This window comes from Vulpes lagopus, chromosome 11 (assembly GCF_018345385.1).
Source record: "Vulpes lagopus strain Blue_001 chromosome 11, ASM1834538v1, whole genome shotgun sequence".
NCBI classification, from domain to species: Eukaryota; Metazoa; Chordata; class Mammalia; order Carnivora; family Canidae; genus Vulpes; species Vulpes lagopus.
This window is the reverse complement of record NC_054834.1, coordinates 48,883,080-48,988,247: the sequence shown is the minus strand read 5'-3', so window position 1 is coordinate 48,988,247 and position 105,168 is coordinate 48,883,080. Positions and strand designations below refer to the sequence as shown.

General features: G+C 39.8%; 3 protein-coding genes and 3 pseudogenes across 38 annotated transcripts in view; 5 read left to right on the top strand and 1 right to left on the bottom strand.

The window, feature by feature from the left end:
• LAX1 (lymphocyte transmembrane adaptor 1) overlaps window positions 1-3,241 on the top strand; it is a 9,199-nt gene extending 5,958 nt beyond the window's left edge. For both annotated transcript variants that reach the window (XM_041773513.1, XM_041773512.1), the window contains one exon: window positions 866-3,241. In XM_041773513.1, coding sequence (XP_041629447.1) covers window positions 866-1,651 — 786 coding nt within the window. In that variant the 3' untranslated portion in view covers window positions 1,652-3,241. The remainder of the gene's footprint in view (window positions 1-865) is intronic.
• Window positions 3,242-11,728: 8,487 nt separating this feature from the next.
• On the top strand, window positions 11,729-13,102 carry LOC121471770 (annotated as a pseudogene).
• Window positions 13,103-14,188: 1,086 nt separating this feature from the next.
• LOC121471885 lies at window positions 14,189-20,006 on the top strand (annotated as a pseudogene).
• Window positions 20,007-26,037: 6,031 nt separating this feature from the next.
• ZC3H11A (zinc finger CCCH-type containing 11A) lies at window positions 26,038-72,407 on the top strand. 35 transcript variants are annotated; one of them, XM_041773688.1, is made up of 20 exons: window positions 26,058-26,191; window positions 26,699-26,887; window positions 32,004-32,057; window positions 33,429-33,488; window positions 43,989-44,187; window positions 45,304-45,423; window positions 53,129-53,252; window positions 54,317-54,520; window positions 54,638-54,754; window positions 55,013-55,093; window positions 56,251-56,361; window positions 57,188-57,247; window positions 58,318-58,416; window positions 61,195-61,263; window positions 64,836-65,339; window positions 66,108-66,187; window positions 67,497-67,827; window positions 69,375-69,541; window positions 69,913-69,980; window positions 70,422-72,407. In XM_041773688.1, exons 5-20 carry the CDS (start codon window positions 44,134-44,136, stop codon window positions 70,678-70,680), a joined length of 2,448 nt encoding a protein of 815 aa, XP_041629622.1. In that variant the 5' UTR covers window positions 26,058-26,191; window positions 26,699-26,887; window positions 32,004-32,057; window positions 33,429-33,488; window positions 43,989-44,133; the 3' UTR covers window positions 70,681-72,407. The 35 variants fall into 35 exon arrangements, 27 of the variants coding, with proteins under 27 accessions (XP_041629617.1, XP_041629616.1, XP_041629624.1 ...); XM_041773680.1 differs by having other exon boundaries at window positions 33,031-33,488; XM_041773692.1 differs by having other exon boundaries at window positions 32,004-32,068.
• A 5,065-nt stretch (window positions 72,408-77,472) lies between these two features.
• Window positions 77,473-77,953, bottom strand: LOC121501278 (annotated as a pseudogene).
• Window positions 77,954-81,369: 3,416 nt separating this feature from the next.
• SNRPE (small nuclear ribonucleoprotein polypeptide E) lies at window positions 81,370-86,716 on the top strand. Its single transcript, XM_041723634.1, has 5 exons — window positions 81,370-81,502; window positions 82,001-82,027; window positions 83,360-83,422; window positions 84,620-84,698; window positions 86,493-86,716. Exons 1-5 carry the CDS (start codon window positions 81,449-81,451, stop codon window positions 86,546-86,548), a joined length of 279 nt encoding a protein of 92 aa, XP_041579568.1. The 5' UTR covers window positions 81,370-81,448; the 3' UTR covers window positions 86,549-86,716.
• Window positions 86,717-105,168: the final 18,452 nt, after the last annotated feature.

The window sequence follows — 105,168 nt, the reverse complement described above, 5'->3', positions numbered from 1 at the left end:
GCTTGCATGGCTGATAATGTGCAGGGAGGAGGAAACGTCACTGCCAAAGCGAGTTCTGGCACTCCATCCCAAACTGATATGAGGCCACAACACATGTTTGGCTACGGACTGTGTAGTAGATGAAGAACATTTGGAACCAGTTGCCAACATTTAAAAATCTAAAAGATTTCACATTAAAATCTGGATGTCCAGCTTTTCTTGAAAAGTCAGAAACTCTGGAAACATCAGACCGGCATCCCTAAATGGCCACAATGGGCTGGGTCCGTATGCCAGCTGCCCCTTTAATAATAACAACCATTTGTTAGTGTCTTCCATGTGCCAGAAATTATTCCCAACAACTTATGCATAGTCACACACTTACTTTTCACAAAACCCATATTATGTGGATATTATGGCTATCCCCATTTTATTTGCGAGGGAGGTAAGGCACAAAGAGATTAGGTAACTTTGCCCAAACTCGGCACAGAGTAGCGCGAGGCTGGGATTTCCACCCTGAGTCTAAGGCTGAGTCACTACTTTTAGCCACTGTACTCTATTGCCTCTCAAGGCTCAGAGGTAGCAGGCTCTCTCCAGTTCATACTATTCCCCTCTACACACTCCCCATTGAACACCCACACTGTGACCAAAAACCAGCAGCAATTTATCATCACATTTACACTGTTGTGTTCCCTAAACTTAGCCCACACTACTCATACCTGCCCATGATCTAAAGCTTTGCAACTGGAGACCTCCAACTTAGAGATGTTCTACAAGGTAAAGAACAAAGTGAAGGAATTTTAGATAGTGGTCCTGGGTGGGGAAGTAGAAAGGTTTCACCTGTATTTCTCCTTCAGTCCTGTCACTGGCTTTCTCTTCTTGCTTATAGCCCTCCCAAGCAGGCAATACCCTCTGGCTGTACAGAGACCATACTCATGCCAGCAGCTATGCAGTGGGCATCTATGACAATGCCACAGGGCTCCAGATGTGTGGGGACCTCACTCCCTCAGCACACTATGTCAATGTCAGAGCAGCCAGAGACTGCCTGAGCATTTCTTCAGAGGATTCAAGAGATTACATCAATGTGCCCACAGCAGAAGAGATTGCTAAGGCTCTAGCTTCTACTGACAGCACCCCCACGAGCCTCTTTGCCCTCCCAAGTGCCCAGGAGCTGGAGTCTACTGAGGAAAGAGACAAGGACGGTGGGAATGCCAGTGACCACATCAGTTTTGGGTCTCTAAGGTCTGAAAGCAATGATCCACTCAGCGATGGGGAAGATTCTTCGGAGACCTCGAATGACTATGTCAATATGGCAGGGCTGAATCTTGAGACCATCCAGGGGAAGCAGTCCTGTCTGGTTTTCCAGTGCTATAGAGATTATGAAAATGTTCCACCAGCACACACCAATGGAAACCAGCAGCAGGGGGAGGAAGAAGTGACATCCTCAAACACAGAAGGCAGGGTGGATGGTCCAGGTACCCACATCCAATTTGTTGTGAAATCAGGGAGTTTCCTGGCTCTAGGGGAACATGTGACCTGTCAGCCATCTGCACAGAGTGAGCGTAGTCAGATGAAACACGAAGAAGAAATGTCAAATGACACTTCTAGTGACTATGAGAATGTGCTAGCTGTCAAGTCAGAAGACAGGGACTCCAAGCAGGGACCAGACACATAACTCCTTCCTGATGAATTAGAACCCAGAAACCCAGCTGAAGAGCTCTGTGGAGTAGGCTATGCTTGCCAGACCCATGGCCAGTACAAGGTCTGGTAAAGATCGCTGGCCATCCTTATATATCTCAGTGGTTCATTCAGGTAGACTACAAAAATGCTGAGATGCACAGAAGTTAGGAAACTCACAAAAGCCAATGTCTGAGAAAGCCAGAAGGGAATTCTTCTCAAGCAGGGTGCTATTATCTCTCATACCAACCTAAGAATGTTTGCTGAAACTCCCTTATAGGACAATTAGTAGATTAAAAATGTAATAGTACTTTAGTGTACGGTGGAAACATGAAGTGGTCTAAAATCATTACCTTCGTGAATACCAGCAGGATGCAAAGTGAGAATATGGATCAGTTTGTAATCCAGGCAGAGGCCAAAAAGAATGGAGAAGTCTGAGTTGGAGTGGGACAGCAGTTTCCAGTTGAAAAAAGGTGTGGACAATCAAACGCTAGAGAATATGTGGGACATTAGAACTGTCTTTCATTGTACTATCCACTTTAGAAAGGTGACAGTTTCTCAGAAGCATACACTTATACAACCCAGCCATTCCACTACTAGATGTTTATCCAAGAGAATTGAATATTTGTGTTCATACAAAAACCCATACATGCCTATTTATAGTAGCTTTTTTCATAACTGCCGGAACTAGAAATAACCCAGAAGTCCTCTAACACGTAAATGGAAAAATGAACTGTGGTATATCCATGTAATAAGGTTATCTATATTGAACATAAAAAAAGAATGAACTATTGGTTTGAGCAACAACACGGGCAAATCTTAAATGCATTTTGGTAAGTAAAAGAAGCTAGACCTAAAAAAATCTACAAATTGTGTGATACCAATTATATGACATGGAAAAGGCAAAACTTTAAGGATGGAAAACAGATTAGCGTTTGCCAGGTTTAGGCAAAGGGAAGTTTACTACAAAGGAATTTCTAGGTTAATGGGACTCTTCTGTACTGGTACTGTGCTGGCAAATACATGACTGTGAATTTGTCAAAACACAAAAAACTATATAGCACAACAAGTGACTTTTATTATATGTAAAAATTTTTAATTAAACACTCTATCAGGGGAAGCCATAATGGAATGAAGATTAAGACAATAAACCTAACTATATTACAGATGGATGATATAGCCTCACTGAAGGCGGGGGAGGAGCTGGCCTAATTAACTTTGGAAAACTATGCTTTCACTTGAAACTGTAAGATAAAGGCATACAAACTGTATATAAACACTGCACTCTAGTTGGTAAATTCGTATCTCAGAGGAATATAGTCTAGCAATTCTGAAACTACGTTAAATGTATGCTAAGATTGAACAAATAAATAAATGTAGATAAGGAAAGACGAGTTTCTCACTATCAGAAAAAGAGGTGACAAATAAGCGAGTAGAAAAGGCTACAATGAACTCTGTGGTGCCAAACTAGATTTGGAGGTATAGTTTGAACTCTTGTTTATTTTAATATATATATATGAATAGGGGCACCTGGGTGGCTCAGTCGGTTAAGCATCTCCCTTCGGCTCAGGTCATGATCTCAGGATCCTGGGATCAAGCCCTGCATCCAGCTCCCTGCTCAGCTGGGAATCTGCTTCTCCCTCTCCCTCTGCCGCTCCTCCTGCTTGTACTCTCTCCATGTCAAATAAATAAAATCTTATATATATATATATATATATATGGATACAGAAATAAATATAGAGATGTGTATACATGGGCTAGCATATGTATACTTCTTAGTTCTATCCCACCAGAGGGTCTAGAAGAATTGATACCCAAGAAGCAATGAACACACTTAGCAGCCAGCTCTTGGTTTCTAAATATCATTCTCAATAAAAGGAACCAGAGCTCCTTGGAAAAATGGCCACTTATAGACCTGGGGGAACTTGACAGTCTTGTAGATAAAAGAAAGAAAGAAAAAGAGAAGAGGGTGGCAGGGGAAGAAAACACAAGAAAATATGAAGGTATGTTGGAAGGAGCCATCTAAAAGAGCTCCCAAAGGCAAAGGTAGAACAATCTCAGCAATAAAAATAAATTATGATATAAATGTATAACTTAGAACAAAATAAATATTCTTGAGTCCATATCAATAAGTGAATAAAATGGAAGAAAGGGAGAAATCTTCTTTCCAGATGAATTCTGAATAATAAATATAGAAGAAATGAGGAAAAAACAAAATCACTACTAAGACACCACAGAACTGTATGTTAATTAAACTGGAATTAAAAACTTAAGGGTGCCTGAGTGGCTCAGTTGGTTGTCTGCCTTTGTCTCGAGTCACAATCCCAGAGTTCTGGGATGGAGCCCAGCGTTGGGTTCCCTGCTCAGAGGGGAGTCTATTTCTCCTTCTTCCTCTATCCCACCCACCTGCTCATATGCTCTTTCCTCTCACGCTCTCTCTCCCAAATAAATAAATATTTTTTAAAAAATAACAAAATAAAAATAATTTTTAAAAAAAGACACCACAGAATAATTGCTGTGGGCAAGTCTTAATGAATGCTAAAATTAGTGGATGACACATTAGAGAGAAGTAAGATAGTTGCTTAGCCTCAAAGATCTCCCTTCAAATATTTGTACTTTACTGTGATGACTTTAACACACATCCACAAATGAATCAATACTTCCCCGGGAACTTAATTCCCCTCCCCTTCAGTGTGGAGTGTGAGCTGGATTTGGTGACTCTTTTCTAACAAATAGAACATGGAAGGGGGGAGTGTAGGAGAGGGAAGCAAATTTAGAGTGGAGAAACTTGGCAGACACCACTTTAACCAAGGATGGTTAAAGGGTGGTCAAGGGTAACTCACCACTTACAAATCACATTGTTATATGATCAAGGAAAAGGGTATTTCACCTCTATAGTATCCTTCCCCAAAGTCCACAAAACCCTATTCTTATCATGAGGAAAAAATCCAGATTGCTTAACATTCTACAAATACCTGACCTGAACTCTTAAAAGTGTTAAAAGTCATGAAAGACAAGGAAACACTGAGAAATGGTCACAGACTGGAGGACGCCCAGGAGGCATGATGACTAGGTATATAGAGTAATGATAAGTTGGATTGGATCCTGGTACAGAAAAAGGACATTAGTGGGATAAAAAAAAATGGTAACATTCAAAAAGTCCATATTTTAGTCAATACTATTACATCGATGTTAATTTCTTAGTTTTGATAATTGTATCATGGTTATGTAAGATGTTAACATTAGGGAAAGCTGGGTGAAGGATATATGAAAATTCTATCCTATTTTTTCAACTCTTCTGTAAATTTTTTCCAGATAAAAAGTAATTGTAAAGCATGGATAAAGTGAAGACATCTAGTTTCATCCCATTTAAATAAATATGCCTTGTTCCTTCCTCTGCAAAATGGGTATAATATTAAAGCATATGCTACTGTAATTGTTCTGGGTATTTGTTTTTCTTCATTGTTCTGTTAACATATTTGATCAGTCTCCCTGTTAATCTGTACCATTTTGCCTGCAAAAAAATATATTTAAAGCCTTTGTATTCACTGTGGATCTTAGCACAAGGCTCAAGATGAAGGCAGGTTACTGATAATTGATGGTCGATAATATGGTTTCAGTGCAGGTACTTATACCTTATAAAATGTTGAGGAAGGTTTTTTCATGTCATTCAGGAATCCAAATGAATGCCCAAACCTGGGTATAAAACATACCACATTCTGAATTTAGCATGCCATGAGCTGTTATGGATCAGCCTAGGGCTTACTGAGAACAGGAAAATTAATCCTACCAAGCACTGCTTTCCACCACCCCATGTGCCTGCTCCATGGGTGAGGCCTAGAAGGTGTTGGAGGCTGGCCTTTGAAGAGTTTCCTGATCAGGAAGAGATGTTCTTCCCTCCTTCACTGTCCCCACTCCTGGGCAGGTGGTAACCATCTCTTTCTGCAGGAGTGCCTCATACCCTTGGAAAAGGAGGAAGAAGACAGTATTGTCAGAACTGAGAGGGGGTGCTGTGAAGCAGCTAGCCACCTACTGTGCCCAATAAAAATATCAGCAGGGGAAGGTGACTGGGTTTGGGCCACCTAACAGGGTGCCAGGTAAGAGGCCTCAGGGAGCATCTGTTGGCTGTAGACCATCTGAGGATGGCCTCACAAACACTTGGGTGGGTCCTGTAGACTGAATTTTTGTGTGCCCCCAAAATTTGTATGTTGAAACCTCAATATGATGATATTAGAAGCTGAGGGCCTTTGGGAGATGATTAGGTCATGAGGGTGAAACTCTCATGAATGGCACTATTGCTCTTATAAAAGAGACCCCAGATAGATCCCCTGTCCCTTCTGCCATATGAGGACACATGGAGAAGACAGCCATCTGTGAGCCAGGAAGCAGGCCTCACCAGATGCCAAATCTGCTGGCACGTTGATCTTGGACTTCCCAGCCTCCAGAACTGTGAGAAATAAATGTTTGCTGTTTATGCTACCCAGTCCATGGTATTTTTTGTTATAGCAGCCTGAGCAGACTCAGACAGTGAGATAAAGGCAGATTGTTCCAGGGTCTAATATTCCCACACATAGTGATCATATTGTGGGCAGTTTCCTTCAGGGCTCTCAGAATCACCCCAAAAGTAACCAGCAATCAAATTTCTGCCATATCTGGTGCTGATGGCCAGTCAGGGAAGCAAGGACAGGCACAAGGAGTCTGACAACCGCACTGGGTCAAGTAAGGAGACACAAGCATCAGATGCGAGAATGAAAATTTGAGCAGAATTGAATCTTAAATACTGAGAGAACTCTCACAACCTGGAGGAGAATAAAAAATTAGAGATCAAAATGAGAATTTCGGGCAGCCCAGGTGGCTCCGCGGTTTAGCACCACCTTCAGCCCAGGGTGTGATCCTGGAGACCCAGGATCGAGTCCCACGTCGGGCTCCCTGCATGGAGCCTGCTTCTTCCTCTGCCTGTGTCTCTGCCTCTCTCTCTCTGTGAATCTCATGAATAACTAAACAAAATCTTTAAAAAAAAAGAGAGAGAGAGAGAGAATTTGTTAAGAGAGCTACCAGTAAGAAAGAAAGAAAAGTTCAACCAACCACCATCAGGGAGCAGGCCCTGGAAAAAATAAAGCCAGCTCATGTTTATATTCCAATAAACCTGTTATACTTACATACATTCTCCCAAATCGAGGACAAGTAATAATTTGGAGATGATATGAAACTAGACAGTAACCTTTCTGTTTATTTCTTATTCTGAGCTTTTTTTACAAATGAGTGAATGAAAGACTGTTTACAACATTATCATTCTTTCTTTTCCTTTATAGTTTTATTTTCTCACATTAGTTGCCAGGAAATTTTGAGTTAAATTGAATGCCCTATTGCCATAACTGTTTAAGCCTGACGTGTGAAATAGGAGGTAATTTTTTTCAAGATAAGGATGAGGAGGTAGATATAAAGATAACTAACCTGTTATGATTCCGTAATTAGTTAAAATAGTAAATTATTCAAATTTGTATTGTATTGATTGGACCTCATTCAGAACACTGTTTAGTATGAAATAATAAAGTTTGTAAGTCTCCTTCCCTCTTTATAATTCACCTTTTAATGGTGAGGAGAAGACAAGATTTTGCTGTCCCTCTGCCATGTCTCCTTCCTGAGCCCTCCATCGAGTCATGGTGCTTAATTATCACTTCTGGTTTCCCTATGGGCTGAGGGCCTGTACTGACTTGCAAATACTTCCAGGAACTCTGACTCTTAAACCAGTTGATAAGCAGGTATTAAGAAAGAAGACAATAGTGTTCTAACACAAATGACCTACCATATCCTTTCTTACTTCCATTACTTCTTTATATTAGTTTTAACCACTTATGCTGAAAATGGCATAGCAAGAAAGGGAAAAATAAGGTAACCCATAGTTTTGGGTTTTTTTCCTTTCAGTCTTCTCTTCCTCATCCATAAGTTAAAGGTAGTGAGTGTTGGTAGAATGTGGACATAAGAAGTGGAGTTAGGGGAGCCTGGATTGCTAAGTCAGGTAAGTGTCCACCTTGGGCGCAGGTAATGATCCCAGGGTCCTGGGATCAAGTCCTGCATTGGCATTCTTGCTTAGCAGGGAACCTGCTTCTCCTTCTCCCTCTGCCATTCCCACACCTTGTGCTCTCTCTCTCTCTCAAATAAATAATTTTTTTAAGGTGGAGTTAATGATTCTGACTATTCATCTCCTGTTTCCTTCTTACATGGATCCTTGTGATTACACTGGCTCCATCCAAATAATCCAAGATAATCTCATCTCAAAATCCTTAACTTAATCACATTGTAAAAAAAAAAAAAATCACATTGTAAACTCCTTTTCACTATGAAACGTCACATGTTCACAGGTTCCAGGGATTAAGACATGAATACATTTTGTCCTCCATAACTACATAGCAGATCAGTATCTCTGATGGTACACGAACCTGAAAATATCCGAAATGTGTCATAAGACTCAAAGATATGTGCACACACAGGTGCATGGACTTGTGTATGTACACATACACACACACACACACACACACACACACCACCTCATTTTCAAAGGATGAGAGAAAAAAAAAGATGAGAGAGTAAGAAGAAATGGCGTTAGGCCTGATACATTTGCTGATTTCCTGATAAACTGATTTAGATTATGTACCAAATATAGCATTAGTTTAGGGGAGGTGCTTCCTTTCCTGGAAGTCACAGCAAACATCAAAGCAGATAGCAGCCATATAGAGTCACCAATGCCTGGGGAGATACCAGGCAGACACATCAGAGGAGGTCTCCAGTTGGCTAAAGTTATACAAGATTTCTAAGTAACGTGCACTCATATGCTGAAAATCTCTGACAGAAGCTCAAGTTTGTCTCAGGTGTCCTGGAGAATTCTGACTTTCTAAGAGGGGAAATCTATTCTTGATGATCCCAGATCAATACGTAATTCTTCAAGGGTATTCTAATTTTGCAAACCTCAAATGAAAAGAATATGTGTTCAATGGCTGTTGAGTGGAACGCTCTGAAAGTGCCAGTTAGGTCAAGCTGGTTGATAGTGCTGCTCAGGCCATCTACATCCTTACTGATTTCCCTTCCACTGGTTCTAGCAATTACTCAGAGAGAAGTGTTGAAGTCTTCAAATATAATTGTTGATTTGTCTATGTATCCTTTCAGTTCTCCTCATTTTGTCTCCATGTATTTTGAAGTTCTGTTGTTAGTTGCGTGCACATGTAGGATTGTTAGGTCTCCTTGGTGACTTAACTTCCGTCATTAGATAATGTCCCTCTTTATCACTGGTAATATTCTTTGTTCTGAAGTGTACTTTATCTGATATTAATGTAGCCACTACCCCTTCCTTCCGTCTTTCCTTTTACTTAAAAATGTTAAAACCTTTTTATTTTGAGATAATTTTAGACTTGCAAAAAAGTTCTAAAAATAATGCAGATATCCCAAATAGACTTCACCAAACATTCCCTAATAATAACACTTTGCATAACTTTGATATGATGATAAAACTGAAGCAACTAACATTGGTACAGTATTATTAATCAACTTACACACTTCACTGGGATTTTATTAGCTTTTCACCAATGTCTTTTCTCTATTCCAGGATCCCACAGAACGTGTAGTTATACAACTTATTGGTCTCCTCCAATCCATGGCATTTCCTCCCTCCTTCCTTATCTTTTAAGACCTATTATTTCTTCTAACATTTTACCACATCAATCTGTCTCTTCTCTTCTTTGGAACTCCAATGGCATAAATATTAGAACTTTGGGTTTTTTTTTAAGATTTCATTTTTTAAGTAATCTCTACACCCAACGTGGGGCTTGAACTTACAACCCCAAGATCAAGAGTTGCATGCTCTCCTGACTAGCCAGCCAGGTACCCCAATATTTAGAACTTCTGTTTTGTTTTTTTTTTAAGATTTTATTTATTTATTCATGAGAGCCACACAGAGATAAGCAGAAACATAGGCAAATGGAGAAGCAGGCTCCCTGCAGAGAGCCCAATGTGAGACTCGATCCCAGGACTCCAGGATCACAACCTGAGCCAAAGGCAAATGCTCAACCGCTGAGCCACCCAGGTGCCCCTATTTAGAATTTTTGATATTCCCCAGATTCCTGAGATTCTGTTCTTTTTTTTCCTCAGTTGTTTTTCCCTTTGTTGGATAGATTGAATACATTCTATTGGTCTATTTTCAGGTTCATTGACTCTCCCTTTTGTCATCTCCATTCTGCTGTTAGCTTTTCTTCAGTTCTAAAAAATTTCTATTTGGTTCTTTATGTATAGTTTCTATGTCTCTGCCAAGAATGTCTATTTTTCCATTATTCGCTTCATGCATGTTTACCTTAGTTCATGAGATACAGTTGCCACCCCTGCTTTAAAGTCTGTATGATAATTCTAAGTTCAGGGTTATCTTGGATTGGCATTTCTTAATTGTTTCTTGAGAACTGGTCACACTTTCTTATTCTTTTTACGTTAAGTAACTTTCATTGTATCCTGATACTTATTTGATAAATTAATTATTTTTATCAGAGTTCAATTTGCCAACATATAGCATATCACCCATCCCATCAAGCACCCCCCTCAGCGCCCATCACCCAGTCACCCCAAACCCCTGCCCACCTCCCTTTCCACTACCCCTTGTTCATTTCCCAGAGTTAGGTGTCTCTCATGTTCTGTTGCCCTCACTGATATTTCCCACTCATTTTCTCTCCTTTCCCCTTTATTCCCTTTTGCTATTTTTTTATATTCCCCAAATGAATGAGGCCATAGAATGTTTTTCCTTCTCTGATTGACTTATTTCACTCAGCATAATACCCTCCAGTTCCATCCATGTCGAAGCAAGTGGTGGGTATTTGTAGTTTCTAATGGCTAAGTAATATTCCATTGTGTATATATATATATATATATATATATATATATATATATGTATATATATACCACAGCTTCTTTATTCATTCATCTTTCGATGGGCACTGAGGCTCCTTCCACAGTTTGGCTATTGTGGACATTGCTGCTATAAACATTGGGGTGCAGGTGTCCCAGCATTTCACTGCATCTGTATCTTTGGGGTAAATCCCGAGCAGTGCAATTGCTGGGTCGTAGGGCAGGTCTATTTTTAACTCTTTGAGGAACCTCCACACAGTTTTCAAGAGTGGCCATAACAGTTCATATTCCCACCAACAGTGCAAGAGGGTTCCCCTTTCTTCACATCTTCTCCAACATTTGTTGTTTCCTGTCTTCTTAATTTTCATCATTCTCACTGGTGTGAGGTGGTATCTCATTGTGGTTTTGATTTTTATTTCCTTGATGGCAAGTGATGCAGAGCATTTTCCCATGTGTGTGTTGGCCATGTCTATGTCTTCCTCTGTGAGATTTCTGTTCATGTCTTTTGCCCATTTCATGATTGGATTGTTTGTTTCTTTGCTGTTGAGTTTAATAAGTACTTTATAGATCTTGGATACTAGCTGTGCTTTTACTATGCAGAAGCTCTTTATCTTGATTAAGTCCCAATAATTCATTTTTGCTTTTGTTTCCCTTGCCTTCATAGATGTATCTTGCAAGAAGTTGCTGTGGCCAAGTTCAAAAAGGCTGTTGCCTGTGTTCTCCTCTAGGATTTTGATGGATTCTTGTCTCACATTTAGATCTTTCACTAGATTTTTTTTTAAGTTTTTTTTTTTTTTTTTTAAGTAAACTCTACACCCAATGTGGGACTCAAACTCACCACCCGGAAATCAAGAGTTCCATGCTCCACCAACTCAGCCAGCCAGGAACCCCAATCCTACATATTTTTAATATTATGTTTTATAAACTCTGGGTACAATTAAAGTCCTCTAAAGAATTTTTTCTTTTATTAAGGATTTAATTTTTTTATTAATATATCCAAAGAAGCAGTATGTGGTCCTCTGTAAAAATTGAGTCATTGAATCAGCATGCAATTGGAAGTCAATCGATTCCAGAAGAGCTGATGATATTTAACATATTTTATACCTTTATTAAATATTACTAGGTATTTTTCACGACGGGTTTGCTGCCAGAACACAGGTGTCCTGAAAATCACTGCTAAACCTAAACCAAAATGGGAAAGGAAAAGACTCACATCAACATCATCGTTATTGGACACATAGATTCTGGCAAGTCTACCACTACTGGCCATCTGATCTACAAATGTGGTGGGGTCGACAAAAGAATTATCGAAAAATTTGAGAAGGAGGCTGCTGAGATGGGAAAAGGCTCCTTCAAGTATGCCTGGGTCTTGGATAAACTGAAAGCTGAATGTGAACATGGTATCACCATTGATATCTCCCTGTGGAAATTCGAGACCAGCAAGTATTATGTGACCATCATTGATGCCCCAGGACACAGAGACTTTATCAAAAACATGATTATAGGCACATCTCAGGCTGACTGTGCTGTCCTGATTGCTGCTGCTGGTGTTGGTGAATTTGAAGCAGGTATCTCCAAGAATGGGCAGACCCATGAGCATGCCCTTCTGGCTTACACACTGGGTGTAAAACAACTAATTGTTGGTGTTGACAAAATGGATTCCACTGAACCACCCTACAGCCAGAAGAGATACAAGGAAATCGTTAAGGAAGTCAGCACCTACATTAAGAAAATTGGCTACCACCCCGACACATAGCATTTGTGCCAATTTCTGGTTGGCATGGAGCCAAGTGCTACCATGCCTTAGTTCAAGGAATGGAAAGTCACCCATAAAGATGGGAATGCCAGTGGAACCACACTGCTTGAAGCTCTGGATTGCAGTCTGCCACCAACGCGTCCAACTGATAAGCCCTTGCGTCTGCCTCTCCAGGACGTCTACAAAACTGGTGGTATTGGTACTGTCCCAGTGGGCCAAGTGGAGACTGGTGTTCTTCAGCCTGGCATGGTAGTCACCTTTGCTCCGGTCAATGTTACAACTGAAGTCAAGTCTGTTGAAATGCACCGTGAAGCTTTGAGTGAGGCTCTTCCTGGGGACAATGTGGGCTTCAATGTCAAGAATGTATCTGTCAAAGATGTTCGTTGTGGCAATGTGGCTGGTGACAGCAAAAATGGCCCGCCAATGGAAGCAGCTGGTTTCATGGCCCAGGTGATTATCCTGAACCATCCAGGCCAAATCAGTGCTGTATATGCACCTGTGCTGGATTGTCACACAGGTCACATTGCTTGCAAGTTTGCTGAGCTAAAGGAGAAGATAGATCGTCATTCTGGAAAAAAGCTGGAAGATGCTCCCAAGTTCTTGAAATCTGGGGATGCTGCCATTGTTGATATGGTTCCTGGAAAACCTATGTGTGTTGAGAGCTTCTCTGACTATCCTCCTCTGGGCCGTTGTGCGGTTCGTGACATGAGACAGATGGTTGCTGTGGGTGTCATCAAAGCAGTGGAGAAGAAGGCAGCTGGAGCTGGCAAAGTCACCAAGTCTGCCCAGAAAGCTCAGAAGGCTAAATGAATATTATCCCCAATACCTGCCACCCCAGTCTTAATCAGTGGTGGAAGAACGGTCTCAGAACTGTTTGTGTCAATTAGCCATTTAAGTTTAATAGTAAAAGACTGGTTAATGGTAACAATGCATCGTAAAACCTTCAGAAGGAAAGGAGAATGTTTTGTGGACCATTGTGTGTGTGTGTGTGTGTGTGTGTGTGTGTGTGTGTGTGTGCATGTGTGGCAGTTTTAAGTTATTAGTTTTTTAAATCAGTACGTTTTAATGGATACAACTTGACCAAAAATCTGTCGCAGAATTTTGAGACCCATTAAAACAAAAGTTTAATGAGAAAAAAAAATTACTAGATAAAACATAAATTGACATTTTTTTAATTCAAGGAATTTTTTTTCTCATTACAGCAGACAGTCGATCAACCCAGTTAGGTTCGGACTGCTGGTTCTGCTTCATATCCTGTGGGCAGTGGTTTCACTGTTGGTTCAGTTCTCAAAGCCTTTGCTGTGCTGATTTGGGTCTGATCCATTCAAGTACAGGTCGAGTGTAAGCCCATGGTGTGGACAGGTTCCTACACAAAATTAGGTGTCCCCTGCTCATTCTCTCTGTCTCATGAGTTCTCCCAGCACCCGGGTCCCCATGGCCACTTTTCTGGTGCCTCTGGTCAGAGGGGATAGCAACTGGAATTTTAATTGCCTGAACTGCCACCAAAGCACAGCTCCTCAGGGAGGGTCCACCTTCAGGGAAAAGCTGAGAGAGGGGGAAAAAATGAGGATTATATACATATATTCTCTTCAATCCTCTCTTCCTGGTTGTTCTTTCCAGAAAGATGGGGTTTTCACTATAGGTGTAGCCTCTTCTCTCCCCTCTCCCCCTCCATGCACTCATTTTTGCAACTGGTAGCTTGCCCTCAGGTGAAAGCTATGAGAGAAAAGGAAAAATTTGAAAACACAAGAAACTTGCTTCTATGTAGCTTACTTCTCTCCGCAATTCATCTTCTTTTGTTGACTTTCAAGATCCTCATATATTTCCTTTTTTTTTTTTTTAAGATTTACTTATTTATTTGAGAGCAGGGGGAGTCACAGAGGGAGAGGGAGAGGGAAAGAATCTCAAGCAAGTGAGGAGCCCAACACAGGATCCCACAACCCAGAGATCATGACTTGAGCCAAAATCAAGAGTCAGGTGCTTAACCGACTGAGCCACCCAGGTGCCCCTTTGTATGCTTGCTTTCCATGTTGTGTCCAGTTTTTAAGTTGTAGTCCATACAATTCAGAGGCTGTAGTGGCCTTATTTCATCTCGGTCAGAATCAGAAGTCCCACTTCTATTATTTTTATGTGGATTTATTTGATTAAAAAGAAAATGTTCTGGCTCATTCAGCCTGACCCAGAGCCCATTTTGGAAACTCTTGTATCTTCCATCAGATACCATTTCTCTGGGGATGAAAGCAGTTTGGATACTATTCTCTGAAATGTGGTGGTTGCAGGACTCCTGGATTGCTCAGTGGTTGAACCTCTGCCTTAGGCTCAGGGTGTAATCTCGGAGTTCCAGGATTGAGTCCTACATCAGGCTCCCTGCAGAGAGCTTGCTTCTCCCTCTGTCTATGTCTCTGCCTCTCACTCTGTGTGTCTCTCATGAATAAATAAATAAAATCTTTTAAAAAAAAGAAAAGATAAGAAATGTGATGGTTTGGGATGTTATATAGAAAGGTTGAGAACCTCCAATCAGACAAACTATTGTTTATTTTAATCATGGACGTCTGTAACCAGGGATCAGCAGAAACACATTCAGTTGGCCACCTTATTGGGCCAAGGTTGGTTTTTCTTTAGAGCTATTCTCAACAGGCTTGGCCTCTTAATTAATTAGAAAATTATAAAATTCTGCTATCCCCTGTTTCCTATGTCTTAAGACCTATTAGGTTTTATTGTTTGTGTGCCTGGGGCCACCAAGCAATTCATTAAGCACTTGGTTTTCTTTTCCTGGCTCTTCTTCTCTCCAACTTTCACATGTTGGTACCCCAGGGCTGGGACCTGCATCTCTTTCCTCTGGCCTGACTCTCTCCCTATGTGACCACTGCTCCTTCCATGGAAGGAATGGTCTGTCTATGGGTTCATGACTCCCTTAAATTCCACACTTCCTATCTAATTTCCTACTTGACATCTCTACTGGGCTCTCTAATAGTATCTCATGACCTGTATTATCTAAGGAAGAGTTCTTAATTCCCCAGTTCCAGATCTGTTTCTCCTCAGTCTTCCCCATTCCAACAAATGGTGCATCATCTCTTCAGCATCTACTGGCTTAGGCCCCACACTCAGGAGTCAACCCTAACATCCTCTTAAGTCTTGTCAGTTCTGCCTCTGAGCTGCCCATTCTCCACTTCCGCCCACATCCATTGCCTCCACCTCAGTCAAAGCCACCATCATGTCTCTCCCAGATGGCAGAGAGAGCCTTTCTGACTGCTTTCCCTGCTTCCTCCTGTATTTGCCTGTTCTTGGTACCTTCCCTGTACAGCAGCTTCTACAGCAGAAATCACCTCACTCTCTTGCTTAAAACCCTTACGTGGCTTCCTTTGGCAACTAGATGTCTTTTTGTAGTCTAAGAGGTGCTGCAGGACCTGTCCCTGTTTCCATCCTCCTTTCTCACTGTTCTCCTATATAAGCCTATATAAGCCCTGTGTGGCTTTCAAAAGCCAATATCTACTCTTGACAACCGAACCATCGTCATCACCTCTCATCCAGGTCAGATTGTCAAGCATGGGGATATCAAGTGTGTGTTAAATGAAGGCATGCCGGGATCCCTGGGTGGCGCAGCGGTTTGGCGCCTGCCTTTGGCCCAGGGCGCGATCCTGGACACTCGGGATCGAATCCCACGTCAGGCTCCCGGTGCATGGAGCCTGCTTCTCCCTCTGCCTGTGTCTCTGCCTCTCTCTCTCTCTCTCTCTGACTATCATGAATAAATAAATAAAATCTTTAAATAAATAAATAAATAAATAAATAAATAAATAAATGAAGGCATGCCAATTTATCGTAGACCATATGAGAAGGGTCGCCTAATCATCGAATTTAAGGTAAACTTCCCCGAGAACGGCTTTCTCTCTCCTGATAAACTTTCTTTGCTGGAAAAACTCCTACCTGAGAGGAAGGAAGTAGAAGAGACTGATGAAATGGACCAGGTAGAACTTGTGGACTTTGATCCCAATCAGGAAAGATGGCGCCATTACAATGGGGAAGCATATGAGGATGATGAACATCATCCTAGGGGTGGTGTTCAGTGTCAGACTTCTTAATGGGGCTGGTGAATAGCACTGCTGCTGGCATTTTATATGCAGTAGTGGATGAGTGAAGGACTATAATCATAGCTCACTACTTGCTATTGTTTTTGTTTTAATATTCAACTATAGTAGTGTTTTAAAAGTTAAATGAAGAATAAACTCAAATAAAAAAAAAAAAAAAAAAAGTTCCTAGGAGGAAGACCAGGAGAGTCTGTCACAGAAGCCCTGATGAGAGAATGCTTCCAAGAAGAATTGGTTCCTGTGGTCCATGCAGCTGAGAGGCTGAGTGAGTAGAGGCATAGACTGGATTTGCCCACAGGGAGGAGTGAGTGACTTCATGTCCTCCATTAGAAAAGTGGGTTGTTCTGAGGAGTATAGATTATGTAGAGTCTATATAGATTATGAATGTGTATAACTAAGACATCATTAGTCTGAGTTCAAATGATTTTAGTTCTGCAGCTCATAGTCAATCATTCTTAGACCTTAAAGTTTATCAGAATCACTTGGAGGGGGCAGCCCAGGTGGCTCAGTGGTTTAGGGCTGCCTTCAGCCCAGGGCGTGATCCTGGAGACCCGACATCAAGTTCCACATGGGGATCCCTGCATGGAGCCTGCTTCTCCCTCTGCCTGTGTCTCTGCCTCTCTCCCTCTCTCTCTCTCTCTCTCATGAATAAATAAATAAAATCTTTTTAAAAAATCACTTGGAGGGCTTGTTAAACTATAGCTTTTATGATTCAATTAGGATTGACACTTTGCAGTCCTAACAACATTCCAGGTGTTGCTAAACCTCATCCTGTTCTACAAATAGGAAGTTACAGTCTTTTTCAGGGGTTATCTTTTGCTCTTTTTTTGAGTATTTCCCATAGTGCCTGGGTGTCCATAAATGGCACTGCTTACTGCTTACTACTTCTGCAGCCTGGTGGAAAGGAGACGAGGATACCCCTTGAACTAAGTTCTGCCATCCATGGTCCCTAACAGCCCCGTGGAGATGCCATTCTGACCAAGTCATCCACGCCAGCTGGCCTCTGCCCAGCTCGGGACAGCCAAGCACCTGCTGCCACTGCTAATAATGGAACCACAGATCCACCACTTGATAGAACCAGTAACCTGTTAATGTCACTGGTGTCAGTTTCTTGGCTTAAATCCTAGAAGTCCTGAAGGAATAAAACTCTAGCTTACTGACTTCTATAGGCCTTAATGTAGGCATCCATAGGTTTCCCTAGACATTAGTGCAATAGGAAGGAACATGCTCCAACTCTACTAAACCCAGTCAGAACTATCCCACTGCAAAGCTGCCCCACTTTCTGAGTGGTGAGCTCACTCAATTCACACACACACACTACTCTAGAGTCACCTCTATCCACCTACACCTGAACTCACCCTCACTGCACACAATATACACCATTTAAGGAGCGGCCCTGTAGGGCACTGAGTCTGAGTCACTGGCTCCAAATCCATGTTCCCTCATAGAGATTTTCCTCTTGAGAAACTGACCATCCTTTCCTGAAGTCCAACTTCACCTGGGCCTTCCCCACCCATCAGTCATGTCTTTGTAGACTTAAATCTCAGGGGTGTCAGAGTTCCTGGTCCCTCTGTTTTGGGAGATGGGGGTTCATTTCCAAATAATTTGGGGTTGCAGAAAGATACAAGAGATTCCACCGCAATTCACTAATGACAGCAAACAAGTTCCCAAAGCAAATAGGTGCACTGGAGGAAAGGCATTGTCAAACTCCTTTCTGCAAGAACATGAAGTTCACCCAGGCCAGTAAAGCATCAGCATTTACATGGTACAGATGTTAAAGAAATGATAGCTATTACTATTATTGCCTGTTTCTGCCCTAGAAACTCATCTTTTTCCCCAACTCAGTTTCCCCTCCAGCTTTTCCTGCCCAACCCTAATCTCTAGTCTCCTTTATTCACACCCAGATGGTGCCCCTCCAGCATCTCTCTCCCGAAATTCACTTTGTCCTGCCCTTCCCTTAAACAAGAAACAACCAGTCCCTATTTGTAACCATCCAAACTCCTCTTCCTAGCCTTCAAATCCTGCTCCCTTATCTCTCCAACCTTAGCATGTATTCCCCCAAATCCATCCAAACACATATCAAATGCCTTCAGGCACTTAGAACTATAAAGATGGGGGATCCCTGGGTGGCGCAGCGGTTTGGCGCCTGCCTTTGGCCCAGGGCGCGATCCTGGAGACCCGGGATCGAATCCCACATCGGGCTCCCGGTGCATGGAGCCTGCTTCTCCCTCTGCCTGTGTCTCTGCCTCTCTCTCTCTCTGTGACTATCATAAATAAATAAAAATTTAAAAAAAAACTATAAAGATGAACTAGATGTTGCTGTTCTCAATGAGCTCACAGTATATAGAAAGAAGCAAATGAGCATAAGCTGATTCCTAAACCACGTGAGAAGGTCTAGGCTGCTGAAACCCAGTCAGTAGGTTGATCGAGGGTGGAGAAAGGGCATTTGAAGCAGAAGAAAGTAGATGTGCAAAAGCATGCAGGCTTGAGTAGAGCACATTCACGTCACTCCAGGTCATTCCACATGATGGAGCAAAGAAGTGGAGAAAAATGGACTGGTAATTTGGGGGGATAAAGAAGTGGGCAGGAGTAAGATTTTGCATATTAAGAGATATCCACAAAAGCTTAGAATTGATCCTAAGGTTAATGGGCAATAGTTGAAAGATTTTCAGTAGAGAAGTAAATTTTAATCTTAATATAGAGGTTTGAAATTGTTCTGATTCATAGATAAGTCCAAATTCAGGGACTTGTTTAAAATGTATTTTAAAGATCTTACATTACAGAGAGATTGGTATTTGTGAACATAGAAAGCATATATCAGGGTCTGTCCTATATTAAACAATAATTAGGCAGTTCATCAGGGAATGCAAAACTAAAGCTGCCATCTTTTGTCCCCACGTGTGTGCATCTAATCTCAGATGGTCTGCCGGAGACCCCCTGAGCGCCAACTCTATTCCCCCCACATGGTCCCATTCCCACTCCAAGATGAAAGAAATTATCATGAACCAGGAGAAATTTGCCAAACTGCAAGTGCGCATTGGTGGAAAAGGACCTGCCTGCTGAAAGAAGAAAGTGTTTCATGGAACAGCTACGGCAGATGATAAAAAACTTCAGTTCTCCTTAAAGAAGTTAGGGGTAAGCAATATCTCTGGTATTGAAGAAGTGAATATGTTCACAAACCAAGGAACAACAATCCACTTTAACAACCCTAAAGATCAGGCATCGCTGGCAGTGAACATTTTCACCATTACAGGCCATGCTGAGACAAAGAAGCTGACAGAAATGCTACCCAGTATCTTAAACCAGCTTGGTGCAGACAATCTAACTAGTTTAAGAAGACTGGCTGAAGCTCCGCCCAAACAATCTGTGGATGGAAAAACACCACTTGCTACTAGAGAGGATGATGATGATGAAGTTCCAGATCTTGTGGAGAATTTTGATGAAGCTTCCAAGAATGAAGCAAACTGAATTGAGTCAACTTCTGAAGAAGATAAAACTTGAAGAAGTTACTGGGAGCTGCTATTTTATAGTCTGACTGCTTTTTAAAATTTTGTTCATGGATCTGATAAAATCTAGATCTCTAATATTTTTAAGCCCAAGCCCCTTGGACACTGCAGCTCTTTTCAGTTTTTGCTAATACACAATTCATTATTTGTAGCTAATTAAGCTGAAGAAGTCTGGGAATAAACTTTGAAACAAGGTTAAAAAAGTTCTTTGCCTAGGAAAAATAAAATAAAATAATTACTGATATAATCTCTCCTCATTTTGCATAATACTGTGTATCTGTAAAGAATCAGTACTCATTCATTCATTCATCACAGTGACAGGCAAGCTTGAAGAAGCAAGACAGCTTCTAGTTATTGTAGGACAATACAAGTGACCTCTGCCTCCTCTCATGAGATGGATTATATTACCTATTTGAATTATATGCATTGAAAAAAATTGAGTAGATTAATAAATAAACACAGTATAAAATTCAACCACCAAAATCAGTGAAAAGTATGCTTCTTCCCATGTCCTCCAGCACGTTCCCTGCCCCTTTGACCTTCCCCAGAGGCAACTACTCTTATAAACCTTTCCAAACACCATTCTATACAAATGGTAACATTTTATAATGCTCTTTTACATGTTTATATACATTAATACAAAGCACATTGTTGTTCTATGAGAAGCATAGAAGCATGAGAGCATAGAACTTCATTGTATGGCTGTAATACTTTAAATTTAACCATTATCATATTTATAGGTAGGTTAAATCCTAGCCATGTACATACATCAATTTTTCTCATGTATGAGTAGAAGTACAGGATAAACTTCTAGATGTAGATTTGCTGGATCATAGTATAGAGAACATCTTTTTTTTTTATATATACTAGTTTGTATAACAAAAGTAACATAGATATAATAAAACAAAATTTGAAACAGTACCAAAAAGTACAGTGAGAAGTCTCCTTTTGAGTTCAGACATACAGCTCTACTTTCCTCAGTTAATCACTTTTATTTTATTTTTTAAGATTTTATTTACTGGTTCATGAGAGACACACAGAGAGAGGCAGAGACACAGGCAGAGGGAGAAGCAGGCTCTATGCAGGGAGCCTGATGTGGGACTCAATTCCAATACTCCAGGATCATGCCCTGGGCCAAAGGCAGGTGTTCAACCACTGAGCCACCCAGGCATCCCAGTTAATCACTTTTAATAGATTCTCCAGAAGTTATTCCATGTATAGGCGTGTGTATGCTGTTTAGATTATACTTGGATTTTATTTTTTGTTTTTTAAATTTTATTTATTTGAAGTAATCTCTACACCCAGTGTGGGGCTTGAACTCACAACCCCAAGATCAAAAGTCACATGCTTTTCTGACTGAGTCAGTCTGGTGCTCCTCTACTTGCATTTTTTTTTCTACTTGCATTTTAAAAGAGAAATTCTGTGGTTGTTTGAAAGGAAGATAAGAGAGGGCAAAGTGGAGAGGCAGCAAAACCAATGAAGAAGCATTGCAGCAATCCAGGAAATGTGCAACAAGTGATAAAGGCCTAAACTAAGCAGAAGCAATGGGAATGGAAAGGAAAAATGTAGGTTCAAGAAATATTTAGGTGGTAAAGTCAATTAGGTTCCTAAGTATCTGGATGTGGGAGGTGAGTAAAAGACAGGAGTCCTCCTTCACTCCCAGATTTCTGACCTTGGTGACTGGGTGGATAGTGGGTGGTACCATCCACTAAGACAAAGATGTCGGGAAGAGGAGATGTGGGAGATGAGGTGATTATTTCATTTTGGTATGTTGAATTTAAAGTGACTCTGAAACATCCAACTGAAAATTACTGTAGGCAGCTGGACAGAGATCTGGGTCAGAGATACAGATCTGAGTCACCGCATAAAATTAATTCAGAGTTGAAACCAAGGAAACAGATGGATAATCGAGAGAGAGAATGCAGAGCAAGAAAAGATGAGAGCTGAGGACTGAATCTTGGAGAACATCAATGATTAAGTGAGGAGTAGAGAGGGAGACTAGAGAAAAGGTAGCCAGAGAATTTGGAATGAAACTAAGATAGAATTTTGTCCATGGGAGGGAGAGTTTAAAGAAAGAAAAAATAGGGGCACCTGGGTGGCTCAGTCCATTAAGTATCCAACTCTTGGTTTCAGCTCAGGTCATTGTCTCGGGGTTGTGAGATTCAGCTCCACACTGAGTGTGGCACCTACTTGGGATTCTCTCTCCCTCTTCCTCTTCCCCTCCCCTGCTTGCATGTGTGCATGCTTTCTCTCTCTCTCTCTCTCTCTCTCTCTGTCTGTCTGAAAGAAAGGAAGAATGAAAGAAAGAAAGAAAGAAAGAAAGAAAAAAAGAAAGAAAAGAAAGAAAGAAGAAAGAAGAAAGAAAGAAAGAAAAAGAAAGAAAGAAAGAAAGAAAGAAAGAAAGAAAGAAAGAAAGAAAGAAAGAAATGGTGAATGAGTGTCAAATGATTAGCATAATGATTTGGAGTTGGACAGATGTAGGTGTGAAGCCTTTCTTTGCCACTCACTAGCAATGACCCCTTGCACTCACCACTAGAACTTTATAAGTGTTTGTTAAAAAAAAAAGTTAATAATATTACTTATCTAACAGTAATGGATAATAATAGTAATCTAACAGTTATTTTGAGGATCCAATTGGATAATGTATATAAAAAATGGTTAGCATAGTGCCTGGCATATAATAAACTATCAATATAAGCTTCTTACAATAAAGAAGAAAAATAAGCACTGAAAAGGAGCCATTTAATTTAAAACCTGACCCAACTGCAGTAATTTCAGAGAATTATATGAGGATATAAATCTAAATAAAATACATCGAAGAGTGTATGTGAGGTGAGGAGAAAGTAGCTTCAGAACTTGGCAGTAAAGATAAGATGAGAAATCAGGTGTGCCAGAAAACAGAAGGAACTGTACATGAGACTTTCTCACCATCCAATTATTTATTTATTTATTTTTAGATAGAAGGAGGAATCTTGTATGTTGCTAAGCTTTGGGGAACTATAGAGAGACACGTTTAAAAAACGAGACACTGAACATCATCACTATTTCAGCCTTTCTGAGACACAACTTTGCACATTTTTTTTTAAAGATTTTATTTACTTATTCATGAGAGACACACAGAGAGAGCACGAGAGAGGCAGAGACACAGGCAGAGGGAGAAGCAGGCTCCATGCAGGGAGCCCGATGTGGGACTCCATCCTGGGCCTCCAGGATCAGGCCCCGGGCAGCGGAAGGCAGGAACTAAACCGCTGAGCCACCCAGGGTTCCCATCTTTGCATATTTTCTATCTTTCTACAAACTCTCTACCTTTTTGTTCTTGTTCCAAAGACTTCAAGAAACCCTTTCATGTCTAAACAATATTACTCAAATGCCTTCCCAACATGCGAGGTCTTCCAGATTCTTGCTCTAATCTAGTATTAACAACATTCTCTCTCTAACCTGGGGACTCGTCCAGATGAATTTCTCTCCTCACCTGTTCAGAGGGGTTCTTTATATAGCTTCTTTCCTTGTCTTCACTTACCTCTCACTTCTGGCCTACTTTCAGGCCACTCAAGTCTCACTCTCTCCAGAAAGCATTACCTGAAACATTGCACTTTTCAGTGGCCACCTCCTCCTTTCTAACCCTTTTAGAACTAATGTAGAGGTTGTAGACCAGCCCACAAAGTGATTTTTGTTGTTATTGTTTTATTTGAATTAGCTTCCAAATGTATGAATCAGAAATTTTCACATAAAACTCTGAATTTCCAGTTTCTCTTTAAAAATCAGAAGATGTAATGACAGTAAGTCTGCATCCTCTCCTGGCAAAAATGGGCTGGAGTTTAGTGGTAACAGCTGGCCCTTTTGCTAGGGCACACATTCTAAGTTTTATCCTTGCAGCTACTCACTGTATCCATATATATATGTGCCTGGCTCATGTAAGTATTTGAACTTGTAACCCCAAGTCTAAGCCATTGGCTGGACACTTGGTGGGCACTACCTGGCAGTTATTTATCTTTGCATTTCTCATGTCTTCCAGTAAACTTCCACATGGGAAGTTTCACACCTTTAGGCCCATTTGGGATCCCCCCAAAGCCTGGCACAGCCTAAACATAGGAGTATAGTCAGTGTAAGGTAAATGAGGATGATGATGAAAACTAGTCAGTCGTAAGTAACCATCTCCCAATAAAACCAATTACCTCATACCAAAATTAAGTATCCAGAAAAAAAACTCTATATGAAAAAATAAAACCACCTAAGAAAGCATTGGGAGTCAAGAGGTGAAGGTGGTCCTAGAAAGATTGACTTCAGTGATACCACTTCTGCTCTTGCAGCTACAGCAAGATATTGAACTGTCGCCATTGTAGTTAGCAGGTGTTTGTGATTTCTGCTTAAGGCTTCTTGCTAGAAGCCTCTGTTGGTCCCTCTTATCTCACTCATGTCAGACAGCTGAGACCCAAAGGTGGGAAGAAAAAGAGGAGGGATAATGGATATTGATGATGGACACTGGGTTGAAAACATGTAGGTATAGAAATGGCTTTCAAGAATACCCCTATTACCCACTGTGTGGACTCTTCTGGCATTATGACTCAAAGTCGTAGTGCCAGAGGTCATATCTTGATGTAAGTGGCATGTAGATTATGGAGGAGAGGCAAGGTTTAAAATGTATGGAGCCAGAAGCTAGTCTGTGGAAAATTCTTTCAGTCATCACACATATAAAATTGTAAGTGGAAGATTCAGTTATCACTAATCCTTGGTTTAGTAGCAAGCATTCAAGATAGGCTTCAGCGACCTCTGCCTCACATTATTCATACCCTGCTGAAACTTACTGCAAAACAGCCTTACAGTGGAATGGGAACTGTTAAAAAGAATAAAGTAGGCCTCTAAGCACTGATGACCATTGGAAGATATTCAGGATATATTGTACAGTGGGGGGCGGGGGGTGGGGGGAAGCAAACCGCAAAGCAATATGAGTGGTATGAATAATTTGAGCTTGTTCCTATCTTTAAAATACTGTATTTCATCCATTCTAAAACATATATTCTTTCAACTTTTAACATCTCCGATCAATGGTGTGTCAGAGTTTAATTGGTAGAGGGTTTTTGTTTCAGTTCTAATAAGATGCTTATTACCTTCGATTTGATGAAATAGGATATAACTACATGCAGTATACCAATCAGAATAGAACTGCAGCTTGTAAAGCCCTGGGCTGAAAAACCCTTCAACTGTTTGGCTGGCTTTCTGCTAAACTGAAAAGCCCTAGGCATTGTGGCGCAGACGGAAACAGGTTACCAGGAACCTGCCTGATAGGCCTGGTTGACGTGGCAATCACGGAGCATTGTCTTGTAAGACAGGGATTGTGGCTAGGATTCTAATGTTGTGCCTTCTCACTTTTCCAAAGTGAGACAGAAAAGCCCAAGTCTCAGGAACTGCTCTGACCGGTACTGGCTTAGGCCCCCACACCAAGCTGGTAGTTGGCAGAACAAGCCTGGGAGGAAATAAAAGGTGCCTGGAGGCCCATCCGCTTTACTATCAATTTAAAAAATTTAAACCACTCATACGTATTACTTCTATAACCAGAGAAAAAAGTGAATACATTCAAATTGTAAAGTACAGGATAACGTCAATTAGGAAGTGGCCGGGCGACCCCTGGTTTTCCCTTTTTCTGCTCCAACCCTCATGAGCATTGTAAGGAGCATGAATTATTTTTTCCAAGACAAAAATTTGTCTTAAGAAATCCAGGAGATGCCCCAAGCCCGATCTCACCTCCTCGAATCAAAAGAGGGGCAAGTAGTTCATTTCTAAATGGAAACTATGCACGGTTCAGGCAATTCATTCACGGACCAAATTCTTTGGTAAGAAACACACGAGGGCCTACTGTCCGGTAGACAGCCGTCCCCGGGGCTCTATCGCTTATTACTTCATTTGACTGAAAAACTTTATTTTTTTTTTTTGACTGAAAAAGTTTAAAAACAATTTGAAACCCAGGTTTCTAAAAGCGCGTTCCTCGCAAATGAAGATACCCCCCACCGTCCTAGTGCCTCCCCTCACACGTGACCCTGTGACCCCGGGAAGCCATCTTAAGCCTCGTCTCATAGGGAAAACTACAACTCCCAGAATCCTCTCGCTTTGCGTCGTGCTGGCACTTGTACTGGCCGGGTCTTAGAGCTGAGCCTGTAGCCAGGCGCCATCTTTGACGCTGGCAGTTTTGGATTTCTGCTGGTGTTGCTGCTGTGAGGACGGCGGACGGTAGCGGCTAAGAGAGAAGAAAGACGTGGCAGCAAGCGGGAGTCGGGGCAGTGTCGGCGGTTCGGTAAAGTTTCTGTTCTCTGGTAACTAGACCCGTTTTTTGATTCCCGGTGGCTCGGGGCAGGGGAGGTGGGGGAGAGGGCGAGGGGAGTGGCCGCGGCCTCCCCTCGCCCCTGGGTTGCGGCCTAGTCCGGGAAGTCAGAGCGGGTCCTTCGGCCCCGCCGCAACGGTCCCCTCCCCCACCTCCGGCCGCCGCCGCCGCCCTCGCCTGGGCGAGCTGGGAGCCCCGGGCTCCCGCTCCCAGCTCCATCCACCCCACCCCCACCCTCCCCCACCCACCCCCGCACCCCACCCCCACGGCGCCTGCTCCTTTCCCGACAACCTCCCTCCCCTCCCCCACATCCGGTGTTCGCCAAACCGCCGGAGCCGGAGCAGCCCCGGCAAGCCGGCTTGCTCCCCGCTCCCGGAGGGAGAAGTGACCCCAGGTCGCTTTCTTCGCGACCACAGTTTCCCTAGTTGAGCAGGACTCCCACTGCCTAAATCAAACTGAGTGCCAGGAGCTGAATTTACCTACTCTCATTCCTCTCCAGGGCCCCACTACTTGGGAGATATTCTCAAACTCCACCGACCTTAATCCGGTATCCTCCACCCCCTCCCGACCTTAATTAACTCCCACCCCAGCCCTCCGCAGCGGAGTCAAGAACAACAGGGACACTTCCGTTCTCCTTGTAGGATTGATGAAACCGTATTGAAGAACACCCCCTAAACTCCCATAATCGGTGCGGATTCCTATGGGGAAGGCCCATGTTGTTGACATCTTGCAGGCCTTGGTTCTGGACCTTGAGAAGGAGGCTGTGGAACTAGTGATAGCGATGCTTTTTAGGGTAAATGTATGTAGGTATTGGGAGAAGGGGAGGGATCAACCGGAAAGGAATGAAAGTGATTTAAAGCTCAAGTTTCAGTTTTTGCTGTTCATATAAGAATTCAACTTATGAGTTACTCGTTTATAGGCAGTAAAGCTTTTCCAGTCTAAAAATATATGAAAGCTAAATTTGGATTAACTCTTGATACAAACAGTAAATTGAAAATGCAGCTTGTGACCTTTTAAATTTTTATTCTTAAAACACCTTTTTTTTTTTTTTAAGCCATCCACATTTTTTTAAATTGTGTTATTTTTATTTAGAGCTGAAAGGGCTCAACTCGCATTTGCTGTTAATGACCAGTATGTGGAGTCTGCTTTATATTCCCAGAATTGACTTTTTGGCGTGTATTGTCAAATCACAGTCCTAAATAACGAATGTTGAATGATGCACTATGTTTTTGTTTAAGTGAAATTTCCTGAAAATGATTTCAGAATTAAGGGAAATTGATGTTGCTACCATGACGCATCATAAAAATACATATTATAAAAGATGAAGGCATTTCAAGGAGATGCAGTTCTTGATGAAGCGGAAAGAACATGGGCCTGGGATTTGGAAGACCTGGCTTCTAGCTGCTTCTAACTCTGTGACTTTGGGAAGGTGGGCCTCAAGTTCTTTTATTCTATTAACATGAAGAGATTGGACTATTTGAAATCTGATTCGGAACTCAGACATTGGAAGGGATCATAAAGCCCTCTAAGAAAAGAGTTTGGGAATGTTCTCCATTGCTGTCACTTTTCCTCCAAAAATAACCTGGCTTGGAAGTCATTGTTCCAAAGGGAATTTGATTCCCCACAGAAATTGGAGACAAGGTAATGTAATTAGAGAGGAACAGCTATATTTCTGCTTGAGTAATAAACCCACTAACAGATTCTGGTACGGATTTTGGAGACAAAGAGAATGAGTGTATGTACCTTAAGTGTACCAGTTTCCTCACTCTCTCCTGGTAGACGCTGCAATACTTTTAGTGATGCTGGTATTCTGGGATGTGTTCCTATTGATGCTAATACAGATGAAGAAGATGTGGTAGAGGGAAAGATGGTGGCAGAAGGAATGGATAAAGAGGCAAAGTTGCCTGCTAAAAAGAAAAGAAAGAAGGGTTTACGGATTAAAGGGAAAAGGCGAAGAAAAAAACTGATACTTGCAAAGAAGTTTAGTAAGGATTTGGGATCTGGGAGGCCTGTTGCAGATGCCCCTGCTTTATTAGCTTCCAGTGCCCATGAGCAGGATGAAGAAGGTCTCTTTGAAAGCAATATAGAAAAACAGATCTATCTCCCTAGTACCAGAGCCAAGACCTCCATTGTATGGCACTTCTTTCATGTTGACCCCCAGTATACCTGGCGGGCTATTTGTAACCTCTGTGAAAAAAGCGTTAGCAGGGGTAAACCAGGCAGCCATCTGGGAACATCTACTCTACAACGACATTTGCAGGCGAGGCATTCACCTCACTGGACCAGGGCCAACAAATTTGGAGTCACTAGTGGGGAGGAAGATTTTACTTTGGATGTGCCTTTATCTCCCTCTTCTGCTGGAAGCAATGGAAGCTTTGAATATATGTCTACTGATCCATTAGATGAAAACAAAATGGGTAAGAAGCGCGATAAATCGGTATCTGATGCCCTGAGGGCAGAAAGAGGGAGATTTCTCATCAAAAGTAACATTGTCAAGCATGCCTTAATCCCTGGAACAAGAGCCAAGACATCTGCAGTTTGGAATTTTTTTTACACTGATCCTCAGCACATCTCAAGAGCTGTGTGTAACATATGTAAAAGAAGTGTGAGCCGGGGTAGGCCAGGTTCTCACTTAGGAACTTCAACACTTCAACGACACCTGCAGGCCACACATCCCATCCATTGGGCTGTTGCCAACAAAGACAGTGGTGCAGTTGGAAATGGATTAGATGAGGCTGAGACTGAGAGAAATGATCTCTTAAGTGATCCTCTGCATGGAGAGAAGTCTACAGGCAGCCATGATTTAACAGCTGAGGACCTTAGTGACTCTGATTCAGATGAGCCTCCTGTGTTAGAGGTCGAAAATAGTAGAAGATCTGAGAGTCCTATTCCTGTTGCAGAACAAGACACTCTGACACATGCACAGGAGGGAGAAACAACATACTCTGAAAATTCAGTCTCAAGTCAAATAAGTCAGGCAATTATTCAAATGATTGTGGAGGATATGCATCCTTACAACTACTTCTCAACTCCAGCCTTTCAGAGGTTCATGCAGATTGTGGCCCCTGACTATAGATTACCATCTGAGACTTACTTTTTCACAAAGGCTGTTCCTCAATTATACGATTGGGTCAGAGAAAAAATTTTCTTAACTTTGGAGAATGTTCAAAGCCAAAAGATCCACCTGACTGTGGACATTTGGACCCATGACCCATCCACTGACTATTTCATTGTGACTGTGCACTGGGTTTCTTTGGAAACTGCACCTTCTTCCAGTAATGGCAGGATCCCCAATTTTAGAAAGTGGGCAGTACTGTGTGTAACAGGGTTGGCCAAAGACTGTTTGATAACCAACATTTTACAAGAATTAAATGACCAGATTGGTCTGTGGCTTTCTCCTAATTTCCTCATTCCTAGCTTCATTGTTTCCGATAATTCCTCTAACGTGGTACATGCAATCAAAGATGGAGGTTTTACCCATGTGCCATGCTTCCTGCATTGTTTAAATATAGTCATTCAGGACTTTTTTTGTGAGCACAAAAGCATTGAGAATATGTTAGTAGCTGCTAGGAAAACCTGTCATCATTTCAGTCATTCGGTTAAGGCCCGTCAGATTCTGCAAGAGTTCCAAAATGATCATCAACTTCCATGGAAGAATTTGAAGCAGGATGAAACTGGCCATTGGATTTCTACCTTTTATATGTTAAAATGGCTCTTAGAGCATTGCTACTCAGTTCACCATAGTCTTGGTAGAGCGAGTGGAGTTGTGCTCACCTCCCTTCAGTGGACTCTTATGACTTACGTTTGTGATATTCTTAAACCATTCGAGGAGGCCACCCAGAAAGTGAGTGTCAAGACCACAGGATTGAATCAGGTGCTACCCCTAATCCATCATCTGCTCCTTTCTCTGCAGAAACTCAGAGAAGATTTTCAAATAAGAGGTATTACTCAAGCACTCAATCTGGTGGACAGTTTATCTCTGAAACTTGAAACTGATACCCTATTGAGTGCCATGCTCAAATCCAAGCCCTGTGTCTTAGCTGCTTTGTTAGATCCTTGTTTTAAAAACAGTTTGGAAGACTTTTTCCCTCAAGGTGCCGATTTAGAAACTTATAAGCAGATCCTTGCAGAAGAAGTTTGCAATTATATGGAATCTTCAGAGGTCTGCCATATTGCAACCTCAGATGCTGCTGGTCCCTCAGCCATTGTAGGAGCTGATTCATTTACCTCATCTATAAGAGAAGGCGCCTCCAGTTCAGGGTCTTTTGATAGTTCAGCTGCAGATAATGTTGCCGTTGGAAGCAAAAGCTTCATGTTTCCTTCTGCCATAGCAGTAGTGGATGAATACTTCAAAGAGAAGTATTCAGAGATCTCAGGAGGTGGTGACCCTTTGATTTACTGGCAAAGGAAGGTGAGCATATGGCCAGCTTTGACCCAAGTTGCCATTCAATATCTAAGCTGCCCCATGTGTAGTTGGCAGTCTGAATGTATCTTTACTGCAAATAGCCAGTTTCATCCAAAACAGATTATGAGCCTGGACTTTGACAATATAGAACAGCTGATGTTTTTGAAAATGAACTTGAAAAATGTTAACTATGATTATTCTACGTTGGTTCTGAGCTGGGATCCTGGGAATGAAGTTATTCAAAGAAACGAAAAAGAAATATTACAGTAATTTCTTTTTCATTTGAAATGGGCAACTTGTTGCTGTTACTGTATTCTAATTGCTATAGTTATATATGGTTATACTAATTATTCATACACAAATCTGGGGAAACCTGAAAACACAAAACGTGAAAACGTGCTGAAAATTCCTCGGAGGTAATAATGCTGACAAAGTGAAGATTAAAAATTTTATAGTAACTCAGTGTAGCTGTCTCTTGAAATTTTGTTTATATCAATTAAGAGAAAAAATTTTTTAACTTAAAAAATATAGTGCAGCATTGAAAGGCTTTAGGCTATTTCTGGCTGGTAGATTGAACATATAATTGGTTTTAAGTAAAAATTTCTCCCATCGTGGGAGGTTTGATTGCTCTGAAACCAATGAAATTGAGGTAAAAAAGCGGTATTTTTTCCCCTCTCTCCCATTTTTCTATTTCTTTAAAAACCCTGATCCATACTTAAAGCTTGGCAAAAACAAAACTCAAAAAATTTGGTAATTTCTGATTGCCTCCTCATACTGGTCAGCTTTATCATTTCAACTTACTGAGTGTGATAGAGTTACCCTTTATATTTAGGGATTGGATCGATGTAAAAAAAAAATCAGGAAAAAATTACTTTTAGTGTTTGGATTGCCTTTTTTAACCTTCAGAAAATAGTGTAAAACCAAAATAAAGATTGTATGGGTACTTTTTACAAATTCATGAACAAATGATATAATAAAAAGTTTACAAGAATTGAAAAAGCTTGACTAGGAAGTGGAATAAAAGCCCCAGGAGCATACTTTTGACACAGTGTCTATTTCCCAAAGAATGTTTCTCTAATTCTCTAATCTTAATTAAATGCCTTTACAAATACATGTTGAATGATCCATAATACTGTATTTTTAACTATGAGTTGGTTTTTTGGCTTCTAATCTTAGCTAAACATAAGCAGTCAATATTTTCAGGTCTTAGGAATCATTGCCTCGCTGGTAAAATTAGAGAATTGATCTCAGTGATCTTTAAAGTCCCTTTCCACTCCTAAAGTATGTCTCTGTGGTTGAGTGGGAGGCCAGGAAATGATGACTTTTAGTAAAAGTCTATTACAGGTTTCAGACTGAATAACTAATGTAAGATCCCAATTTTTCCTTTTTTTCATTTTAGATTTGGGGATATTCCCTGCCCAAAAATTTCCTGGAAAATTGACTAGTATTAAGTGTGAGTAAAAGGTGTCCACTTTTTTTTAAGTTTTGATTTTAGTTTTGTCTTGGATAGTATTTGGCAAGATTTAGCCTAGAGATTATGTAGTATTTATTACATGAGAATCAAAATTGCTTTGTTACGGGGCTGGTTTCAAAATTTAGAACTCATTTCTATGTATCAAAATCGTTTTTTTTGTTTTTTGGGTTTTTTGTTTTTTGGGTTTTTTGTTTTTAATTCTTAAATGGTAAATGTACCATTGTGAAATGAAATTTCAACTCCAAAAGTTTACCCTTTTACTAACTGGAGTAAGTGAATAGTTATAAAGTCTTTAGTTGTAGCCATCACTTGTTAAAAAAAAAAAAAAATGAAACCAGGCTGCATAAGCAAGCCTTTGCAAGGCCAATATTGAATGTCACACCAGTGACACTGGTGTTGCTATAAAAGAAGAAAAAGTCTTCCCTTAGATAGAAGCTTTCTGTATTTTGACAGTGCCAGTTCAGGATGGCTATAATGCTGCTCTGCCTTCTACAGCTTGCTGCACCACTCTGTAGTTACTCAATAACTATACGTTTCTATCTTTTTTGGTTAAACACTCCCTGAAGATGATAAAGATGATAATGATGTACATACATCCGTATTATACACATTGATTCATGTGTAAGGATTTCTCTTCATGTTTATTCTGTGGGCTGGGCAGAATTTAGTGTAACGTTGATACACATCATGATACTTTGATATAAGAGTAAGTTCACTATTTTCATAATGAGCCCAAATCTGAAGGCTTTTGTAGTATATTTTAAAAGGGAAAACTTAACCAAATGTTTTATTTCTACACGTTTGTGTATATGTGTGTGTGTGTGTATAAGCCAGTTAGTATATATGTATATGTATATTATATACATAAAACACTTTATATTTTTTCATACAAGTATGCTTTTATTATACAGATAATAAAGATGGGGGAAGGTTTCTGTTTTTTTCTTAATAGGTGAAGAAATCTTGAAGACCAGAAATTGGATCTTATTGAATTTTGGTGTTCTTTTTCTTTTTTCTTTTTCTTCTTTCTTTTTAAATTATATTGTTCGGCTATGGAAGATGGATTTTTTTTTCAATATCCTTTGACTCTGAAGTTCATCTTTAAATGAACTCTCTTTTTGTTGGTTTTTATTTTTGTTTTTGTTTTTGAGGAGATAACTAAGCCTAGCTTGTCTCCAGTCTGACAAAGGTTATTCGAACGGACTTAATCTCCCAGTAGTTGGGAGATGTTTTAAAAACACGTCCTGTGTTTGAATTGTGGCTGAGAGGTTTCCTTGGCAATGTGAGGAGGAAAATTCTTTCTGCCCCATTATTATTAATTCATGGATTGAGTGTTGATTCGACCTACAGGCGTAATAGATTGGAACTCAGTGAAGACACAGAGGTTCCTGTTGAGAGCAACCAGCTAATGTAAGTGTGGAAATGGTTTTTTTCTCATATAAAGAGTGAATATTTTTATAATTTAACGTATAATTTTCCTGGATCAGTAAGAAATTAAAAAACCATTGTCAAGATATTTTTTTCTTGTAATCACTTACAAGCTTTTGGTTTGGCGATGGAAACATTTCTTTCCCTTCCCCTTTTTTTTTGATAGTACATGCACTTTATAAAAAAGTATGCCAAGGTAGAATCTCCCTGTAATGATTCCATTTCCTCTTAAAGAAGTGTTATCCATAGTTTATCATGACATAGTTCCACATCCATGCACATAGCTGTGCCTTATCTGTTTTTTTTAATGACAAGGCAATATTACTTTATATGGAAGTACTATAGTTTAATATCTCTCTCATTAATAGACATTTGAGTTTTTGCCCTTAAAAATAAAAATAGCCCACATCCAATAACAGCCCTTTGTGAGCAATTTCCCTAGAACCAATTCTCAGATGTAAACTTGTAGGATTATTACAGTTCTCTAAAGAAGTTGTATTAGTTTATTGAGTAATTAATGATGTTTTTTGATTTGTAAAAGTTCTTAACATTTTTAGTAAAAATACTAATCTTTGGTCATGTTGCTGATTGATCTTCTGCTGTGTTTCTCATTTTATGTAGTCAGATCTATCAATTTTATCATGATTTTCAACATAGTATCGTGCTAGGAAATTTTTTTTTCCAACCAGAGCTGATTTAAAAAAAAAAAAAGAAAAACACTTTTTTTCCAGTACTTGGATGGTTATGTATTTTATATCAAAAATGTGATCTAGAACTACCCTCTGATCCAGGAGTCAACTACTGGTATTTACCCAAAGAACACAAAAATACTAATTGAAACAGATACATGTACCTTGATGTTCATTGCAGCATTATCTACAATAGCCAAATTACGGAATCAGCTCAGGTGTCCATCAATTGATGAATAGATAAAGAAGACGTGGTATATATGCAATTAGCTATAAGAAAGAATGAAATCTTGCCATTACAATGACATGGGTGGAGCTAGAGAATAAAATGCTAAGTGAAATGAGTCAGAGAAAGATACATGATTTCATTCATGTGGAATTTAAGGAACAAAGGAACAAAGGGGAAAAATGAGAGAGAGAAGCAAACCAAGAAACAGGCTCTTAACCATAGAGAAGCTTATGGTTACAAGAGGGGAGGCGAGTGGAGTGATGGGGATTAAGAGTGCGCTTGTGATGAGCACCGGGTGTTGTATGAAAGTGTTGAATCACTACCGTATATACCTGAAACTTAATATTACACTGTTAGTTAACTAACTGGAATTTAAATTAAAAATTAAAAAGCAAACGTAATCTAGGGATTGAAGTTATATGACATTGCCTTTCCTTCCCATAAGCATGGTCAATAAAGTTGTCAAACACTGCTTTTTGCTGAGCTCAGTTATGAATTCAGAATCTTCGTAGTATAGTACTTTAGTTAGTGAGCTGAAGCTTCTTTGCCATCTTTGCTTTTATTCTCCTAGAACCGTTTTGTTTGAGGTACAGGTTGTTGTTTTTTTTTTTTTTTCCAAATGGGAGGCCAGTTTTTTTGTTGTTAATTTCAAATGCTTTTTTCACAAATTGCATTTATTCATGGACTTGCTTAAATTCTGTTATCTTACACTCATTTGTTTGAGAATATTATACTTAAATGGTATATTTCACAGATCCTGTCTATTAGAATTTTTCTTTCTTAGCTATTCTTTTTAAGATTTATTTATTTGTTCATGAGAGAAAGAGACCAAGAGAGAGTGAGAGAGAGGCAGAGGGAGAAGCAGGCTCCTTGCAGGGAGCCCGATGTGGGACTCGATCCTGGCTCCCGGGATCACACCCTGAGCGGAAGGCAGGCACCCAACCGCTGAGCCACCTAGGCATCCCTTTCTTAGCTGGATGATTTTACAGTCCATCAGGTTCCAATAATAAACTGTTTTCATTTGATGTATATATTATTTGGAGAAATAAGCTGCTTTAAGTCTGTACTCCATTCTGTCTCCATTATCCAGGTCTTTTGTACCTTAGTAGCTTCAGAGTTTTTCAGTTTTTAACTTAATGTAGGTTTTGTATACTTCTTCATTCTCTTCCTATATATTTTATGCCTTTATTATGAATGAGACTTTGTTACCAAGCTAGCACATAGGAAATTTACCAATTTTTTAAAATCCCTTATTAAATATTTTTTAGTTCATTTCTAGATTTACAAGCATATAATCTCTGCAGGTATTAAATTTTTTGCCTCTTTTCTCATCTTAATACCTTTCCTAATAGCATGTGCTAAACTCTGCAACAGTGTTCACAGATGGTGGAGACAATAAGTGCTCCGTTTTTGTTTGCCTGGAATGAGGTCACCTCCAGTGTTTTACTATATTGCTTGTGCTGATAGTTTCTGATAATTGAGGGCATGTATGCTAAAGAGGTTCCTTATAATTTACTAAGTTTTTGTCAGGAGTAGATGTTGCCTTTTACCTATTTTAAAGCCATTTTAACTTCAAAAATACCATTTTAAATCCTTTTTTTTTTAAAAAAAACATGTTTTCTCTTTTGAAATTTTAAGATAGCAGAGTTTTTGTTTTTTGCACCTCTTTACTCATTATGTTTATTAATGTAATGAGTTTTTCTTTTTTTTTAATGTTAAACCACTTGGTCCTGGAATAAATGTTTTTTGATCGTGTGATCTTGTTTTTTTTAGTATACTCTGGTTCAATTAACTTTATTTTGGATTTATTAGCTGTATCATAAATAAGATCTCCAAAGCAGTTGTTTTAAAACTTTTTCAAAAAGCAGTGAAATAGTGAAAGTGAATTTCTTTTTCTCAACTTAGAATACTTCAATGTATTTCAAGAATACATGGAGTACATAGATAGTATACTTGTTGAGACTTTATGTCTAAAACTTCTTCCAAGTCCTGAAATCTTGAAATGTAGTTTGATTTTTTTTTTTTTTTTTTTTTAAGATTTATTCATGAGAGACACAGATAGGTAGAGGGACATAGGCAGAGGGAGAAACAGGCTCCAATGCTGGACTCGATCCCAGACCACGCCCTGAGCTGGAGGCTGACACTCAACCACTGAGCTACCCAGGCATCCCTGAAATGTAGTTTGAAAGGCAAAATCTAAGGTCATAATCTTCCCTTTAAATTCTGGTGCATAGCATTTTGTCTTTTGGCATTTAGAGATTCAAATGATAAGTCCGATATCAAGTCCGATTTTCTTTCCTTTGTTATCAGTCTACTTTTTCCTAGAAATCTCTGTGATTCTGTCTTTACCCATTGGAATTTGAAATTTTCAGCATATCTCTGATATAGTAGAGACGTCCACGTTTTGTTTTGTTTTGTTTTAAGCAATCTGTACACCCAACATGGGACTTGAACTCACATCTCAAGAGTTGCAACTGAGTCCACCAAAGGAGCTAGCCAGTGCCCCAGTAAAGGGGCAATATCTTTAAAGAAATTTTTTGCCTGGCATTTGATGAACCTCCTTTATTTTTTTTTTTAATTTTTAATTTTTTTTTATTTTTTATTTATTTATGATAGTCACACATACACAGAGAGAGAGAGAGAGGCAGAGACATAGGCAGAGGGAGAAGCAGGCTCCATGCACTGGGAGCCCGACGTGGGATTCGATCCCAGGTCTCCAGGATCACGCCCTGGGCCAAAGGCACGCGCCAAACCACTGTGCTACCCAGGGATCCCTGATGAACCTCCTTTAATTTAAAGACTCAAGTTTAGTCGGTTTAGGTAAAATTTGTTGTATTTTATTATCTCTACCAGTTTCATTCCTTCCTTTTAGATTTTCCATTGTATAGAAATTGAGTTTCCTGGAATTATTTTCATGTTCTATACCTTTTCTCTTATATTGACATCTTTCTGCATTCTGGGAAATATCCTGACAGTATCTTACAAGTCAGTTTTTGTGTTTTTCATCAATTTATTCTGGTATCTATAAGTTGTATTGAAATCTCTTTTGGGTGGCTCAGTTAAGCAACTGACTTTTGTTTTTTTTAATTGGAGTTCGATTTGCCAACACATAGTATAACACCCAGTGCTCATCCCATCAAGTGCCCCCCTCGGTGCCCATCACCCAGTCACCCCATCCCCCTGCCCACCTCCCCTTCCACTATCCCTTGTTCATTTCCCAGAGTTAGGAATCTCATGTTCTGTCACCCTCTCTGATATTTCTCACTCGTTTTCTCTCCTTTTCCCTTTAATAAATCCCTTTCACTATTTTTTATATTCCCTAAATGAATGAAATACAATGTTTGTCCTTCTCCGATTGACTTACTTTACTCAGCATAATACCCTCCAGTTCTGTCCACGTCAAAGCAAATAGTGGGTATTCGTCATTTTTAATGGCTGAGTAATATTCCATTGTATATATAGACCACTTCTTTATCCATTCGTCTTTTGATGGACACTGAGGTTCCTTCCACAGTTTGGCTATTGTGGACATTGCTACTATAAACATTGGGGGTGCAGGTGTCTCGGCTTTTCACTACATCTGTATCTTAGGGGTAAAAATCCCCAGTAGTCCCCTGGGTGGCGCAGCGGTTTGGCGCCTGCCTTTGGCCCAGGGCGCGATCCTGGAGACCCGGGATCGAATCCCACGTCAGGCTCCCGGTGCATGGAGCCTGCTTCTCCCTCTGCCTGTGTCTCTGCCTCTCTCTCTCTCTCTCTCTCTGTATGACTATCATAAATAAATTAAAAAAAAAAAAAATTTTAAAAATCCCCAGTAGTAAGCAACTGACTCATGATTTCAGCTCAGGTCATGATCTCCAGGTCCTAGGATCCAGCCCCACATTGGACTCTCTGCTCAGCAGGACATCTGCTTCTCTCCCTCTTCTCCCCCTGCCCCTCCTGTGCACACATGTGGGTGAGGGTGTTCTTTCCCTTTCTCTCTCTCAAATAAATCTTAAAATCTTAAAAAAAAGTTTGGGAGAAGAGGTGAGAAATTCAAGTTTTCCTATTTTTTGAACTTTGTTTTGTTTCCGCTCTTTTTCATAGCAGTATATTCACTTATATCAAGCTAGGTCCTTTTGATGTGGAAAGGGACAGAGGAAAAGGAAGAGAGAGGATCTTTAAGCAGGCTTACACCCAACCTGGTAACCAACACCAGGCTTGATCTCACATCCTGAGATCCTGACCTCAGCTGAAATCAAGAGTATAGACATTTAGGGCAGCCTGGGTGGCTCAGCGGTTTAGCGCCACCTTTGGCCCAGGGCCTGATCCTAGAGACCCGGGATCGAGTCTCACGTCGGGCTCCCTGCATGGAGCCTGTTTATCCCTCTGCCTGTGTCTCTGCCTCTCTCCTCTCTCTGTTTCTCATGCATAAATAAATAAATCTTAAAAAAAAAAAAAAAACTATAGACATTTAACCGGTTGAGCCACCCAGATGCCTCTTCATACCTCTCATCTTGTATCCTTTAAAGCCCAACTGAGGGATCCCTGGGTGGCGCAGCGGTTTGGCGCCTGCCTTTGGCCCAGGGCGCGATCCTGGAGACCCGAGATCGAATCCCACATCAGGCTCCCGGTGCATGGAGCCTGCTTCTCCCTCTGCCTATGTCTCTGCCTCTCTCTCTCTCTGTGACTATCATAAATAAAAATTAAAAAAAAATAAAAATAAAAATAAAGCCCAACTGAGAGGGACGCCTGGGTGGCTCAGCAGTTAATGCCTGCCTTCGAACCCAGGGCATGATCCTGGGGTCCTGAGATTGAGTCCCACGTTGGGCTCCCTGCATGGAACCTGTCCTCCCTCTGTCTCTGCTTCTCTCTCTGTGTGTGTCTCATAAATAAATAAATCAATAAATCAATAAATAAATCCTTAAAAAAAATGAAGCTCAACTGAGAACATGACCATTTTATTTATTTATTTTTAAAGATTTTATTTATTTATTCATGAGAGAGACAGAGGCAGAGACATAGGCAGAGAGAGAAGCAGGCTCCATGAAGGGAGCCTGATGTGGGACCCAATCCCGGGACCCCAGGACTGCGCCCTGGGCCAAAGGCAGATGCTTAACGCTAAGCCGTCCAGGGATCCCAGAACATGACAATATTAAAAGAATTTCTCCCTTTTTGTATGTTAATTCAAGGATGGGATGGGAGAGAGGTCAGTCACTCATCTTGGTTTCCTGCTTTCACTGTTGAAAAGTATTCAGGTTTCCTCAGCATCATTGACTACTTTTGTTTCCCCTTTTAAAATTTAAGAAATAATGGAGGCACCTGGGTGACTCAGTTAAGCGGCTGCCTTTGGCTCAGGTCTTGGGGCCCTGGGATTGAGCCCGTGTTGGGCTCCCTGCTCGTGTTGGGCTCCCTGCTCGGCTGCCAGAATGTTTCTCCCTCTGCCCCTTCCCTGCCACTTGTGGACTGGTGCGAGCATGCTCTCTCAAATAAAATCTTTTTTTAAAAAAAATTTAGGGGGGCACCTGCTTGGCTTAGTGGTTGAGTGTCTACTTTTGGCTCAGGTCATGATTCTGGGGTCTGGGATCAAGTCCCGTATCGGGCTCCCTGCAAGGAGTCTGCTTCTCCCTCTGCCAGTGTCTGTCTCTTTGTGTGTGTCTCATGAATAAATAAAATCTTTTAAAAATTAAAATGAAAAAAAATTAGGGACGCCTAGCTGGCTCAGCGGTTGAGGGTCTGCATTCGGCTCAGGGTGTGATCCTGGGGTCCGGGAACAAGTCCCACATCGGGTTCCCTGCTAGGAGTCTGCTTCTCCCGCTGCCTATGCCTCTGCCTCTTTGTGTCTCTCATGAATAAATCTTTTTTTTTTAAGATTTTTTTTATTCATGAGAGAGACAGAGAGAGAGAGGCAGAGACACAGGCAGAGGGAGAAGCAGGCTCCATGCAGGGAGTCTGACATGGGACTCCATCCCGGGTCTCCAGGATCACGCCCTGGGCTGAAGGCGGTGCTAAACCGCTGAGCCACCCGGGCTGCCCTCATGAATGAATGAATGAATGAATGAATAAATAAATAAATAAAAAGAAAGAAAGAAGAAAAGAAAAAAGGAAAAGAAAGAAACTAGTATTCATCTTGGTTTTGAGTCTTTGCAAACTTGTAGTAGTAGTGATTACTGCCTTTTTTTTTTTTTTTTTTTTTTTTTTTAATGTCTAGGAAGAAGTATTTTTGGCCATTTTCTTGAACGGCAGTTACATTCTTTTTTCCCCCCTAGATAAAGATAAAAAAGTTCAGTGTGGGGACGCCTGGGTGGCTCAGCAGTTGAATGTCTACCTTCAGCTCAAGGCGTGATCCCAGAGGTCCAGGATTGAGTCTCACATCGGGCTTCCTGCATGGAGCCTGCTTCTCCCTCTGCCTGTGTCTCTTCCCCCCGCCCCTCTCATGAATAAATAAATAAAATCTTTATAAAAAAAAAAAGTTCAGTGTGTAAAACAGATCCATGAAGTAACTGTTCTGTTGAGATGTAAGCAAAACTGTGTCCCCCTGCACAGCCATGTGTCTTTGGGAATTTTCTTACCTCCCAGGGAATTTTGCAAAGCCTACTTTTTTTAATGCAAAACAACAATAAAGAAAACCCTAACATATAACTCATCTGTTTTTTACTATTTCATAGGGTAGTACCATTGTTGAATTAGTAGGTTGGGAGTTCCTGAAACCAGCAACAGTTTCATATTAGCTCTTTGGGAGGTTGTTTTCGGGAATGAAATAGACCCCTAACCTCCCCCCCCCCCATTTTTTTTTTAAAGATTTTATTTATTCATGAGAGACAGAGGAGAGGCAGAGACACAGGCAGGGGAAGAAGCAGGCTCCATGCAGGGAGCCCGATGTGGGACTCGATCCCAGTCTCCAGGATCACATCCTGGGCCTAAGGTGACGCTAAACCACTGAGCCACCAGGCTGCCCTTTTTTTCCATTTCTAAAAGATTTTTCTGTGTGAAACTTTTTCATTCTCCTCTTTTTTTTTTAAGTATGTATGTATGTATGTATGTATTCATTCATTCATTCATTCATTCATTCATGAGATAGAGAAGCAGAGACATAGGTAGAGGGAGAAGCAGGCTCCTCACAGGGAGCCTGATGTGGGACTCTATCCCCAGACCTGGGATCATGCCCTGAACCGAAGGCAGATGCTCAACCACTGAGCCACCCAGGTGTCCCTTTCATTCTCTTCTGATTAATACTTTTCCTTTTTGCATGTGTCATTATTTGAGTATCCCTTAGAGACTTGATCGTGTTTGAGGCAGTTTCTTAACTGAGTTTTGATGTATCCTCCATTACAGAATGCATTCCTTGTGTTTAGAGTCAGGGAAATCCTACTAGTGGACCAGTGAGGTGCTATTAAAGGTCCAACCCTTATCCTATTCTGTAGTGTATCAGTGATGGGGCAAGCCAGTAAAGGCAAACTTGAATTATTTATTTATTACTGTTTTTTAAGATTTTGAGAGCATGAGCAAGGAAGATGGGCAGAGGGAGAAGCAGACTCCTCCCTGAGCAGGGAGCCTGACATGGGACTTGATTCCAGGACCCTGGGATCATGACCACAGCTTAACCCACTGAGCCACCCAGGTGCCCCAGGCAGACAAATTTTTTATTATGTCTGTGTTGCATTATATTAGAAAATTTAATGTTTTCAGCATAAAACAAAATAATAGCCGCCTATAATCCTACCATCCACTCTGGTAGTAACTACTACTAACATTTTGGTCTTGTTCTTCCAAACTTCCTGTTGCTTCATCTTCACTAGCATTTAGTGGTGTCAGTGTTCTGGATTTTAGCCATTCTAAAAGGAATTTGCAATTCCTTAATGACACAATGTTGAGTATCTTATATGTTTATTTGCCATCTGTGTGTCATCTTTGATAAGGTGTCTATTTAGATTTTTTTGCCCATTTCTTAATTGGTTTATTTTCTTATTGTTGAGTTTTAAGTGTTCTTTGTATATTTTGGATACCAGTCCTTTATGAGTTCTGTGTTTTGCAAAGATTTCCTCCCAGTCTTGTCTTTCTCTTAATAATGCCTCACCAGAAGACCTTTAACATTCATATTTTCTAATAGTAGTTTCTTCTAGGCTTTCTCTGCCAAGCGCTTCAAAACTCTTCTAACCATGACCCGATTTCGAAGCTTTTCTATTTTTATATATTTTTTCAGCTGCACCCCATTTCCCAGTACTAAAATCTGTAATATATTGCATATTATCTCATTAAATGGATGTACCATAATTTTTTAAAACCCCAGTTTTTGAACATTTAGGTGTCTGGATGTATTTTCATTTAGAAGCAAAGCAATAGTGAACTTTCTTACGTATTATTACCGCGTATATTGGTTGAATGTTTCCTTCAAGATAAATTCTAGAAATGAATTGCGAGTCAAAGTGTATTGCAAATTTTAAAGGTTTTAGTATGTGTTTAGTGGCAGACTCCTAATTCTTAACCCAGGGTGCTGACTTCAAGGCTGGTTTTTATTTTGGCCTGCTTTTCTTAGATTAGGATTATTAATTAGTGGGAGATATTCAGTTTTATTTCATTGATTTCAAGTTGTAGATCAGTGTTTCTGAAACTTGGTCTTTTGATGTTTGAGTTTGCAGAAACTCTTTCCAAATTCTGGCATGTGCTTGTCATGTGTTTTTACTTTTGTAGAAGCTTTCTTGAACACTTCAGTGTGGGGGGCCAGGGTGTGGCAAGGCTTGGGGGTGGGGGGTATTGGTAGTTTTGTGTAAGCACTGTTTTATGGGAAGAATCTCAAGGGCGACTTCTGTTCCTTGTTATAGATTGGTGTGCAATCTGTTAGCCGTCTTCATTACATAAGCTAGATCTATAGATGTATTCAGGGATGATTGTTTCAGTTATCCTAGTGAGACCATTTCCCCCATCCATTTATAATGAAATATAAATATTTTGAAATAAAAATGCTTGTAAAAATACTGGAACTTTTATTAGATGAAAAAATTAGTTGTCAGCAATGTAGATTCAGCAAATACCTTGTGTAAAATGACATAGTCCCATTCATGATCTAAGATGGAGATCATTTATGGAGTTAGTGGTTATTTCATCTTATGCTGAAGCCATTAACCAGCACCATGGAGAATACAAAAGAAGGGCATGGCTGTCCTTTTTTTTTTTTTTTAATTTTTTTTTTAATTTTTTATTTTATTATTTATTTATGATAGGCACACAGTGAGAGAGAGAGAGAGGCAGAGACACAGGCAGAGGGAGAAGCAGGCTCCATGCACCGGGAGCCCGACGTGGGATTCGATCCCGGGTCTCCAGGATCGCGCCCTGGGCCAAAGGCAGGCGCCAAACCGCTGCACCACCCAGGGATCCCATGGCTGTCCTTAATAAAAGTTTTACATTATAAATGAGAATGTATAATGTGCACTTAAGAATAAAATATTAATCAGGGTTCACAAAGCTTTGTATAGGCAAGTACATAATACAATTAAAATTTGGTTTTAACAGTGTGATCTTAGTTGAGATGCTTTGGAGGAGGAAGTTAGAATAATTAATCTGAAGTACTTTAATGTCTTCTCATTTTAGGATTGCATTTTAAAGACGATTTCTGTGATTGAGTTGTCTTTTGGAAGATTAAACCCATTTCAAGAGGACTTGGAGCTGGTCCTCGCCTTGAGGAAGCAGTGGCTTGTTTTCAGGAAGCCACTTTTGATCTAAGGATCTACCCAGCATGCCTAATCAAGGAGAAGACTGCTATTTTTTTTTCTATTCTACATGTACCAAAGTAAGAATTGGCATTTTTAAAATCAGCTATTTCTGCAGTTTCTCTAATAAGATTTGATAAGATTTTCCCACTATACTAAGTTTTTATGTTTTGTTATGCTCAACCATTTATTATCTGTTACTATTTGCTTAGTACTCTAGGAGAATTCATCATTTATCCTTTTTTTCCTCTTCATTTATGTTCTTCATATCCTACAAATTTCACAAAAATGAAAAGGTTCACAGCATGTAGTCATCATTCACTGTTCTCTTATTGGTAATTAATAATCTGTTAATAATTAATAAGTATCTATTATTAATTATCCCTGTTCAAGGTGCCTATGAAGCACTTTGGCCTCACTTGTAAACTTTAGTTTTATTTACTTTGTATTAAATGAATGGGTGGATTGTATTGTACTTCTAGGAACTGTCATGGGTTGAATTTGATTTTTTTCTTCACATTTCTGCTGAGTAATAAAACCATTCTTCTAAATATGCTTTTTCAACATTTTTCCTTTTTCTCTATCAAAACTTCCTGTTTTTCTGCTTGATTCATTTGCAGCTCCATTCGGATTTATCCACTTTTCTGTTATTTTGTGACTAATTCTGTAAGTGTATATATTAGAAAACCTTCTGAAATCATCTCAGTGCTATGTTTAAAATGATCAGTGTTGAGCAAAGCTCTGAGCATATATAGCATTTTGTTTCAGATATTATCATTGTAGAAGTATATAGTGAAGCATAGAATTGTACTAAAATCCTAATATATTAACTTTGTGATTTTCCATCAAAAGCTAGTTACACAATTCCAGATGTATGAATTGGTTTTGAAGAACTGTAAAATATATTTGTAAAGAGTACCTCTTTAAATACTCCTACTTACCTTTTCAGCCCATCTCTTGGCTTATGTCACTTACGTTGTGAAATCAAATGAAGGATACTGTCAAGAAATAGGCCATAGGAAAGGATAAATTTGTTGACCTCAGATTGTTATTGTCTTCCACCTCAGTTTTCTACCTTGTCTGTCTCTCCTTACTCCTTCATGTTTGTCTGGATGCCAGGAAAGTGTTACAGTGCACACTTTACTTAGGATCTATTTTGGTAGTACAGTTCTTTTCTGTATTCTCTTTGTTTACAGGGTGACAGCTGTCCCTTCCGTCACTGTGAAGCTGCACTAGGAAATGAAACTGTTTGCACATTATGGCAAGAGGGGCGCTGTTTTCGACAGGTGTGCAGGTTTCGGCACATGGAGATTGATGTAAGTTTTCGGTTTCTGTTATCATAAGCAGCCTGGCGTGATGGGCCAATAAAAAACATAGGGAGAAAGGAGTGCCTAGGTGGCACAGTTAAGTGTCTGATTTTTTATTTTGGCTCAGGTCACGATCCTCAGGGTTGTGAGATCAAGCCCCGAGTTGGGCTCTGCATGTTGAACTCTGCGCTGGGCATGGAGCCTACTTAAGAATCTCTCTATCCCTTTGCCCCTCCCCTTCCCACCACTCCCACATGTGCTTGCGCTCTGTCTCTCAAAAAATACATATATGGGATCCCTGGGTGGCTGAGCGGTTTAGCGCCTGCCTTTGGCTCAGGGCATGATCCTGGAGACCTGGGATTGAGTCCTGCATCAGGCTCCCTGCATGGAGCCTGCTTCTTCCTCTGCCTGTGTCTCTGCCTCTCTCTCTTGTGTCTATGAATAAATAAATAAAATATTTAAAAAATAATAATAGATAATGCTTAATATCTTGGTATCTTGGAGTATGAGTGGTATTTTCTGGGAGCTAGTTTGGTAAAGTGTAAAAATCATATGTGTATCTTTGGGGAGCATCTCTATTTCTATGTGGTTTTAAACAGTCTCAAACTTAAAGAAACGCTGCAAGTACATTATAAAACATTTTCGAAGCGATTTGGGAGTGAACTACTGACATTTCCTGTCACCCCTAAATACATTTATGAGTTCCTACAAACAAGAAGAACATTCTCCTAGATAACCATAGTACAACCATCAAGAGTAGGAAACTTAACACTAATCTATTACTTTCATGTAATCCTCAAATCCCATTCAAGTTTTGCTGCTGTACCACTTATGTCCTTTATTATAGAAGGAGCAAGATCAGAATGGAGGGTCACATATGGTTTTCATTGCTTTCTCATTCTCCTTCAGTCTAAAACAGTTGCTCAGCTTTTTTTTTTTACTTTTCATTTGCCTTGACACTTTTAGTAGTTACAGGCCAGTTACTTTGTAGAACGTCCTTCAGTGTGTGTTTGTCTTTTGTTTCCTCTTTACCAAGTTCAAGTCTGTACCTCTGGCAGGAATATCACAGTTCTTCTCAGTGCATACTATTAGGTGGCACAGTCAGACAATTTTAATTATCCCATCACTGGTGAGGTTAACTTTGATCGCTTCATTAAGGTGGTTTGTACCAAATTGCTTCACTATAAAGGTTTTCTCTTTATAACTAATACTCATTTTGTGGAGAGGTACTTTGAGACCCTGTCATCCCATTTTTCACCAAATTTTCCGTTTTTTCCACTTATTTATGTTTGTGTGAATTCAGTGTCCTCTTTTATTCAGTGTCTTGTACTCCATTACTATCATTTTTAATCCTCAGGTTGACCCAGATTTGCCCAGTAAGAGTTGTTCAAGTTGATTTTTGGGTCTTTTTAATGTTTTCATCTTTTGAATACCTTTTTGCGTTGTTGCCTGACAAGACTTTTCAGGCTCATCCTGTATTTTTCTTCCTCAAGTGCTGGAATCAGTCATTTCTCTAAGGAGCCCTGGATCCCTTTAGTGAAGAATGATATATGTAGAAATAAGATTGGGCAGCTCCTGGAGTCTCACTACTTTTTTATGTCTGTGCATTGAAAATCATAAGTTCACATAGATACCTTCAGTTCACCAGCACTACAGGGTCTAGTCTAGGCTGCTCCTTTTCTATACTTGTAACTCTCTTCTCCAAAGTGAGAAACTTGACTTTAATATGACTGGTCTTATCAGTCTTCTTAAGCCAATATAGTATTCACAGCCTCTTCCTTCCCCTCAGGCTCTGACATTGCACAGGAGGCTGCTCTTCCACAGGGACCTCTCTCTCATCTTGTTTTAGTTCCAACAGCCCTGTACCAGGCCTTCTCTCCTTGCTCCACCACCATGAGGACCTTGTCCTCATCATGCTTGGGCCCCACCATCCTACTCTGGATACCCCTCTCTCCCCATGAACACCCCTTTTTACACCTTTGGACTCTGCTGCTCTGTGGGGACAGCCCTCCCATGTGAGATATTTACTTTTCTCATCCTGCTTATATTCTAGCTCTGTACCAGGTCCCTACTTGGGAAGACTCTGCCTTCCTTACCCCACTTAGTCATTGTTGCCTATTCTAGGCTGACCTTCCATAAATATACTATTCCTCATCCTACATTGGGAACTCTTCTGCCACAGAAGCCTTGCTGACCCTGCTCAGGCTTCAACACTGTGCCAGGCCACCTTCCTACACAGATGTCCTCTTAACCCTTCATGGATTCTGATACCGTAGGCCAGTTCTACCTTGTCACCTGGTACCTTCCTCATTCCATCAGGCTCTAATGCCCTTATCTGGACCACATGTCCTTCCCTCTCCCAGCATGAATGCCTGCTCTCATTTCTCAGCCTCGCCTAATGCCCTTGGACAAATTGAAGAACATGGGGAAGGAAGGAAGGGGGACTGACTGCAGTTTGTATGCCTGGGCTCATAGAGCTACTTCAGGTGGGCTCCAGATTTATGGCCTCTTAACTGCATTATGTGCTGCCTATCTTCCAGGGAATTCACTCAACAAATTCAGAAAAATACTTTGCAGCCTTTGAAAATTGATGTTGTTATATTGTTAGCAGAGCATAAATTGTCACAACTCCCTAGAAGGTGTGTCTGGGTCTCTAAGAACATCTACATTTAGAGATTCTCTAGAACTCGTGGGACTCAGCACATAGTTATATATCATGTCTAAGATATATTACAGGGAGGGGCACCTGGGTGGCATAGTTTTGAGCGTCTGACTGGGTTTCGGCTCTGGTGGTTGTCTCAGGGTTATGGATCAAGCCCTACATCTGGCTTGAGATTCTCTCTCTCCTCCCTCCTGCTTTTGCTCACTCGTTCTCCCTCTCTCTAAAATAAATAAATGTAAAAAAATATGATGGGGAAATAACACTGATCATAAAAGAAAAAAAAAAAAAACATAGGCAAAGTCTACAGGAATCCATGGGTGGTTTCTTTTATGATATCCTTCCCACAGTGATTGACCCAGAGTGCACACTGCCCCCAGCAATGAAAATGCAGCACTACGTGTGGGATGTTTGTGCCTAGGGAAGCCAATTAGAGACTTAGCATCCAAGGTTTTTAATGGAGCTGATCAAGCAAGCACTCTCTACCTAACACATACCAAAACTCTACATTCTCAGAAGGATGGCAGGTGTTAGCATAAGATGGATTATTTGCACAGTCTAGGCCCCGTAATTAGCTAACTGACTAGGAACACCAAGGGCCAACTTTGCAAGTGGTGTACCTAAGGTAAGAGTCTTCAGGCCGCTTAGTTAATAAATAACTCTTTCTTCACAGTCTTATTTGGCTGCATTTTTCAAAAATATCGTATGCTTTTTTTTTTTTTAAAGATTTTATTTATTCATGAGAGACTCAGAGAGGCAGAGAGAGAAACAGGCTCCACACAGGGAGCCCAATGAGAGACTCATTCCCTGGACCCAGGATCACGCCCTGATCCAAAAATAGATGCTCAGCCGCTGAGCCACCCAGGCATCCCTCATCTGTGTTCTTATGTGCAAAAGTAGATACATACAGAATTACTCAGGGTAGCATAATTTGTAATAAAATATCTATAATCTTCATTTAAAGTAAGTTTGTTATATTCATACAGTGAAGTGCTGGGCAGCTGTTAACAATTTTTTAAAGGGGTAGGGATGCCTGGGTCAGTGGTTGAATGTCTGCCTTCGGGTCAGGGCGTGGTCCTAGAGTCCCAGGATCGAGTCCCACACCAGGCTCCCCACAAGGAGCCTGTTTCTTCCTCTGCCTGTATTTCTGCCTCTCTCTCTGTCTCATAAATAAATAAAATCTTGTTAAAAATAAATTTTCTTATTTTTTTATTTTTATTTTTAAAGATTTTATTTATTTATTCATAAGACACACACACACACACACACACACACAGAGGCACAGACACAGGCAGAAGCAGGCTCCATGCAGGGAGCCCGATGTGGGACTTGGTCCCTGGTCTCCAGAATCACACCCTGGGCTGAAGGCAGCGCTAAACCGCTGAGCCACCTGGGCTGCCCAAAAATAAATTTTTTTTAAAGGGAAACTTTACTGGATGGAAAGATCAGGATATATTGTCAGTGAAAAAGCAAGGGACAGAGTTAGGTGCATAATATGCAACCATTTGTGTAAAAGAAAGGGGGAGAAGAATTTGTTTTTCATCTACATGTGTATTTTTAAAATCTCTGGTAGCATAAAGGAGAAACTTGACAACAGTGGCTGTCAGGGAGCAGTACAGGAAAGGAAAGGAGCTTTTTTACTATAACCCCTTCTATATGCAGTTGATTTTCATTATTCTGTGGGTTCCGTGTTTGCAAATTTTCCAACTCACTAAAATTTATTTGTAACCCCCCAAATCAGTACTTGCAGTGCTTTCATGGGCCATCTGCAGACATGCAGAGCACTGAAAAGTTTGAGTCACCTGACTTAGACACTCTTGGCTGAGGTGGGACAAGGTGATGCTCTGCCGCCTGGTTTCAGTAGTCATCCTGTAAGCAAGTGTCCTTTTTGTAGTCTCTTTAAGGCCATCTTTTTTGCATTTTTGTCTTTTTTTGTTGGTGATTTTATCCTTTTTGTGGCTGATTAAAATGGCTCCCAGATGTGGCGCTGAAATGCTGTGTGATGTTCGTAAGTGCAAGAAAGCTCTTACGTGCCTTATGTAGAAAATACTCATATTAGATGAGCTTCATTCAGTGAGTTTATAATGCCCTTGGCCTTGAGTTCAGTGTTAATAAATATATTAAATGAAGTGTCATTTTTTTTTTAAGATTTTATTTATTTATTCAAGAGAGACAGAGAGAGAAAGAGAGAGAGGCAGGCTCCATGCAGGGAACCCAATGTGGGACTTGATCCCAGGACTCCAGGTGTGATACACTTGGCTGAAAGCTTATGCTTAACCGCTGAGCCACCCAGGCCTCCCTAAATGAAGTGTCTTTAAACACAAACACAAATATAACCAGTTTACTTATTGATCGTTGCATGAAAATGTTGTGACAGAAACTTGCAGGAACCTGACTCTAATTTTGTATTTCCCTGAGGAGCAGAGGGATTCAGTATTGGCTAATTCAGTATTCATGGTGACTTCATAAACATAACTACTTCAGATAATGAGAATCAGCTATGTATCTTTGAACCATGTGCTATATTACTTTTTAAACACTTAAAGAAATAATTCTATAGGAGAATGTTACTGTGGAAGGAGGTGTTGCCAAATGAAAATGTACACTTTTTTTAATTTGGGGGGAGGGGGAGACACAGGCAGAGGGAAAGCAGGCTCCATGCAGGGAGCCCGATGCAGGACTCTATCCTGGGTCTCCAGGATCAGGTCCTGGGCTGAAGGCAGCACTAAACTGCTGAGCCACCCAGGCTCCCTGAAAATGTACACAATTATATGGAATACCTTTCAAGTCTATATACAGACACCTAATAATCTTTTTCTTTCTTTTCTCCTTCCTTCCTTCCTTCCTTCCTTCCTTCTTTCCTCTCCTTTTCCTCTTTTCTTTTCTCTTTTCTTTTTTTTCCTTTCCATTCCTTTCTTTTCTTTTTTCTTCTTTTCTTTCCTCCACGCCCAACATGGGGCTTGAATTCCTGACCCCAACCGAGATCAAGAGTCGCATGCTCTGCCAACCAAGCCAGCCAGGCACACCTATAATTCTAGTTTTAAGTCTGAGGATGGCATGGCAGACATTTATTACCATTTTCCAAATGGTTTTCATTGTGTATTACTTTTTATTTAGAAACAATCTAGTTAAGTGGATTTTTTTTTAAAGGGGAAACTTCTACTGATAAGGAGAGATCAGGATATTTTGTCAGTAAAATATGACACTGACAATAAATGTCATGTGACTCCCACATATAGAGGATACAATTAAGTCATTCAGTAATTTGAAAACTGCTTCCAGGAAAGAAGTAAAAACTTAAGCAAAGACAGACCCAGGAACAAGAAAGATTGATATTAGATTCTGCCTTGAGGAAGGAGTAATTAAATAATTGTTGTTAATTTCTATCTAAAAAACAATGGTAACTAGTAGTATACTTACCTTTTGGGTGTGCCAGGAAACTGATAAATTCTATCCAGTTTTTTGGAAGGTAAAGGAATTTGGTGTAGTTTTTAAAAATAGGTAGTGATATATGTGGTAATAAATTCAGGACATAAATTTTGTGAATACCTTTGTACCAAACTGCCTTTCAGAGATGTTGAGCTAATTTACATTTCCATTATCAGTACATGGGACTGTATGGGTTCTTCCATGTCCCTACCAACCCAGCGTGCTATCAAATTTTTGATTTCTTAATATATAGTAGATTTTCATCTTTGCCATTTTGGATACATTGAGGATCTTTTTGTAATAGTCATTGTTTTTGTTTCATATTTTCAGCTTCCTGAAGTAATGCTACTATTCTTTCCTAGAATTTTAAACCTAAATTTGCTTATGATGAGAGATCTAGCATAATCCAGCAGATCCAAATCTGTCTTGACCCTTTGTCCCTTGATTGTCACTGAGCACTCCCTCCAAGCTAATCACTGTCCTGACTAGTCTACTGTAGAGAAGTTTTGCCTGCTTTTATTTCCCCATCACACAGTGATGTACTCACACAGTGTGTACTCTCTCGTGTCTGGCTTCTTTCTGTACTGTCCTGTTAAGTGTAAGGATGGTTTTAATCCTTCTCAGTAGTAAGTAGCATGCTCTTGTACGAATAAACTACAGTGTATTTATCCATTCTGGTGTTGATGTACAGTTGGGTTTCCATTTTGGAGCTGTTATACATAGTATTGTTTTAAACCGTTCTTTATACACATCTAATGTATATATTAGAACTAATGTATATATTTCTAGTGTACCTACGTCCTGTGATCCAGCAGTTTGTTCTAGATGTGAGGATTTTTTTTTTCTTATTCCCCTTCTTAAGAGTGAGGTAGCTTGGGAAGGAAAAAATACCTTAGTGTGTTATTTGTGCCTGCCTTGAGAAGTCACGAAAGGGAAAATTTTCCTCAAAGCTGTGAGCTCTTAGTTTAAAATAATAACTGCAGTTTATTGAGTTCTTTCTATGTGTTAAGTGTTTCATATACATTATTTCATTTAATCCTCCTAAGAAACCAAGTAGATAGCTCCTGTTATTGCTGTTTTACAGCTGAGGAAAGTAAGGCTTAGAGGCATTAAATTGTCCAACATCACATAGCCAGTGAGTAGCATAATGTTATCTTGGGTTCCATAATCTTAACTAATGTAGTGTCCTGCTTCTCTAAATTAAATATAGGCATTTAGGGGTTCTAAGATGAGGGCAGGGAGGAGGGAACAGCAGATGATCTACTTCCCTGCTCCCTTCTCCTTCAAGCGTGGAGTGGCACTTTGAGCAACCCATCTTCCTCCTCACAGTCAGCTCATGTACCTCAGACTCCTGAAGCCTGAAAGAACTTTTTTTTAAGATTTTTAAAATTTATTCATGAGAGAGACAGACAGGCAGAGGGAGAAGCAGGCTCACCGTGGGGGAACCCAATGCAGGACTCCATCCCAGGACCCCCGGGATCATGAGCTGAGCTAAAGGCAGATGCTCAACTACTGAGCCACCCAGGTGCTCCCTGACTGACCTTTATTCAGAAAACAAGTGACCAAATTAATATAGGTCACACCTAATTTTTTATTTGAAAATAATGGTTTTTTTTTTTCTTACAGAAAAAACGTAGTGAAATTCCTTGTTACTGGGAAAATCAGCCAATGGGATGTCAGAAACTAAACTGCGCTTTCCATCACAACAGAGGACGTTACGTTGATGGCCTTTTCCTACCTCCAAGCAAAAGTGAGATGTGTTTTTGGTTTTAAAAGGATAGTTACTATTTACTGATACCTATTACGTACACTGTATAGAGTATATTACATATATTGCCTTTAGTCTTGCAAAAGAGCAGTTTTATTTCTACTTTATAGGTGAGGGAACTGAACTTTTCATTAAGGTTAAGTGACTTATACATAGTCATGGTCATAAACCAGTAATCTCACAATCAGGATTAAAACTTTGTTACCGAAAGCCATACTGCCTCCCAAATGTTTCTTGGTGTGACACTTTAGATTACTATAGCTTCATTTCCTATTTTCTTACCAGACCCAGTGAGTTTTCCAGAAGAAACTGGATTCTCCAGATCGGGGTTTGGCAAATGTGGTCCTCCACCTGTTTCATAAAATAAAGTTTTATTGGAAGGAAGCCATATCCATTCATTCACATATTTTCTATGGCCAAATTTTGTGCTTCTGGTGTAGAGTTGAGACACAGAGGTCTACAAACCCTAAAGTACTTACTGTTCCCTTTACAGAAAGTTTGCTAACCCTGCTCTAGGCTATATCTAAAATAAAATTTATACTCTCCCCAAAACTAGTTTTTATTTCCAAATATCCTTTCACTTTTCCGACCGGAATGATTAGCCACTTAAAAGCCACATCTTCTGTGATTAAAATGTGATGGCTACACATTCTTTCTATTTAAGAGAAAATAGTGGGCTTGCTCCTCTATTTAGTTCAGAAATGTTATCTGCCCTTTTAACAACTACTTTTTTGCTGAAGGAAAAGCCTCTGAATTTCAATATTAAAATTAAATGTCTAGAACTTGCAAATAATTTTATGCATCTAGCCTCCAGACTATTCTGTGTTTTGAACACCTGTTTTGAGTGTGTTTATGTACAGTGAAGAGTTATTAGCCAAAAGCCATTTTTTTTCCCTCCCTGGGAGTTTAGAACCTAATTGTGAAAATGGGGAAATCAGGTAAAAAGGCATAAGTGGTCATAAGGAAAATGCACCAAACTTAGAGATTTTTGATGAATTGGGACTTTATCTTCTCTTTTTAATTTATGACTGATGTTGTATGTCTAGCTGTGTTGCCCACTGTGCCTGAGTCACCAGAAGAGGAAGTGAAGGCTAACCAGCTCACGGTTCAACAGAACAAATTGTCTGTCCAGTCCAATCCCTCCCCTCAGTTGCGAAGTGTTATGAAAGTAGAAAGTTCAGAAAATGTTCCTAGCCCAACCCATCCACCAGTTGTAATCAATGCTGCAGATGATGATGAAGATGATGATGGTAAGTTTTAGCTCTTTAAGGCAAATAAGTGATCAGGGTCACTCAGTGAATTGGAATAAGGATTAAAGCTCTAAGCCTGCTGTCAATTGTAAATTTGCCTCTCGTGTCGATACATAGATCAGTTTTCTGAGGAAGGTGATGAAACCAAGACACCCATCCTGCAACCACCTCCCGAAGTTCATAATGGATTACGGACAGCCTCTGCCCGGAAACCTGGGGTAAATTTGAAGCAAGGTAAGAAGAGGCTATATTGATGCTGTTTTCCTGCTCATAAGTCTGAAAGTATTGTTGAGTGTGCCCAAACTATTTTAAATCCATTTGAAATTTAGATCACGATCACCACCACCTCTGTCCTCTGACCCCACTGTACACACACCCATACCGACACTGCTTTCTCTTATTCAGAAAACATTTGAGTGCTTGCTGTGTACAATAAAATGCAAAAGGAGTGAAGTGTTAGTTCCTCATGTGATTTCTATTTGGGTTTCTCAGGTGAATGTTTGAATTTTGGAATAAAAACTCTTGAGGAAATTAAGTCAAAAAAAATGAAGGAAAAATCCAAGAAGCAAGGCGGTAAGTTACTAGTTTTGACATGGCTGGTTGAATTTTTCTGGAGGAGAGTAACAGGGACATTGCTGATAATGAAACTTAGCAGCCAAAATGGGCACGTAGATTTTGACTTCTTTGGCTTGTTTGAAGTAAAACACGGACTTATTTATGCTAGCACTGCTTTTTTAGTACTTGAAAGAACTGCTTTATCTTCAGAAATACAACTCCAAAGAATGACATCTAGAAATCATATCGAGGGGCACCTGGGTGGCTCAGTGGTTGAACATCTATCTGCCTTTGGCTCAGATGCTCTTGGATCTTGGGATCCCTTTAGGGAGCCTGCTTCTCCCTCCTGCCTATGTTTCTGCCTCTCTCTGTGTGCCTTATGAATAAATAGTCTTAAAAAAATCATATTAAGAGAGGAAAAACTTTATAGTAGATGAATTCTTCTTAGGAGCTGCCACAATTTTCTTCTAGAGCTTGCCTCAGCCTGGTCAGTTTGTATTTCCAATCCTAAAAATTACAGATAACCGTGTGAAATAAAATATTTAGAAAGCATCACATGGTTGGTTTTAGAGTACTCTTGCTAATACTTGTTCTGTAGGGACTTGGAGTTGTGTTTCACAGGTGATTGAATATAGATTTTTTTTTTTAAACATTTTATTTGTTTACTTGACAGAGGGAGTACAAGCAGGGGTAGTCGCAGGCAGAGGGAGAGGGAGAAGCAGACTCCCTGCTGAGCAGAGAGCCCGCTGTGGGGCTCAATCCCAGGACCCTGGGATCATGTCTCAAGCGAAAGGTAGACACTCAACTGACTAAGCTACCTAGGCTCCCCTGAATATAGATTTTTAAAAGGTTGAATTGACACACTTGGTGGCTGGTGTGCTTCTGAGGTTAATTTTAGAATGTTAGTCTTCTTGGTAAATGAAAAATAGATTGAGTGCCCAGGTTACTGAAAACAATTTATATTTTACCTTGTATACGAAGCAGTTAAGAAATAGGGATTATCTCCTCTCTCCCACCTCACCCCAATTCACTATGGGCAAGTAGGAACAGAAAGATTGGCTTGTAGTTATCTAGTGGTCTGTATTGAACTTGTCACAAAAACAAAATTTCTTGATTTATTATAATAGCTTTATTTTCCATAAATTATTTGCTGTTCTTTGACTTGCTTTATTCAGAAGGTTCTTCTGGAGTTTCCAGTCTTTTACTCCAACCTCAGCCCATTCCAGGTCCTGAAAAAGAGAATGTCCGGACTGTAGTGAGAACAGTAACTCTTTCCAGCAAACAAGGTGAGGTATGGATAGGGCTAGGTTGAGAGTTGTCAGGCTACAACTTCTAAATAACTGGGAGAGCAAAGTTCTTGGGTATAGTTTACCTTTGATGGATTTGCAGGAAGACTAGTATATTTGGTCAGATACAAGGATGAAAAGGAAAACTTAAAAAAGAAAAATAGTGCATTTGACTCTTAAAAGGTTGAAATTCTTGCTAAAGCAGCTCTCACATTTATGTGTGTTTAATTTTTACATTTATTCTTTATCTGTATCCGTTTAACAAATTTATTGACTGCCCATTGTGGATAAAGAACTCTAATCCACTCTTTAAGTTACAGGAAAATGTAAGCCTTTTCCCTTAGTAGTTTTAAACCGGGTAAAAGAAATATGACACTAGTAACTGTATACATATACATTTAAATGTGCTGTTCAAACAGCAAAGAATTAGAGGAAAGAGAGCTCAGCTTTTGCTGGTTATCAGAGTTCTACATGAGAGTTGGCAGTGGAGTAGAGTGTGACTTCATTTAGCATATCGAAGTACACAAGCAAAAGTATGGCTTGGGTTTCAAGATCAGTTGATTAGAACACACCTGTCTTCATACACTTGGCTACTGTCAATAATTAGGACTGTGTCATTGATTCCTTTTGGGCTGTGCATTTGGCTATTTAAATTATTACTTCATAGGTTAAATCCCCCCCCCCCCCCATGTGACTACTGAGATCGGATTTTCAAGAGACTTTCTGGGTGGGCTCATGATGTCAGAGCATACTTTATACTCATTATTAGTTAGCAAATACAGAAAAATTGACTAATAGAAGAGAAATTCTTTTTTTGCCATTTCAGGAGAAGAACCCTTGGTAAGATTGAGTCTCACCGAGAGACTGGGAAAACGAAAATTTTCAGGTGAGATGAATTTTGTGCAGATCTTTTGTTTTCTGTTTGTGTATTAATATGATATGTTCTCCAAAACTGCCTTTATACAAATGTCATGTTGATACCAATTTACTTGCTGGTCCCCCTTGAATTCTTGGCTAGAAGAACTTACACAATTTGTTTTTCACATGTGTATTATACCTTTTATTGATTTACGTAAATTTATAGTGTTAGAATTTAAGTAGATTATAATAATCCACTCTTTAGAAGGTACTACGTTGAAAAAACAGTAAAGAAAATATCTTTGTCTCTTTGAAATTTGAAGTTTTAGAGGGAAAAAAGTTTCCAGTTAATATAAATTTGGTCCCTGAGTTTATTAATTCTATTTTGTGTTTAGGGAAGTGTTTCATCATATTATTGAGTTGCCATGTACATACTCTAATTGTGTCTGTCTCAAAAGGATTTTGAAAATCTTCTCTGATTCCAGCTATTCCTCTATGCTCTTTTTAAAATGTGTTTGCAAATATGAAATCTTTTGTGTTTTCTTTGATACCATTTTCACTGCCTGAGAAATTTTAGGCAAAACATCCATCTTTTTAATGTCAGCATACATGTAAACTTTGTAATTTTTGGCCTCACATTTAAATTATGAATAATAGTAGAGAGAAAATCATTACCCTGTGTAGGGTCTTTCATGTTTTTAATGGGACCTTGCAAAGTTATTGTATGTTCAGTCAAGCAGTCTGAAAAACCATTTTTAACTTGTGACATTTACTATTCAATTCATATATAGTGGTTATAAGTCAGTAAACTTGATAAGGTCTTGGCTCTATCACTAATTGGTAACTTGAGTAAGAATTTTCATAACCTTAGATTCCTACTTTGATAAATGTTGATTCTACATTCTACTTTTTGTCCCTTACTTCTTTTTTCTGGGACATTTTTATTTTCTAGCATTGAATTCTAAGGATGCTAGTGAATGAACACACCATATAAATGCAGAAAACTGACAGTTATTCTGTGTTACCGGTTTTGCTCATATTTCTTGACCTTGCTAAAGTTTGATTTGAACTCTTAAGCTAAGTTCTCTCTGTTTGTAGGTGGCGACAGCGATCCTCCATTAAAGCGTAGCCTTGCACAGAGATTAGGGAAGAAAGTAGAAGCTACAGAAACTAATACTGACAAAGCACCAAAGAAAGGTAATTTTTTTCTAATATGTTGTGTGTGTGTAATCATGACACTTGTCTCTTGTCATACTAACAGGTAACGATTTGTCATTCCTTTTTGTTCAGGTAAATTAGATTGTCTCATGTCTGTATTATTCAACAAACATTTGAATATTTACTCTGCTAGATTCTAGGTAGACACGGCTGCATAAAATAAATACATCACAGTCCTCAGGAGCTTTTATAGTATAATGGCAGATAGGAATACTTATATATTTGTGGTAAAATCTGTGACAGTGTGCTCACTTCGGCAGCACATATACTAAAAGCTGTGACAGGAAAAGTACACGGTGATATGGGAGCACACAAGAAGGGCACCTCTTTTACCATCTGTCAGGGAAAGGTTCCCCGGGGGAAATTATGTTGAAGCCTAGACCTAAAACATGAGTTAGGAATTAGGCAGGTGAAGTTGAAGGACCAGAGGCTATGCCGAGGCAGAGAGAATAATCTTTGCAAGGGCACAGAGCTAAGAAAACAGGATATATTCAAGGGATTGATTATGGTTGAAACAAACAGAATTGGGGGTAAAGAGCATGTTGACTGGAGAGGAGGAAGGAAATAGATCATGCAGAGCCTTTTAAGCCATGGAAGAGAGTTTGGGTTTAGTAGCAAACCATGGGATGGTTATTAACAAGGATCAAAAGCTCAGATTTGCATCTTAGAACCATCATCCTCTTGGTTTCAGCTCAGGCATGATCTCATGGTTGTGGGATTGAGCCCTGTGTCACACTCTGTGCTCAGTGCAGAGTCTGCTTCAAGTTCTCACTCTCTTTCTATCACTCATTCTTTCATGTAAATAAATAAAAGCTTTAAAAAATTTTTTTCTAAATAGAGCCATCTCCCTGCCTAAAATATGGAGATGGATTAGAAGGGGACAAGGGTGCTGTCCAGGATATGAGTTACCAGCCTTTTGAAGTAATGTAGATGAGAGAAGTTAGTGGCCTAGTTAGTGTTCTAAAAATTGGTATGAGAGATGTGGAATAAATTGAGAGATATTGGGAGTTAGAATGATTATGTAGCTGAAGCTCTATTTATAGAAAGAAGTCAAGGTTGAATTTTTTTCCTTTTATGACTTGGCAGTGAAAACACAGGTGTTAATTACTAAATGAATGGGTGGGACTTTTTTCTTTTTATTGTGTGTAATTTTAACTCTTCTTGAAGATGAAAAACTAACTTCCACTTTTCCTCTAGCCCACAAGGCTGTGATGAGTAGATGTTTTTGTTTAGGATCTTTCTTGCATTCTCAGAGCACACAAGTTAATCTTTCTTTGCAGTCATAACCTTTTTTTCTTTGCCTGTTGATCATATTTAAAAATTTCAGAAAAATTTATATTAAAATTTTTTGCCAAAAAAAGATTTTTGCCTTGCCTATTGATATTAAATTTTTCATTAAAATTGTAAGAATTTTACATTAAAATTTTTCATAAAACACATTTTATTTTTAACATTAAAACATTAACAGGGCAGCCCAGGTGGCTCAGTGGTTTAGCGCTGCCTTCAGTCCAGGGCCTGATCCTGGAGACCCGGGATCGAGTCCCATGTCGGGCTCCCTGCATGGAGCCTGCTTCTCCCTCTGCCTGTGTCTCTGCCTCTGTCTATCGTGAATAAATAAATCAAATATTTTTTAAAAATTAACATTTAAGACTTTATTTATTCATGAGAGACACAGAGAGAAGCAGAGACATAGGCAGAGAGAGTAGCAGGCTCCATGCAGGGAGTCCAACGCAGACCTCGATCCCGGGTCTCCCTGGGCCAAAGGCAGGTGCCCAACCACTGAGCCACCCAGGTGTTTTGATTCCAGTGAGATTATAGAAGTTTTACACTAACAATTATTTCCCTGAGTTCAATAGTTTTTGCTTTTCAGATCTAAGAAAAGATTATTTTTTAAGCCTTCCAAAGTGCTCTAGGTAATCCATGATTCTCATCGAAGATGTTCTGTGGGAAAGAACAATGTTAAGCATCTAAAGTATTTGCATTAGATGACATAAACCTAATTTTGTGAACTTTGCTTTTTTTTTTTTAAGATTTTTATGTATTTTTTAAATTATTATTTTCACAGCAGATTTTTTTTATATTTATTTTTAAGACTTTATTCATGAAAGAGAGAGAGAGGGAGAGGAAGAGACAGAGAGAGAAGCAGGCGCCATGCAGGGAGCCTGATGTGGGACTCATCCCGGGTCTCCAGGACCACACCCTGGGCTGAAGGCAGGCACTAAACCTGCCTTTATTTGAGATACCTGCATTTATTTATTTATTTGAGAGAGAGTGAGCAAGTGGGAAGGAGCACATCCACGAGCAGAGAGGAGGGACAGAGGGAGAGGGAGAAGCAGGCTCCCCACTGAGCAAGGAGCTTGATGTAGGGCTCAATCCCAGGATCCTGGTTGCATGACCTGAGCTGGAGGCAGATGCTTAACCGACTGAACCCCCCAGGCACCCCTTAATATGTGAACTTTGAAGAAAAAAAAGTCTCTTGTTTAATTTGGTTTTTATTTTTTTTTATTTTTATTATTTTTTTTTTTAATATTTTTAATTTTTTTTTCAACTTATTTATTTATGATAGTCACAGAGAGAGAGAAAGAGAGAGGCAGAGACACAGGCAGAGGGAGAAGCGGGCTCCATGCACCGGGAGCCCGATGTGGGACTCGATCCCAGGTCTCCAGGATAGCGCCCTGGGCCAAAGGCAGGCGCCAAACCGCTGCGCCACCCAGGGATCCCTAATTTGGTTTTTAAAGTATATATTTTTTTTTACAGTTCATGTTTCTAAGTCTCTGAAGGAGCGATTAGGCATGTCAGCTGGTCCAAACAGTGAGGAGGCAGCAGGTAGGTAAAACCCTTCGGCCAGCTTCTTCTATTTTTCCTTGCCATAACAATCTTTACTTTTTCACTCATTTATTTACTTATTGTGAGCTTGCTTACTTAGAGTTTGTGTTTTGGGGGTATTTTATTTTATTTTTTAAAAGTAATTGATGACTCACTGGTATGAATTCTCTTCTTAAAAGATAGCAAAATTATCAGTTCACCATAGTCTTAGTAGTAAGCAACCAGAAACTATACAAATATCCAACAAAAAGAAATTCACTTGCAGTTTGTATATACAAAAATAATTATTGTCATAAGTCATATTTTGAACAGTCATGTGGAAAACTTCTCATATTGTATTGAGTGAAGAAAGGTTACAAAGAACACCTACTACTTTCGACCTTTGGATTTAGAATAAGAATTTTTAAAAAATAGAATAGGAATCTTAATTTTGTGAAGATGATGAAGTTTATTTTCTTACTACAGAAACTTACTCTCAGGAATAATATCCATATGTATGAGATGATTCCAGTTGTGTAAAGATAAAAAAGTATATGCCTGGGAAAAACACTGTAAAAAATAAACAATAATTTTCTTCTCTGTGTTCTGTACTCTACTGTACTAATTTTCAAATCTTTTATTTTTTTATTTATTTTTTTTTTATTTTATTTATGATAGTCACAGAGAGAGAGAGAGAGGCAGAGACACAGGCAGAGGGAGAAGCAGGCTCCATGCACCGGGAGCCTGACATGGGATTTGATCCCGGGTCTCCAGGATCGCACCCTGGGCCAAAGGCAGGCGCCAAACCGCTGCGCCACCCAAGGATCCCTTTTCAAATCTTTTAAATTGTAAGATCTAAGTACTATACAGTTTAAAGAATAGTATAATAAACCTATACTCCATCCATGCAGCTCCTCTCTATACATCACTCTTCCTTTAATTTTTTTAATTTACATTTTTTTATTTAAATTCACTTTAAATGTTACTGCTTTTTCTTAGCACTTGGGTTTCCTGTGGTGGTTCTAAAGGTCTTGTTCCCAAATGGTCCTCTCCTGATTGGGAGACACAAGTGAGGGCTGCCTGAGTGGGGAGGGCGTACTAAATAAAAGGCAGCTTGTTTGGGTTGCAGGCTAGAAGGCTGGGGGTCCATACCATTGCCACAATAAGAAAGTTTTTTTCCTTCCTAGGCTTTCCCTTTTCCTCTTCTCCCCTGTTCTTTTCCTGCTTGGAATTTGCTCATCTTCTCCCTCCGGCCCCAACCTCCTAACTTACTCCCCTCCCCAGCAGATTTCTCCTCTCTTCAGAGAGCAGTTCCCGAAGAAGGTCATGGCTGGTCCAACTGCTCTATAGGTCATCCTCACACTTCTACCCATTGTTGCTTTTCCTACTAGTTTGGCAGTTTTCTTTGGCACCCCTGGGAGGAATAGATCTCACTTCCTACAGTTTCATTTGTTCTTTTTCTATTTTTCTGTAAATTCAGATAGCTGCTGTCTTATCTCAGAAGTCCCTCAAGATTTATGCTTTGCTAGTGGCAGCCTTGTTTTCCACTGCTGTTGTGGATTTATTCTATTTTTAATGTCTTTATTTTGATAAATTTTTGTGGAGTGGGGAACAAGGTTTTCATGTCACCATTTACACACTTCCTTGAAGGTAGTAATTTTGAGATCAGTCCATCCAATGGAAGAATTATTTAAAAAGCCCTAAGGAAGTAATTCAATATCTGTTTGAGTACTTCCCATGTATAGGTACTATACTAAAATATTTCAGATAATTAAGTTTAGTCTGTTTTCATGAAGTACCAAGTATGGCCGGAAATGCAGGCAGTTGCAGTACTGTGGAAGCAGTGGACTGGAGGATGTCAGGTTCTAAAACCAAATTCAATTACAATTAGGCAGCAAGAGAATGAGACTAGTAGGACAAATTCTGTGTAAGAAGGAACAGAATGTTCAAAAGGTAAGAAGGTGAAAACGAACATGATGTGTGTTTACGGTTAAAAGATATTTTATGTTTTGGATCTTTCATTAAAGGCTGTCATTCATGGGCACCTGGGTGGATCAGTCTGTTAAGCATCTGCCTTCGGCTCAGGTCATGATCCCAGGGTCCTGGGATCCAGCCACAGGTCAGGCTCCCTGCTCAGCAGGTCAGCGGGGAGTCTGCTACTCCTCCTTCTGCCCTTTCCCACCACTCATGCTCCATCCCTCTCTCTCTAAATAAATTAAAAAAAAAAAAAACTGTCATCAAATATGTATGTACAGTTTCCATATTCTTCTCGTTTTTTCCCACATTACTTCATTATTTTTTTTTAGCCTGTCAATAATGATGAGCCTATTTGTAAAGTGTGAAATTTGCTCTTTAAACAAACGTAGAGGGAACCCTGGGTGGCGCAGCGGTTTGGCGCCTGCCTTTGGCCCAGGGCGCGATCCTGGAGACCCGGGATCGAATCCCACGTCGGGCTCCTGGTGCATGGAGCCTGCTTCTCCCTCTGCCTGTATCTCTGCCTCTCTCTCTCTCTCTCTCTGTGACTATCATAAATAAATAAAAATTTAAAAAAAATAAAATAAAATAAAAAATAAACAAACGTAGAGGACAGCCCAGGTGGCTCAGCAGTTTAGCACTGCCTTCAGCCCAGGGCTTGATCCTCAAGACCCAGGATCGAGTCCCATATCAAGCTACCTGCATGGATCCTGCTTCCCTTCTCTGCCTGTGTCTCTGCCTCTGTCTCTGTCTCTTTCTCTGTGTGTGTGTCTTTCATGAATAAACAAATAAAATCTTAAAAAATTAAAATAAAATAAACAAATGTAGAGGGATACCTGGGTGGCTCCGCGGTTGAGCATCGGCCTTGGGCTCAGATTGTGATCCTATGGTCTCATAGGATCAAGTCCTGCATCGGGCTCCCTGCCTGGAGCCTGCTTCTCCCTCTGCCTCTATCTCTGCCTGTCTCTCATGACATAAATAAATAAATCTTTTTTAAAAAAAACAGATGTAGAATGACTAGTGTATTGTTAAAAATAGCTCTTCAGTGGCATGCCAATCTCTGGGCCTTTCCCATTTTCTTTGTCTTGTTACCTGCTTTACCTACTATTCATCCTTCAAATGTCACTGAAATATTACTTCTTCTGAAAAACTTCCCTTAACCAATTCCTGGACAAAGGTTGGGGTTCTTGCTGTATGCCCTTATATAGTAATATACTTTTTTGATCAAAGTTATTATTATTGGGGTGCCTAACTGGCTAGTAGGTAGGGCATGCAGTGCAGCTCTTGATCTCAGGGTCATGAGTTCAAGCCCCATTTGGCCTAGAGCTTTTTTTTTTTTTTTTTTAAACCTACTAAGTTATTATCATCATATTTCTGGAGAGAACTCCAACAAGTTAGTAATTTTTGCCACTTAAGAGTCTTCCTTGAGGGCCATTACCTGAAACGTGCAAGTATTTCAGAATTGAAATTGAAACTAATATACTTTGTTCATTTTAATTACTGGCCTACATGATACCACTCAGGACTCTGCCCTGATCCAGGAATAGTTGTTAAGTTGTGAACAGTTGTTAAGATGTGAACTCCAAATACAGTGACTTCTTTTTCCCCCCAAAAAACAGAGAGAGTCACTAAAGTTGGTGAGATCCATGTGAAGACATTGGAAGAAATTCTTCTTGAAAAAGCTAGTCAGAAACGTGGAGAATTGCAGCCTAAACTCAAGACAGAAGGACCTTCAAAAGTTGATGATTCTACCTTAGGAACAAGAAGCCCCTCCACTATCCGAATCAAAACCTTCTCTGAGGTCCTGGCTGAAAAGAAACATCGGCAGCAGGAAGCAGAGAGACAAAAAAGCAAAAAGGATGTAACTTGCATCAAGCTAAAGACCGATAGTGACATTAAAAAAACAGTGGTTTTGCCACCTATAGCTACCAGCAAAGGACAATCAGAGGAGCCCACAGGTAGAACAAAGTCTATGCAGGACGTGCACATCAAGACACTGGAGGAAATTAAGCAGGAGAAAGCACTGCGGGGACAGCAGGGCACTGAGAGCAGCACCAGCTCCCAGCCTCAGCCTGAGGCCATCCCAGGGCCAAGGAGGCTTCTCCGAATCACAAAAAAAACAGGTAACGGGATCCCTGCGTGGTTTTAGCGCCTGCCTTTGGCCCAGGGCGTGATCCTGGAGTCCCGGGATCAAGTCCCACATCAGGCTCCCTGCATGGAGCCTGCTTCTCCCTCTGCCTGTGTCTCTGCCTCTTTCTCCCCCTATGTCTATCATGAATAAATAAATAAAATCTTAAAAAAAAAAAAAAAAAGGTAACACCACAGTTAAGTCTATAGTACCATTTCCCCAAATCGTATTCCAAAGGACAGTGTTCCACAGGATATTTGTAGTTCTTTAGTCCGACATATTTGTGAGCACTTTAGTCCAATAACTTTGAAAACCCCTGGATCAAATGAAGCTACGTTGTTTCTTTACAGGAGTGCTGTATAGACCTTTGATATTGTAATGTGCATTTTGAAACTTTATGAGGATGAATGGACTTCATCTATAATTTTATTTGTCTTACCTTTATTTTCATTAAGAGTTTTGCTTTATTTTTTTTTAAAGATTTTCTTTATTTATTCATGAGAGAGACACACAGAGAGAGAGAGAGGCACAGTCACAGGCAGAGGGAGAAGCAGGCTCCACGCAGGGAGCCCAGTGTGGGACTTGATCCTGGGTTTCCAGGATTACACCCTGGGCCAAAGGCAAGCGCCAAACCGCTGAGCCACCCAGGCTGCCCAAGAGATTTGCTTTAAAAAAAAAAAAAAAGAAGAGTTTTGCTTTAATCTATTCCTAAAGTTGCAGCTTAAATGAAATAGTTAATGGTGTGTTTATTGTGTGAATATAGGTATAAAAGAAGAGAAGAAACTTCAAGAAGTCAGTGAAGTTGCTTCTCAGAGCAGTGTTGCTAGAACGGAAGCTAAAGAGGTGAGTTTATTTAAGACCATTTCATAGTTCATGGCAAGCCAAAGTCCAGATGAATGATTAAATATGCCATTTAGTTTTAGCATAATAAATTTCTGTTTAACAGTTCACTGATAAATTAGGTAAGCAATCTTTCACTATACTTAAACTTTTCTAGGAGAGTTTTCTGTACTTCTGTGTATAGCAATCTTCTCCCCCTCCCCTTTTTTTTAAATTTTATTTATTTATTCATAAGAGACAGAGAGAAGCAGAATCATAGAGAAGCAGGCTTCTCTCAGGGAGCCCGATGTGAAACTCAATCCCAGGACCTGAGCCAAAGGCAGATGCTCAACCACTGAGCCACCTAGGTGCCCCTGTTCTCTGCTCCCTTAAAAGTTGTTTTTAATTGGCCACGCAATGTTTTTTAAACCAGGCATGGCACTCAGTGTACAAAACTTGGGGACTTTTTTTTTTTTTTTTTTTTTTTTAAGAATAAAAAACCCTGTAATTCTGCAAGCCAGGTATATAACAACCATTAGCTTTTTTTCATGGGTTTTTCTCAAGCCTTTTATTTATGTATACATGTATGTGAACTTGTTCATTGTTTAACTCAGGTTTAGAAAGTAATTGAGAACTCTATTATCATTTTGCAGCCTGCTTTAATTTTACTATATTCATAATTCTTTGGGACATTAGTTTTACTGGCCACATAATGTTCTATTATATGAATATAATCTTAACATTTCAATTTTGTTTTACATAGTTAAGGTAATGAATGAACATCATCGTACACAAATCTTGTGCAAGTGTCTGATTATTTATGAGGCATTTGTATTTGACTTAGGGGTCATGATTGTCTAAGCCTATAAAATCGGGGTTTTTGTTGTTCCATACATCTTTAACTTTCATCTTCAGCTTGGTACTTTGTATTTAATATCAAAGAGCAAAAGCTCTTATGTTCTGGATCATGTCAAATTCTGCTTGATATAGATGTCAGCCCAGTAACTTATAAACAAGATTTTCTAAATTGAAGTAAAATTGACATATTAGTTTTTTATTTTCTTTTAAACAAGTTTTTTTTTGTTTTTTTTTTTTTTTTTAAGATTTTGTATTTAAGTAACCTTTACACCCATTATGGGACTTAAGCTCTCAACCTTAAGATCAAGAGTCTCATGCCCTACCAGCTGAGCCAGCCAGGCACCCCAAGGTTTTTTTCATTTTTTGTTGTTGTTTTAATTGAGGTCTAAGTAAAGCCTGGTAACTTAAAATAGTTATCATACAGATTGTTAGAGGTACAAAATTTTAAATCTTGTGCTTTAAAACTTATCCGCAGACTTCAGAAGAGACCACAGGAGTTGGCATCACTAAAATTCAAGTCAAGAGATGTGAGACCATGAGAGAGAAGCATATACAGAAGCAGCTGGAGAGGGGAGCCTCACAGAAGGAAAAATCAGTTTTGACACCTCTTCGAGGAGACGTAGACTCTTGCAACACTCAGATAGCAGAGAAGCCAGTGCTCACTACTATGCCAGGCATCACACGGCACCTGACAAAGCGGCCTCCCACAAAGTCGTCCCAAAAAGCAGAGGTAGAAACCTCAGGGATTGGGGACTCAATATTGAATGTGAAATGTGCAGCACAGACCTTGGAAAAAAGGGGTAAAGGTGAGTGATTTTTCTAGTGTCTTGCATATTAGGATTTGAAAATTAGCGAGTTTCCAATAACTCTCTAGCAGCAATTGAGTTAAATTCCATTTGTGTGCTATACTTGTCACACAGGTGGAGAATAGCATTTCTGATAATTCTATTTAAAAAGACAAAGCTGGGGCACCTGGGTGGCTTGGCTCAGTGGTTAAGCATCTGCCTTTGGTTCAGGGCATGACCCCAGAGTCCTGGGATCGAGTTCCGCATTGGACTCCCTATGGGGAGCCTGCTTCTCCCTCTGCCTATGTCTCTGCCCCTCTCTCTGTGTCTCTCATGAATAAATACATAAAATCTTAATAAAAAGGCAAAGTTAGATGAGTTCATTTCTCAGAATTTAAAATTGCTGTTTAAAAAGCTTTCTCTAGGATCCCTGGGTGGCGCAGCGGGTTTGGCGCCTGCCTTTGGCCCAGGGCGCGATCCTGGAGACCCAGGATCGAATCCCACATCAGGCTCCCGGTGCATGGAGCCTGCTTCTCCCTCTGCCTATGTCTTTGCCTCTCTTTCTCTCTGTGACTATCATAAATAAATAAAAAAATAAATAAATAAAAAAAAATAAAAAAAAAAATAAATAAAAAGCTTTCTCTAGGGGCAGCCCAGGTGGCTCAGCGGTTTAGCACCGCCTTCAGCCCAGGGCCTGATCCTGGAGACCCAGGATCGAGTCCCACGTCGGACTCCCTGCATGGAGCCTGCTTCTCCCTCTGCCTGTGTTTCTGCCTCCCTCTCTCTGTGTGTCTGTCATGAATAAATAAATAAATAAATCTTTTTAAAAATAAAAAAATAAGCTTTCTCTAAAGCTCACTTTAGCAGCACATACAGTAAAATTTTTAAGATTTTATTTTATTTATTTATTCACGAGAGACACAGAGAGAGAGAGAGAGCAGAGACATAGGCAAAGGGAGAAGCAGTCTCCATGTAGGGAGCTCGACGTGGGACTCAATCCCAGGAGTCCAGGATCACGCCCTGAGCCGAAGGAAGGTGTAAACCTCTGAGCCACCCAGGGATCCCCGGATTCCATATTTTTAAGTCATGGGACTGTAACATACAGCATGGTGACTACAGATAACAATACTGTATTGCTGAAAGTTGCTAGGAGAGTGGATCTTAAAGAAATTGTTAACTGTAGAGTAATGGATTAACTAGACTTACAGTCACGTTATGTACAAATATTAAATCAGTATGTGGTATACCTGAAACTAATATAATGTTAGATGTCAGTTAAACCTTAGAGGGGGAATCAGAGCTCTCTGTGATGCATTTTTTTCTCTGGTTTTGAAGAAGAAAAACACCAGGGAGTGGAAAAACCATTCAAATTCAAGAGCCACTAAAAGGAATTATTTGAGTATACATCTCTACATTATGACCACATTGTAGTACACATTGTTTATGGATTATTTTCAGTTTTGGGATATCCTATTTACAGTGTTGAGAAGGAATTTTGATATTCTAAGTTACTCTCCATGTAAAAGAGGAATTCTAGCTATTAATCAGATATTTTCTGTCCCTAATAGCTAAACCCAAAGTCAATGTGAAGCCATCTGTGGTTAAAGTTGTCTCGTCCCCCAAATTGGCCCCCAAACGCAAGGCAGTGGAGGTCCACCCTGCTGTCATCGCAGCTGTGAAGCCACTCAGCTCCAGCAGCATGCTACAGGAAAGCCCCACCAAAAAAACAGCTGTGGTAAGAAGTAGATCCAACTAGATGGTGCTTTGGTCAGTGTGCTAGGAAAGCAGGGAAGAGTGACTCTGCTCGCTCTCTGTGTGCAAGTACTTATGCCATTTCCTAAGCATTTTAGTTGTTTAGGTTGTTACTGTATTCCACGTTCACCGCTAGACATTTGTGGAGTGGTAGGATGGAATTTCTTTTTTTAAAAAACGCTAATTCTTGGGCAGCAGGATATTTTGCTTATTTGTAAACTCAATCTTTGGATTATTTATTCTTCAATTTCCAGGCTTAAAGAGTGATAAAAACGAAAGTGGCAAAAGTAAATGAATAAGCTGAAATAAAAAAGGCCTGACTCCAAATGAGTTCCCTTCCTTTTACTTTTATAGGCAGTTGTTCCACTCCTTTCTGAGGACAAGTCAGTCACTGTGCCTGAGATGGAAAAACCTAGAGACAGGTAATACCTTGTAATTCTTCTTGACCAAACTTTAGGCCACCATTATTATTTATGCTCTCTAGAGAATCACACTGCTAGATAAACCTTCAAATACGTTTATTAGCCACTTAGACCAGCTTGATAGCCAACATAAATAAATCTGCTAAACTTCCTATTAATTGTAAGAAAACATGATATGCATGCAGGGTTGCTGTTCTCCTTTGGTGCCATTGTGTATGTACTGACTCATTTTTAAAATGCTTTAAACATCGGTGTGAATCCTGCTTTTAGAAGGATGAGAACTGAAAACGCCTTGTCCCAAATCAGTAAAACAATTCTGTTATGCTGATATCAAAAATAACTCTTTGCTAATACTCTCGTGTTTCTGAGACCAGGTGGGACCGTTTAGCCAACTATTAACAAAGCACAGTTTTCTAATCTTTTGGGTTTTTTCCTTTGTAGTCATGTGCTGCCTCCAGCCCAGTCTTCTTCAGACTCCTCTCCACAGGAAGTCTCTGGCCCTTCTTCATCCCAAATAGCCACAAAAACTCGCCGACTCAGCTCTACCTCAACAGGAAAGCCCCCACTCTCTGTTGAGGATGATTTTGAGAAACTAATATGGGAGATTTCAGGAGGCAAATTAGAAGCTGAGATCGACTTGGATCCTGGGAAAGATGAAGATGACCTTCTGCTTGAGCTATCAGAGATGATTGATAGCTGAAGGTGGTGGAACATTTAAAAAAAAACACACACACACAAAACTGGACTTAATTTCATCTATTATAACATTTACCCAAGATGATCGTTTCTTTAGTCTAGAATTTGCCCCAAATCAGAAGTATACCTCTGAATTACCTGTATGTGTCCTGGATTCCTTGGGGTCAGATTTTTAAAGTCCCTTGATAACCATTTTGTCCATTCGATGCCATGGGTTAACATCTGTGAGAAAAATGTTCTGTCTTACACCTCTTCACAAAAAAACTGAGAGGGAGAGCCAAGTCAAAGAGTGCAAAAGAACTTAGTGACTCCTTGAGGTGTTTGTCAGTTTGGGCTGTTTTCCCCTTTGCTGTAGTATTTCTTTTATGTATTGTCTTAATGTACTTATTAATGTGACCTGAGTTTGAAAAGGAAGAAGACCAGCTGCTGCCAGTAAGGACCAAATTTCACACTACCACTAAACAAAAGACCCACTCTGTCTGTGTTAAATTGTATGTCTTTTTAAAGGTATTTGGAGATTCAACTAAGCTTTAGAGAAGGCTGAGCAGCTCTGGAAGCTTGTAATCTGGACATAACTTTTTCAACCTGATTTCCATGCTTCTGCTGCTCTGTAAGCCTCTGAAGAGCAATAGCTAATTTATTATTACTGTAATTTTTTAAGGCTTTAAAGTGCCTCCGGGGTCCTCTGAAACTAATTTTCTATTTCTGGGATTCCCTGGGATTCTTCATAAGAGATGGTGACATAATGATTAGAAGAATTCTTTTTTTAGCATGAAAGTTGTCCCTTCTCTTCTTCAGTACTTGCCTCCTGCTGGCATTGAATTATCACAGGGATAAAAATTGGTTAATTTTTTATTTCTCTCACAGCAAACTCCTCTTGCCCAGTATTTATTTGGTGCCCTTTAACCACCAGAGGGGGGGGAAATGAACTCCTCCAAGCTGCCAATATTTATCTCTGGACTCTAGCGGTACACTGAATTGTACTGTAGTGGGATTATTGAGATGCTCTGGGGGTGTATTGTATACCTTCCAATTTTCTTCATTTCTGAATTGAATTTTCTTTTCTTGATGTCCGTCTCCTTCATATCACCTCAAGGTTCAGACTTGTGAAGGAACAAGTATGATGGGGATAAGAGTCTTGAAAGGAGACCTACTGTACGTAATCAGAAGAAGAGGAAAGAAGGACTTGTCCATTTTGATATTTTGCTGTAGGTGGCCAGTTTTGTTTCTCATAGGGAAATCTGACCCACCTGTCATGTTGGCTCCTAAGGAACTGCTGTTGTAAGCGGCTCATCAAGAGTTGAACTTCATGTAGCCTTGTTGGGAATATGGTAAAGGAAGAAAGCCACAGGACTGCCCATTCAGTCTTGGGAAGATCTGGATGATTCTGCACAAGCAAAAATGACTTGAAATTTATGTATAGACACCTCTCTACCAATCCATCTTCAGCTGACTGAATGTTGTATAATAGCCCTTCTCCAAAGCAGGGGTGGAATGTTCTGGTTTCACCACAGATTTTCTACTCCTTTCATTTTTGGAATCAGCTTAAAGATTCCAGGTCCCTTTTGTATATAACCTTTATTTTGCTTTTTTAAAAATAATTTTGTTTCATATTTAAAGTCCTTGTATTAGTCATTGATTCATGTTCAGCATTATTTGAACCATTTGCCATTACAAGAAAGAAAAATACTTATTTGTGTTTTAAATAAAACTGGTGTAGGAAAGTCTGGACATTGTGAGTTAAGTGGTCATACATCACTTCAGCCTAGAATCTGCCTTGATGGGGTTCCATTCAGAATGTTGTTAGCTTCTTGTGTAAATGCTCCAATTTCACAGATACTGTGTGGCTTTAGAAACTTCTCACAAGGGCATATTGCCAAACTTACCCACAAGTATGCTGTTACAGCTGCATATAGTTTAGGTAAGAAGGAATAGTATTAAATGGGAGGACTTTTCCCCCAACATTAATATTGAATCATTATTCGTAACTCTGGTAATGCCATTAATTTTTTTTTAGAGATTTATTTATTTTAGAGAGAGGGAGGTCGTCATGCACACACCCGTGGGGAGATGGGGCAGAGGAGGATAGAGAATCCCAAGCAGACTCTGTTTTGAACACAGAGCCAGATGCAGAGTTCGGTCTCCCCACCCTGAGATCACAACCTGAGCCAAAATCAAGAGGCGGACATTTAACTGACTAAGCCACCCTGGTACCCCAATGCCATTTTTTTGCAGGAGAGAGGATTTAAAAGTGATCTTAGGTAGATTCAATTAAGAATTTTCAAGCATGAAGTCATGAAATTCAGAGAAGTGTTTTAAGTAGTATGCTAATTTTTAAGGGAATGAATAAATTTGTTAGCTACCAAAGAACACAGGTTTTTCCTAATAGGCTACGTTTTTTTGGTTTTTTAAGATTTTATTTGAGAGAGAGTGAGCAAAAGAGAGCATAAGCAGGGGCAGCAGCAGAGAGAGGGAGAAGCAGGCTCCCCACTGAGCAGAGGAGCCCCATGTGGGGCTCAATCCCAGCACCCTGAGATCATGAGCTGAAGGCAGATGCTCAACCAACTGAGCCACCCAGGTGCCCCCCTAATAGTCTAAAAGTAGTTGCAGCAAGTTCAATCAACTTTGCACAAAACAGATCAGGGGCTCCTGAGTAGTTGGCTCCCCATCAGAAGGGAGTCTGCTTGAGATTCTCTTCCTCTGCCCCTAACCCTCTGTGCGCACATGCACACTCTAACCTTATAAAAAACATTGTGTATTGGGTTTTAAGTGATGATGGTTTTCGATTTTAACAGAAGAGGGCCCAAATGTTGCAGTTTGGCTACAGCCTGAAGATTTAAGATAATCTGTGACTCATGTACTTATTTCAAGGTAAATGATCCCTAACGTTCTGACCTTAACTTCAAGTAGGTCCTCTCAGATGGCCAAAACAGTTTATTTTTACCTAGCCAATCTGTGAAACCACCACAGAGCTAAGATTGATATTTAATACCGTTTAAGAAATAAGGGCAGCCCGGGTGACTCAGCGGTTTAGCGCCGCCTTAAGCCCAGGGCATGATCCTTGAGACCCAGGATCGAGTCCCAGGTCAGGGTCCCAGCATGGAGCCTGCTTCTCCCTCTGCTTGTGTCTTTGCATCTCTCTGTGTCTCTCATGGATAAATAAATAAAATCTTAAAAAATAATAATAAAGCTTGATCTATGTTGACCAAAGTACAATGTTACTTTTCTAAAATTGTGGCCCTGACGGGGTGCCTGGATGGCTCACGTTCCTGCTAAGCAGGGAGCCTGCTTCTCCCCTCTGCTGTGCGCACATGCACATTATCTCTCAAAATAAAATCTTTTAATATAATTGTGGCCTCATTTTGCCAGAATATTCTGCAATTCTTTAAAATGGATTGCTTTTTGTCAGTTTAACAACAGGAAATGGGTTCTATGCTGCTTAACATTTACTAAGTATTATGTACCTACCTCTTAATTCACATACCCATTTTGATACAACATGCTATGCTGCACTGGAAAGTCACTGCTTCATATTCCCAACTATAGTGTCAAAATCGGGTCAGGTTTATAAGAAAATATATTTCTACATGCAATTGTGTTTGATTCATCGACTTTCAAGAGCTCTTGATTTCTTTTTCTTTTTTTTTTTTTATTTATTTATTCATTTATTTATGATAGGCACACAGTGAGAGAGAGAGAGAGGCAGAGACACAGGCAGAGGGAGAAGCAGGCTCCATGCACTGGGAGCCCGATGTGGGATTCGATCCCGGGTCTCCAGGATCGCGCCCTGGGCCAAAGGCAGGCGCCAAACCGCTGCGCCACCCAGGGATCCCAGCTCTTGATTTCTTAAATCTGATTTTAGGAAGTTGCTTGATAAATCTCTGAAAGTTCCCATAACCCACACATCTGCCTGCATTAATAACTTATTTTCCAAACTGTGCTTCAACTTAATTGAATTTGCAAAATGATGTTAAGGGCATCAGCATAAAGAAAATACTTGACCATTTTCTTAACATTGTACAATAAAATGAGCAAAGAATCAGCAAAAATTAAGAGTCACAAGATTTCTTGAGGGCCTAAGAAGAAAGTGCTTAGGTTTTAGTTGTATTTAACTGCTCAAGTGTTACAGAGTCTGAGTTTATGGTTATGAGCAAGAAGCGGTGGATTAAAATTTAGTATTGCCTGTCCCTGAGTTTTTTAGTCTTTGACTCCGTGACTGGTTTGTCCTCAGGAGTAAGACAACAACCTGTAGAGTTAAGAATAAGGGTAAGCGGAGCCAGTCAGATTCTGAAAAAAGAAGGAAAAATGTTCAAATACCCTCTTGCTTGTTTAATAAATAAGTGAAATAGGGAATTGGCTAGATCAAGAAGACTTGAAACAAAGCAGGAGAAATTTCTTGGGAAGAGGGAAGCAAAATGGAAGGAATCCCTACCCAATAGGTGTATATGGTTAAGGAGGTCCTTCATTGGGATCTCAAGGAGTGTGGCTGAATTTAGAAAAACTGGGTTAATATGAAATTAATATCTCAGTATAACTGCCATAAAGTATTTTGAATTTCCATCTTTTTTTTTTTTTTTTTAAGATTTTACTTATGCACGAGAAAGGCAAGGGGCAGAGGGAGAGGCAGGCTCTCCACAGGGAGCCTGATATGGACTCGATCCCAGGACGTTGGGGTCATGACCCAAACCAAAGGCAGACACTCAGGCACTAAGCCACCCAGGTGCCCCTGGAAGAGGCTCAAAACAATCTAAATTCTATCATTTTTTTTTAAGATTTTATTTATTCATCATACACAGAGAGAAAGGCAGAGACACAGGCAGAGGGAGAAGCAGGCTCCATGGAGGGAGCCCGACGTGGGACTCCATACCAGGTCTCCAAGATCAGGCCCTGGGCTAAAGGCAGCGCTAAACCGCTGAGCCACCTGGGTGGCCCTCTATCATTTAATGCTACTGGTCACCAGGGAGAAGAGTGTAATGCAAATCTCTGCCCATGAAATAAGAGAGGAAGTATTTTTAAGACAAAGGTACCAGGAATGATGTAGGTGCAAGTATAAGTAGACGGTGCTCTAGAGGGAATGAGAAGTCACTTCAAGACTGGTCAGGGAAGGCTTCCTTGAGGTGTCAGAGCTTGAGTTTTGTGTTGCTTAGCAAAGGAGCTGGTGTGAGCTACTAACAAGGCCAGCACAGAGGCAAGTTCGTATTCAGTGAACTCTGACCATTCCATTGGTGCTGTCTCATTCTTGCTCTGTTTGCTGTAACTATTCTTGGCTTAGGTGTAAACTAATCTTTTAACAGATTATTTTAAATGCAAATCTGAGTCACTGCTTTGAAAAGTCTTCCAATCCTTCCCTCTCCCTCCACAATTATATTCAAGTCCCTTAGCACAACAGCATGCAAAACCCTGTCCTACCAGCCTCCTGCCTCGCCCTTGATGCACTTCACTCCAGCAAAACTACAAGCTGTCCACTTCCCTTGAACATTAACCTCTCTCCAACGCTTTGCCTTTGTTAACGCTATCTTTCCCCCTAAAAGTCTCTTATTTTGGCTAACTCCTACACATCCTATTGCCTCCAGGCTACTCTCCCAACACCCTGCTGTCCTCCGCAAACTGGGGTTTGGTGTCCATCCACTAGGCATTCACTATTTGTTTACCCCTACCGTTTTAAAATTGTTTCCCTGTCCAACCTCAGCAGAGTGTAAATTTGAGACAGATTCTTTTTTTTTTTTTTTTAAGATTTTATTTATTTATTCACGACAGAGAGAGAGAGAGAGAAAAGCAGGCTCCATGCAGGGAGCCCAACGTAGGACTTGATCCCAACTCTTCAGGATCACACCCCGGGCTGAAGGCGGCGCTAAACTGCTGGGCCACCGGGGCTGCCCAAGATAGAGATTCTTACCAACCTATATACTCTCGGCACTATCATGACAAAATACCACAGACTGGATGGTTTAAACAACAAGTTTATTTTCTCACAGTGCTGGAGGCTAGAAGTCCAAAATCACAGTGTTTGAAAATTTGGTTTATTCTGAGGCTTCTCTGGTTTGCGGATGCCACTTTCTCACTATGCCCTCACGTGGTCTTTCTCCTACATGCACATGTCTGTGCTTTAATGTCTCTATAAGGACATCAGTCATCCTGGATTAGAGCACACCCATATGACTTCATTTAACCTTAATTACCTCTTTAAGGGGCCTATCTCCAACTCCAGTCATATTATGAGGTGCTGCGGGTTAGAGCTTCAACATATGAGTTTCAGGGGGCACACTTCAGGCCTTAACAAAAAGCATTTGAAAAACATTTGCTGGATGAATAAAAAAGCTCTTGACCCATGTACCCATGTCAGGGGTGGTGATCTTTGCTAGACTGCCCGTCTTTACAACCCCTTTCTTTGGAATGTACAGTTTAATAATTTATATTTCCACCACTCTTTGATCTTTCTATGGCTTCTCAGTGTAATTTTTTTTTTAAGATTTTATTTATTTATTTGAGAGAGACAGAGATAGCGACAGAGATAGTGAGAAAGCAGGAGCAGGGAGGAGAGGGAAAAGCAGGCTTCCCACTGAGGCTGGGTCCCGGGACCCTGGGATCATGACCTGAGCAGAAGGCAGACGCTTAACCAACTGAGCCACCAATGTAGTTTAATTTGTTGGCATGCCTCATAATGAGTGAGGTTGGGCATTTTTCATATGTATTTTCTTTCTTTCTTTCTCTTTCTTTCTTTTCTTTTCTTTTCTTTTTCTTTCTTTCTTTTTTTTTTTTTTTTTTTTACAATTCTGAGGTCTTTTCTTTACATTTATCATGCCATGAATTCATAGGTAATGGGTTCCAGCCGTTCAGGCTCCTTTCCATTGGTTCTCACAAAGTGTGCTTCTCTGGGTGGGGCAGGCTAGCGCTTCAGTTGGACCCAAGTACCTTTCTCTTTGACTTCCTTATTTTTCTGATCATTTTCCTTCACACGTTTCAGGAAGCTATCTCGGCTCTTTGAGTGTTTAATATGCTCAATGCGGACATTAATTCTTTTGGCAAGACTCTTGCCCTTGTTTGTTTACAACAATGCCAACAGCATGCTGAGTAACTTTGTAGACTCTTCCAGTTTTGCCATAGTAACAGTTGTGGGGCATTCCTTTTTGAATAGTGCCTATTCCCTTGATGTCCACAATATCACCTTTCTTACAGATTCGCATGTACGTGGCCAAAGGAACAACTCCTTGTTTTCTAAAAGGCCGAGAGAACATATAGTGTGTACCTCTCCTCTTTCCCTTTGTGTTGGTCATTTTGGCAAATTACTGAAAGATGGCGGTTCCTCATATGTATTTTCTTTACGATAAACTCATCGTTTACCTCCATTGCCAATTTTTATTTTGGATCCTTTTGTGTGTTTGTGGCTACAAATTCTTTAACCTTTAACAGAGGTGGGATCTATTTTTCCAGCCCTTGAATCTGGCCTGGGGTGTGAACTGTATACTGGTTCCTGACCTGGCCTTTAAATGGTACTGTGGCTTCAGCCTTGGTTATTTATTTATTTGTTTGTTTTTTTGTTTATTTATTATTTTTTAAAGATTTTATTTATTCATGAGCGACACAGAGAGAGAGAGAGAGAGGCAGAGACACACAGAGGGAGAAGCAGGTTCCATGCAGGAAGCCCAATGTAGGACTCAGTCCCGGGACCCCAGGATCACACCCCGAGACAAGGGCAGATGCTCAACCGCTGAGCCACGCAGGCATCCCCAGCCTTGGTTTTATAGAGGTCTAGGCCACCGTTTAAAAGAAAGCATCCTAGGGGCTCCTGGGTGGCTCAGTTGGTTAAACACCCAACTCTTGATTTCAGCGCAGGTCATGATTTCAGGGTCATGAAGTTGAGCCCTGCATTAGCAGGGTGTGAAGCCTGCTTAACATTCTCTCTCTCTTCCTCTGCCCCTCCCCTGCGCCGTCCCCAACAGGCATGCATACACTTTCTCTCTCTCTCAAAAAAAAGAAAGAAACTTCCTATTCTGCCTGAGATACAACATGTGAGATATCTCTCCCTGAGGCTACACAGATAAGGAGGGGGACCCAAGTGAGGCCAATTTTCTAAACACATACACCAAACCCTTAAATATACCTTTTAGAGCAAGAAAAAAAAATTGCCCAGCTGGGCACTGCCCAAATTCTTGACTCACAAAATCATGAATTATAACAAAATAGTTGTTTTAAGTTCCTTTAAACAGTTGTTCTGTTTCTTTAAAAAGAAACGGAAAGTCAATTTTTATTTATTTTTTAAAAGATTTTATTTATTTATTCATGAGAAACACACAGAGAGAGGTAGAGACACAGGGAGAGGGAGAAGCAGGCTCTATGCAGGGAGCCCAACGTGGGGACTCGACTCCGGGTCTCCAGGATCATGCCCTAGGCCGAAGGAAGGCAGCGCTAAACCGCTGAGCCACCCAGGCTGCCCAGAAAAGTCAATTTTTAAGAACAGGAAAAAGCATTATCTATGATTAAACTAGATAAGCTGCTAGCAAGAAGACACTGGAAACTAAAGAAAACAGAAAAATTCCCAAAGACCCAAAGGAAAATTTGAACAAATAGACATCACATAGTTTTAAAAAACAGATTCTAAGTCATTCTCAAGTTTAATGTAATCACAGTAAAAATACAGAATCTTTTAATTAGATAAGCTAATTTTAAAGTTTGTAAGAAAAATAAATAAGAACAGCTAAGAAAGTTCTATCGACTTCCAGTCCTACCAAATAAGGAAATATCATACAGTACTTGTAACAGTGACACTGGTCCATAAGACACAAAGATCATTTGGGCAAAATATAAACTATACATATATACATACACATACACTTGGTGTATAATAAACGTTGCATATTTTATTTAAGATTTTTTTTATTTATTATTTATTTTAGATTTTTTTAATTTGATATAGAGCCAGAGAGCACAAGCAGCAGGAGCTGCAGGCAGAGGGAGAGGGAGAAGTAGGCAGGGAGCCCGATGCAGGACTTGATCCCAGGACCCTGAGATCATGACCTGAGCCAAAGGCAGATGCCTACGGATTGAGCCACCCAGGTGACCCTAAATGTGGCATTTTAAATGAAATGAGGAAACAATGGGTTTTTTTGTAATGGTAATGGAAAAACTGGGTAGCTATCTAGATATAAAGTTGTACCAGTTCTAGGATATACTGGGGTACATTCTAGATGGATCAGGGATTTAAATGTCATAAAAGCAAAGTCACTTAAAAAACAGGGGTGCCTGTGGCTCAGTCAGTGAAGCAACCCACTCTTGATATGGGCTCAGGTCATTATATCACAGTGGTGAGGTGGACCTGTGTTGGGCTCCGTGCTCAGCAGGGAGTCAGCCTGAGATTCTCTCCCTCTCTAAAATAAATAAATCTTTGTGGGACGCCTGGGTAGCTCAGTGGTTGAGTTTCTGCCTTGGGCTCAGGGTGTAATCCTGGAGTCCCGGGATCGAGTCCTGCACCAGGCTCCTTGCTTGGAGCCTGCTTCGTTCTCTGCTTCTCTCTCATGAATAAATAAGATCTTTTTAAAAATATATTTTTAAAATAAAGGAAAAAAATAAACCATCTGTCATGAGTTGTATAATCAGATGATTGCTTATAGGGATCAATCCTTGAAAGCTTAGGAGCCCTAACTTGGGACAGGAAACTGCAAGAGCAGCGAAGCATCTGTGCATCTGAGATGAGAGGGGTGTGAGACAGTTCCTTCCACCCATGCTACCTTTGAAGTCAACCCACCCCTGTTTACTCTGCAGACAACATAGCCCTGTATTGGGATGGGGCTGGGTATGGGGGAGGGGGAAACTTTTTCTTTTTTTTTTAAGATTTTATTTGTTCATGAGAGACAGAGAGAATCACAGGGATACCGGCAGAGGGAGAAGCAGGTTCCCTGTGGGGAGCCTGATGCAGGACTCGATCCCAGGACCCCGGGGTCATGACCTGAGCCGAAGGCAGATGCTCAACCACTGAGCCACCCAGGGGCCTGAAACTTTTTTTTTTTCTTTTCTTTTTTCTGAAACTTTTTTTAAACGAATAATCATCCCGTGCGTTTTCTAGCTCTTTGCAGTTCCAAGCTCGCTTTCACGTCCTCTGACCTCAACATTTTTATGAGGTTATGAGGTCAGCATTCATATTATCCTCAACAGAGGACCCCAGGCAAGTAAGCAAGTTCTGATTCTGTCCTCTCCGCGTGTCCCTCCAAGTCCTGCTCCAGTTTCTCCGTCTGCAGAACGGGTCCTCCACGCAAGTGCCAAGTCCGCCAGGCCCCAGGGCCGCCTACAGAAACGCCCCACAATCGGGTCCAGGAGCCAACCCCAGCGCCCGGCTTTTGAATTTGGACGGTCTGTGGCCGCGAGGGCCGGGTTGGGGGCGCCCCGCGTCGGGGCTTCTCACTGCCACCCCGTCTGGACAGCCATGCGGCCTCGCGTGCCTACACCCCAGGGAACACGGGACCGACCCACCTCCGAGGCACAGGTGCGCAGTAGGAAAACCCAGCCGCGGCCACGCCCGCACGGGCGAAGCCTCTCTGCGCCGCCTCCCGCCTCCCTCCAGGTGGCGCTGTAGGATCGACTCACGTACCGAAGCACGTCGCCGCCGGCCGAAGTCCCCCCGGGGCTAGAGACCACAGAGAAAAGCCACCCCCGCGGATAGAGAGGCATTTCCCAGGAGCCGCCCGGGTCGTCACGCGGGCGCCAGGCGCTTCCGCTTCCGGTTCTTCATTACGGAAGTTGCCTTCTGAGAGAGCGTGCGGTCTTTGTCCGCTTCCACCATGGCGTACCGTGGCCAGGGCCAAAAAGTGCAGAAGGTGATGGTTCAGCCCATCGTATCCTACGCAGGATGTCAGGAGGAGGAGGTTCGGGCCAGAAAACGTGAGGCGAAGGGAGCCGACCGAGAGTAGGCCTGAGGGAGCGGAGTGCGGACCCACATCCCATGAGCCCCCGGGAGCCAGCGCGGGTAGTTGCAGAGCAGGCGGGAGGCGGGCTTGGGCAGACCGTGCGGTGGGGAGGCTTGGGAAGGCCGCGTGGCGAGGGGGAGCGCGAGGAGGGCAGCTTTAGTTAGTAACTGAGAGAGTGAGAGGCCTCGGCCTCGGGGAGGAGGAGGACTTAGGCGCCAAGGAATTCCAGGAGAGCGAGAGCGAGAGCGGGAGGGGACTCCTTCAGGGCGCTTCGGGCGCCCCTCCTGCGAGCCCGGCTGGACACTGCTCACTGCGTGGACCTCACACTTCCTGCCCAGGAAACAAAGGCAGGGTGACGGCGGGATCGGCCAGGGTCAGGGAGCACTGTCTGCTCTGCCTTTGTGTTTTCCTTAACCGCTGGTGCAGAACCTCATCTTCAGATACTTGCAAAATGTACGTAAGTTATCTCTTCTTCGTTGTTTTGTAATTCCCTTTTAAAGCCAAAGGGTGAATTTAAGTAAGAAGATGGATTTGGTTGGTTGTTAGCGTCCTCCTGTCTGATCAACGTGTGAAAAGGTGAAACTTGCGGAGCTTGGCAGGCTCAGGCTCGGTCGGTGAAACATGCAACTCTTGATCTTGGGTGAGGGAGTTCCAGCCCCAGGTTGAGTGTAGAGATTACTTAAAAAAAAAAAGGGGCAACTAGAGATTGTGAGGGGTACTTGAGGGGAAGAGGTCAGGAAAGCTCTAATGTAATGAAATATCAACTCCAAACCACTGAAAGAACTGTGTCATCGTTACTTTGCAAGACCGAAATCACTAATTTGAAAAGGTAAATGAATGGCAGATGTGGCTGGTATTTGGGTGCTTTTGTTGATAGTCATTATGGCTAGACCCTTGGAACATTTCCCCCTTTTTTTCCCTTGGGATGAAACAAGGGAAGAATCCTATCCACTTTAAACCACAAAATAAGGGGGGGGAGACGGACTTAAATATAGAAAAGATGCCCAAAAAAGGAGGAAGGGAGGGATAGGCTCAGGATATAGTGACAGCCTGCTTTCCTTTGGAGGAATTTTTAGCAACTCAAATTGTGAGTTGGTAGGGCAGGGTGTTTAAATTATTTTGGAAAGAAAATGTAGTTTCTGACAATGCTCTGACATCCTTCTGAAAATGCTCTGACAAATTTTAGTGTGGTAACCTAATTACAAACCGATTAATTTCAAGTTGTAATTTTTTTTTTTTTTTTAAGTAAATCTCTATACCCAAGGTGGGGCTCAAACCCACGACCCCAAGATCAAGTCACAGGCTTCACTAACTCAGCCAGCCAGGTGCCCCAGGCCATTGTAACTTTTAATCACCAGAATTGAGGGCCCTTTCCCTGGTTGTTAAACGTGAGGGAAATTAGGAACCTAGAGAAAGCTGTTTTGAAGCTGGATTTTGCTATCGCAGATAAGAAGCTCTTGATCATTGGAAATTACTGCCTTGTGCTACACTGTCAACTTGCACTCTAAATGTATTGAGAAAAGAAGCAATAAAAAATGAGTCCCAAGATGGCAGGAAAATTATGAACTTAGTCCCAATATAGCATTTATTGAGAATGTTTCCTGGCAAATAACTGGTCTTGGTTATCATTTCTTGGATATGATTCAAATACTTAAAATTCTTGGCTTTTTTTTTTTTTTTTTTTAAGATATTCTTTAGGAGCCATATTTCTCTGTTGTTTGACCAGAGTGATTGGGGTTTGTTTACTTGCTTTCTTGACCTACTTTTTTCTCCCCTCACCCCCAGAGATCTCGGATTCAGGTGTGGCTTTATGAGCAAGTAAACATGCGGATAGAGGGCTGTATCATTGTGAGTACTCAGGATGTTTTATCTCAGAGCAGTTTGTTCATATAAATGATTTTGCAGAAATGCCCAGCCAGAGCAGAAGTCGAAGACCCAACCCAAGAAAGTTCTTCAACACTGCTATCCTTGTTTTATGTTCTGTTTGATGGAAGTTGGGTCATTCATAAAAAAGGGAAAATTAATTCTTAAAATTACTTAAATGACAGTGTCAGTATTTAAAGGAGGGGACAAAAGAAATAAAACTAAAGTGAGGTGAAAATTAATGGTATATTAGTTCTGTATTAGGTGATACCTGAATAGAATGGGGTGGGGTTAGTTAAGTAAGACTTTCAGAATAGCAGAACATGCTAAGTAACGTGTTTTCTGTTTTTTATTTTAGAGAGAATGAGGTGGGAGGAACAAAGGGAATGGGAGAGAAACTTAGGCAGATTCTGCTGCATTTGGAGCCGGACACAGGGCCTGATCCCTGAGCCGAAACCAAGAGTCAGACACCCAACCCGACTGCATCTCCCAGACACCCTATCCCGAAATAATGTTTTTTTTTTTTTTTTTTTTAAGATTTTATTTATTCATGAGATACACAGAGAGAGAAGAGGCAGAGGGAGAAGCAAGATCCATGCAGGGAGCCCGACACGGGACTCGATCCCGGGTCTCCAGGATCATGCTCTGGGCTGAAGGCAGCGTTAAACCGCTGAGCCACCCAGGCTGCCCTAAATAATGTTTTAAAGAAAGATAAGATATGGCTAAAAAGTATTATGTTAGGACATTAAGAGGCTATGATATTTACCTCTAGATATTGCAGATTCATCAGTAATCTTCCCTTCCCTGCTTACTAGTAGAAAAACAAATGTTATGGGTAGTGGCAAGAGTGTTTTGTGAGGAACATGGGAAGACTGGAGGCAGTGGAAGTTAATTCATATATGTACACACATTCTGAATTGGACAAGTTATAAGCGATAGGGACATTGGCTCTAAGGCATAGCTAATCAAATCAAGTCCAAAAGGCTTGAGAGGTAATTTGGAGTATGTTCTGGTTTTCTTGTTATTTAAAGAGGCTTAGGAGGAAAATGGTTGTTTAGCTGAAAGATCAGTGGAGAGATGAGTTTCTGAAGTTAGTTGGCATTTCTCTACATAGGTATTCATCTGGAATAGTTTGGGTGTGATTTTACTTGAAAATGACAATCAGTTGGCTTATTTTTCTAGGGTTTTGATGAGTACATGAACCTTGTATTAGATGATGCCGAAGAGATTCATTCTAAAACAAAGTCAAGAAAACAACTGGGTAAGAATGTAGATGGCCTTTTGGAATTGTGGAAATTTTTATTCACTTACAGAATTGAATGAGTTGCAACTCAGTTCATGTTTAAATTTAGTTTGCATTTGAGAATTTAGTATGTAGGAAAGTAGTTCACTCTTGAAATTATCCTCTGCCTCTGCTTACCCCACTCCCATTTCTGCTTTTGTTTTTCCACTCAGCTCTCACTAAGGTCACCAGTGACAAATGGTGTTAAACCTAATGGTTAATATTAGCCCTCATTATATTGAATTCTAAACAGCATTTCGCACTGTTGGCCACTCCTACCTTAAAACACTTTGTTCCCTTGGTTCCATATTACTATACTCAGATTTTCATTATTCATTTCTAGTTATTCCTTTCCAAATTTTTGATATTCATTCTTTGGGACCCAGCCATTTGTTTTGAGTTGCTCAGGGCTTGGTTGTAGGCCTTCCTGTCATTTGGTATTATTTACCCAAAACCTCAAGGTTCTAATCTTGAGACTATACTTGTAATCACCATCTATATATATTTGTATTGACCTCAGATTTACTTCCGTAGCCCTGGACTTCTCTGAGCCTATTCAGCATTTCTGCTTGAATGTCTCAAAGGCTTCTCAAAGTTAACATGTGCAGAAATCAAACTCACTTCCCACCCCTTAAATACTCTTTCGGAGCTATTTTAGTGTTCCCTGTCTTACTGAATGGCACCAGCCTCCATTCAGTTTACTGATTGATTTCTGTGCAACTACCTCATTTCTCTCCAGTTTGCTCTGCAGGCTGCATCTGCCTTTGAAAAGCGCCTGTCTGACCTCGTCCTCCTTTTGCTTAAAGTCCTCCAGTGACTTCCTGTGGCTAGGAAGATAAGAAAGTCTTTAATGTATTCTGCAAGGTTCTTCATGATCTGGCCTTTTGTCCCTCTGCTTGTTTTGTATCACTCTCTGCTTCATTTTCTGAGCTTCATCCATGCTTGTATAATTTCAGTTGTTTGAATCTGCTCATTTGCCTCACCATAAATCTTTGTATATGCTGTTTCCTCTGTCCTTAGGACTCAAATCAAATGTCAGATATCAGGGTTTGGTTTTATTTTACTTGGGGTAGGGATGGGGAGGCAGGGTGTGCTGTGTTATTTGAGTTTGTAGTTACACACTCATTTGTGGAGTTACTTTATTAATGTCTCTCTTCACTGGGCCAGATACTCCATAAGTCCTTTTTTTTTTTTATTACCTGTTGTAGAAGTTTGGTAAAGTGAAACCATTTAATCCATTGGGGTTGATGAGCATTTCTCAAACTGATTTATATAAATTTCTAAAAATGTTTATAGATATTCTCAGGAAAAAATTTTCTCTGCTCAAATAAGATTAGGAAATGTTGGGTAAGGCTCAAACAGGTTTTATTAATTGCATCATGGAGTCTTTAATATACTGAGAACTCTAAGAGTGGTGCTGCGGTATTCTGCATTTTTTTAAAACTTTGCACATAACTCATTCCCCAACTTCTATAAACTAAGAGCAGTGGGAAATGTTGGAGTAGACCTATTTATTTGACTTAGTCTATAGAAACTATTTTTCATAAAATAACATTTCTTTACCTTCATTGGGTTCTTTTGGAAAAGTTCATAGGCTGTAATATGCATAGCCTTTCAATATATTGATATTGGAAAATGTTCACATACCTGCTCGAGAGAGGGTATTTTCAAAATCACTCAAGTATGATCCAGAATTCTGAAGCTAAACCGTCGTTACATATGTGTCTGAGTGGCTATTAATAGCTTTTTTTTTTTTTAATTTTTGTGTTGCAGGTCGGATCATGCTAAAAGGAGATAATATTACCCTGCTCCAAAGTGTCTCCAACTAGAATGAATGATCAGTGAAGTGAGAAATTCTTGAGAAGGCCACGTAGTTTGTTTTTTTAGATGTCCTTTGTTGGGAATATAGTTCTAAAACCCTTGTTCGTATTGTTTTGATTACCTTTATGTTCTTACCAGAGGACAATAAATGCTGTGGGATTGTTTTTATTTTAAAATTCACATTGTTTCTTTCTATTCAGTGGTAGAGACCTTTCACACAGGTGGCAGCTAAGTGGTCTGGAGGGTGGCAGTTGTCCTGGGCATTTGTTTTTTTCAAGAGCCTCGATCTATAGATTCTTAAGGCAAAGAGTAGGAATTCTACCTGACAGGTAAGCTCCTGATAGTGGGTGCTGGAGAAGAGGACTCGCAAAAATAAACATTATTGCACTAATACGCATCTTCAGCAGCACTTGTCATTCTGGCTGCCAGGACACAACAGCTGACCACAATATATGTGGTCCAGCTGGCTGGACATGCTATAACAGCTTCTGTATCTGCTTAGCACTTTGACACAGTCACTCTGTGAGATCTCTGTGACTCTCCTACTACTAAGATCACAATGTGAAAAGTAGTTTGGGTATAGGCAAAGATAAAATGCCCTAAAAGTACATGTAAAATGAACTCTATTAACAGTCAACAGGACAGAGACTTGGTGAGATTGGTAACTTGAAAAAGACCACAAGCAGCACTGGTAAGTTGTTAGGCAGAATAATGGTAGGTCAGTTGGAGCAACACTTGCCTCTTACTCTTCTCTCTAAAGATGTTGCCACCTCCCCCAGTAATTGCTTATGTCCTAACTGAATTAACTGGACAGATTTTTCCTCCCCCAATACTTTGGGTTGGTTCTAGTTTGGGGTGCCTGGCTGACTGAGTTGGTAGAGTGTATGACTCTTGATCTTGAGGTCATGTGTTTGAGCCCCATGTTGAGTGTAGGGATTACTTAAACTTTAAAGATTTTATTTATTCATGAGAGATACACAGAGAGAGAGAGAGGCAGAGACATAGGCAGAGGGAGAAGCAGGCTCCATGTAGGGAGCCTGATGTGGGACTCGATCCTGGACTCCAGGATCACACCCTGAGCCAAAGGCAGATGTTTAACTGCTGAGCCACCCAGGTACCCCAAGGGATTACTTAAACTTTAAAAAAAAAAAAATTGTAGAGTAGTTCTAGTTAGAATTCTGATAAATGATTATTGAGCATCTGCTATTATATAGGCACCAAGTCAAATGCAGTGAAACACTGGCAAACAAACAGCTTCAGTGCCATGCGCTAAGTGCTATTTAAATTAGATCTTGAAAAATGAGTAAGGCCTGCCTTAAATGCGGGTAATGGGCATTACTAAGAGTGGGTGAAAAAGGGACAAGAAGTCTAGTTCCTGCTTTTCCAAGTGCCTATGAGGGAGATAGAGAAGTCTCCTTTAAACTGAATAAAAGAGGGCAGCCCTGGTGGCTCAGCAGTTTAGCGCCGCCTTCAGCCCAGGGCATGATCCTGGAGACCTGGGATTGGGTCCTGTGTGGGGCTCCCTGCATGGAGCCTGCATCTCCCTCTGCCTGTGTCTCTGCCCCTCTCTCTCTCTCTCTCTCTCTCTCTCTCTCTCTGTCTCTTTCTCTCTGTGTGTGTCTCATGAATAATAAATTTTTAAATCTTTAAAAAAATAAACAGTAAAAGACACCCTTCATGAGATAGAGGAAATTTGTAGTTAAGTATAGAAATTTGTCCAGTTTCTAGCTGTTCCTCTCCTATTTGAACCTGTGCCTTTTTTGGTCACATTTTTAAATAAAGGGCTATTTTAGCTCTTCTAACATAGTTGAGTTGAAATGCACTGAACCTGCTACAATATGCAAAGAAAACCTTGGGCAGCAGAGGGAGTTGCATCCCTGAGACTACTTCAGCCTTTCTAGTAAAAGCTTGTTCAGGGCAAAGACCTCCCTGCAGCTTTCTTGGCACCAAAATAGCTGGGGAGAAGGATAAAAGCGGGAGCAGTATAATCCCTAAGAAAACCTGCTGGCTGCTTTTCCATTTCCCTGTGCAGCCTTTCTGACCTGGCTGCCCTGTGTAAGCAAAGCTGTGCCTGCTGTGGCTTATTCTGAATGGATCAAGACATGGAAGGTTCTATTTTTGACACAGCAAACGATGATTGAAATAAGGTACAGTGAACTCTTACAATTCAGCTCTGTATTTAGAAATCTCTGTTTGCTTTCCTGCCTTACTGGAGCCTGTGGTGTTTGCTTTTTAAGTTGTACTTTTCCACAATCTGTAGATCTTTTTTTCCAACCAAAATTTGTATTACAGGAGGCGTTGCTGTCTGCTTCATTAAGGTTATTAAAACATGCTGCTGGGAAGCTGCTCTTGTTGGCAGCCTTTGGTATGTGAGCAATTATTTTTCTGGAATGGCTGTTGGTTTCTGAGGGGGTCTTGTTAACCACCCACTAACTCTCTTGTAACATTCTTGAAATGGGAGTGGGAGGAGACTAAAGCTCTAAAAAGGTAAAGTGCTAGTGTAGGCCTGGTGTTTTATTAGTAGGTAGGGAGGAAGAAGGGTAAGGATAGTTTGAAAAGCCTAGGATTTTGTATTTGCAGGCACTGGCTATTGTCGGTGTATCAAATTTGTCAGTTTCAGGCTTAGAGAATGGATCTTTGTCTAATTTGGATTTAGGCATTATTGGCTAGGAAGTGTCATGGGCACTTCCTGTGGTAAGCCTAATAGGCAGCATCTCTTGTTAACCAGAAGATGCCAGGAGCTTTTCCTTAATTATTCCTTTGATAACCTACTCGTGGTATGCTTTTGTGAGTAGATATGCTTGGTAACTTTTTTTTTTTTAATTTTTATTTATTTATGATAGTCACACAGAGAGAGAGAGAGGCAGAGACATAGGCAGAGGGAGAAGCAGGCTCCATGCACCAGGAGCCCGACATGGGATTCGATCTGGGGTCTTCAGGATCGCGCCCTGGGCCAAAGGCAGGCGCCAAACCGCTGCGCCACCCAGGGATCCCTGCTTGGTAACTTTTGAAGTGGCATTAGAACTGATGTAAATTGTACCTAGAGTTTAAGTTTTATTCACTAAACTTTTTAAAAATTGAATTAAAACATCCTTGCTTAGTGTGTACTTTTTTTTAAAGATCCATTTGAGAGAGAGACCCGAGTGGAGGAGAGGGAGAGAGAATCTCAAGCAGATTCCCCACTGAGTGCGGAACCCAACCCATGAAATTATGATCTGAGCCAAAATCACAAGTCCGGTTTAACTGACTAAGCCACCCAGGTGACCCACTTTTAGTGCATGTTTATAATTAAAATACCAGTAGTACAGAAAGGTATGAGGTAAAAAAAAAAGAAAAAAGAAAAAAAAAGTCCCTCCTTTCCCCCATCTCCTTACATAACTATTCTCCATACATAACTATTATTAGGAGTTGGGTGGTTAACCTTTAAGGTTTTTTGTTTTGTTTTGTTTTTAAGATTTTATTTATATATTTATTTGAGAGAGAGAGTATGTGTGTAAGCAGGGGCCAAGGGAGAAGCAGAGAGAGGGAGAAGCAGACTCCCTGCTGAACAGGGAGCCAGACGTGGGCCTTGATCCTAGGACCCTGGGTTCACGACCTGAGCCAAAGGCAAATGCCTGACTGACTGAGCCACCCAGGCACCCCTCTTTGTAAGTTCTTTACAGATACCTATGATTTGCTTTATATTCAATTTGATAACAAATTTTTTTTTTAATTTCAGTTTTTAATTCTGGTAAAATTGTGCCAGTCAGTAATGTTAAGTATATTCACATTGTAGTGCAGTCTCTAGCACTTATTTTATCTTGCAAAATTGAAACTATCCATTCAACAATTTTCCATCCCTCCTGCCTCCCAACTTCCAGCAAACATCGTTCTATTTTCTGTTTCTATGCGTTTGATCTAGATACTTCGTATAAATGTCTTTTTTGATAGACTTCTTTTTTTTTTTTTAAGACTTTATTTATTTATTCATGAGAGACACAGAGAGAGGCAGAGACACAGGCAGAGGGAGAAGCAGGCCCCATGCAGTGAGCCCAATGTGGGACTCTATCCCAGGTCTCCAGAATCACACCCCGGGCTGAAGGCAGCACTAAACCACTGAGCCACCAGGGCTGCCCATGATAGACTTCTTTCACTTAGCATAATGTTCTCATGGTTCATCCATGTTGTAGAATGTCATGATTTCCTTCCTCTCTTTAAGGCTGAATATTTTGTTTCTACACCACATTTTCTTTTATACATTTAACTGTCAATAAACATTTGGGTTCCTTTCACCTTCTGCTATCATGATTAATGTTCCTCTTCAAGACTCTGTTTTCAGTTCCTCTGAGTATATACCCAAACGTTTTGTTTTAAGAGATGGGGAAGGAAGGTGGGTCGAGAGGAAGAGAATCATAAAGCAGGTTCCACACCCAGCATGGAGCCTGACGCGGGGCTTGATCTCACCCTGAGATCATGACATGAGCAGAAATCAAGAGTCAGACACTTCACTGGAGCTACTCAGGTGCCTGACCCCCCCACACTCACACAATATTTTTTTGAAGAACCGTCTTAATGTTGCTATGAACATGGGTATACAGATAACTCTTTAAGACCCTGCTTTCAGTTTTTTTGAGGAACCATCGTAGAGTTTTCCACAGTGGCTACACCATTTTACATTCTCATCAATAGTGCACCCCGGTTTCAGTTTCTCTACATTCTTGGCAAAACTTATTATCTACTTTTGATAGCAACTGTCTCAGTGGTTGTGAGGTGATATCTCATTGTGGTTTTGATTTGTATTTCCATAATAGTTGGTGGTAAGCATCTTGATATGTTTATTGGTCATTTGTTTATCTTCTTTGGAGAAATGTCTATTGTAAATCTTCTGCCTATTTTTAAACAGGTTATTTTTTGTCGTTGAACTGAATGAGTTCTTCACATAGTCTGGATATTAACCCCTTATCAGATACACAGTTCATGAATATTTTCTCCCATTCTGTAGGTTGCTTTTTCCATTCTGTTGATTATGTCTTGATGCACATCCATTTTTAATTTTGATATAATCTAGCTTATTTATTTTTACTTTGGTTGCTTGTGCTTTTGGTATCATAACTAAGTTTTATTTGGTTATGTATGCATACTCCCTGTAGCTTGACTCTTATCAGCAAAACTTGAACATTCTTCCATGTTAAATAGCTGTTATGTATTCCATTTTGGGGGCTTCTCAATTTAAGTAATCACCTGTATTAGTGGGTGTTTTAGGCTGTTTGCAGATTTCTGCAGTTAAAAATAATTTTGTAATGAACGTCTTTGTACCTGTTGGTGTCCACTTACATGTTTCTGTGAGTTGACTAAGAAATGGAATTACAACATCAAAGGATAGCACATTAAAAATAATTCTGGGGGTACCTGAGTGGCTCAGTCCATTAAATGTCTGACTTTGGCTCAACGTCAGTCTCCTGGAGTCCTGGAGCCTGCTTCTCCCTCTGCCTTTCACCCTGCTTATGCTTTCTCTTTCACTCTCTCTGTCTCATAAATAGATAGATAGATAGATAAATATATAAATAAAAATCTATCTTCAAAAAAAATTCTATAGGTACTTCTAAATTGTTTTTCATAGTAGTACATATGAAAAAATTGTTTTGCTCATGCCAGCCAACCATCAAGCAGCAGTTTGAATGGAACTCAGAGGCTTATTATGAGAGTACTGCTGGCATCCTAAAATCGAAAAAATTTGATCTTTGATGATTGTTGAGCCACTGAACTAATCGCCTCTAGAACTTGCTTACTACCAGACTTGTTATGTAAGAGAATGAATTTCCTGGTTGGTTTTCTGTTCATTAAAACTAAAGCATTGTAAATGAGAACAATGTCAGAACAGGGCCACCTGTTTTTGGAAGGGGATCAGTGACAAATTATTAAATGCCATGGTTGAGAAAATTGGCTGTTGAAGTGATCTTGGGCCATATAGGGGAATACAAATGAAGTGATGTAACTGATTTTGTTCCATAAAGCAGTAATTTTTACTTCCTTTACTAATTATAAAAATAATTCCTGAGAAAGATGATCTTGGACCATCATTTTATGTCCATAGAAACTGCTGTCTCTGGAGTATTAAAAGATTAGCCTCATCCCCAGAGCCATCCTGAGTTAGAGATGTTTTCCTAGGCTGGGAAGTTGCAGAGGAGACTTGTGGAAAATAAACAAATGAATGCCTCTTCATGGTAGACTATGTTGCTAAACCATAGAGAAATAAGGTAGATGGTGTGAGTAGAGTGGGGGAGTATTTTTCCCAAAACAGCCTTCTTGATAAGATACACAGTTTGGAAGGTGTTTCTTATTTTTCGTTAGTGTTTGCTTTTATTGGATGTTATATGCTAAACAGTGAAGAATGTAAAATTTAGTCCTTGCTTTTGGGGAGGCAATGAAGTATAGAAGGAAAGACGATCTTGGAAGTCCACATACCTGGGTTTATTGGTTTTGTTTTTTTTTTTTTCTTCATACCCAGGCTTAAATCTGAACTTTAGAATTAATCAAAAACATCTCAACCTCCATTTCATAATGTTGGAATGATTCAATGAGATAACACATATACAATGCTGTTTCAGGCCTCAGGAATGCACAAGAAGTATTGTCTAGTTGCAAGTGAGGATAATTTAAAGTTTAAAAGATTTGTTTAGGAATATGTGTGGAGAAGAGGTAAACTCGTTCAATATTAAGTCATTATAATTTTGGTAATCTCTTTTGCTTGGGCTTTTTTAGTCAAACTTACTGAGGTATAATTTACAGATACTAAAATCCACACTTTACACCTATATACTTTGATGACATTTGACAAAAATATACAGTTGTTTTTTGTTTTAGTTTTTTTGTTTTGTTTTGTTTTGTTTTATTTTGTTTTAATTATTCGAGAGAGGCAGAGACACAGGCAGAGGGAGAAGCAGGCTCCTCGCAGAGAGCCCAATGCGGGACTTGATCCCAGGCCCCAGAATCATGACCTGAGCCGAAGGCAGACACTCAACCACTGAGCCACCCAGGTGCCTTGGGAATTCTGTTTTTTTTTAAGGAATTTTTCCATTTCATTTAAGTTATCAAATTTATTGGCAAGGAGTTGTACATATTTCCTTATTTATCTATAGGATCTGTAGAGATGCCTTGTTCATTTTTCTCATGTTTTACTATTTTTAGTTTCATCAATTTTTACTCTTTATTTTCTTCTGTGTGCTTGCTTGAGTTTACTTTGATCTTTTTATTGTTTCTTAATGTAAATTGATACAAAACATTTCTTATTTTTTAAACATTTTACTGTGTTTCACAAATTTCAGTAATGTATTTTCATGTAGCTAAAAATATTTTCAGCTTCCTTTTTAATTTTCTCTTTCATGCATGAGTTGTTTAGAAGTGTGTTAATTTCCAAATATTTGGGGATTGTCCACCTATCCTGTTACTGCTTTCTAGTAGAATTCTGTTGTGTTCAGATAATTTACTATATCTGATTTCAATTACCTTAAATTTTTTAATGTTGCTTTGGTAGCCCACAGCATGATCTGTCTTGGTGACTATTCCACATGCACTTAAAAAGAAAGTGTATTGCTGGGATGCCTGGCTGGCTCAGTCAGTAGGGCATGCAACTCTTGATCTCAAGGTTGTGAGTTCAAGCCCCATGTTGGGCATAGAGCTTACTTTTAAAAAAGAATATGTATTGCTGTTGTTGGAGAAAATGAAAGTATTCTATAAATATCAGGTCAGATTGTTTAATAGTGTTCAAGTTCCCTGTCATTATTAATTATTTGTCTAGTCATTCTCTCCGTTATTTAGCAAAGTAAGTTTATTGTAGATATCATATCGTTGAGGTCCAATCTGACAGTCTCTGCCTGGGTCACCTGGGTGGCTCAGTGGTTGAGCATCTGCCTTTGGCTTGGGTCGTGATCCTGGGATCCTTGGATCAAGTCCTGCATCAGGCTCCCCATAGGGAGCCTACTTCTCCAGAACTCTGCTTTGTTTCTGCCTCTCTGTGTGTCTCTCATGAATAAAGAAATAAAATATTTTAAAAAGTTAAAAACATAATCATTAACCTTTATAGTAATTATTCATATGGTTGGTTTAAATCTGCCATCAAATGGGAGGCAATTCTTCATAAGTCTGTCTCGGTACTGACTATCCTTTTTTCTGACTGTCTTTACACGAATGTTTATTTATTTAGAAACCTGCCATGGAAGATAGATAATATCTCCCTCTAGAGTAAGGAACAGGCATGCTTATTGCCCACATAAAAAAATTTACTTCCCCAGATACCAAGTTTTAATGCAAAAACACAACCCAATGCATGTGTCAGTATCAATGTGGCCCTAGTTACACCCTGCTTTGGAAATTGCAGTTTGGGCATTTTTCGCAAAAATGCTGATATTCTGGATACTACCATTGATGTGAGTGATAAACTGCCCTTCTGTGACAAAATGTCTCCTGTTTTCTACAAACATGCATGAAATTGTTAGCCTGCAGGTAGAGTAAAATTTGAGATACTTTACAGTTCTTAAATCTATCTCGTTTGTTTTCTGTTTGTCATAGCTCTTCTTTTTTCTTGTCTATTTTTCTGTCTTCTTTCGGATTATTTTTATAATGAATCTATTTTATTTCTACTATTGGCTTATTGGCTATACCCCATTAAACATTTTTACATGAGGGTACCTGGGTGGCACAGTCAATTAAGCGTCCAACTCTTGGTTTCGGCTCATTTAAGAATCTCAGGGTTGGGAGATCGAGCCCCATGTCAGACTCCACACTCAGCGCAGAGTCTACTTGGGTTTCTCTTTTCCTCTGCCCCTTCCATTTGTACACGCATACGTGCACTCTCTCTAAAATAAATAAATCTTTAAAAATTTTTTTTACATTACCTAGGGATTACAATCGTTAACTTATTATAGCTTATCATTAGTATTTAATTGCTTTGCATATGATATAAGAACCTTGTACCTCCAATTTCTCCCTTTTTTGTGCTCTTTTGTCATACTTCTGGATGTGTTATAAATCTTAAAGCACATAACGTCAGTTATCAAGACTTACGTTGTATGACTATTGGGAAGTCCCATCTTTTCTGTCTCAAGAATTTTTAAAAATTTAATGTAAACTTTTGGATTGGAAATAATTTTTCAGATTATTCTTTGAAAGAGGTATGAGTTTTTTCCTTGAATAGATCTTTTCTTGGCTTTTACTTGATATTCCATACATAAAGTCCCTATGTCCTCTTCGAGGAAACCTGAGTGCTGATTCCATTTCTGTAATAGGCTGCCTTTCAAAGTGTTGGCTAAGGTTCAGTGTCAGGGAATTAACAGGAAGGGCTGGAGGGAAGGTCAATAAGGGCATTTCCTTTTTTCCTCTTATTGTTAATTTCCTTCAGACAGCTAAAGGAGAAAAAAATACATTTTGCTGTAGTCTTTATATCTTGATTTGACTCTAGAATGTTCCTTTTTTCCAGATTCTATTAAAAAGTTTATTATTATGATATTTGGAGACTTTAAAATCTTCCTTTGGTAGCCATTTCCTGCTGCCCTTTAGGTTTGTGCATAATATTCTATTGATTTAACAAATCATAATCATAAATTCTTTTCAGCTTTTTTCACTTATTATAAACTGTCACCGTGAACATCTTTGTCTCTTTTTTCTCTCATAAAGATATATTTCTATCAGTGGGTTTCTATATTTTAAAACTTTAGCATTTTTATAGTTTTTCATTGTAAAAGTAAATAAGAGAGTAGTAAATTTGGGACATAATGTATTCGGGCAGAAGAACTTATAATTTGCCTAAGGAAAAAAGGTGAGTCAGATCGACTCTAGACTTGTTGAAAGATCAGCTAATTGCAAGGAAATTTTTAAAAATTTGTTATGGATCTCTACTTATTCTTTGTCCAGAGATTGGTGCTTAAGGTTTCAATACCCCCCAATTTTTAAATTTTTATTGTGTTAAAATACAACATAAAATTTACTGTATTAATGTTTTTTTTTTTTGAGAAAGAGTGTGCGCAGGTGCACACGTGCATGAGCCAGGGGGTGGGGAGTGAGGGGCAGAGGAAGAGGGAGAGAATCTTAAGGAGGCTCCATGCTGGGCCTGCTAAGATTCTCTTGTGGGGTTCCATCTCAGAACCCTGAGATCACAACCTGAGCTGAAATCAAGAGTCGGATGCCCAAATGACTGAGCCACCATATTAACCATTTTTAAGTGTACAGTTTGATGATGTTAAATACATTAACAGTTGTACAATCATCATCATATGTAACTTTTCATCATATAGTTTAAAACTATATCCATTACTGTTTAGTAACCCCCAATTCCCTTCTCACTCCCCCACTCCTGGTAGTTCTACTTTTTTCTCTGATTTTGACTACTTTAAGTACCTCATATAAGCAGAATCATACAGTTTTTGTCTTTTTATCACTGGCTTAGTATAATGTCCTCAAGATTGATCCATGGTGTACTATGTTAAAAATTTCCTTTTTGTAGCTGAATATATCATTGTACATATTTACCACATTTTCCTTATTCATCTGTCAAAAGACACTTGGGTGTTTTAAGTGTTTTGAATAATGTTCTGAACATGAATGTACAAACATGTCTTTAAGACCTTAGTTTCAGTTCTTTTGAGTATATACACATAACTGGAGTTGCTGGGTCATAGGTAATTTTATTTTTTTAAGTTTTTGTTTTTGTTTAGTAATCTCTACACCCAATGAGGAGCTCAAGCTCCCAAGATCAAGAGTTATATATTCTTCTTTTTTTTTTTTTTTAAAGATTTTATTTATTTATTCATGACAGAGAGGCAGAGACACAGGCAGAGGGAGAAGCAGGCTCCATGCAGCGAACCTGACGTGGGACTCGATCTCGGGTCTCCAGGATCACACCCTGGGCCAAGGGCAGTGCTAAACTGCTGAGCCACCCAGGCTGCCCGAGTTGTATACTCTTCTGAGCTAGCCAAGTGCCCATCTATTTAATTTTTTGAGGAACCACCATACTATTTTCTATTGTACCATTTTACCTTCTTACCAACAGTGTATAACGGTTCCACATTTTCCATGTCATCACTAACATCTGTTAATTTGGGTTTTTGATACTAGCTCCTTATAGCTTTTTTTTTTTTTTTTTATTTTTTTTTTCCTTATAGCTTTTATTTGCATTTCATAGCATCTTTTCATGTACTTATTGGTCATTTGTATATCTTTAGAGAAATGTCTGTTCAAGTCTTTGTCTGTTTTTTAATTCAGTTGTTTGGATTTTTGTTGTTGATTTTTACAAGTTCTCTGTATATTCTGGATGTTAATCCCTTATTAGATACATAATTTGCAAAGAAAAAAAAAGATACATAATTTGCAAATATTTTCTCCCATTCTGTGAATTCTCTTTATTCTGAAGAGTGTCTTTCATTGCTTTAAAATTTTTAAATGTTCATCAAGTTTATCATTTTCTTTTCTTGTCTATGCCTTTGGTGTCATGCCCAAAACAATATTGCCAAATCCAATGGTATGCAGCTTTTATCCTATAATTTCTTTTAAGAGTTTTATAGTTTTAGGTTTGACATTTAGATCTTCAATATATTGTGAGTTCAGCTTTTGTATATAGTGTTGAATAAGTGTCCAACTTCATTCTTTTGCATGTGGATATCCACTTTTTCCAGCACCATTTGTTGATAAAACTATCCTTCATTGAGTGGTCTTGGCACCTTTGTCAAAAATGATTTGATTGTATATGTAAGGGTTTATTTGGAGGCTCTTTATTCTATCCCATTGGTTTATATATTTGCCTTTATGCCAGTACCATACTGTTTTGAGCTTTGTGGTAAGTTTTAAAATCAGGAAGTATGAGTCTTCTAGTTTTGTTCTTCCTTTTCAGGACTCTGGCTATTCAGACTCCTTCAAGATTCCATATGAATTTTAGTTTGTTTTTTTCCCTATTTCTGCAATAAACATCAGGTTGTTGATAGGAATTACATTGAATCTGTAGATCACTTTGGGTAGTATTGACACCATTAACAATATTAAGTCTTCCAATCAATGAGTGTGGAATGTTTCCACTTATTTATGTCTTTAATTTCTTTAGTCAGTAATTTGTAGTTTTCATTGCACACAAGTGTTTCACCTCCTTGGCTATTTTTGATCCTATTATAATTGCAGTTTTTATAATTTTCTTTCCCATTGCTTATTACTACTGTATGTAAATATAACTGATTTTTGTGTGTTCACTGTGTATCTTGTGACTTTGCTGAGTTAAAATATTGTAAAAGGTTTAAAAAAAAAATATTGTAAAAGGTTTTTTGTAGAATCATTAGAATTTTCTACATGAAATATTCTATATGTAAAGAGAGAATTTTATGTTCTTTCTTTCCAATTTGGATACCTTTTATACTTCTTTCTTGTCTAATGCTCTCACTAGAACTGCCCGTGCGGCTCCTGGGTGGCTCTGTTGGTTAAGTGTCTGACTCTTGATTTTGGCTCAGGTAGTATCTTTGGACTGTTAGATCAAGCCCTATGTCAGCTCCATGCTGGATGTGGTGACTGCTTAAGATTTCTCTCCCTCTCCCACAGCCCTTTTCCCCGCAAAAGAACTACCTAATACTATGTTGAATAAAAGTGAAGAAAGTGTATGTTATTGCCTTGTACCTGACCTTAGAGGAAAAGCTTTCAGTCTTTCATTATTGAATAGGATGTTTGCTATGTGGTTTTTTTTTAATGGCTTTTATTGCATCAAGGTGATTTTCTTCTACTCCTAGTTTGTTGAGGGTTTTTATAAGGAAAAGGTGTTGAATTTTGTCCAATGCTTTTTCTATATGAATTGAGATGATCATATGGATGGGTTTTTTTTTTTTTTCACTTTATTTTGTTAATCTGTAGTATATTACATTGATTGGTTTTTGTATATTGAACCAGCCTCACATTCCAGGAATAAACCCCATTTCGTCATGGTATACAGTCCTTTTGATATGCTGCTGAATTTGGTTTGCTGGTATTTTGTTGAAGATTTTTACATCAGTGTTTGTATTGTATTGGTCTGTAATCTTTTTGTAATGTTTGGTTTGGTATCAAGATAATGCTGTCCTTATAGAATGAGTTAAGAAATGTTCCCTACTCTCTTATTTATTTATCATTTATTTATTTTGAAATGTTCGAGAAGGATTAGTATTTAAATGTCTGGTAAATGTAAAATAAAATCTTTAAAAGTGGGGGGCACCTGCGTATCTCAGTCAGTTAGGCATCTGCCATAGGCTCAGGTCATGATCAAGGGGCCTGAGATTGAACCACCCCACATTGGGCTTCCTGCTCAGTGGGGAGCCTGCTTTTCCCTCTGCCATTCCCTCTACTTGTGCTCTCTGGCTCTCTCTACCTCTCTGTCAAATAAGTAAGTAAAATCTTTTTAAAAAAATAAATGTCTGGTAGAATTTACCAATGAAAGTATCAGGTACAAGAGTTTTCTTTGTCAGAAGATTTTTGATTACTGATTCAGTCTCATTACCAGTAATAAGTTTATTCAGATTTTCTATTTCTTCATGGCTTAGTCTTGGTAGGTTTTATGTTTTTAAGAACCTGTCCATTCCATCTAAGTTATCCAATTTGTTGTCATATAGTTTATAATCCTTTTCATTTCTGTAAAATTGATAGTAATATCTCCATTTCTTATTTTAGTTGAGTCTGTTTTTTTCTTAGTCCATCTAACTAAAGGTTTATTAACTTTGTTGATCTTTTCAAGAACGAACTTTTGATTTTCTCTATTTTTTCTGTTCTCTTTTCATTCATTTCTGTTATAATCTTTATTATTTCCTTTTACTAGCTTTGAGTTTAGTTTCTTCTTTTCTTATTCCTAAATTATGTTAGACTGTTGATTGGAGACTTTTAATGAAGCATTTATACCTGTAAATTTCCTTCTTAACACTACATTCACTTCATCCCACTTGTTTGTCCCACGAAACAAGCATGCTGTGTTTCGTTTTCATTCATTTCTAAGTATTATGCTTTTGTCTTTGGTCCATTGTTAAAAATTTCATTGTTTATTTTCTACGGATTGGTAAATTTTCTAATTTAACTTCTGTTGTTGATTCTTTATCCCATTGTGGTGGGAGAAGATACTTTGTGTACCTAAGAAGAATATGTATGCTCTGCTCTTGCTGGGTAGCATGTTCTGTATATGTCTGTTCTATCTACTTAATTTATTGTGTTAAATCCTGTGTTTGCTTAGTTATCTGCTGTCTGATTGTTCTGTCCACTATTGAGAGTGGGATATTGAAGTCTCCAACTACTATTGCAGAGCGGTCTGCTTTTCCCTTCACTTCTGTCTGGTTTTGCTTCATATATTTTGCTGGTATGTTATTAGGTGCCTAAATATCTTATTACTGTGTTATACTTTTGAATGTGTGTAATATCCTTTTTTGTCTCTTGTAACCTTTTTAGATATATATATAATGTTTATTTGTCTAATAGTAGTATACCTCCCCCTTCTCTCTTTTTATTGTTACTTACATGAAATACTTAAATCCTTTTACATTCAATCTATTTGTGTTTTTGGATCCAAAATGAGTCTCTGGTAGACACATATTTTGGATCATGTGTTTTTATCTGTTCTACCAACCTTTTTATAAATTGGAGATTTTAATCCATTTACATTTAATTACTGATAAGAACGGACTTCTGTCATTTTGTTTGTTTTCTGTAGGCATTATACCTTTTTTATTCTAAATTGACTGCATTACTGTCATTGATATTTAGTTGATTCTTTTAGTAGTGAAATATTTCAATTCATTTCTCATTTTGTGCATATTTTATGGTAGAATTTTGTGTGTGTGTGGTTATGTGGGGATTACTTTGAACATCCTATTGTTGCAACATTCTAATTTGAATTTATACTAGCTTAATTTCCATACCAGAACTCCTTTACAACATTGTCCCCACCCATTTCAGTTAATACCACAAATTTGAATCTTTATACATTGTCCCAAAATGTAAACTATTAATTATTTAAAGTGCTTTAATCTCACGATGCCTGGGTGGCACAGTTGGTTAAGTGTCTTGCCTTTGGCTCAGGTCATGATTTCAGAGTCTTAGAATTGAGACCTGTGTTGGGCTTCCTGCTCCACAGGGAGTCTGCTTATCCTTCTCACTCTGCCCATCTGCGCTGTTTGTGCTTTCCCACATTCTCTGTCTAAAATAAATAAAATTTAAAAAAATAAATACATTATTCTCTTTAATGTAGAAAACAACATGCAGATTTAAATGCTAAAGTTAGGGATCCCTGGGTGGCGCAGTGGTTTGGAGCCTGCCTTTGGCCCAGGGCGCGATCCTGGAGACCCGGGATCGAATCCCACGTTGGGCTCCCGGTGCATGGAGCCTGCTTCTCCCTCTGCCTGTGTCTTTGCTTCTCTCTCTCTCTCTGTGTGTGTGACTATCATAAAAAATAAAAATAAAAATAAATAAATAAATAAATGCTAAAGTTACAGTAATAGTCATGTGTAAACTTACTAATTTTTAAAAATATATTAGTCTCTTAATAAATCGTGTAGAAAACAGAGTTACAAACTTGTCAAGATAGCACTAGCTTGCTTGCTTTTTTCTTATTTAAATTTATTTATTTGCTTAGAGACTGTGGGCAGCAGGAGGAGGCAGAGGGAAAGAATCTCAAGCAAACTCCCAGCGATCACAGAACCCAACACAGGGCTCAACCTCACAACCCTGAGATTATAACCTGAGCCAAAATCAGTTGAACACTTAACTGACTGAGCCACCTTGGTGCTTCAGTACTAGTTTTCATAATTTTCCATGCATTGATTTTTGTTGAGATCTTTATTTTTTCATATGGATTTCAGTTAGTGCATAGTGTCCTTTAATTTCACCCTTGAGCATATCTTTCAGGGCAGACCTAGTGATAAGAACTCTTCCAGCTTCTCTTTATCTAGGAATGTCTAAATTTCTCCCCACTCTTGAAGAATAGTTTTGTCAGGTAAAAGAATTTTGGTTGATAAGTTTTTCTTCTCTTAACACTTTGAATATGTCAGACCACTATCTGCTGACTTACAAAGTTCCTTAGAAATCTGCTCCTTTACTTTTTGACTATCTCTTGTATGTGACAAGTCAATTTCCTCTTGTTCCTTCAGGGTTCTCTTTTTAACTTTCGCTTTCAAACATTTGATTATAATGCATCCCAGGGTTGATATCTGTAAGTTCATCTTTATTAGATTTCTTTGAGCTTCTTGGGTGTTTATTTTCATTTCTTCCATCAAATTTGGTAAGTTTTCAACCATTACATCCTCAGGTATTCTCTCTGTCCCTTTCTCTCCTCTCCTTCTTGGATTCTCACACTTTATATGTTGGTCCACTTGATGTGTTCCACAGGTCTCTCAAGTTCTGCTTTTATTCATGCTTTTTTCTTCCTGTTCCTCAGACTCAGTAGTTTCTATTGTCCTGTCTTCTTCAAAGTTGCTAATTCTTTTTTCTCCCTACTCAAATCTGCCTTTGATCACTCTGGTAAATTTTTCCTTTCAATTATACTTTTTAGCTGTATAGTTTTGTTTTTAATTTCTTTTTAGGTTTCTTGCCACTTTGTTCATACTTCATACACCATTTTCTTGACTTTCTGTACATCTTCCTTTAGTTCTTTGAACACTGTTAAGAGCATTGTTTTAATGTCTGGCTAGTAGATCAGCTATCAAGTCTTTTCTCAGACCATTTCTGTTGACTTAGTTTTTTCCTTTCAGTAGGCCATACGTTCCTATTTATTTGTGTGCCTTGTGACCTTTTTTTTGAAAATGACATTTGAATATAATAATGTTATCTTGAGGGATCCCTGGGTGGCGCAGCGGTTTAGCGCCTGCCTTTGGCCCAGGGCGCGATCCTGGAGACCCGGGATCGAATCCCACATCGGGCTCCTGGTGCATGGAGCCTGCTTCTCTCTCTGCCTGTGTCTCTGCCTCTCTCTCTCTCTCTGTGACTATCATAAATAAATAAAAAATTAAAAAAAAATAATAATGTAATCTTGAGAAATCAGGTTTTCTCCTTCCCCAGAGTTTTCTTTTTTTTTTTTTTTTTTTTTTTTCCCCCCCAGAGTTTTCTGTTTTTAGAATTATTTTAGTGATAATAAACTCTTTAGGGGAGTTTGGGGCTTGGTTTGGTTTGGTTTTCATTATTATGGGCTGTCTCTGTGTCAAGGATCAGGCTGAGGTGTAAACTTAAGGTCTTCTCAAGTCAAGAAATAATGGCTGAAAATTTTGCAAGTTTGATGACAACTCTATGCCCATACAAGAATCTCAATATGTGTGAAACACAAAAAACATAAAGGGAACAAAATCAAAGCACATTTACTCAATTTCCTCAAGCCAGAGATTAAGAGAAAATATTAAAAGCCGTCAGGTGAAAAGACACATTACATATAGAGAAAAGATAAAGATGACAGCATATTTCTCATCAGATATGATGGAAGTATGAAAACAATGGAGTAACATCTTTAAAATCATGAAAGGTGCGCCTGGGTGACCCAATCAGGTAAGCATCTGATTTGAGCTCAGGTTCTGGGATTGAGCTCTGAATTGGGCTTCTCCCTCTTCCTCTGCACCTCCTCCAATTTGTGCTTGCTTGCTCTCTCTCGTAAATAGTCTTTAAAAAATAAAGTGCTAAAAAAAAAGGAAAGCTTGAATGCCTTGCCCAGCAAAGATATCTTTCAAAAACAATGGTGAAATAAAGACTACTTTAGAAAATTTCAAAGGATTCATCACCAGCATACTTGTGCTATAAGAAGTGTTAACAGAAGGTCCTTCAGGGATAAGGGGAAAGATACCAAATGGAATTCTGACCTACACAAAGGAATGAAGAGTAAAAGTTTATTTTAAAAGATAATTACTGGGTACCTAAGTGGCTACCCACTTAGGGTACCCAGTACCCTAGGGTGGCTCAGCGGTTGAGCTTCTGCCTTTGGCTCAGTGCATGATCCCAGAGTTCTGGGATCAAGTCCCACATCAGGCTCCCTGCAGGGAGTTGGCATCTCCCTCTGCCTCTATCTCTGCCTCTCTCTGTGTCTCTCATGAATAAATAAATACAATTGTTTAAAATAAAAATAAAGAATACTGCTTAAAGAAAGAAGTAATTTAAATTAAGTATGAGGTTTTTAATACACATGAAAATAAAAACATAACAATAGGACAAAGGCCAGGAAAGGAGGTAAAGGGAATCTTACTGGCGTAAGATTCTTACCCTGTACATAAAGTTTTATATTAGTTGAATATAGAATGTAATAATTTAAAGATTAGTGTATATGAAAGGCCTAAAGCAGTTAAAAAATTTAAAAACTGATAAGACAACAGAAAAGGTATAATAGAATCATAAAACATCCTCAGTCTCAAGAGGAAAAAGGTAACAAGAGCTGAGACAAACTGAAGATAGAGCAAGATAGTTTAAGACCATTCATATCCTATCATAAATAAATAAAAACTAAAAAAAAAAAAAAGACCATTCATATCCTAATTACACTTCATGAAAATTGTCCAAACACCCCAGTTAACATCAGAGTCAATAAAAAAGGAAGGCCCAACTACATGCTGCTTACACAAAAACAACTTTAATAAAAGACACAAATAGGGATCCCTGGGTGGCGCAGCGGTTTGGCGCCTGCCTTTGGCCCAGGGCG

What these genes read in the sequence shown, in the direction of transcription:
- SNRPE (XM_041723634.1), top strand. Translation starts at nt 81,449, where the DNA reads ATGGCGTACCGTGGCCAGGGCCAAAAAGTGCAGAAGGTGATGGTTCAG. An exon ending in GGATAGAGGGCTGTATCATT is followed by an intron (nt 83,423 to 84,619) that starts GTGAGTACTCAG and finishes TTATTTTTCTAG; the next exon opens with GGTTTTGATGAGTACATGAA. An exon ending in AAAGTCAAGAAAACAACTGG is followed by an intron (nt 84,699 to 86,492) that starts GTAAGAATGTAG and finishes TTTGTGTTGCAG; the next exon opens with GTCGGATCATGCTAAAAGGA.
- ZC3H11A (XM_041773683.1), top strand. Translation starts at nt 44,134, where the DNA reads ATGCCTAATCAAGGAGAAGACTGCTATTTTTTTTTCTATTCTACATGT. An exon ending in AACTCTTTCCAGCAAACAAG is followed by an intron (nt 56,362 to 57,187) that starts GTGAGGTATGGA and finishes TTGCCATTTCAG; the next exon opens with GAGAAGAACCCTTGGTAAGA. An exon ending in ATGGAAAAACCTAGAGACAG is followed by an intron (nt 69,981 to 70,421) that starts GTAATACCTTGT and finishes TTTCCTTTGTAG; the next exon opens with TCATGTGCTGCCTCCAGCCC.